The sequence below is a fragment of the Prunus dulcis genome, chromosome 1 (genome assembly GCF_902201215.1).
Source record: "Prunus dulcis chromosome 1, ALMONDv2, whole genome shotgun sequence".
NCBI lineage: Eukaryota > Viridiplantae > Streptophyta > Magnoliopsida > Rosales > Rosaceae > Prunus > Prunus dulcis.
In genome coordinates, this window is record NC_047650.1 from 11,881,787 (window position 1) to 12,022,511 (window position 140,725).

The window sequence follows — 140,725 nt, forward strand, 5'->3', positions numbered from 1 at the left end:
GTTATATGATTCTTCTCTTCTCTATTCTTCACCTCCCCAATTCATGACTTCTTTAATTCAAAGTAATTCTTTAACTTGAGAATGCTTTTGCATGAAGCACTTATATTCATACGCGATTCTAATAGAAAAAAAGTTCAAAAAATTTATTGAAAATTCAAGTGCTTTGAAGTGATTTATGAAGAAGTACTATGAGGTGTTTCTCCAAAAAGCACTTTTATGACTTATAAGCATTTATAAGTTTTTATGCCAAATGAAGCGTTTATGGTTGTGAAGAAGTTCTTTTTGTCGTTGAGAAGCAACTACAAACACGCCCTAAACATGCAAAACCAAAGATATTCCTTGATTTAAATTATACCATCCAGTTGAAATTTAGCTATTTTTGACATACTTATGTAATTATTATTGGAAATTTTAATATTTAATATTAAGATATTTCTTATGGTTGTATGTATAAAATCAGAAAAATTACCACCGAACGATTCCATCACTTGCAATTTCAAAAGTGTTGTATTATGAAAATTTGCATAAATACCACTTGAATTTTTGGGCATGTGAGCTAATATCACCTGAACTTTGAATTTTTATTTTTAACCACCTAAACTTTGTAAAGTATTGCAATCCACCACCTATGTCTAACTCCGTTAAAATTTCAGTTAAATTTAATGGTCATTCCAACGCCAATTCTAAAGATTCAAAACTCATTTTTATCTTTTCATACAAACTTTAGAAAAAAAATCAGAAACTCATCCATCATTTAGACCACCTGTGATATATACCATTTATATTAGATTTAATTTTAAGTTTTAATTTTAATTTAGGTGCATAGGCATAGCCATAGAATGCTCATTCATGGTTGCGTCGATGAGTATAATTAGGTTAATTTTTTTTTTTTTGGAAGCTGCTGTGTAATCAGGTCAACTTTTTTATTTTTATAATTATTTTTAGTTAGAGTGAATTGTAATATTCCTTTGTAGCTAGTTTGTATGGCCCTTTGTAGCACTAATGACCAAAATTTCTCCAAAAAATTAAAGATAGGCACCTTTGTCATTATATATACATCAAATAATTTAGTAGATATTTTCATAATATTTTTCTTCATATTATACGTAAATTTGGGAGTTATATTTATGTTTTCATTTTTTTTTTTGGGTGAAAGTTCGAACATAATTTGTGTTCGTTATTCTTGTAAATTGTAGCAATTCAAACAATATTTTTTTTCAACAATAATTGATAAAGACCAAAATAGATATATCTCTACACTCATGAGAGGAGGTAACTTTTGATAACCATTAAAGAAATAAACTTTAGAGAGCTGGGATGTCGAAATTAGGAAGCGTTTTCTAAAAGTCGGTTTGATAACCATTTCATTTTTAGTTTTTAATTTTTTTTTAAATATTTTTTTTATAACTAGAAAGATAGGAAAGAAGGAATGAAGAAGGGTGAGAGAGAAATGAAGGACAATATATGAGACGAAAACTAGAAACCACCTTTAAATTGTTTTAGTTTATAGTTTTCATTTTCTGTACCATTCCATGTGCATTTCTTCTACATCCTTTCCACCACCCTTTCTCCATTGTTCTTCATCCCTCATTTCTCCTATGTATTTTCTTTATATCGCCAATAAAAGACAAAAACTAAAAACTAAAAAGAAAATGTTTATTAGCCGAGCCATAAGAATGATTGTGATATAATATAACAAACTATACTATTCACTTCTTGTTGATGCCTAAAAATAGACGAGCATTTTTGAGCCCAACTTAGTGATATTGTGTCACCTTCGACCTCCTTGGCTCTTCGGTAGATGAGGGAGATCTGCAAGACAAAGAGCAATGATAAGACCTTGAGCACTGGTGTGGTACCGACCGAAGACTATCCAATACTTAAGTTAGTTTAAGGACAGAGTGAAGAGTAATTTGAACAGAGTATGGGCTAAGTAACCGAATGTAATAGTTATCTTATTTTGGGAACTTGTGCCCCTATTTTTATATCTTGGGAAGTGTGCACCTTGAGTGGGATTTCGATGTGAGACTGTGGGCATTACCTAAGAGGCTGCCACTTGTCCTTTGTCCAACATGTTAAAACATGCGACTTCTTTGGCCAGATCGGCATGATGGGTTGCCAAAGGCTCAACCTGCCGATAATTTGTATGAAGGTAGAGTTGTCAAAGGCTCTCCCTATTGATGGTCATTTTATGAGCCTCAATGCTTTGATTGAGCTTTGTGGGCCTTTTTGTGGGTTCCATGTTCCACGTGTCGTGGAATGATTGATCAGTCATATATGGTATAAATGTTTGTGCAAGTTTCATGGGAGAATATTCGCAAGAGATTCTTCACCCTTCTAGCTTCCTTTTCTATCTTCCTTCTCAATCCCTGTGAAAATAGACTGGAGTAAATAGACCACACCCAAGGGGTGTTGGCCGAAGGCCCTCCGATGCCTAAGTCAGTTAGATGATCTTGAGAATAAACGAAAATAATAGAAAAAGTCAGAATTTTCTCTACGGTACGAGAGAACCGTGTGGCCGGAGCCATGTGTGTGTGAGAGAGAGAGAGAGAGAGAGAGAGAGAGAGAGTGAGGGGGCGGCGAGAAAGAGAGAGTTTGTAGGGTTTTTTAGAATTACCTCATGTGTTTGGTGTAACTATGTATTTATTGTGCTCTTGTCTTGTAGGGTTTTTCAGACAATAATTCCCATATGAAAGGGAATTATTCTCTCCCTTAAATAGAGAGATTGAATCAATTAGAGATTTAATGAAGATCAAATCCCTAATTTATGGTATTATTCCTATTTTAAGTCTAAACAATTAACCAATTAAATAGAGCACAATTGTTGACTTAAGGAATATTCCCATTGTCCACGTGGTGCCTCATAATTAGTTGTCGAAATATTTGCTCCCACAATAAACACTTCTTATTTCTAGTTTATCATGTAGCGGTGGATGGATGCCAACAAGATCATGGCACTATTGACAGGACCCGACCCAATTTCCACTTTGGAATTCGAGCCAAGTCCTGTGCTTGTCCGACACCTGGCGAATGTCGGGCACAAAGGACCTTTTTACCCTTCTTGTTTCAAATTCTTTTTAAATTTTCCCTTAGACTTCTGCAGAAAATTCGGCAGAGTCTCCCCTGTATTTTGACCAATCCCAAAATTTTACACCTGTTAAACAATTAATAAATTCACACCAACTGCAAGAATATATCAAGTAACCAATCTCAATTCTAATTTCTCAGTTTCAACTAGATATCAAAGTATTTTCTAAATTTTTCAGGGTTGTAAGGATTTTCTACAACACTCTACCTGACTTTGAGGCGCGAAAGCTATGAATGGCCCGGTGGTGGATCCCGCGTACTTCTACGGCCTGGGGGCGAAAAACAGGTTGAAAATGTGAGTGGACAAAAACAATGTTCTTGTAAACAATTTTTATAAACATAATAACCCCCATTAAAGAAATAAGAATAGATCTAAATCGAGGGTTTGTATATATTTCAATATAGAGTATTCAAATAAGCATGTAAAAACCTACTGATGACTGTGCTTGTATAACTGAACCAATATGTAAGGATATAAATGCACGAATATTAAGAAACTAATATAAAATAACTGAAAGTCATACTTGAATAAAAGAAAACTCAAATCCTCTGAAAATACCACCTATTTGTACCCCTGTCATGTCCGTCAATTTCCCTGGCAGGTCTCGGGCGCCACGCAGTCCACCCGAGCCGCAAACTGGCGAAATCAGGGGACTATGATCAGCCTGATCTGCCGGCAGGTCCTCGATGGCACCAAGTCAGCTCGAGTCGCTCAGGCAGGATGCAGGGGACCGTAGTCAGCCTGATCCGCAATCCTGGCAGGTCTCGGGGACACAGAGTCAGCCGAGCCGCAATCCTAGCAGGTCTCGGGACACCAAGTCTGCCGAGCCGCAAATCCTGGCACTCACGGTCCGAGCGTCCCCGAAACTCGTGAGGCAAAGTCAAGTGCACTGACATAAACTGAAATCGGACTGGATGTCCGTAGACATCGGTCCAACTGTGGGTAATCACCAAAGAAAATGGGTACGAGGTGGTTTTAAAATAAATTCCTTTAGAAAAATGTGATTAATAACTGAAATATCAAATTGTGTTGCTATTTCATCTGCCATAAGCCTCAAACTCTGTTTTCTATCACTCTTTAGCAAGTGTAAGTAAACAGCGCAAAACTATGGAACTATTTCTGTACTAATCATGCTCGGAAACATAATAAAACTTATTCAGATAAACTCCTTTATAAAACTTATTTATATAAAATCACGATAAAATCATTAAGTAAACTCAGTAATATAAATCATTTATATAACTCATTTAGATAAAATCATTTATGAAAGAAAGTCCACTCACAGATGGTCCGAGCTAATTTGACCCTTCGAAGGTCCCGGCTGCGGGTCGACCGGACCTTTGGTGCCTGATTATCCATAAATAGTAAATCAATAAACTGCTGAATAAAAAGAATTTAAATTAAATACCCTGCCCCCGGCTCCTAGAAATACGTGCGCTCAATGTTTAAGTTACTCCTATACCCACAATAGCTTTTTAGATAGTTAGAACGGTCTTAAGAGACCCGAAGCCTTACTAAGCGATAAACTGCCAGATCGGCCGATCCGGGACCCCGTGGGTCCACGATCTCCGATGGCCAATCTGGGCTCCTCTGAAGGTTCCTTACAGAGGAGAACCATGTTCTGTGAGTTTGGTCCGAAACGGACGGTCAGATTAGCCAAAATCACGTTATCGCTTAAAATCCAAACCCTAGCCCCAGGGTTCGCGATTTCGGAGTATCCGGGTCTCCGATTCGCAATCCATCGAATCCTACATGATCCTGACATCATGTAGACCGACATATCCGAAATTCAGCGCTATCCGACGATTTGACGACACTGCACCCGCGGATCGCGCGATATGAAAAATCCGTTCGGGGCTCAAACGGATTCCGAATCGAGATCCGTTCGGGGCTCAAAACTGTACAGAATTACTTCACCACCCTCGCCCACGCGTCCCAGCACGCGCGGTCAGATTTGGGTGTCTTAAGCGATTTCGGGTGGCCGAAAAATCTCGGAACCAAGACTCCAAACTCCTATCCTAGGTAAAACACCCTATTTGGAGTCACTTTTGTTCTTGGACATACCCCAAAAAGTGACCAGAAACAGTAGTTTTCGGCGGCCGAAGTTTCGGTCAGAATTCAAGTCGAAAATTGATAGCTTTAGAGCTAAAATCGATCGAAACCCATACATCCATCAGCTAGAACACGAAAAATAGCTGAGAAGCCATACCTTACTCGATCGATTTGGTGGAGAAACGAAGGAGAAATTCGAGCTGGAAAATCGGGTGGACTCGGACGAACATCCGTCGGAAAACATGGTTTTCCGATCAGCTCCGGGCGGCCCAAGGGTGGAGGTCGGTCAGGTTTTGACGGCGAGAGGGAGACGGAGCTGACGGTACCCTTGCCGGAGATCGGCTCGGCCTGTGGTGGCCAGGCAGTCGTGTAGAAGGCGAAGAGTCGCACTGCTCGGGTGCGACGGGAGAGAAAGAGAGAAGAGGGAGAAAGTGACGGGGGAGAGGAGAGAGAAGGGATAAAAAATCTGACTTTTTTTTAAATTACCATTTTGCCCTTCGCGGTAATTAGACCATATCTTCTTCGTTACAGCTCTGATTCGGGTTTACTCCGTGTCTACGAATTCGTTTCGCCGCGCTCTACGCAATGGCGTAAGCAAAATTCCCAGATTCTTTCTCGATTAAAAAGTCAACTTTTTCTCTATTAAATTATGTGAGGGCAAAATTGTCTTTTCGCTGGAAGATATTATCCTTACTTTTTAGATATTTTATTTCTTTTTAGATATTTTGTTTTGGGTTATTACAACTATACTCATATGAGCTTATCATTCTAGGTCATATGGACAAGTTTATAGGAAAATATACATGTAAAAAAAAACAATTATTTTTAATTAAGATGTACAAAATTATTTAATTAAGATGATAGCACAATGAAAAAACGATGATATTACCAGTTATAAATAATAAAAAACATGATGCTACCGATAATGTTTTAGAGATTCATCGACGAATAGGTAGGAACTGCATTTAACAATTACTTGGTTAGTAATAGTATTAATTTGTTCCAACCTAACTGGTGAACAGTGGACTATTAAAAAAAAAAAAACCAAGTAAATAAAGAAATAAATCTGTCAGAATTTCGATGCAAGAAGGAGTTGGTATTTATCCATTGGTAACTGGAAATGGAGTATTAAATTATATAAACTCATAATTCACTGAATATAAACATTCACTATGATGCATTGCTGCCCAGGTGCATGTGCATCACATGGGATCTCCAAAGGAGAATCTTTTATACTCATGAATTGGAGTGTTGAAAAATCTCATGCACAACTTCAGGCACGTACCTACTAACATGCTAACCTTTGCTAAAGTCCAGGCATCTTGTTTTTTTATAGATTAAATTAATATTCTAACCTAGGTCACCTAAATAAAATATTATTAATTAATCTCATTCTAGGTTAACCACCTAAATATAATATTATTAACTAATCCAATTAGGACTAAGCTAATCAACAAATAAATAAAAAGAATAAAATTAGCAAAAACATACTACTTGATTGATAGATTGATTCATTTAGTGTCAATTCTTCCTGTGTCTACAACAACAACAGAATGAGCATTTTCATGTATAAGAGCATTTCCACCAGTTGACTCTTGTCATGGCAAGATTAGCCCTAGGACAGGCACTATTCACGTGAATAGTGGCTGCCCTAGCCCCCTCTAGCAAAATGTGTTTCCAGCAGTTGGGGCTTGCCATGGCAATTACTATTCATTTTTTTTGTTTTTTTCACAACTTTGTTTACTTAAACAATTAATTTGGATAATATTTTCGGATAAGATTTTTGGGTTCCTACGTGTCAATACTATTCATATCGGATAAGATTTTCGGTTTCAAATTTCAGATAAATTTCAAATTTCAATACATTTCAAAATTCAAATTTCAGATAAATTCAAAATGTCAAATTTCAGATACATTTCGAAATTCAAATTTCAGATAAATTTGAAATTTGAAATTTCATTTGAATTTCAAATTTCAGATAAGATTTTCACCCTCTAAGATTGCGCCGCGTGTCATATCTATCTATGTACATTTTTCTATAAAACCAGAGGTTCAGCTCATACCTCCCACACCAGTTCTTCTCTACATTTCCATTTCTCAAATTTTAGATTTCATTCTCCATTCTCAATGGCAGACATGGAAGAGGTTTTGGAGAGGCAAGAGCGAGAAACTAGAGAAAGAATGCGTAGACGAGCTGCAAGCAAAAGGGCGCAGAGAGAACTAGATGAGCAACTTGGCATAGCAGTTGCTTTGCTGGAGGAAGAAAACCAGAGTCGCCGTGGTTCACGAGAAGGCCGTGGCCCGAATGTGGACAGACATAGACATTCTCGGGGTAAGAATCTTCTGGAAGATTATTTATCCCACAATCTCTGTACTCTAATGTTTATTTTCGAGGGAGATATAGAATGCAACCTCATTTGTTCAATAAAGTCATGCATGATATTTGCAATTATGATGAATATTTTGTTCAAAAGAAAAACTGTCCTGGAAATTTGGGACTTCTTCCAGAGCAAAAGTTCACAGCTGTGGTACGAATGTTGGCGTATGGGTCATCTGCTGATCAGGTAGATGAGATTGCCCGGATGAGGAAGTCCACTGTTTTGGAGAGCTTGGTGCGATTTTGTGATGCAGTGGAAACTCTGTACCCTAGAAACTACCTACGCAGACCTACACCCAAGGACCTACAATGGCTCCGGCCACCATACACGGCTCCGGCCACCCGGTTTTCCTCGAATTACCCTATCTAACTTAGGCATCGGAGGGCCTTTGGCCAACACCTCTCGGGTGTGGTCCTTTTACTCCGATCTGTTTTGCAGGGAGAAAGAGAGGAAGAGAAGACGAAGGAATCTTGGGCGAATATTCTCGTGGGGAAATTTGCTCCCACACACTGGCAGTGGAAAAATTGTCTAACTGCTTGGCAAGGGGATTACGGAAATAGAAAAGGGCAGAAAAGTATCATCTTGGAAGCAGTTGTTGGTTTTGATACATGGATTTGGCACGCCTTCTTCGGAGTTGCCGAATCTCAAAATGATTTGAATGTCCCAGGTCAATCCCCGGTGTTCAATGATGTTTTGAGAGGTGAAGCCCAAAATATCACGTATGAAATCAACAGTATCGTCTCAGAACGGGTATTATCTAGCTGATGGCATCTACCCGAGGTGGACAACATTTGTGAAAACAATTCCACATCCCCGATCCCATAAGCAAAAATTTTTTGCTCGCTATCAAGAGGGGTACAGAAAAGATGTTGAGAGGTGCTTTGGTATCCTTCAAGCTAGGTGGGCTATTATCAGGGGCGCGGCACGTCTATTTGACGAGGAGGTGCTTAGGGGTATAATGATGACTTGTATCATCCTCCATAACATGATTGTGGAAGATGAATATGATTACGATGCTGATGACGTGTATGAACCAAATCCCATGGACACGGCCCTAACACGAATTTATGAAAAACCAGTGGGGCCAAATGGAGAAGCAATGCAGCATGAACCGTTGGTTAGAGACGGTAGTTTCATGCCCCGTATGATTGATCGCTACACGGAGATGCAATCGTCCTATATTCATGAACACCGTCAAGTTGACTTGATGGAGCATTTATGGGCGGTGAAAGGCAATGAAGGAAATGAAGGTGAATAAAGTGAAGTGAAGAAGTTGTTTTTATTTTATTATGCTTTGGTTGTGGGTTGTTTATTTTTTATGCTTTGGTTGTGGTTTGTTTTATTTTTTATGCTTTGGTTGTGGTTTGTTTATTTTTTTATGCTTTGGTTGTGGTTTGTTTTTTATGTATGGAATGTTTTGAATAAAAAGGATTTTTGTTGAATATTTTCTTTATTGACTAAAAGAAAAGCAATACAACTAATAATAAAATAAAATACATGAATTAAACAAAACAAAAAATACAATGAAATCAAAGGTACATGAATTAAACAAAACAAAAAAATACAATGAAATCAAAGGCAAGTAAACTAAGACATTAAAGGCAAACAAACTATTTTAATGGTTTCCATCATTTAACCAATCCGTGTTGCTAGGTCCATCGTCACGAAAAAGTCTTCGTCTCATAACATCCCTTCGTTCTAGCTTCCAAAATTGTTTTGTTTCAGGAGACATATGGCTTGTATCCATGGCCATGGTTTCCCGATCTTTTTTTTCAATGTTTTGTTCACGTACATACTCCCTTTCTTTGCGTACATACTCCCTTTCTTTTGCATATTCTACTTGAACTGCCATATCGTGCTCTTGTTGTTTCAAGTCCATTTCAATTCTCATGGCTTGGTGCTTTGAAAGTTCCTCCAAAAATTGAGATGCATTCTTGCTAGAATTACTCCCTCTCTTCGCCTTCGCCGCCTTCCTCCCAATAGGCCTTGGATTATTTTCAATGGGTGAGTCGGTACTCATCGGGGAATCCATAGGTGAATCCGATGCCGGCGTCTCATGAAGTGGAGTCTCGTTCAAGACTACCGTCGGACCGGTTGGAATAATTTGGAATCTCTTACAAGTCTTCACCACCTCCCAACAATGGGTATGGTTGAAACTTTTTTTCCCTTGGCCAGTAGCACCAAACCACATTTGTGCTTGTATAATCTATAAAAAAAAAAAGAAATGGAAATGCAAGAGAATTTTTAAAATATTGGCAATGCAACATGTAAAAAAAAAACTAATGGAAATTAAAGAAATAATAAAAAAATGCAACATGTATTAAAAAAAAAATAGAGACATATTAACAAAATATATAAATTGCAAGAAACATTTAAATAAAAATTAATATGACATAGAAATTAATAGAAGAAAAATGACAAATAATTTACCTCACTGCTAAGATTTTCTCCGCTTCGATGGTTGTCAATCGCTTTTGCTAAAGCATTTCTCCATTTCCCCAACTCTTTATTAAGAACTTTCCACCTACTGGATAATGCCATTTCTGTACGTGTAGAACCAATTGCCCTTTCACAAAATGCTTGATGAATTTTTTTCCACATATGAGAAAATTTAATCTCATTGCCCGTTACTGGACAATGACTAACTTGGACCCAAGCCTCACACAAGCTAACGTCTTCCATCATGCTCCATGCCCCTCCATTTTCATTAGAAGAACCCATAATATGCTAGAAAAAAATTACAACTTCAAAGTGAAAAAATATTGAATAGAAAGTGAAACAATTTTGAGGAGAAAGTGAACAATAGTAGAAGGAGAAGAAAATATATGAGGATATGGTGTTAAAAGTGAAGAGTATAGGTTGGTATTTATACACAAAAAATTCTGTAATTTTTGTTAAAAAAATTCAATTTTTTTTCCATTTTTTTTGGCAGAAAAATTGGCTGCCGTTGGATTGAAGAAAAAATTCCAATCGGAGCGACCAGAGGCCGCCACGTGTCAAAGAGCCGTTGGCGGCACTGTAGCGCTGATTTGAAATTTTTTTTAATGTCACGCGCCAACGGTAAAAAAAAATTCAAAACTCCAGGGCTGACGCCAGCATGGCGTCAACTATTTTGTCCACACCCTCGGGCCCGAGCTCGGGCCGAATTCGCCTTCAGGCCTGCCCGTTTTGGTGTCCCCCACGCTCGCCCGGGCTGAGCTTTTGCTGCTGGACTTCGTTTTTTGCCCCAAACCCCCCCAGCCCGAGTCCATTTGTGCTGCTAGACTTGCTCTAAGACTTATTAAAAATCGACTTCGTAATAAGATAGGTGATGAGTTTCTTGCAAATTGTATGCTACTTCATATTGAAAGAGAATTTACTGGTAATATAGATAATGAATCAATAATTAGTGATTTTAATGCTGTAAAGACTTGAATGGTGCAACTTATATAAATGTTATTTGATGGGTAAGACTGATTATGTCTCCCATGTATTTTTTTGTTATCAATGAAATTTAATCGTACCGTTGAATTTTCAATAGATTTGTATATAAGGTAAATTTAGCCCACGTCATTTTGAAATCCTGGGTCCATCTCTGCACAACTTTGTCTCGATAGTGTCTCAAATTTAATCACATAGGTTAATTCGAATATGATCACGTCTATAAACCCATTAAAGAATGATCATTTTATCTCAAAATGTCTAAATGTAATTTAGAGAGAGCTACAATTATATTGACCTATAATTCCTTAATATATCATATCCAAACTCATATTTATCTCATCAATGTGAATGTGCTACGTAAAAACTTATCCTGAAAATAAGCCACAATAATATCCAACTTTTTCTTGTTTTCTTCCCTTTTACTTTTGTTAATGTATCTTTAGTGCATTTTTGTAGTTGCATGTTGTGATGTGATGTGATGTGGCACACACCACTTGTTATGCTTTAATCATAAAAGGGCTTTGGGCAAGATGAAACATGAAAACATAATGAGTGCAATACTAATATAATAGGGTATGAAAATGGAGCAAACAAGATACGATGAAGAAAATCAGAACTTGCATGTAAATGTGGAAGGCCAAAATTAGAAACTGATCAAATTCCGCATCGTGGGAGTTCAAACGAATCAAACATTATGATTTGAATTGATCGATTTAAAAAAAAAAACAAGAATTGAGATGGAATCATGGAAGTTCGTGTTTTAAACGGTTGAGAACTTTACTTCAACTCATTTCTCTTCTTTACCCAAACAAAAATTCATAAGTTAAAATTCATAGTTGAATTTCTAAACCCTAAAAATAATACTGATTCCTAATTTTATTTCCAAAAAATAAAAAAACAATTGTGATATAACAAAAGATACTACTTGCCTTCTTATCGGTAGGGAGATATTCATCTTTCCTGCAAATCACAGTTTAATATACATGCAAAAATAATTCATCAAAATCCTCAAAAAAAACCCTTATACATATATGTTATGTTATACTGTTGTTGTTAGGAATGTAAAGTTAAAAAGAAAAAAGAAAAACACAAATGGCAGAAATGTAGTAATTGAAAAAGTAGAGGTGCATTTTAGAGAGAGTACGTGGGAAGCCGGATATGATTAGAAAGTAGAGAAAAAAATAGTAATTAAAATTGAAAACGTGATGATTCCACGCGCTTTTTCCATGATGTAACAGTGTGACAGTGTCAAAGGGGACCCACATCCGAGAGGCCGCGTTGCGCCGTCTGCTAGCCAAGCGTGTCCTCCACGCGGGTCCTAAGAGCGTCCGCTTTCCTTCTCATCAGGACCACGATTAGCGCAGAGCAGAAACTTTTGAATCCAACTATTCCTTTAGTGGCACCACTTCCAGGACCGTCCGATTTGGGGACCGCCACCACTTATATTCCATGGAGAATTTTATTTCTTGTTATGTTCATCTCAAATAATTTTATCATTTATATGAACATGTAAATGTCCTTTTTTAAATTTAAAAAAAAAAACAAAGAACATGTAAATAATAATATTACAAAATTATAATTCCTAGTCAAATCCATATTTTCAAGCATTACACCATGCATGATATACTTGTGCGGAGAATTGTTTTTTTAATCGTAAATCTCGACGTAATTAACAAATATTTATTTATAAATAGAAAATATTTGAGATATTTAGTGATATACCCATTTCTAGCACTAATATTATAAATAAACCCTACACAATTGAATTCCTATAAACAAACCCAAAAAAAACCAAAAAAATGATAGCTAGCCTTATTGAATTTAATATTGATTATTAAATTACTTTGATGCCCTATTGAGTGCTTTGGGTATTTTTATGAGATTTTGGGGTTGGGCTTATTTTAAGAAATTGATGGCAGTTTTGTAATTTATAAAAAGTTAAAAGCTTTTTTGTTATGTTGTAAATGGGCTTTGGGTGTGTTTCTAAAGTCCATTTTATATAGGGTATTTTATAATTTGGGCCCCCATATTGGGTATAATAGTGAATCTCCCAAAATATTTTCCTTTTTTGTTTCTTTTCTGAAGACATACTTTGATGAATTATTTTTGCATACTCTTTATAAAAAAGGAATTTTCATAATTGTTTTTGGGTGTAGTGATCAAATTTGGGGTGGATTTGGCAACCCTGATGTTGTTTAGCCAGCTCCAACGAGACTTTGCCACGTGTCGCCTCCCTAGCCCTCTGATCAGCTTCTCCGAATCCATCCAACGGCTAAGGCTTTTTTGGGCAATAAAAATATGGAAAAAAATCGTAAATTATTTTTTAAAATTATGATATATATTTTTTTTTATACATACCTATCAATACCCTTCACTTTCAACACCAATCCTTATACATTTCATTATACTTCTACTATTATTCACTCTTTACTCAACATTTTCCTCTTTTTCATCTAGCATTTTGATTTCATATTTTCATGGCTTCTTCTATCGAAACCGGAGGGGCTTGGAGCATCATGGAAGATGTTTCCTTGTGTGAGGCTTGGCTCCAAATTTGTCATTGTCCCGTGTCCGGCAATGAGATGAAATTTTTTCATATGTGGAAAAAAAATTCATGCCGAATTTTGTGAAAAAATTCCGGGGTCTACTCGTACGGAGATGGCATTATCCAGTAGGTGGAAAATTCTCAATAAAGAGTTGGGAAAATGGAGAAATGCCCTAGCAAAATTGATGGACAACTATAGAAGCGGGGAAAATCGTACTAACGAGGTAAGTATTTTATAATTTTTGTTTTATTAAGTTTAATCTCCTAATATATATATTTTGTTAATATTTGCATTAATATTTTGTTAATATTTCTTGCATTTTAAATATTTTGTTCATATATTTTGTTAATATTTCTTGCATTATCAATATTTTGTTAATATTTCTTGCATTTTAAATATTTTGTTCATATTTCTTGCATTTTCAATATTTTGTTCATTTTCATTTCTTGCATTTTCAATATGTTGTTAATATTTCTTGCATTTCCACTTGTTTCTTAATTTTCTTGCACTTCTAATTTATTTGTAAGGTTAATTGCATTTCCATTATTATTTTTTTTGTTACTTGCATATCCAATATATTTTAAATATTTATTGCATTTCCATTTTTTTGTTAAATAGATGATTCAAGCACAAATGTGGTTCGGTGCAACCGGGGGTGGCAAAAAAAGTTTCAACCATCATGAATGTTGGGAGGTGGTGAAATATTGCAAACGCTTCATAATTATTCCGACGGGTCCGGAGGTTGTGTTAAACGAGACGCCACTCCGTGATTCAATGACATCGGATTCACCTCTTGATTCTCCTATGAGTCAAGACTCACCCATCGAAAAGGAGCCGAGGCCCATTGGCCGAAAGGCCGCGAAGGCAAAGAAAGCGGGTAATTCAAGCAATCATAATTCACAATTTTTGGAGGAAATTGCAAGGCAAAACGGCATAAGAATAGAAATGGAGCAAAAACGCCAAGATAACGAGTTGGCCCTTCAAGCTGAGTATGCACGAGAAAGGGAGTATTTGCACAAAAAAGATATGGACAAGACGGATCGGGAAACCATGGCGATGGATACAAGTCATATGTCCCCTGAAACAAAACAATTTTGGAAGCTAGAACGAAGGGATGTTATGAGAAGAAGACTTTTCCGGGATGATGGGCCTAGCAACACGGATTGGTTAAATGATGGAAACCATTAAATTAGTTAGCATACCTTTTATGTATTTGTATTTTTCATGTTTTCTATTAAAGTTGTTGTAATTCATGTATTTTATTTTAGTAGTAGTAATTCATAATGACTTGTATTACATTTCGTTATTTAATAAACAAAGCATTCAATAAATTACCTTTTTATTCAACATATTCCATACTTCAAACAAAACATAATAAAAATAAAAAAAAGTACAAACAAGGCACAATAATAATAACCAACCACAACCAAACCATAATAAATAAAAATACAACACAACCTAACCATAACTAAATAAAACATAACCAAAGCATCTATGCTCCATCATTCATCTTCATTGCCTTTCACCGCCCATAGATGCTCCATCAAGTGAACTTGACGCATTTCATGAATATACGAAGATTGCATCTCTGTATATCGATCTATCATTCGGGTCATCAAATGACCATCCCTCACCAACGGTTCCGGCTCAAACGGTTCTCCACTTGGCCCCATGGGCCTTTCATAAATCCGTGTCAAGGCCGTGTTCATTGGATCCGGTTCGTAGACCTCTAAAGCATCATAATCGTACTCATCCTCCACAATCATATTATGGAGGATGATGCAAGTCATCATAATGCTTTTGAGGATCTCCTCATCAAACATACGGGCCGCACCTCGAATAATCAACCACCGAGCTTGAAGGATGCCAAAACACCTTTCGACATCTTTCCTGTATCCCTCTTGATAGGTAGCAAATAATTTTTGCTTCTGGGATCGGGGATTTGGAATGGATTTGACAAAAGTGGTCCACCTCGGGTAGATGCCGTCAGCTAGATAATACCCCGTCTGGTACACTGTATTGTTGACTTGATAGGTGACATTGGGGCCCTGGCCTCTCAATACATCGTTGAAGACCGGGGATTGACCCAGCACGTTGAGGTCATTTTGGGATCCTGCAACTCCAAAGAAGGCATGCCAAACCCATGTGTCGAAGCCAGCAACGGCTTCAAGGATGATACTTTTTTGGCCTTTTCTATTTCCATAATCACCTTGCCAGGCAGTTGGGCAATTCTTCCATTGCCAGTGCATGCAGTCGATGCTACCAATCATTCCTGGGAATCCTCGAGCTTCGGCTTTTTGTAGAAGCCGTTGGAGGTCCCTGGGAGTAGGTCTACGCAGGTAGTCCCTAGTGTACAGAGTTTCAACAGCTTGACAAAATCTTACCAAAGCCTCCAACGTAGTGGACTTCCCCATCCGGGCAATCTCATCCACCTGATCAGCAGATGCTCCATACGCCAACATTCGTATAACAGCTGTAAGCTTTTGCTCCGGAAGAAGCCCCAAAACCCCAGTAGCATCACACTTTTGAACAAAGTATGCATCATAATTGCAAATATCATGCATGACTTTATTGAACAAATGAGGTTGCATTCTAAATCGCCTTCGAAAATCAACATCAGAGTACAAAGAAGTTGGGATAAAATAATCTTCCAAAAGATTCTTACCCCGAGAATGCCTATGTCTTTCCACATTCCGGCGGCGGCCGACTTGTGAACCACGGCGGCGACCTTGGTTCTCTTCATCTTGCAAAGCCACTGCTATGAGAACTTGCTCATCGACTTGTCTCTGCAACTCATTGATTTCATCTGCTCTACGGTTTCTCTCATTTGTTTCTCGCTCTTGCCTCTCCAAGCATCTCCTAAATTCTTCCATTGAGAATGAATGAAGTATGAATTCTAAACTCTGAGAAATGAAAATATAGAAAAATGTGGTGTGAGAGGTATGAGCTGAGCCTCTGGTTTTATAGAAAATTTTGGCAAGATAGACATGCCACGTGGCTTGATTTTATTGGATGAAAATCTTATCTGAAATTTGAAATTCATCCGAAATTTGAACCCTAATTTGTATGAAATTTGAATTTTGAAATTCATCCGAAATTTGAACCCAAATTTATCTGAAATTTGAATTTTGAAATTCATTCGAAATTTGAACCCAAAAATTTATCTGAAATTTGAATTTTGAAATTCATCCGAAATTTGAATCCAAAAATCTTATCCGGAAATTTTATCTGATTATGAATAGTCTTGACACGTAGGAACCCGGAAATCTTATCTGAAAATATTACCCAAATTCATTATTTTCATTAAAAAATAGGAGGAAAAAACAAAAAAATGAATAGTAATTGCCCTTAGCGATGACAATAGGTGGAAACACAAAATACTATTTGCAAGGGCAACCACTATTCACGTGAATAGTGGCTGCCCTAGCTCTACCCTTGCCATGGCTAAGGGCAAATGGGTGGAGTTGCTCTAAAAGCCCAAACCTCAACCTTGAGACCGAACTCATTCAAACAAATTTCAAATGTTTTAGGGAATGCATGAGTCTCTCATAAGAAATGCATGGCTCCTTTTCTCATTCTCATTTTAGTGATTGGCTTCTTATAATTTACATGCAAGGCGTGTCTTAGTTTCTCATAAGAAATTCGTGAAGTTTTTTCTTAAATATGTGATTTGATGAACAAACATAAAAATGAATGAGGTGTTGGAGGAAACTAATCCATTTCAATTTAAACAAAATACCAAGAGCTTTTAGTTAGAAATTGGACTCTATGAGTATGAGTACTTTGCTGCTCTTTTTATTCAAATGAAATACTTAAATTATAAGCAAAGGATTGGGCCAACAAGGTCAAGGCGGATGAATTTTCTTGTCAATCACAATAAGAACGTTACTAAACCAAGGTTAACTAAAACAATTACATTAAAACCCTAAAACTATTTTGTTGAACTATAGTTGTCTACTTTTTGACAAAAAAAAAATGATTAAGGAGGTAAACAGAAAGAAAAAGTAAAGAAGCATATTCGAAAGTTTGTAAATAATATTGATTTATGTATTTATGTAATGTTCGTATTTCAATTGAACTAGACGCTTTGGTCATGAACCGATAGCAGTGTTACCTCTCTTTCTTATCAAAGGTAATAAATATACAAAAATTCTTTTATTTTTCTCTTGGTAATAGGATTGATGTGGATTATTTTTGAATTATTAAGGAAATAGATATGATACTGTATTAAGAATGATATTGCTGCATCCAACCAATGCCATAGTTTGTTGGTGAGATATTCATTACAAGTCATTGATTTTGCTTCATTTTGCTTCAGTCCATCAGCAGGGCAAAATACATACATACATATATACATATATACACATATATATATATATATATTTGTACGTATATAAAGATATTTTTGTAGGGCTCACCATACATTGCTTTTCAATGATCCGAACCGTTTAATTTTTAGATATTCTATCAAAGATCATATCTGCAAAAATTCACTTGAATCCGAAACTATTTGACCACTCAATTAGATTATTGTTATTTTAGTCTTTTCTTGAAGCATCATGTTCATCTATTTTGTTGCTAACAATTAGATGCCTTAATGATTTTCAATTTTTTTGATTTTTTGTAAGGATGATCTATGAATGAAGACTTGAAAAACAGACGGTTTGGATGGTTGAAAAAAAAATCGTAGGGTACCTTAAAGGGTGCCCTTCAAATAAAATTGTTTGAGAGATCCCTCAATGGAAGGGGATTGTGTATATATATTGAGGGATCTCTCAAATAATTTCATTTGAGAGACACCTTTTAGGGTCCCCTACAAATTTTTTTTCAATGATCTAAACTATCTATTTTTTTAAGTCTACATTCATATATCATCCTTGCAAAAAATTAGACAAATTGGAAACCAGTTCGATATCCAATTGTGTCCTACAAAATCAATGAACACGGTACTTTAAGAAAGTACTAAAATTTCAATAATTCAATTGAGTGGTCATATCATATTGGATTCAAGTTATTTTTTGTAGAGATGATCTTTGAATGAGTATCTACAAAAATAGATGGTTTGGATTAGTGAAATACAATACAGAGTGGGCCCTATAAGAATGTCCCTCAAATAGCTTATTTGAGGAATCCCTCGATCGAAACTCCATAATTCTTTTGAGATCCATATAACTTTTGTGGGGGTCTTTTATTCCAGCAGCCTGACGAATGGGCTTGGGCTGCTGAAAAGAGAAACAAGTGAAATTACTCCATGTGCCTGAGTTCAAGAATCAGGCCCCAAGAATGCTTCGAAAGGGTAGTGAAGCCTTAGGAGGCATCTTGGTTACCTTCACCAACAAAAATAATGGCTGCTACAGATAAATTCTTAGTGCTTGCAGGTAGAATCTTAGCTTGGCATGAGAGGCTTGTGGCATGAGAGCAAAACAATCATGAATTTAGCATAAACAAAGAGAGGACTGTGAATTCCTATGAGAAAAAGGAGTTTTAAGACAAGGGGGAATGGATTCAAAGAGGGTTTGTTGAAGAGGGAGAGAGATGGGGGTACGATGGGTGTGTTGAGTAGTTTCCGGTAGCTTGACGAAAAGTCTGTCAAGCTCTGGAGTGTTTTAACAGAAAAGAAAAGGGGAGGAGATGGATGAATATAGCTCAAAATTGCAGAGGCTTCAGGGAGGAGAGATAAAGCTTGCTCCCAGATGTGTGTTGCTTAGGATAAATAAAAAGGAGATAGAAGGTGAGGCACTTGGGCTTGATGTTAGCAGTTAGAGAATAAGCTTGCTCGACTGCTCTAGTTGAGTTTAATGGGTAGGAGGTACCTCCTTTTATAGTCGTTGGAAGTCCTCCTTCCCAAAAAATCCTAATGGGTTCTCTCCAGTTTTGCCAAGTCTCTCCTTTAATTTCTCTTCTCTCCCTTCGATCCATCCAATTTTGTGACATTCTCCTATGCCCAATCGCACCAAAAACAGGGTTTTGGGAGCTCTACGCTTATCAGTGGTGATTTCTTATTTTTGGCTGTCATTTCTCCTCCTTTCCTCCCCTATTTCATGGCAAGATCTGGTGGGGGGAAAGAAATGGGTATGTATGCTGGTTTGAAGGGTGGTTTGCTTAAACATCCCTTGGTTTTCCTGATGGCTTGCATTGGGTTTGTCTTTGGCCATGTGCTGGAGTCTCCCAGCTTCCTGAGCCTACAAACATCTCCTTGTTTTCTATCGTGGTTTCATTTCAAACCATGTGCTGGGGATTTTTTGGATATTTTCTAAACCACTTGGGCTATTTGGGCCTTCCTAAGGTGATGGGTTAGTGTATTTAAGGGAATGGGCCAACCTTCTAAGTGAGGGACTATTTTTATTGAGATGATGAGCTAATTTTGCCTAAAGTATTGGGCTATTTCTCTCTTTTATGCTTACCCACATATTTGGGCTCAAGAAATGAATTTGAGTTTTGGGGCTCCCAAGCAGCCCAAAACTCCCATTTCTTGGCTAATCAATGGGCCTCATGAAAGCTCGTTACCATCCATACCACAACCCACTCAAGCAAGCCCCGGGCGTTTGCATGGCTTGTGCCTACTTAAGCTTGTAGCGTGGCTAGGTATAATAATAATGATTTTTCGCTTGGCATTGCATGTCGCTTGGTGTGCTTGAATTTCGTATCCTTTAATATGATGCTTGACGGGATAATTAGCATGAGCTTGTAGAGTCAGTGCCTTTTATAGGCTTATTTCGATTCTTAGCGTGACGGATTGCATATTTATTTGGCATGGCACGTGGTCGTGGCTCATGCAAGCGTGAATGACGAACTTTCGCGTGTTTCAAATCGAATCTTTTCTTAATAAGGTATTACGTTGGACCGAGAATTTATTTGAGCCCAACCCTGAATTTTTGGGCCTCAACAACTTTAAACAATATGCAATGATTAAAAGATATATTGTCTATAGTCAATTATTCAGTCACACAAATCAGTTAATAAGATAGGCACCAGACTGTGGTCCACCCATGTTCAACTTTTTGGAAATATTTTCACATAGCTTTGACTTAATCTGTGATTCCATAAGACCAATTCTCACATTCAAATAAATTTTAATTGGCACTGATATTGGTAATAAATTGCCTAAGGGATTTACATGAGTCTCTCATCCAAATATATGGCTCCTTTTCTCATTCTCGTTTTTGTGATTGGCTTATTACAATTTACATGCAAGAAGTGTATGAGTTACACACTCATTACTTGTTCGTGAAGCTTGATCATAAATATGTGATTTGAAGAACAAACATAAACGTAAAAATGACAGAATATAAGATTTTTTTTTTCTATGAAAAATTATGGTTTTTAATGGAATACCCCAGAAACAAAGGTATTGGAGGAAACTAATCCATTGTCACCCACAGCTCCTAATTTGCAAGTAACCAGAAATTCAACCAGCAAGAGGATGGAAAGGCAATGCATGAATTAGAATACAAGAGATTAACATTAACTGCAAAAATTCCATCTAAAGAGGTTGGAGATGCCTTTATGCACAGCTAACTTAAGTATTAAAAGTATGTCAAGTCAGATGGAAGACAGAGTTTGGACTGTTAAAAGTAATGCATCGTCTACAGTAAAATTTATAAAATAAAATTATTAGTTGTATTTTTTCCTACAAGTTTCTTATGAAGAGTTGTATTTCATGACTATATGAGAAGTTATATCTTTTAGATATCAATAGTTGCATCTGAATCCATTGGTGGACCCATGGATTTTTTAGTGGAGGTGCAATTTTGAAAGACTAAAAACTCTTCGTGGATTGAACATCTAAGACTTTTTACCTAGATTGACCTTAGGTCCCTTCATTCATTCATATCATACATGAAAATTGTTTTATGTAAAAATATTGACTAAGTATGAAAAATAGTTTTTCGAAATAATCATTTTCTCAAGATAATTTTTGGCGGCTTTTATTCCTTACACATCAAATAAGAAAACTTGATTTTATGGGATTTTATTATGAAGTATATATTGACTTAATGAGCCATCATTTTTAGTCTAAATCGTATTTTGCACTAAAACTGATTTTTCATATTTTGATTTGGTGGGAATTTGATTTTCTAATATTTTTATTTGAATCCAAATGGGGGTACTTTCTTATTTACATTGTAATTTTAAGTAAATGAAGTAATATAAAAATAAATAAAAGTGAAAGGACAAAGACATTTACCTAAATGTTGAAAATGGAAATAAGGTAATTTGTGCACCATCACCAGTTAAGCAAATGGGCAATTTGAAGTACCCACAATGGTTTTTCCGGCAAGAGAAGGTGCAGTACCTCCTTGCGCATTAATAGGTCCGCCACTGTCTGTATCTCTTGGAATTAATTCAAGTAGAGTTGTGTCTTATTATGTAAGGGTGAAAATGTAATTATAAATAGCCAATATCATAGGCTGTTGTTGTATCGAAGAAGTTAATAAAATCAGTTTGTCTAATTCTCTATTTTACAAACTCTCTGCCTTACTTTACATTTCTATCCTATTCTTTAGTTTTGTGATCATGCCTCCAACAAATTTGGTACTAGAGCATTATTTGATCGTATCACTACAGCTGTGATTAGCAATGGCATCAAGTTCAAATTCCTCTACCAGTGGGAATATCCAGAATCTAATGCCTATTTTTTATGGTGAGAATTATTCAAATGAAGACTATGTTTATCTCCCAGGATCTTTGAGATATTGTAGAAGATAGGTATGAGGAGCAAGAAACTTCAAAAGCAGGAAAGGAAACACAAGAAAAGCGGCATACTTATAAGGAAAATAAGAAAAAAGATGCCAATGCGTTGTTCCTAATCTAACAAGGAAACACAAGAAAAGCAGCATGCCTATTAATTAATCCAAGAACCAATAGTTTGGTAATTTCTAGAGATGTTATTTTTTATGAACTCAAGGCTTGGAAATGGGAGAATGATGATACTGAAGTGCCAAGCTTTTTTTTTTTTTTGAGGAACCAGATTCATCAAATTCACAAGAAACTCAGATGCTTCAAAGTCCAATATCAAGTACAATAATACGTTCATCCAGTTCTAGTTCCTTTAAAAGAACACCAGTTTCAAGTGCAAGGCCAATCAAGAAAATACATTTAATGGAGGATCTATATGAGTCCACTGATGAAGTTGTTATGAGTGTATTGAATCTAAAAAATTTGAAGATGCTGTAAAAGAAAATATTTGGCAAGATGCAATGGATGAGGAAATAAGAGTTATCAAGAAAAATAGAACATGGGAACTTGTTGATCGACCCAAATAAAAAGATATCATTAAACTTAAATAGGTCTATAAGACAAAGTGTAATGGAGATGGTTCAATCCAAAAGCATAAGGCTCGCTTGGTTGCAAAAGGATACTCTCAACTACTAGGAATTGATTTTTGTAATAACCCAAACCAAAATATCTAAAAAGAAATAAAATATCTAAAAAGCAGGATTAATATCTTCTAACAAAAAGACAAGTTTGCCCTAACATATTTTAATGGGGGAAAATTTGATTTTTTAATCGAGAAATAATTTGGGAATTCCGCTTGCGCCGTTGCGTAAAGCACGGCGAAACGAGTCCTTAGACACGGAGTAGACTCGAATCGGACTTGTAACGAAGAAAATACGATCAAAATACCGCGAAGGGCAAAATGGTAATTTGGCCAAAAAGTCAGATTTTTATCCCTTTTCTCCTTCTCTCTCCTCATTTCTCTCTCCTCTCTCTCTCGCACTAGCGCCGCGCGACTCTTCATCTTCTCGGCGACGGCCCGGCCACCACAGGCCGAGCTGATCTCCGCCGTGGGTACTGTCGACTCCACCTCCCTCTCGCCGTCACGACCCGACCGTCCTCCACCCTTGGGCCGCCCGGAGCTGGTCGGAAAGTCATGATTTCCGACGGATGTTCACCCGAGTTTCACCGATCTTCCAGCTCGATTTTCTGCTTTGTTTCTCCACCAAATCAATCGAGCAAGGTATGGTTTCTCATCTATTTTTCGTGTTCTAGCTGATGGATGTATGTGTTTCGATCGATTTTAGCTCTAAAGCGATCAATTTTCGACTTGAATTCTAGCCGAAACTTCGGCCGCCTTGATTTTCTGTTTCTGATCACTTTTTGGGGTATGTCCAAGAACAAAAGTGACTCCAAATGGGGTGTTTTACCTAGGATAGGAGTTTGGAGTCTTGGTTCCGAGATTTTTGGGCCACCCGAAATCGCTTAGGACACCCAAATCTGCCCATGCGTGCTGGGGCGCGTGGGCGAGGGTGGTGAAGTAATTATGGGCAGTTTTGAGATCCTCGTGTCGTCACGAGCGCGTAGGATTTCGCGGATCTCGATTCGGAGTCCGTTTGGGCCCCGAACGGATTTTTCATATAGCGCGATCCTTGGGTGCAGTGTCGTCTAATCTTCGGATCGCACTGAAATTTGGATATGTCATACTACATGATTCCAGGATCGTGTAGGATTCGACGGATTGCGAATCGGAGTCCCGGATACTCCGGAATCGAGAACCCTGGGGCTAGGGTTTGGATTTTAAGCGATAACGCGATCTTGACCAATCCGACAGTCCGTTTCAGACCAAACTCGCGGAACATGGTTCCTTCTCTATCAGGAACCTTCAGAGCAGCCTAGATTGGTCATCGGAGACCGTGGACCCACGGGGTCCAGGATTGGCCGGTCTGGTGGTTTATCGCTTAGTCAAGCGTCAAGTGTCAAGTCTTCCAAAACTGATCTAAGAGTCTAAAAGGCTAATGTGGGCATAGGAGTAACTTAAAAACTGAGCGCACGTATTTCTAGGAGCCGGGGGCAGGGTGTTTAATTTAAATTCTTTTTATTCAGCAGTTTATTGATTCATTATTCATGGATAATCAGGCACCAAAGGTCCAGTCGACCCGCAGGAGGGACCTTCGAAGGATCCAATTAGCTCGGACCATCAGTGAGTGGACTTTCTTTCATAAACGATTTTATATGCATGAGTTATACAAATGATTTATATAAATGAGATTACTTAAATGATTTTATAATGATTTTCTACAAATAAGCTTTTATAAGTCAGTTTATATGGGTTAATTTCATTATTTGATCTTGAAGAAGTTTTATGAACTATTTATTTCGAACGTGATTTGGGCGGTACAATGCTTTGATTTACGTGTTGTTTATTACTGAAGCTCAGTAATATAAAAAGTAGAGTTTGAGAACTCTATCAGAGGAGACAGCAGTTAAATTTCAGTTTCACAAAAAGGGAGTGAGTTATTAGATTTTTCTAAAAAAATAGTTTATTTTAGAACCACCATGTACCCACCCTTTATTTGGTGATTATCCAGAGTTGGACCGATGTCTACGGACATCCAGTCCGATTTCAGTTTACGTCAGTGCACTTGACTTTGCCTCACGAGTTACGGGGACGCTCGGACCGTGAGTGCTAGGATTTGCGGCTCGGCAGACTTGGTGTCCCGAGACCTGCCAGGATTGCGGCTCGGCTGACTCTGTGTCCCCGAGACCTGCCAGGATTGCGGATCAGGCTGACTACGGTCCCCTGCATCCTGCCAGAGCGACTCGAGCTGACTTGGTGTCATCGAGGATCTGCCGGCGGATCAGGCTGACCATAGTCCCCTGATTTAGCCAGTTTGCGGCTCGGGTAGACTGCGTGACGCCCGAGACCTGCCAGGGGAATTGACGGATATGACAGGGGTACAATTAGGTGGTAGTTTCAAAGGATTTTAAGCTCTTTTATTCAGTTATGATTTTCAGCTATTTATAACCAGTTTCTTTGTTATTCGCGCATTTTATATCTTTATATAATTGTTCAGTTTCACGAATCTATATACATACGATTATATATATATTCAGATGAATACCTTATACTCAACGCAGGTGAACTTTAGCCTTACTTATCAAGTTATTTTTACTATGGGGGTTATTATGATTTTAACTGTTTTCAAGAATCTTATGTTTGGTCCACTCACATTTTCAACCTGTTTTTCGCCCCCAGGCCGTAGAAGTGCGCAGGATCCACCACCGGGCCATTCATAGCTTCCGCACCACCAAGTAAGGTAGAGATTTGTGGAAAATCCTTGAAACCCTGAAAACTTTAGAAAATGCTCTGATATCTAGTTGAAACTGAAAAACTGGAGTTGAGATCTATTATTTGAGATATTCTGGCAGTTGGTGTGGATTTAATTGATTGTTTAACAGGTGAAAAATTTTGGGGTTGGTCAAAATACAGGGGAGACTCTGCCGAATTTTCGGCAGAAGTCTAAGGGAAAGTATAAAAAGAATTTGAAACGAGAAGGGTAAAAAGGTCTTTTGTGCCCGACATTATCCAGGTGTCGGACACGCACAGGACTTGCCTCGAATTTCAAAGCGGAAATTGGGTCGGGTCCTGTCAATTTTAATAAGACGTTTGCTTGGGTAGTTCGAATGGAGACTATAAGGAATGTTTTGGCTTTAGCTGCACAACTGAAGACAAAGGTTTATCAATTGGATGTCAAATCTGCATTTTTAATGGAGAACTTGAAGAAGAGGTTTATGTAGAGCAACCTCAAGGTTATGTTGAGAAAGGGAGGGAAAATAAAGTTTATCACCTATGTAAAGCCTTATATGGCTTAAAGCAAGCACCAAGAGCCTAGAACAATAAAATTGATCACTATTTTCAGCAAACTGGATTTACCAGAAGCTTAAGTGAGCCATCACTTTATCTCAAGAAAGAAGGCACACATCATTTTCTGATTTTATGCCTTTATGTTGATGATTTGATCTATACAAGCACAAATACAAGGTTGGCAGAAGTTTTCAAGAAGAACATGATGAAGGAATAAGAAATGACAGATCTAGGCACTATGAGATATTTTCTTGGTATACAGGTTCAATAATCAGATGAGGGGATATCTATTTCTCAAGAGAATATGCTGAAAATATGTTGAAAAAAATTCAATACGTTGAAGAGCAAACCAATATACTCCAATGGAAATTAATTTGAATTTTACAAGTAACGATGGAGCACCTAAGTTTGATGCATCCATATATAGCAGGGTGGTTGGTTCATTAATTTATTTTACAAATACAAGGCCACATATTGTTCATGTCATAAGTGTGGTATCTAGATTCATGAGTGATCCAAGTAATCATCATTTTGCTGCAGTAAAAAGAATACTCATGTATATACAAGTAACGAAGGGATATGGTATTAGATGTACACAAGAGAAGGAAGCATAGTTGGTTGGCTACACAGACAATGACTGGGCAGGTGCAATTGATGATAGAAAGAGCACCTATGGACATGTGTTTTTCTTCCGAGATAAATTAAGTGTGCAGGACAAATGCATTAAGGGGAAGTGTTAAAAGTAATGCATCGTCTACAGTTAAATTTAGAAAATAAAATTATTAGTTGTATTTTTTCCTACAGGTTTCTTATGAAGAGTTGTATCTCTTGACTACATGAGAAGTTGTATATTTTAGATATCAAAAGTTGGATTTGTATCTCTGGGAACTAATTCAAGCGTTGTGTCTTATTATGTAAAGGCGCAAAAATGTAATTACAAATAGCCAATGTTATAAGTTGTTGTATCGAAGAAGTTAATAAAATCAGTTTTCTAATTCTCTGTTTTACAAACACTCTTTGCCTTACTTTATATTTCTATCATATTCTTCAATTTTATGATCATTCTCCCAACATGGCGAACATTCATTTCAAGCTCAGATAGTAAGTTCAAGTATTAATACGAAAAAATATGAATTTTTAATGCAAATAATGTATTTTATCAACAATTTTTAATGTATTATTTTGGAAAAAATAACTACACATAAACAATGTAATGACGCATTTCAACCTTAATATTCCAAGCAGCTGATACTTACACACACATCTTGGTATACATAAAAATGCAGGCATTATTTAACCATTATTGATCCAAATTAGCAGTTGATGATAATAAAACTCCAAACGGTTCTCATCTTGAGAGACAAATACACTTGAGTGATTCACTTGACATGGTTTGAGAACCACTCCAACAAGTCTTGATGAGCCTCCTCAGCAGACTTAAAAGATTTTTCGTCTTCCACATTGTACCTCGTCGTCCATCCATGTTCCACTTCTGGAAATATTTTCACGTAGCTCTTTATCTGTGAATTCCACAAGACCAACACTCGTTCAAATCAATTTCAAATGTTAATCTCTGCCAGCTAATTTTAACATCATAGGACTATTTTGATTGTGTTTCTTCTGTTCCCATCATTTCTTTAAAAAAAACAGAAACTCAAAACTTTAATTTTAACATCATAGGATTAATGTGATGAATGATGTAATTCCTATACCTCAGTTTTTGCAATTAAAACCTCTTCCCACTGCTTCAAGACTTCAGGTGGAGTAATGTGGTCAAACTCTGCTCCAAGTATGGCAATGGGAACCTTAACCTCTGAAAGTTGTTTCAGCATTGATCATTAAACTAAGACCGACTTTTTCTGTAAATTCGATCCTCAAATATATCCATACGCGAATATTATATACAGAAATCTTACCTTTGATATCATCCACAGTGGTAAATGCAGGATGTAACAGAACACCAGCATGGATGAAGTCGTGGTCATGCTTTCCAAGTTCAACCGCAACCTTGGCTGAAATCAAAACAGTACAGATGTGAGAATCTTTTGTAACGCAAGTATATAACTTGTTGTTATTAAAAAGTTCTCATAAAATAAATGAATACATATATTTAAGGCTTATTTGTTGAAATAGCCCATGTGGTTTCCAAATAGTCTTAGTTTGCTCTTTGATGTTTCAAATGACTCAATTTCCCTCCTGAACTTTTATTCCGTGACCAAGATTTCCCCATTCCGTTAGTTTTCATTAAAAAAAAAAAAAAAAAACCCTTAAATCAGCTGACGTGACATGAGTATTTTGATAAATTTAATTAGTCAAAATTCAAAATAAATATAAAAATTTGCTTGAAATTATTTAAATTAGAATTAAGATAAAAATAACTACTTTTTTTTTTCTTCCTCCCTCAATCGTGAGCCCACTATACCTTCTCCCTAATCTCAACCAGCCCCACCGCCCAACCAACCACCTTCCCCCTCCTCATTCTTCTGTCAAAACAAAGGTACCAAAAAAAAACTGAACAACCCTTCCTCTTTCTCTCTCTTCTCAATTCTCTCTCTTTCTTTGGCAGCCATTGAGGGAGATTTGGGTTGCCACATATGCCAAATATGAAGTTAATTTAGTGATTTGGTTTGTGGGTTTGAGCCTTTTGACAATTGTGGGGAGGGGTTTGATTTGGGGGGAGGGGGAGAGAGAGAGAGGAGAAGGTGGGGTGGTTTTATTTATTTATTTATTTTTTCTGAGTGTGGGTTGGTTGGGCGATGGGGCTGGTTGAGATGAGGGAGCAGGTGGTGGTGGGAGCTGATTAAAAAAAGAAGACAATTTTATCTTTATTTTTTATCTATCTTAAATAATTTCAAGCATTTTTTATATTAAATTTGAATCTTTTAATTTTTAATAGTTAAATTTATCAAAATACCCATGCCACTTCAGCTGATTTAATGGTGTTTATCTGAAAACTAACAGAATAGGGCAACCTTGGTTACATAATGGAAGTTAGGGGGTAGAGATTGAGTCATTTGAAATGTGGGGCAAATTGAGACTATTTGAAAAACACATGGGGCATTTCAACAAACTTACTTAAATTTAATACAAGGAAAAATGAAACAACGGAACAAAGAAGTTCGCAGAAAAAGAGAATAAGCTCACCTCCCCAGCAGAAGCCTGCAGCACCAATTGCAGAGACGCCTTTACTTTTTAAAGCTTCAATTACTAGCTTTGCATCTTCAAATCCCTTCTCCTATCCATGCGAAAAACAAGACTTGAGCAGTAAATTTTTTTAACAATTGTGTACCCCGGCCCAGTTCAAAACCATATATAAAGTTCAAAACAACAACAATAATTAATACTAATAACCAACCGGACTATGATCTTTTAACCAAACAGGTAGACGGTCAAAGGAGCCATCATCTGCGAGTACAAAAGGATCTCCATAGAAGAAGTCAGGGACCACAACGAAGTACCCAGCAGCTGCAACTTTGTCTGCAAACTTCCTTCGAATTCACAACAGAAAGCATGTGATATTAGCTACAGAGTATATATAAGATGCAAAAAGTAGTGATTCTTCTGCTCTTCCAGTATGCTTCTATGACACGTAAATTAGCTGTAGAAAAACTGGGAGTATAAGTCATACCTTAAGTTTGGAGCTTGAAATCCTGCATGATCTCAAAGCAATACACAATGAGGCAAATAACCCATATATCATAGAATGAAGAAAAATAACACATAATTACTACACTAAAAGGAAAAAGAAAAATAATTTTGAAGTGGTGGGAAAGTACCAAAAATATCAGAGAGGAAAAGAATGGCAAGCTTGGAGTGAGGGGAGCCTGTGACATATGAGTCGAGACCACCAAACTTCTCAACATGGCCGGAGCCACTGGATGGGTTGAGGACTGGTGGGTGTGAGCAGCACTGAGGTCCTGACATTATTTTCTTTTCTCTGAATCAAAAGGTGCACAACAACCACACACTCTTCCCCGCTACTTAAACGAGCTAGACTAGAAAGATAGAAAGGCACGTTAAGACAGATTTTTCATAAAATATTTATTGAAAAAATTGTCGAATTTAATTTATTTATTATTATTTTTGGTCAACGACGAATTTAGTTTTGGAGACTAGTGGAGTAGTAGTAGTACTTTGCTGGCGGCCATATTCCTGGGCAGGTGCAACTGTCTCCAGGGCCTACAAAATTTAATATGATATCAATCAATTTCTCCTGTCTTTTTGGATATATGGTGCATATCATGCCCAATCCACTCCCTTATTATATTGGTTAAACTTTTGTTCTATATAATCCAATATTACTGGTATAAATGGTGCAGATGATGCATTATGGTTAATCAAATGCGGTGTGCAACCTTTTTTTTTTAAGGGAGCTGATCTTCCCAATTTTTTTTTTTTTTTTCATTTACACTTTCTTTTGTTTTTTTTAATAAATTTTGTTTTTTTTTTTGTTTTTTTTTTGTTTTTTGTTTTTCATATTTTACACTTACTCTACATTAATTTATTTTGACTTTACTTTTATATTATTTATTTTTCTTTATACTTAATTTTCCAACTTGCACTCCAGTTATAGTTTTTTATTCCTTTAATCGAGTAAGAAATAATTAACACTGTATATTTGTCTAGGCAACCATAGTTTTTTTTAATATTATTATTAAAGGAAACAAATTTTAGGCGGCCACAAAGAAACGGAAATGCATCAAACTACACATTTTTACATTTTTTTTTTATATAGAAAAGTTGATATAGATCCAAATTCCTATTGAGGAGTTGTGTTTAATCCTCTTATTTGGTGACTTCGATCCAAGTTCTTTGATTTTTGTGCCACATAAAACTACATTCCTTTTTAAATATTTTATGATGTAATCTTTTTATTATTTTATTTTTAAAATCATTTTTCGTTCCAATATTGCCCCTTATGACTTGAATCGGGTAATAGTCATTTATGTCATATTTCCTATTGCCTATTGCATAGGTATATATATATTTTTTCATATTTTCGACAACTTGTAATAGTTTTTTTTTTACCTTTCTTTTTATAGGTAATATACAAGTTTATTTTGTCTATTTTTGTATTTGACTTTTAGGTAGTCTTCTAATTTATGTTCCTAACTTATAAGTAACACGATTTATCACTAAGTATTTTTTGTTGCTAATAATAACACTATTTACCTGTATGTCAGGTACATAATTTAATGTGAGTGCTTGTTTGATCAATTGGTATAATATGTGGGTCTTTACTTCTTATTGATTAAATTGTATTAAATTTAGATTTTCAATGTGGTTTCCTTATTTACCCTAAAGGGTAAAATCGACAAAACAAAAAAAGTAATAAATGTCAAAGGACCTACATCTAATACCAAAAATGCGAGGACTAAACCCAATGACAACTAATCGTTTTGGACCTAGATCTAAGAAGCCCTTTTCTTTTCCATGTTATTCTCCCTCTCTTCTCTTTCATAATCATTTGGAAAACATATATTGAATGAAAAAAAAAAATGATGAACTTGTGGACATGAATTGAGTTCTCAGAGTTTCGGAAAATAAAATTGAGTTTGAGACTATGAGTTTCAAATTCACATTAATGGAGTTCTCTTTGTTTCATATGAGATCATTTCATACCTTCATTTTGTTTAGGAATCTTCTCAGAAAGTACAAACAGCCAAGAATTGAAGATAAAGAAAAAAAGAAAAAGAATTCTTCTCATAGAAAGAATTCGGCATTCCAAGTTTGTAGGGGAATCCAAAAACTTGGGTTTTTGTTCATTTTCATTATTGAGTACCCATATCAAAACTTTAATGTAGGATGAGGGTACGTAGAATAGAAAAGAGAAAGAACAAAAAAGAAAAAAATTGATTAAAAAATATTTAAAAAAACAAAAAGGAGTGTAAGTAGAGAAAAAAGAAATTGGAAAATCAGAACCCTTTCTTAAAAGACATTTTTCTATTTCTTTTCAAAGCTATTGTTCTGTGTTTATTTTTTTTCTCCCCCTTTTCCCCCTTTTCTTTTTTCCTGTGTGACAAGGACTATTGAAGATATTCAACAATACGCATTTAATGCTGTTGATTTGACAATTTCATGAACCAATATGAACTAAAGGAATTATTGATTGCTTAATTTGCTTTTGTCCATCAGCTGGGTAATAAAATCCATATAACCATAAACAACGCAATGTTAAATTTCAAACTTATCAATCCTGATCTCTTAGATCACAGGAATTCATGAGATTGTGTTCACCCACCATTGGATATTAATCTAATGGTTCAAAAAAAATTTTAAAAGGAGTGCAAGAGTGAGTGAACTGTTGAATTTACATTAACGGTGAGTGATCACAAATCTCTTGAACTCCTGTAGTCCAAGAGATCAAGACTGATATATATATTGATTACAGGCAACCACTATATAAACAAATCAGTTGATAAGATAGGCACTATAAAAGGGGGCATCTCCTACCCCTAGAAAATTTCAGATGCTGAAAACTGGAAGCATTAACAAATTTAAATGGAAGTGATGACGGTACAGAGTCGATATGAGGAAAGGGACAACATGAAAATGTGCAAATTCACACGATATGATTCAAGAACCAGTCCAGCAAGCAGGGACGGACCCAGGAATTTTGTGTCGTGGGGTCATAGTGTAAAAGTGGCAGCGGCGACAATGGAGGATTTGGGGCTTCAAGGCTTGGTGGGGAAGAGGGTTAAAGGTTTGTGGGGGGTGGAGATTGGGAATTTAGGTATGAGGGTTTAGAAAATAGGTGTTTTGGGAAGAAAATTCGGGAGGAAGAAGAAAGAAACTGATCTGTGTTTTTTTTTATAACACCTGGGCCAAAACGACGTCGTTTTGGCCAGGTCTTTTAAAAAAAAATTTCGTTGGTCCAAAACGACGGCGTTTTGGCCAGCGGGTTTTAAAAAAAATTCGCGCGTCTGGTCCAAAACAACGCCGTTTTGGCCAGCGAGTTTTAAAAAAAAATTCGCGCGTTTGGTCCAAAACGACGCCGTTTTGGCCAGTCTGTTTTTAAAAAAAATTAGAAGCTGGGCCAAAACGACGCCGTTTTGGCCAGCTCCTTTGAAACATAACACAGCCACCTGTTCATCTTCTTCTTCCTCTTGTCTGCAGATCCCCTCTCTCATGGGGTCATACCCCATTTCAAAGCTACCTTGTAGCTTGCTTCCATGGACTCCATGGGGTCGTTTGACCCCATTGACCCCACTGTGGGTCCGTCCTTGCCAGCAAGTGTTGATGAGGAGCCTCTGTCAGAAGACTAATTAGTGGATGCTTTGTCTTCAGCATATTACCTAGTGGTCCAACCATGCCCAAGGGAATACATGAGTTTCTCATAAAAAATACATGTCTGCATTTCTCATTCTCATTTCTGTGATTGGCTTATTACAATTTACATGCAAGAAGTGTCTGAGTTACTGACTCATTGCTCGTTCGTGAAGCTTTATCTTAAGTATGTGATTTGAAAAACAAACCTCAAAATGACAGATGTAAGCATATATATTTTTTTCTATGAAAAACTATGAGTTTTAATAAGCTATTGGAGGAAACTAAATCTAGTTAAATTTACTATGATCTCTACAGCAAACTTATCAAAATGTAACTTCATCTTGTTTTCATTTTTCGATTCTAACTTCTCATTGTAGCCATTTTTATAGACTTGTAAAACTTTGTGATTATTTTCATATGTGAAGTTCATTATAGTCTTAGATTGTTTATTTATTGGTAAAATTTTAACACCAAAAAATATGTGTGTAGGGTATCAAAAGAAATTGATGGTATTAGTGGCGGAGCCAGAAAATTTTCACAGAGGGGGCACCTTATATATTGAAATACATTTTTCTTTGTGACAATGAAACTAATTTTTTACTTGATACAAAATTCCTAATTTTTGTACTCTATTATTTTACATATTATATTAAAACTATCTACTGAACATCGATCCAAGGAAAAAATTAAATGAAATGTAATTTATTAAAAATACACACTAAGAAAATTTGAACGGTAATTTATCACTACAAATTAAAGTACGACAATAAGAGATGTGAAAGGGTAGCAATGATAGTTAGAAAAGGAAAATTAGAAAAATACATGGGCACTTCACAATTTGGTTAGAAAAGTATGATTATATTAATAATACAATAGCCTAAAATAAAATTTGAGGGGGGCACATGCCCACCCTGGGCCTTAGCTCCCTCCGCCACTGGATGGTATTGAATTCTGAACGACGAATTGAAGCTGAGAAGTGGACAACAATTTTGTGTACGGAGATGGAAACTAGACTGTGGGAAAATAGGAGGTTGGTAGGACTTGGGCTGTGTGTCGTTCTAGTTGTATTGTTTTTGAAGTAATTGCTGATTTTTCTTTGATGGTTGATCTTGGGCATAGGACATGTTCTTGATGTCTTTGGCAAATTGATGGTTTTCCTTGTACGCATGCTGTGGCTGCAATTCTAGCAAAGAAAGATTCAGTTTATGATTACGTTGAGTGTTACTATAGGTTTGACTTCTTTCAAAAAGCCTATGAGAGTCTTATTCTTCCTATTCCAGCTCTTGGGAAAGGCTTGGGAACCAACGGTTCTGCTAATGATGCTGTGCTTCCGCCAATTACAAAGAGGCCCACCGAAAGACCACTAATGAAGAGGATCAAAGCTTTTGGTGAAGGTACAAGGCCATTGAAATGCAGTCAGTGCAGTGTTGCTGGGCACAACAAGAAGACTTGCAAGGCGGTGATATGAACATTCCTTCTCAGTTGACGATTGCTTATATTAGATATGGTTTAGTGAATGTATAGGCAGTTTCTGCATTGGAGTTTTTGCAAACATTGCATTACAGTTTTTAGTTGCTTATAATTGGCTACACAGCTTCTAATTGAATATTATGGTTTTTTATATTTTAAAGTTAATGAAAATTATGCAATTGTTTCATTAGTGGATATTCATTTTTAACTGTCATTCAATGCTTGTTTTCACATTTCAACAGATTTTGTTTCATAAACTACATTGCAATTTCCGTTTGTTGCAGTTTTTGGCAATACTGCAGTTTCTTGTTTCATAATTCGATTTTAGAATAATTTTTGCCAGTCTTCGGGAATGTTACAACTGCTCATGGACTTAAATGTGTTTTGAACTTAGTTTTAGTACTCTGATCATGGCTTTGCATTTTGGTTTCTTTTCACATTTGAGCATATGTTTTTTCATAAACTGCAAGCCAGTTTTCGTTTGTTGCAGTTTTTAACCAGAAACTACAGTGCAGTTTTTATGTTTCATAATTCGATTTCAGAATAATTTTTGCAAGTCTATTGGAATGTTATAATTGCTGATCTACTTAAATATGTTTTGAACTTAGTTTTAGTACTTTGATCATGGCTTTATCTTTTGGTTTCTTTTCACATTTGAGTAGATTTTTTTTCATAAACTGCATTGCAGTTTTGACAGGACCCGACCCAATTTTCACTTTGGAATTCGAGCCAAGTCCTGTGCGTGTCCGACACCTGGCGAATGTCGGGCACAAGGGACCTTTTTACCCTTCTTACGTCAACTTCCCTTTAAAATTCCTTTAGACTTCTGCCGAAACTTCGGCAGAGTCTCTCCTGTATTTTGACCAATCCCAAAACTTTTCACCTGTTAAACATTCAACAAATCCACACCAACTGCCAGAATAGGATAAACCAATATTTGCCAGTTTCAGTTTTTCCACTAAAACTCGATATCAGAGCAATTTTCTAAAGTTCACGGGGTTTTCAGGGATTTTTCTACAAACTCTACCTGACTTTGAAGCGCGGAGGCTATGAGTGGCCCGGTGGTGGATCCTGTGCACTTCTACGACCTGGGGGCGAAAAACAAGTTTTAAACTGTGAGTGGACAAAATAAAATTCTTAAAAACAAGCCAGAATATAATACCCCCGTTTTGAAATAACTAAGGATATATATATAGATATCGATAATTTAACTATATTTCAATATAAGAAATTCTATAAGCATGAATCAGTATGCTGATGAATAAACTTACATAATCGATCAAATATATAAAGACATCACTGCTTGGAGAAATCAAAGAACTAGTATAACCGAATAAAGATATAAAGATATAAATGTGCAAATACTAAGAAACCGATATAAAATAACTGAAAGTCATCCTTGAATAAAAGAAAACTCAAAATCCTTTGAAAATACCACCTATTTGTACCCCTGTCATATCCGTCAATTCCCTGGCAGGTCTCGGGCGCCACGCAGTCTACCCGAGCCGCAAACTGGCGAAATCAGGGGACTATGATCAGCCTGTCCCGCCGGCAGATTCCTCGATGACACCAAGTCAGCTCGAGTCGCTCTGGCAGGATGCAGGGGACCGTAGTCAGCCTGATCCGCAATCCTGGCAGGTCTCGGGGACACAGAGTCAGCCGAGCCGCAATCCTGGCAGGTCTCGGGACACCAAGTCTGCCGAGCCGCAAATCCTGGCACTCACGGTCCGAGCGTCCCCGAAACTCGTGAGGCAAAGTCGAGTGCACTGACATAAACTGAAATCGGACTGGATGTCCGTAGACATCGGTCCAACTATGGGTAATCACCAAAGAAAATGGGTACGAGGTGGGTTTAAAATAAATTCCTTTAGAAAAAGAAAATCTGATTAATAACTGAAATCTCAAATTGTGCTGCTATTTCAACTGATTCTAATCTCAAACTCTGTTTCTATAACTGGTAAATAAGCAGCACAGATTTATAAAACTATTACTGTACTAATCATGTTCGAAACCACAATAAGGTTTACTCAAGATCAAATAAAGAAATTTATTCAAATAAACTCATTTAGATAAAATCTATATAAAATCACTTATGAAATCTTACTTATAGAAATCCTCTATATAACATATTTATATAAAATAATTTATGAAAGGAAGTCCACTCACTGATGGTCCGAGCTAGTTGGACCTCTTGAAGTTCTCTTCTGTGTCCTGTCGTGCTCCTGGTGCCTGATTACCCATAAAGATTAAATTAATAAACTGTTGAATAAAAAGAATTTCAACTAAACACCCTGCCCCCGGCTCCTAGAAATACGTGCATCTCATTCCCAGTTACTCTTATGCCCACGTTAGCCCTCTCAGACACTTGTACCAGTTTTGGAAGGTCCGACGCTCAGCTAAGCGATAAACTGCCAGATCGGCCGACCCGGGACCCCGTGGGTCCACGATCTCCGATGGCCAATCTGGGCTTCCCTGAAGGTTCCTTACAGAGAGGGAACCATGTTCTGCGAGTTTGGTCCAAAACGGACGGTCGGATTGGCCAAAATCGAGTTATCGCTTAAAATCCAAACCCTAGCCCCAGGGTTCGCGATTCCGGAGTATCCGGGACTCCGATTCGCAATCCGTCGAATCCTACACGATCCTGACATCGTGTAGACCGACATATCCAAGATTCAGCGCGATCCGACGATTTAACGACACTGCACCCACGGATCGCACGATATGGAAAATTCGTTTGGGGCTCAAACGGACTCCGAATCGAGATCCGCAAAATCCCACACGCTCGTGACGACACGAGGGTCACAAAACTGCATAGAATTACCTCACTACCCTTGCCCACGCGCTCCAGCACGCGTGGGCAGCTTTGGGTGTCCAAAGCGATTTCGGGTGGCCGAAAAATCTCAGAACCAAGACTCCAAACTCCTACCCTAGGTAAAACATCCCATTTGGAGTCACTTTTGTTCTTGGGCATACCCCAAAAAGTGACCAGAAACAGTAGTTTCGAGCAGCCGAAGTTCCGGCCAGATTTCAAGTCGAAAATCGAACCCCTTAGAGCTAAAATCGATCGAAACCCATATATCCATCAGCTAGAACACGAAAAATAGCTGAGAAAACATACCTTACTCGATCGATTTGGTGGAGAAACGAAGGAGAATTTTGAGCTGGAAGTTCGGGTGGCTTCGAAGGAACCTCCGTCGGAAAACATGGTTTTCCGGCCAACTCAGGGCGGCCCCGGGGTGGAGGTCGGTCAGGTCTTGACGGTGAGACGGAGGCGGACCCGATGGTACCCACGGCGGAGATCGGCTAAGCCTGTGGTGGCCGGGCCGTCGCCTGGAATTCGAACGGGCGCACGGCCAAGTCGCGCGGGAGAGAGAGAGGGAAGAGAGAGAAAAGTGACGGGGGAGAAGAGAGAGAGAGAGATAAAAAGTCTGACTTTTTGGCCAAATTACCATTTTACCCTTCACGGTTTTTAGACCATATCTTATTCGTTACGGCTCCGATTCGGGTCTACTCCGTGTCTACGAACTCATTTCGCCGCGCTCTACGCAATGGCGTAAGCAGAATTCCCAAATTCTTTCTCGATTAAAAAGTCAAATTTTCCCCCATTAAAATATGCGAGGGCAAATTGGTCTTTTTTGCTAAAAGATATTTTCCTTACTTTTTAAATATTTCATTTTTTTAGATATTTTGTTTTGGGTTCTTACAAGTTTCCTATTTCCTTTTCCCTTTGTTGCATCATGTTCTAAGATTATATGACAGTTTATATGTATAACAAATCTTTTCTTATATCCCATAACTAGAAATATTAACAAACATCCAGAAGAATTAAGATACATATTGTCTTGAGTTAACAAAAGACAAATCACTTGAGACGATTAATGGGATAGTTTTTGTGGTGTAGGAGTTTTGTGATGTATTTTGCTTGGTATTCATTCATGAAATTCTTGTCAACACTTTTTGGAATTGGTTGTCCTTGTGCTATTTTATTGATGTAGAACATGACGAGCATGCCACAATCCAAACTGTAAAAGAATATGCAATTAGTTTTCGGTTTTGAATGATTTCAAATTGTATTGAATAGTTTAGTAGAAACAATTCTTACAAAGATGAACTTTGTTGAGCATATTCTGTGGCATCCTCAAATGTAAACTGACATGGACTCTGCAGAATCCAATTAAAAGTGAGTTCTTCATTCGTTGACATCTCTTTGGCTACAGGTGTAGGGGGCTCGTCCCTTTTCTTCACAAGTTTTGGCATTGTTCTACTTTCTAAGAAAGCTTGTGCTTTAGGTTTCACGTATTCTAGCCACCCTTCAAAAACATTAACCTGTTGAAAGAAGAATAAAAAAAAGAAGAAGAAAAAGTAATCAGTGCATTGCATGTTATAGTTTTGGTCTGAAATTAGGCAGTAGGTATAATACACTGCATTGCAGTTTGTGTTTGTGCTGAGAAATTAAGACAGGTTCATTCCACTTACAATTTGATGAGCAATGTCAATGGATCTTTCTTCTTTTCTTGATCCCAATGACCTGAGTGGATTGTAGTGTCTCCACTTTTGTTCTAGTTTATGAAATGCGAGCAGGATGTAGTGGAACTCGGAGCTTGAAATGATTGGGAAGAATAACACATTGCATTTCCCGAGTTTATCCAACAAGGGTTCATACATGACTCTATGCCAAGCTGGCTCTATGTAGTTTTGCATGTATGTCTGCAAGAATTGAATGGCAATTGGTTAGTATATTTTTTTCAAAAACTGCAGTGCAGTGTCTATTTAATCAATTTTGAATTTTGAAAATAATTCTTACCCAAGTGCATGTAGACATGTACTGTGGAGTATCTGTCTGCATGGGCCCTATTTTCTCCTTCTCAATTTGTATATAGACTTCAATAACCTGTTTCACATTGATTGGAGAAAAATGGAATTGTTAATGGGTAATATAGGAGGCACAAATAAGAACTGGAGTGCAGTGTGTGTTTTAGAATTAGTAGTTTAGATTTACATTTTGTGACAGTTCCAAGTACCATATCACAGTTTGTCACTTTCTCATCACAGAGTCCTGCCCAAAAGTTATCGCTGTGGATTTGAATACATGAAATTCACAAGATTATTTTCAGTTTAATTCTAATTAAAAGATGAAATAATTGTTCTTTTGGGTTAGGGATATTACCCGGATTGAATACTTCAGTAATATTCTTGAATTTTGTTCCTGTCCTCTTTTGGCATTTTCTGCCACACCTTATTTTTTCCTCATCCTAATCCTTTCTTAATTGGCTTTTTTTGTTTCTTTTTTGGAGGTTCATCTTCATCTTTTGATCTTTGCAGTCCTAAAATTATTTGATCATGAAGGCTTGTTCCTTGTGGCGGAATGAGGAAGTGAATATGTGGCATCAGGTTGAGATGTCTTTTGTGTTAACTGGAGATTGAACGAAAACTAATTAGAAACTGCATTGGATAAAACAGAAACTGCAATGCAGAAAACAGAACACTACATTGCAGGAAACAGAGAAAAAGAAGCTTGAACTGTAGTAATTGCATACCTCCATATGATTTTGCGGATGCTCTTGTGTTGATGGCTCTACGGAATAGATAAGCTTGAATTGTGGTAATTCTTCATCATCCTTTTTTTGCCTCCTTTTTTGGTTGCTTATCTTTTTCGTACTCATAACAAGATGCTTGGCGCCTCTTTCTTTCTCTGTTCTTGAGCATTTGTATTCTTGTAGGAACATCAGGTGTTGGAGCATCTAGCTTCTTCTCTTTTTCTTTCTCTTCTTCTTGTTTCTTGTTGTCTTCTTCTTTCTCTTCTTTTTTATGTTCTTCTTTCTTTTCTTCTTTCTCTTCTTCTTTCTCTTCAATTGGTTGTGTTGTAGGCAGATCCTGTAAGAACCCAAAACAAAATATCAAAAAGAAAAAAAATATCTAAAAAGGTAAGGAAAATATCTTTTAGCGAAATGACCAAATTACCCTCGCATATTTTAATGGGGGAAAATTTGGCTTTTTAATCGGGAAAGAATTTGGGAATTTCGCCTACGACATTGCGTAGAGCGCGGCGAAAGGAGTTCGTAGACACGGAGTAGACCCGAATCGGAGCAGTAACGAAGAAGTTATGGTCTAAAAACCGCGAGGGGCAAAATGGTAATTTGGTCAAAAAGTCAGATATTTATATCACTCTCTCTCCTCTCCCCCGTCAGCTCTCTCTCTCCTCCCGCAGCTGCCCTCGCCCGCGACCTTCCTCCCTTCCCGACGTCGCACAGGCCGCCTCGCTTGGAGTTGATCTCCGAGACCGGTGCCAAACAAACCAGCACACGACGGCCGACGTTTCCTTACCCACCTCCGCCGCTGCCGTGGTCGGAATCGGCCGGAATCTGCCATGGAAGTCGACGGTTCGTCCGAATGCCATCCGAACTTCCAGCCGCTCGATCTCCTCCGTTTCTCAACCAAATCAGTCGAGTGAGGTATGGATTTTCATCTATTTTTCGTGCTCTATCTGCTGGTTGGCTGGGTTTAGATCAATTCGATCTCTAGATCACTCGATTTTCGACTTGAAGTTTGGCCGAAACTTTGGCCGCTCGAAACTAGCATTTCCAGTCACTTTTTGGGGGTAGTCCAAGAACAAAAGTGACTCAAAATGGGGTGTTTTACCTAGGGTAGGAGTTTGGAGTCTCGGTTCCACGATTTTTCGGCACACCCGAATCGCTTTAGACACCCGATCTGCCCTGCGCGTGTGGCGGCGCGTGGGCCAGGGTGGTGGTACGGCTCTGGCCAGTTTTGAGGTCCTCGTGTCGCCACGAGCGCGTGAGATTTCGCGGATCTCGATTCGGAGTCCGTTTGAGCCCCGAACGGATTTTCCATATCGCGCGATCCGTGGGTACAGTATCGTGTAGTTGTTGGATCGCGCTGAATTTTGGATATGTCGGTCTACGTGATTTCAGGATCGCGTAGGATTCGACGGATTGCGAATCGGAGTCCCGGATACTCCGGAATCGCGAACCCTGGGGCTAGGGTTAGGGTTTTAAGCGATAATGCGATTTTGGCCAATCCGACCGTCCGATTCGGACCAATTTCGCAGAACTTGGTTCCCGCCCCATGAGAAACCCTCCGGGAAGCTCAGATTGGCCATTAGAGACCGTGGACCCATGGGGTCCCGGATCGGCCGATCGGGCAGCTCATCGCTTATCAAGGTTCTGGGTCTCTTGAGGCCAGCCTAACTAATTAAAAAGCTGAGGCGGGCATAGGAATAACTGGAATAAGTTTTGTATTTCTAGGAGCCGGGGGCAGGATGTTTAGTTGAATTTCGTTTTATTCAGCAGTTTATTAATTTAATTTTTCGGGGTAATCAGGTACCAGGAGCCCGACAGGATTTTAAAAGGAGACCTCCGAGGGGTCGAAGTAGCTCGGACCATCTGTGAGTGGACCTTCTTTCATAATTCAGATTTCATAAATGAATTGATGTGTTTTTATATGAATTGATGTGCTTTTATATAAAAATAGATTTTATAAATGATTTTATATAAATGAGTTTTATAAATGAGTTTATTTGAGTAAGTTTCTTCATTCAGTCTTTGAGTAAGTTTTAATACGATTTTGAATATGATCAGTACAGTAATAATTCTATAAGTCGGTGCTGCTTATTTACCAGTTACAGAAACAGAGTTTGAGTTTTGAATCAGTTGAGACCGCAGCACGACTTGAGTTTTTCAGTTGTGATTCAGATTTTTCTAAAGGACTTTATTTTTAAACCACCTCGTACCCGTTTTTCTTTATGGTGATTACCCAGAGTCGGACCGATGTCTACGGACATCCAGTCTGATTATAGTTCAGTCAGTGCACTTGACTTGCCTCACGAGTTCCGGGGACGCTCGGACCGTGAGTGCCAGGATTTGCGGCTCGGCCGATTTGGTATCCCGAGACCTGCCAGGATTGCGGCTCGGCTGACTCTGTGTCCCCGAGACCTGCCAGGATTGCGGATCAGGCTGACTACGGTCCCCTGCATCCTGCCAGAGCGACTCGAGCTGACTTGGTGTCACCGAGGAATCTGCCGGCGGGACAGGCTGATCATAGTCCCCTGATTTCGCCAGTTTGCGGCTCGGGTAGCCTGTGTGACGCCCGAGACCTGCCAGGGAATTGACGGAAATGACAGGGGTACAAACTGGTGGTATTTCAAAGGATTTTGAGTTTCTTTTATTTAACTATGGTTTTCAGTTATTTTAAGCCAGTTTTTCTGATTTTTCAAGTATAGATACCTTTATATTCGTTCAGTTATGAAAGATCTGAGTACAGAGTTTTTATACGCGTTGGATTTCAGTACTTTTATGAAAGCTTTGAATTCAGTGGTTTGTATGAAATTTTCAAGTTTGAATATGACTGATATAGAATGCCTTGAATTGACTACGCGTGATATAATAAGTAAGTATTCAGTTTTATTTAGCTAAATTTATTTTACCATGGGGGATATTATGTTTATGAGAATTATTTTTGAAGAACATTATTTTGGTCCACTCACATTTTCAACTTGTTTTTCGCCCCCAGGCTGTAGAAGTACGCGGGATCCACCACCGGGCCAATCATAGTTTCTGCGCCAAGGTAAAGTTTTGCAAAAGATCCTTGCAACCTTGAAAACCCTAGAAAATGCTCTGATATCATGTTGAACATAAGGAATTGAGGTTGGAATCTGTTTGTTGACTTAGTCTGGCTGTTGGTAGGGTTTCTGAGATTATTTGACAGGTGAAAATTTTGGGATAAATCAAAAATACAGGGGAGGTTCTGCCGAATTTTCGGCAGAAATCTAAGGAAATTTAAAGAGAAATTGAAGTCAGAAGGGTAAGAAGGTCATTTGTGCCCGACATTTGTCAGGTGTCGGACACGCACAGGACTTGGCTCGAATTCCAAAGTGGAAATTGGGTCGGGTCCTGTCAGATCCCACTCTATTTCAAAGATTGTTTGGTCTGAGAACATGCTTTTAATTTTTACCTTGTACTTTTCTTGAATCTTCACTTTCTTGGCACTCAACTCTGAGCCAGTATGAGGTTCCTTGCCTTCCAATTGTGCAATCCACTGTCATAGTAGCAGTCACATATTCTTCATCATTTAATTTCTCCTTGTGTGTTCCCAACTCCTCTTCCAGCTCGTTTGATCTCTTTTCTATTTGGATAAATATACCACAATTTCATCATTTTCTTCTCACTGTCTTTATTAATTTCATCCTTCCACAGTTTTAAGCTTTTTGGGCAAACAAAGCTAAGATCTTGGCATTGGCTGTAGTTGATTTGGGCTGTCATGGACTTCACCAAGAGGTCTTGAACTCCAATAAGTTCTTTTCCTGCTCCAATCTCAAAAAAAAATTTATTTTATTTTTTCTAATCTCTTTTAATTTTGGAGTATGATCATCATCATCTGGTTTTCCTTGTCCTGCTACTTCATCTGCTTCTCCTTCATCATCTTCGTTTTCTTTTTTCTGCAAATTGAACGGAAACTAATTAGAAACTGCATTAGATAAAACGGAAACTGCATTTCAAAAAACAGAAACTACATTGTAGGCAACAGAGACTGCATGTTTACAGATTCTAATTGCCTCGTCAACAAGGTCTCCCTTATCCCTGGTAGTTTTCCGCTTTTTATAGGTTTTGAAAATACCATGTAGAATGAGAATGATTTAGAAACTGCGTTGGATAACATGCAAACTACATTGCAGGAAACGGACACTGCAATGCAAAAAATAGAAATTGCAATGCATAAGCCACTGTGTACAGATTCTAATTACCTTGTCAACAAGGTCACCCTCTTTTATGGTAAGTTTTTGCTTTTTAGAGGTTTTGAAAATACCCTATACAATGAGAATGAGTTAGCATAGATTCACATTCAAGATACATTAAAATAGAACATGCGATAAATTGCATACCTCTATGTCATTTAAATCATTGATTTGGTTGAATCTTGTGTGGAGTTCAACAAGACTCTATTTAAGAATTGCAGGAGTTTCTTTCTCCTTGCCAATGATTGGTTGTGTGATATTTTTCCTTTCATACAGTAGAAACCGCACAGTTCAAAAACCAGATATATCAGAAATTAGGTTGGAAACTGCATTGGATAAAACAAAAATAACATTGCAGTTAATGGAACCTGCATTGCGGAAAACTCAAACTGCATTCCATAAGCCACTGTTTACTTACTAATATTAGGATAGTGCATCCGGCAACAACTCCTATAGAGGCTTCTCCTTCCTTATTTGCTTTTGCCTTTGTGATCAAGGAATCATTTATGTAGGTTGAAATAGCTCTTGCCCACGAATAGCTTGAAAGTGTGTCTAGATTTACATAGTGCTCAACAATTTTTCATTGCAAAGTGTATGAAGATTTGGCAAAGAGCAATGTCATGCAAAGCAGAATCAAGATTAGGCTAACCACATCCTTGTCGTAGTCAACAACCTCCTTTTCCTCTTTGTCTTCCCCTTCTTCTTTTTCTTCTGCTTATTTTTTTGCTTTTCCTCTGTTCGTTTTCTTCTTTTGCTTTGCCTTGGCCTTTTCTTTCTTTGGTTTATTTGCCAAGGCAATTGTCTTTTGTAATTCTTCTCCTACCATGTCTTTTGATGGTTTTGACTTTTCTCCAAAGTGCCTTGTTCTGAAGGTTGATGTGTATCTATCAGTGCCAAGTTGGATAGATTTTTCTTCTTTTGGCAGTCTTAAAATCTTAGTCACTGCATTTGTGTGATCTTCAATGATTTGGTGCCGAATTTGAAGGACTTTGTATTTGGATCAAACTTCTTAAGCAACTTTACTAAGTCAAGGTCTGACTTATTCATATTCTTCATGTCAACTCTTTGGTTGTTAAACAGCTCAATCAAGTTCCAGAAAGGTGATTTCTTGAGGAGTTTCTTTTGCCTGTCGTTGAGCTTGTCTTTAAAGTCTGTAATGATGCTGTTGAATGCATTGACGTTGCACCGAAATTGGACATAGTCTGAGTGCTTTGCTTTCCTATCATAGTTTGGCTTTGGTTTTGTCTTTTGAGCCATTGTTTTGATTCTTGGCTTTGGTTGGTTTTGAGCTTCCTTCTTTTGTAGTGACATTTCTTGTGCCATTTATGATTTGAAACAAGAAGGGATGAAAACACTATTAAGACAAGTAGAGATAAACTACAAGGAAGAAGTATAAATAGTTGAGCAAAAAATAGAAAATTGAAACTGCAATGCAATTTATAGTTCATTAATTGCATTGCAGTTTTCGTTACAGAAATATTTTATGCTCTTTCTCTTTCTCTGGTAGTTTTTTGGTTTTTAGAGGTTTTGAAAAGGAGCAATCCAAAACATAAAACATAATAGAAATATATATCAACTTGACATGAAATCGAAAGATCAACAAAGTCAAAACAAGAAGTATCCAAAGTTTCAAAATGAGCAAGTTGTAATACAAAGATATCATAATGAAATTCAAAACCAAAACTCAAAACATAAAGGAAACTGCATTGGATAAAAGGGAAACTACATTGCATTAACATAAACTGCATTGCATTAACAGAAAATACAATGCATTAACGGAAACTGCATGTAGAAAACCAAAATATTTGATGCTCTTTCTCTTTCCCTGGTAATTTTTGGTTTTTAGAGGTTTTGAAACCAAAATTGAACCCAAAACCTAAACTATATTGCAGAATGAAGAATGAATAGTAGGTAAAATCTCTAAAATCCTTAATCCCTATAAACGAAGGCAAAACCTAAACCAAGAGTAGTTGTTAATCCAAAGAGTCATCCATTTTTCCAAATGCAGAATGAATAGTTGCTAAAATCTCTAAAATCCTTAATCCCTAAAAACGAAGGCAAATGTGTGTTAGAGCATTGAGTTTCTTACCGTTTGTTTTTTCTTCGAGAGAATGAGAATTGGCTTCGATCGTTGGTGGTCATCGTTGTTGGTGGTCGTCGGTGATGCTAATGGTTTAGTGTTGAACGATCATCTCTAAGTATTTTGGGAATAGTGTGAAGGAATCTGTGGAAAGGCGGTTTCTTGAGGTGAAAGCGAATGGTCGCGCGAATGGGTTAGCGTTCAATTTGAGGAGATGTCGTTTCGCGTTAAGTTTTTTGTGTTGTGATGTCGTTTGCTGATCCTTATACAGCTGTAAGTTTTGGTTTAAAATTAAACATTGAAATTTGAAAATAATGGCATAATTACATATTTTGTAATTTTGATGTTCTTTAATTATATTATGGTAAAAGTAGGTACTATATTTTGGCTTTTGGTTTTATCCTAATTAGTTGAAATTGAATTCCTATTTACCAAATTAGTAAACTATATTGTGTGTTAAAACTAAAGTTCCCTTAAATATTCCAATACAACCATGAATTAAATTAAAATAGGAAACTTTTTATTTTTTTATTTTTTTATAACTATAATCAAAATAGGGAATACTCGCCATTACTGACAAATCTTGGTAAGCTTAAAAAATGGTCGAAACTGTTTTATTTTTATTTTTTTTACTATAATCAAAATAGGAAATACTCGCCTATTATATTAAGATTTGATATTATATGTGCTAATGCAATTTCATTGCCTATAAACGACGGCTGTTTATCCAATGTCCAAGTGTATCCCTATTGATCAAGCAAATACTTGTTTTTTAAGTAAACGCATTTCTACCTCAAGGAGTTTGTAGATCAAATGGTTACGAAGATTTAGCCCTACATTCAAGGTTCTATGTTTTTTTCACCAACATTGCTTGTATAGAAAAAACAATGCATTTCAAACTTTACTCCAAGCGCCTGACAATTACATACAAGTATTGGTACATAGAAGTGCAGGGCATAATCTAACAATGATACATAAAGCAATTGACAAGATAGTTAAGCTACACCAAACTGTGTTCTTCTGAAGTGTCAACAAAGCATTTCACCGACGATGCCAATCACCTGACATGGCTCAAGAACCACCCCAGCAAGTCTTGATGAGCCTCCTCTGCAGCCTTAACAGCTGCTTCGTCTTCATCGTTGTACCTCAAGGTCCATCCATGTACCACTTTTGGGAATATCTTCACATGGCTTTTAATCTGAAGTTCCATAAAACACAGTCATTCCGACAAGTATAAAGTTTTCAACAAAACGAAAAAAAATCAGAAGTCATCCCAAGGACCAAGGAATGTGCATGATTAAAATCATTAAAATTATACAAGACTTTTGATGAAGGATATTTCCCACCTCAGGTTTTGCAGATAAAACCTCTTCAAATTGCTTCACGACTTCTGGTGGAGACAGCTGATCAATCTCAGCTCCAAGTACAGAAATGGGAACTTTAACAGCTGAAAGCAGTTCCAGGAATGGATCAGTAAACTGAGACTAAAATATTTTTAATCTTTCTTGCGAAAATTGAAATACCACTTCTTTTTTTTTTACTCTTCCTCTAATATCTCCACACATGAAACAGAAATTTGAGTGCTTCTATTAAGCCCTTTTTTAATGTGAAGAAAATTCTTACCTTTGATATCATCCACAGTGACGAATGAAGGATGACACAGAACAGCAGCTTGGATAAAGTCATACTTTGCAAGTTCAACCACACCCTTGCCTGGGAACATGGCAAATAAACCAACGTCAACTGATACAATATGTGCCATATTGGTTGAATCAATGAATTGAGGATGAAAAGTAGAAAAATCATCTAAATGAACTCACCACCCCAACAGAAACCTACAGCACCAATTGCAGAAACGCCTTTATTTTTTAAAGCTTCGATTACTGGTTTTGCATCTTCGATTGTCTTGTCCTGGCAATATAAAAACAAGAGCTCAGAAGCTAAAAGTATTAACAATGCTAGTACACTCGAAAATTCCATCTCAACTTTTAAAACACCACAATTTAAGATCCTAGTATATTTTTTGTCAGAATATGTGGAAACAACCTGGAGTTCAAAACCATATAAAGTTTAAAACAGCAACAATAATGGGACTGCGAAACTGAATCCACGCACATGGTCAACTTCAAGCAGCCCAAAATGAGAATTTCCCAGCAAGTATCTAAGTTTTACGTAATTCAAGAATCACATAGGGTGACTTGTGAAGGTACTTAAATTACAAATAAACAAAATATTTAGAGATCTGCATCAAAACAAAAGAACCAACCACTCCATGAGCTTTTATCCAAACAGGGAGAGAGGCAAGGTTCCCATCAAAAGGGTCTCCGTTGAAGAAGTCAGGGAGCACAACAATGAACCCAGCAGCTGCAATTTTGTCCGCAAGCTTCCTTCAGAAGAGAAGGCAGGTGGCATTGGTTAAAGGGCATATGATATATGGAAACATGCAAACCAAATAGTGATTCAGGTGGCACAATTGTTCATTGAAAATAAAATTTCTGACGTCTTCTAAGCGTCAGGAGGTAGGAAGCTGGATAGCTGCTGTATCTGATAGACAATCTGAAACTAATGATTGTAAGTTGTAACTATTCTTCAAAATTTAGTTGCATATAGACCTACTTAATGATTGTGCTTTTCAAGTAAAATATTTCAAAGAATCCAAGTCATCAAATTTAATCAGAAAGTTCGATTCAAATCCCAAAATTGATGTATTAGACAATGGACAACATAAGAAAGGTACAGATCCAAGAAAAAGTAATTCAGAGAACAGATATAGGAATAAGTCATACCTAGCTTTTGGAGCTTCATAGCCTGCATGGCAAAACACCGTGTAATATTAACAAGTAAATAGTAGATTACAAGACGAAGTAAACACACAAAGGAAAAAAAAAATGAAGCTTTGGCATGTTGCAAATCAGTTACAAATATTCATTTTGATGACCAAATTCAACATTATCAGGGCACAGAAAAGAAAAGATGATCCACACGCATAGGCAAAGGACAAAAAAGGGAAAATGACAAAAACTGATTCCTTGATCAGTCAACCAAACATATTCCGGGCACCCATTAACATATACAACGAAAAAATCAGAACCCATTAAACCAAAATCACACAGAGACACCTCCAAGACACAGTGAGGCAAATAAACCCAAATCATATATTGAACAAAAGATGCAAAGTACTAAAACAAGGCAAAAAAAAAAAAAAAAAAGAGGAGTTTTGAAGTGATGGGTAAGTACCAAAAGCGTCATGGACGAGAAGAATGGCAAGCTTAGAGTCAGGGGAGCCAGTGACATAGGAATTGAAACCACAAAGCTTTTCAACATGGCCGGAGCCACTTGATGGGTTCAGCGTTGGTGGGTTTGAGCAGCACTGAGGGCCTGACATGATTTCTTTCTTATTCTCCGAGTCACAAAGCACACACTCTTTGTCAGTGCTCAATTGAGCAAGGACGGCAGAGGTGTTACAAGAAGGGAAAAATTTTCTCCGGTCAATAAAAGTTTTGGAAGCTCGGACGTGGCCAACAAATTTATCAACTTTTGACGTGTGGTGGGAAGTTGAAAGGTCAATGGGTTCAAGCTGCTTGCTTGGAGTCTGAGCTTGGCAACGAAGAAGACGTCCACCTGCTATGGCAAATTGGCAATGTCGCTTGGCTAACCAACGGTTTCTATTTTGAGTTGGTTTAGTTGACTCTGCTTTTCTTCTCTATGCCGAATTGCAGAAATGGTTTGTTTTGTATAGTTGATTAAGATTCCAGCTGTCTAACGGCCGGATTCATTTGAGGTCTTTGAACTTTAACCCTGTTTTCACTAACGTTAGCTAATTTCTACTAATATTTGGAAGACCACTAAAATGACTTGAACGTTCAACATGCGTAGGGGTGATGGTCGGTTCACACGAATTTTTGGTAGACTACTAATTTCTACTAATTGAGTCGGTTCACACGAAAACCACAACCGAACTAATTACAATAAAACGATAATTTTGGTTCAATTTTAACAAAAATCGTTGTGGATGCATTCAAATATTGTGTACATTTTTTTTTATTAAAAAAAATGTTGTGTGCATACACTGGAACTTCTTTATATTTGTTTAGGAGCGGGGCCACTTGAAATGATGTCATGAATGACCTAAGCCTAATGCGAAAAGTCGAAAAGAACAAAACTTCAAACCCATTACAATAATTAAAAAATCATTCTTTATGAACATAAGTTGGAATCTATCAAAGAATCATACCACTCACCAAACGCCAAACTTAAGATGCTTCAGAAAATAAGGGTCCACATCTACAACTTCAACTCCACCATTTCTTGCAAAAATATACGCACCACATAGTTCTTATCTTACATGACAGTTTCTTACTTGAATGATGAATATCCCATTTGGTATTCACTTTAAACAATGCATTTCAAACCTATACTCTCCTCCAAGCAACTAAATTTACACATAATGGTACCTAAACTACAGGCATTACTGTGATCTATAGTAAATAAAGTCCAGTTGATAAAATAAGGGCCAAACTGTTCTCATCTTAAGTGATAATGCAACGCTTCATAGTGATGATAGAATTCACTTGACATGGTTCAAGAACCACTCCAACAAGTCTTGATGAGCCTCTTCAGCGGCCTTAACAGCTGCTTCATCTTCAACATTGTACCTCACAGTCCACCCGTGTGCCACTTTCGGGAAGATCTTCACATGGCATTCAATCTGCGTGTCCATTAAACCAACAGTTATTCTACTAACTTTAAATTTTTATCACCGTCAGCTACAACAGTGGTACCTTTTTACCTATCAATAAGGTCTTGAGTTAAATTAAAGCAGGCGTTTGTTGTGTTCCCAAAATTTCTCAAAAAATAAAATAAACTGTTGATCAGCACTAATGATAAGGTGGGGAACTCATACAAGATGGTATAAGACTGGTCCGAACAATGCATGACACACCATATAGATAGTCATTTCTCCATCAAGTTGAGGTAGCAAATCACATTTTGACTTGTGCCCACTTAAAAGGAAGAATGGTTACTGAAAAACAAAAGTGGGCACAAGTCGAACTGTGGTTTTGAAAGATTTTGTAAGGCCAAGTTCTACCCATAACTTATGAGCCATGACATAATTCTACATATAGCACGACATTAAAGATTGACAAAATCTTAATTCATTTCAAGGACTAAGGGATGTACATGATTAAAATCAACAAAGACATTAGACTTTCGATTGAGGATATAACCTACCTCAGATTTTGCAGTTAAGGCCTCCTCAAATTGTTTCACGACTTCAGGTGGAGACATATTATCAATCTCAGCTCCAAGTATTGAAATGGGAATCTTAACCGCTGAAAGCAATTCCAGGAATGGATCAATCAACTGTGACTGAATTGTTTTTACTTTATTTTTTTCAACAATTAGAATGCCAGAGTTCTCTTCCTTTAATATCTCCCCAGTCGAAATCAATAACAATTCGAGTGCTCCTATTTTCACTTTTTAGTGTTTAGAAAGTTCTTATTACCAAATAACCCTCAAAGAGATTTACTTAAACATCCCCTAAAACAATTTTTTGCTGTGTTTTCTTTGCAGTGCTATTCTCACCAACAATATTATTGGGGTAACAGGGTTTATGTGTAGAAAGGAAAAAAAAAAAATCTTATTTTTGCTGGTAGGCACAGAGAGAGTGAGTGTGAAGTGACATTTTAGCTGCAAATGGAAGCACCCTATTGATTATAATTATTACAATATGATTATACTAATTACGTAAAAATTTCCTGAATATTAAATACAACAATCTTACCCTTGATATCATCCAGAGTGACAAATGAAGGATGACAAAGAACAGCAGCTTGGATAAAGTCATGCTTTGAAAGCTCAACAACAACCTTGGCTGAAAACAGCACAAATAATTCAATGTCAACCGAAACAATATTTCCAATATTGGGTGAATTGAACTAATGAATTAAGAATGAGAAATAATCCAAAAAGGGAAAAGACAACTGTAGAAATATGAGACATTTTGTTAAACTGAAAAAGAAATTAATAAATCAAAAAATAAAGAAATAAAGATGACAGAAACGGAAAATGAACTCACCCCCATAACAGAATCCTGCAGCACCAACTGCAGAAACACCTTTACTTTTTAAAACTTCAAGTACTGGCTTTGATTCTTCGAATGCCTTGTCCTGTTCGGAAGCTCAACATTTTAACCATACTCGCACACTCAACAGTTGCATTTTAAAACACCACAACATCAGATTTTTTTTTCTCTTAGTAAAAAAGGTGGAAGCAGCAGTTAAAAACCATATAAACTTCAAAAGAAACAAGAATAATTGGACTTCTAAGCTGAACCCACACACATTTTCAACTTAACGAAAGCCAAAATTAGAACTTCGCAAAAAGTTCTGAAACTTTTGTGTGAATTCAAGAATCACACTGTGAAAGTACTTAAATTATAAATAAACAAAAGAAATCTTGGCCTGCATGATAAGAGAACCCACCGGTCCATGATCTTTTAACCAAGTAGGTAGATTGGCATAGGATCCATCATCTCCAGGTACAAAAGGGTCTCCGTAAAAGAAGTCAGGGACCACAACAAAGAAGCCAGCAGCTGCAACTTTGTCTGCCAGCTTCCTTCGCAACAGAAGGCAGGTGGCATTAGTTGTATCTCATATTATGAAATCATACAATGACATAATGATTGATCAGGTGAATAACACAACTGTTCTCCGAAAAAAATCTCCAATGTCAGAAACTAAAAGGACGAACGATCCTTCATTATGGTACAGTGTCCACACTCAAAATACAATTGCTACATCTGATACACAGTCTGAAGCTAATGGTTGTAACTATTTTCACAATTTAGTTACATATAAATCTAATAAATCTTTTTTATTTCTCCCTTGACGATTGTACTCTTTAATTAAGTTATTTCAAAGTGTTGACCAAGACATCAAATTTAATCAGCAAAGTGTGGTTGGTGGTCCAGAATTGGTATTAGAAAAGGGAAAACATAAACAAGTTCAAATTCAAGAAAAATCGATTCAGAGAACTTATCTATCACACTATGCAAAAGAAATAAAGTAGCTACAGGAAAACAGATGTGGGAATAAGTCATACCTTAAGTTGGGAGCATCATATCCTGCATGGAAAATCAACATGTAATATTAGCAAGTGTGTTGTGTACTGATAATATATCAAAGCAAGCAATTATAGTAGAGGTTGGCTTGAAGTTGAAGAAAGGAAGAATTGAAACTCAATTATTTTACACTAATACCGCCACTTCCTTCACCCCAGTTTCGAATTCGCAACTGGGAACAAACGGGGAAAGAAGGAAGGAAGAAAGAAACAGAAACTGGGGACACAAGTAAACATACAAAGGCAAAAAATAAAGCTTTCATCACAAAGCAGTTACGAATATCATTTTTTTTCATGACCAAATTGAGACTAGCAAGATTTTTTTATTTATTTTTATTTATAAAGATAATCCAAAGACGAAAGGGGAAAGGGGAAAAGGGAAAATTCAGAAAATGATTCCTTCATCAGTCAACCAAACATACTCAGAGGAGCGATAAACATACACAACTGAAAATCCAGTACCCAATAAACCAAAAACACCAACAGATCACTCAAATACACAGTTAGGCACATGAACCCATATCATATAATGAAGAAACAAATGAAGAAAGATAGATTTTTGGGTGGTGGGTGGGAGGAAAAGTACCAAAAATGTCAGAGGCGAGAAGAATAGCAAGCTTGGAGTCAGGGGAGCCAGTGACATAGGTGTCCAGACCACCGAACTTCTCAACATGGCCGGAGCCGGTGGATGGGTCCAGTGTCGGTGGGTTCGAGCAGCACTGAGGGCCTGACATTTGTTTGTTTTTCTCTGAACCACAAAAATGCACAAACACACTCTCCCTGCCCCTCTATTCGAAGGAGCTAGAAGGTTACGGATGAAGGCAAAGGTTAAACTACCACAAAAAAGAAAAAGAAAAAAAGGTGTGCACGTTTGACTAAATGACAACGACTAGTCAAAGTTTTGGAATTTAAGAAGCCAGGTGGAAATTTATGGAGGGGTTGAAAAAGTGTAACTCCAATGATTAGTACCCAAGAGATTGGGACTGCCTCCAACAATAGCAAATATTTTTCTCACCACTTTAATCCTATTTTCTGTTTGGATAAGAAAATATAATTCAGAATTTAGCTATAATTTAAATTTTAAAATTGAGAAATTGACAATTCCTTTATTTGGCAACGTAAGCGCATAATTTATTAAATGATGCATGAAAAAAATCGTGGAAATTGGAGCATCAAATTTCCAAATTTAATTTCCACTAAAATAGATGTTATTTCACAGTTTCTATAGTGCCATTTACAAAATTCTGTCACTTACAGTGTAGAGACAGTGTTTGTATGGAAAAAAAAAAAACACATTTATAGTGTTTTTATATATATTTTAACTTTACCCATTTTAATAACACTCTATCTTCAATTTTTAATATTTACAAGGGTTTATAGCTCAAATGGTAAGCATTTTTCTCCACACCGGAGGTCTTAGGTTCAATTTCTCCCTCCTCTTTAATATCGCTTGTATAAAAATAATTAAAAACACTCAAGTCACCACTCTATTGACGGAAGTCCTAACTTGACAATTCCGTAACACCAAAGTTGGTGAGTTTCTAAAGTTTTGAATGTATCGGCCTTCCTATCCCTTCCACACCAAAAAAAGAAAATGATTGAACTAGATTTCTAAGAGTGGAACAAGCTTCCTTTTTCTTTTTCTTTTTTAATAATTCAAGTGCATCAATTTATTGCAAAGGACTTAATAGCTTAGCTGGCTAAGAGCATTCACCTTGCACTCAAAGTGTTGAGTTCAAATTCCTCCTTCCACAATATTATTTGTTTCTTAAAAAAAGATGGCGCATCAATTATTATAAAATTATGATGTCTATATAACTCTCATTTTTGGCAAGGCATAAGACATTTCCAGTGGTAGATGGATGCAGAGAAATGCAAAGGATCAGGATATGCAGTCGGAGTTTTTTTCTAGCTACAGAGAAGCCCAAGCCACAACCAAGAAGTTCTTTAAATACTATATCATAACATAAAAGTCCAGGTATGGTTCAAGAAACACTACAGTGATGATCTGATTCCCTTGACATGGTTCAAGAACCACTCCAACAAGTTTTGATGAGCCTCTTCAGCACACTTAACAGCTGCTTCGTCTTCAACATTGTACCTCACGGTCCATCCATGTGCCACTTTCGGAAATATCTTCACATGGCTTTTAACCTGTATACACAATAAAACCAACAGTCGTTTCAACAAATTTGAAATGTTTCTCACTACCAGCTAGCTACCACGGTGGTGCCTTTTTCCCCATCAAGGTCTTGAGAGTCTATGAACCCTAATTTGAATGGGGTGTTTTTGGTATCTTCCTATCGTTTCTTCAAGAATAGAGAACAAAAGTAAAATGTTTTTGAAGTTCAAACAAAATTGTATCTGATCTTGTAAGGAAAAGTTCTACCTATAACTATAAGCCATGGCATAATTAGATGCCATAATATATAAGAAAAACAAGGGCACCAGTAATGAAGATTGTTTGGATCAAAGATACTCCTACCTCAGACTTTGCAGTTAAAACCTCTTCAAATTGCTTCACGACTTCAGGTGGAGACATATGGTCAATCTCAGCTCCAAGTATAGAAATAGGAACCTTAACAGCTGAAAAAAGTAGTTCCAGGAATAGATCATTAAACTGTGACTGATTTTTACCTTGTTTTATTTATTTATAATCTTTCTCAAATATCTAAACACTTGAAAACAATAATTAGAGTGAGAGAAGAATATATATATACACACACACACACACACACACATACACATGGAGCTTCAGTTGAGAGATCCATGAAATAAGCTTATTTGAGGGACACCCTTGTAGGGCCCACTCTGTATTGTATTTCACTAATCCAAACCGTCTATTTTGTAGATACTCATTCAAAGATCATCTTTACAAAAAATCACTTGAATCCGATATCATTTGATCACTCAATTTTAGTATTTTCTTGAAGCACTGTATTCATTGATTTTGTAGGACACAATTGGATATTGAAACGGTTTCCGATTTGTCTAATTTTTTGCAAGGATGAACTATGAATGTAGACTTAAAAAATAGATGGTTTCGATCGTTGAAAAAATATTTGTAAGGGACCCTAAAGGGTGTTATTTGAGGGATCCCTCAATAGAAGGGGACTATATATATATATATATATATATATATATATATATATTTCTTTTCAAACTTTGCTGGTAGGCATAGAGGGAACAGGGTGTGGGCGCAAATAGAAAGCACCCTAATTGTGATACTTGTTTAAAATGATAATTATACTAACTAGGTAGGCATTTTCTGAATATTACGTACAGAAATCTTACCCTTGATATCATCCACAATGACAAATGAAGGATGACAGAGAACAGCAGCTTGGATAAAGTCGTGCTTTGCAAGTTCAACCACAACCTTACCTGAGAACAGGACAGAAATCTATGTCAACAGAACAATATTTTCCATATGGGTTAAACTAATGAAATGAGGGTGTGATAAGTAAAAAGACTGCATAAATGTTAGCATAAAAAAAAAAAAATCTAAATAGGAGACATTTTTGTTTCAATGCAAGGCAAAATGAAACATAGTGACGAAGATGTTAATGAGAAGGGAAAATTAACGCACCTCCCCAACAGAAGCCTGCAGCACCGACTGCAGAAAAACCTTTCCTTCTTAAAGCTCCAAGAACTGGTTTTGCATCTTCAAATCCCTTGGCCTATCAACAAAAATAGATTCAGACGCTAATTTTTTTTACAATACTTGAATAATCCAATATTGATAGCAACGTTTGTAACACCACATTATCAGGGATACATATTTAACATTGCGCAAAATGTCCCAGCAGTGACAACTATAAAAAGTTTAACATAACAACAGTTATTGGACTGCCAAGCTGAATCCATAAACATAAGAATCTGAAATTTTTATGCAAACTCAATGATACTTGTAAAAGTACTTGGGTTATAAAACAGAACAAAATAGATAAACATAAAAGTAAAAGTAACAGCAAAAGAACGGACCGGTCCATGATCTTTTATCCAAACAGGTAGAGGTCTATTGGCATCTTCAGGTGCATAAGGGTCTCCGTACAAGAAGTCAGGAACAACAACAAAGAACCCAGCAGCTGCAACTTTGTCAGCAAGCTTCCTTCAAAATGGAAGGCAGGTTGCATTAGTTCAAGAGTGTAGAAGATTATGGAATCAAGGAAATGCAATTCTACACACATTTGTCCTTCAAAGAAAATCTCTGATGTCAGTAACTGGGAGGATAAATTTTCATCCTCATATATATTACAGAGTGAACACTCTAAATAAAGGTAGTGATCTTCAAAGCATCAGAAAACCTCAAAAAGGCAGGGAATTCGACCGTTGTTATATCTGATAGACAACTTGAAACTAAGGAGGGAATTCGACCGTTGTTATATCTGATAGACAACCTGAAACTAATGGTTTTGTAACTATTTTTCAAGATTTAGTTACATATAGACCTATTATAACCTTTTTTTAACCCTCAATGACTGTACTCTTCAAGCAAATTATTCCAAAGTGCACACCAAGTCATCAAATTTAATCAGCAAGAGTAACTGCTGGCCAGGAGTCGATATTAGAGAAGGGACTGTTTGAACTATATGCACTAACAATGAATACGCTGTAAACAATGTGAAACAGATATGAGAATAAGTCATACCTCAAGTTTGGAGCTTCAAATCCTGCATGACAAAGCAACATGTAATATTAAAAGTAGTGTGGTGATATAACATCACAGCAAACAATTATATAAGATGATTTGAATAATCAGATACAAATGAATAATCGTATTTTAAAAAGAACATTCTTTCTCAATTGACAGAGAAAATATAAAAAAAGATAAGTACACACAAAGGCGAAAATAAAGTTTTGATATCATAAAAGTATTTTCATAACCAAATTGAACATAATTGAAGCTAGATTATCAAACATCATGAAGGACGCAGATAACCCACAAAGGGAAAGGGGAAACGAAAATGACATAAACTGATTCCTCCAACCTTCAGCAGTAAACCAAACAAAATCAGTGCATCCATTAACATGCACAGCCTAAAAATCAGTGCCCATTGAACCATAAACCCATCAAATGCACAATAAGGCAAGAACAACAAAACCCATATCACACAATGAAGTGAAAATGCAAACTATTAAACCAAACGAAAAGAAAAAAAGAGACAGGTTTTTGAAGTGGTGGGCAAGTACCAAAAATGTCAGAGACGAGAAGAATAGCAAGCTTGGAGTCAGGGGAGCCAGTGACATAGGAGTCGAGACCACCAAGCTTTTCAACATGGCCGGAGCCACTTGATGGGTTGATGGTTGGAGGGTTTGAGCAGCACTGAGGGCCTGACATCCTTTCTTCTTCTCTGATCACAAAATGCACAAACACACACCACTGCGTATCAAAGGCGTGAACTTTCTAAGTAATTAGGAACTTGGAAAGGTGTTGTCTTGTTTATTTTTTTGGGTCAGAATCAAAATCGAACTTTGCAGCTACAACAGCCTAAAATTGGAAATTTGAAGAAGAAAGGTGGTGCCCCATTCGTTTGCATCATCTCAAACGTCACCAAAAAGTTGGAAGTATATGCGTGGCTGAGTTACACGTTTATAGAATGTCGGAAACATGGAACTTGGTCATCAATTTCATGTTTTTGGTCACAAGGCGGGACTAATCCGAAAATAAATAAATAAACTAACAAATAAAATAAAAGCAAAGAAGTGAAGAAGACATCAAAAGTTGCAAACCCAAAGACAAATTGAGCCGCATAACATTTAGATGATAACAACACGAACACGATTGTGCTCCTTACAAACATAAGTTAGGCGATATAATCATATTCTCAATAAAGAAGTTAAGTTAAACAGAGTGTGAATCCACAACATCATGAATGACCATATGAACTGTAACTTGAAAATCACACTCAAGAGAAAGAAATTATGAATTTCATTACCTTGAAAAAAGAAATTAAAATTTATTAGTTAAATAGGTAGAATTTTTTTTTGACTCATTCTGAACTTTCCAAATATTATTTTACAAACCAAACCATTTGCTATGTGTGCTGATGGTACAGGCCACTTGCTCAGTCTCAATGTTTCATACACAGTCATATACTATTATTCAGTCCAGTCAAACTCTAAGAAATGCCAAGAAAGACTATGTGGATACATCATTTTATTCTCACCCACCTGCCCACATCTTCAAATTTCACCTCTATCATGAAGTAACAGAGTTTGCCAATGCCCTTAGGGTTGTGGAGGCTTCAAAAGCTCATCATCTTTATACATGCCACAATAGTTGCAACCCTGTTGCCAATTCTTCTGGGTAGTTTGGTACCAACAACCTTTTTCAATTGACATACTTGGTAAACCAATTTAACATGTCCAAATGAGCCTCTTCAGCACTCTTGACTGCTGATTGATCCTCAGCATTGTACCTTGTTGTCCATCCATGAGCCACTCCAGGAAATATTTTCACAAAGCTATTAAACTGAAAACAATATAAATGATAGAGTGAATTTTGATACCAAAGGTAGAATCTGTAAAAGCCAAAACTAATATAAATATCTGATGTAAAAAGATAACTTCTTTAGTTATAAAAATTAAAAAAATTAAAAAACTGGCAGAAAGTTTATTTTATTACTTCCACAGAAGTTGGAATTTGAAAGAGATGATTCTATTTTCTTGTTTAACAAAGGCTTTTTGTGTACCAATTTTAAGTCTTGAAACTCCAGGATGCTACCTAGGCTTCATCTAGATGCTGGAAAGGAGAGCCAGCAGTACCATAGTAAATATGAGTAGTTTTTCTGAGGGATTCTTACCTCAGATTTAGTTGATAAAATCTCTCCAAAATGTTTCATTTGTTCCGGGGGTGAAGTTTTGTCAATCTCAGCCCCCAATATTGCAGTTGGAACCTTAACCTCTGTACAAGCATGTTGCTAATTAATTGGTAACAAGTACTTCTGATGGTGAGTTTAAAAAGCAAGAAACTTACCAACTATTTCCTCATCTGTCAACCGACCAGGGTGCAAAATTACAGCAGCTTGAATGTCATTGGTCTTTGCTAGTTTCACCACCACATTCCCTGAAGCAAATGTGATGCAATGCAAGCCACATTTTATCAGCTAAACCACTCTCTGCTCTCTGTAGACAACTAGTTTACCCTAAAGTTAAAAGGCTTAATTACCTCCCCAACAAAAGAATGCAGCTCCTATGGCAGAAATGCCTTGACTCTTCAGAGCAGCAATCACTAGTTTGGCATCTTCATATCCTTTCTCCTAAAGCAGTCCAAAAGACATAACCAATATATAAACTGTTCCTTTTCTGCTTTGGTTGTAAACCATAAATGTATAATTCATTTTTCTTGATTCTTGTTCCTAAGGATCCTAATTGCCATTTACAAAGATTGTATCTATTTCTATCAAGAAAGAGGCTTACCCTGCTGTGAGCTTTATGCCACGACTCTCGATCAAATTGTGGATTGTCAAGATTAACAGGATCACCATAAAAGAAATCAGGAAGTACAACAAAAAATCCAGCTGCAGCAACTTTATCCGCAAGTTTCCTTTCCAGATCAATCAACGTGAACATTCATTTCATTGAATAAGTAATGACTATGGCTACAGATATCTATCATATCAGGACAAATGAAACCCAACTCAAATGGCAATCTTGATTAAGGGGAGTGATTCAAAGACCCTCATATATATATTGCTTTCTCTGTCAAAGCAAGGCACTTTTATGCAGATTGCAGACTAATATAATTCTTTACTAGAACACAACGGTAAGTACCAATCAATTTTATAACTTGTCCCTAAAGAAGCATACTTGTATGAATCTGATCATTTTTATTGATTAATAAAGTAGAACCATTGACGCTGACATAATTGGGGAGAAGAGAACCATACCTTAAATTTAGGTTTTCATACCCTGCAAAAACATAACAAAAACAAGCAAACCAACATGTTGTTAAATTTAAAACCACTAGTATTAAACCCAACTAGCTTTTAATCTGCTATTAGCCCCAGTTATCAACAGAGTTTCTTCTAAGCAATTCATTCATAACCCATCATTGTTTTCAAAAACACACTCCCATGTCTTTCCAAATTTAAGCTAAAAAAGAAGAATCAAAATCAACTTATGTAACAGAGATTTATGAAGAAAATGTTGATGGGTTGGTACCAAAAACATCTGAGACTAGAAGGATGGCATACTTGAATTCACTTGGGCCAGTGAAGTAGGTTTTAAGTCCCCCAAGTTCTAGGAGAGTCCCTGCTCCAGATGTTGAGCCCACTGCTGGTGGGTTCTTGAAGCATTCAACACTTGACATTTTGCACTTTGAGATATTCAGAGTGTTTCAGTTTCAGACAGCGAGTGTTTCAGTTTCAGATACTGAGAAGCAGAAGTTGAAGTCAAAAACGTGGAGGGAGGCGAGGTTATATAGAGAGCTGATTGAACTGACAAACGTCATTATGTCACATAGCAGAAGAAACCTGGTTAGTTAAACATGTCCAGCCCAGTTGGTCAATGACGTGGCGGCTTGGCCTATGAAGTACAACAGGTCAATATATGCTAATTTAACGTTAGTAACTTATGAAATCTATAAAAGAGTAGTAAATTCAAATGTTAACAATATGATTGATGTGTGTTGAGGCTAAAAAATCTAGGGTTGGGTTCAAATAAATTTTCGATTCAGTGCGACACCTTATTAAGAAAAGACCCGGTTCGGAGTACACGAAATTCGTCATGCACGCTTGCACTAGCCACGACCACATGCCATGCCAAATAAATATGCAATCTGTCACTCTAAGAATTGAAATGAGCCTATAAAAGGCACTGGCTCTACAAGTATGTGCTAATTATCCCGTCAAGCATCATATCCTTCTTCAAAGCGATAAAATCCAAGAATGCCAATTAACATGCAATACCAAGCAGAAAAACCCTTATTTTGCACATAGCCACGCTACAAGCTTAAGTGGGCCCAAGCCACGCAAATGTTCGAGGCTTGCTGAGTGGGTTGTGGTATGGATGGTAACAAGCATTCATGAGGCCCATTGATGAGCCAAGAAATTGAAGTTTTAGACTGCTTGGGAGCCCTAAAACTCGAGCCCATTTCTTGAGCCCAAATATGTGGGTAAGCATAAAAGAGAGGAAATTGGCCCATCACCTTAATTAAAACAGCCCATCACTTTAGGAAGTTGGCCCATTCCTTTAGTCAAATAGCCCATCACTTTAGGGAGTTAGCCCATTCCCTTAGTGGGCTAAACCATCACCTAAGGAAGGCCCAAGCAACCAAGAAAAATATTTGCAAGTCTCCAGCACATGGCTGGAGACAAAGACCAGGACAAAAGCCAAAGTTGCCCATGTATGTGAGCTGCTGGGAGACTCCAGCACATGGGCAAAGCAAACCTCAAGGCAGAACGTTCAAAAAACCAGAGGATATTAGCGCGCACAGGAGAAAAGACATCATTCAGACCAATACTGTTACCTATCTCATTCATTTACCAGATCTTGCCATGAAATAGGGGAAGAAAGAAGGAGAGGTGATAACCAAAGATAGGAGACTATCAATAGAACGACTGCGGGAAGACTTCTAAACCCCCAAAATCTGGTCTATGTGTATTGGGTAGAGAGGGATTTCACAAAACAGGGATGGATCAAAGGGAGAGAAGAGAAGAGAAATGAAAGGGGAGACTTGGTAAATTTGGACGGAACCCATTAGGGTTTCTTGGGAAGAAGAAGCTTTCAGAGGCTATAAAAGGAGGTATCTCATACCCATTAAACACAACTAGATCCAGAGAGTAAGCATCATCTCTCATCCCTGGAACCCTTCAATTTCAAGCCATATTCCTCCATCTCTTCCCATTTTCTCTTTTGGCAAGCCATTCCAGAGCTTGACAAAGCTTTCATCAAGTTGCCAGAAACTTGCTCAAACCACTCATTCTTCCACCCCTCATCTATCTATCTATCTATCTATCTATCTCTCTCCCTCTCCCTCTCCCTCTCTCATTTAACAACCTCATTCAGAGAAAGCAAGCATCACCTCTTATCCCTGGAACCCTTCAATTTCGAGCCATATTCCACCATCTCTTCCCATCTTCTCTTCTAGAAAGCCATTTCAGAGCCTGACAAACCCTTTGTCGAGCTGCCGTTAAATTACCCAAAGCATCCATTCTTCCATCCTAACCTCTGTCTTTCCCTCACCTTAACAAATTCTCACGAAATCTTTGCTTTAAATCTCTGCTTCTTGTAGAAAATCTGGTCTTTCACTCTCTCATGCTAAACTCATGAATACTTAGCTTCCATGCCACAAGCCTCTCAAACCAAGTCAAGAATTTCTCTATAAGCAACTGTTGGTTTCATTGGTAAAGAAGACCAAGGGGTTTCCTAAGGCTCAGCTACCCTTTCGAAGTACTCTTGGGGTCTGATTCGTGAACTCAGACTTAGAGGCAATTTCAAACATTTAGCTCTTTACAGTAGCCCAGACCCATCAGTAGCTACTGGAACAAAAAAAACCCCTACACTGTGCCAATGAGAAAGCATTGACTTGTAGTTCAGTGATTTCAGATTCAAATTTCTTAACACTTTGGTAGTGTGTATGTGAGAAACTCCCTCCTTTATAATTTAGATTTTATGCCATATACTATACAATTTAGATTATGTGTTTGCCATATACTATATATGCAGCTAAATAAATAAAAAAACAATTATTTTATAGAACGGTGTTATTTTAAAGTTGACCTCAGCGTACGAAATCTTAGAATCAACCCTAGTATACATTCAGAATACTCTTCTCATATTTCAAAAATTTTAGGATTTTTGTTGTTGAAAAACCTCCATTTTGGGTCCAAAAAAACACCCACAAAAATGAAACATATAAAAACGGTTTTGACACAACCAAAATATATATAAAAAAATTTGAATTTTTTTAAGCGATAGTAATATTCAACGATGGGTGACCACAATATCTTGGACTATTGTAGTCCAAGAGATCAGGACTAATAAAAAATATTCAAACTTGAATGCAAGAGACCAAACTCACTATCTTTACGAATTAACCTACCGTTGAAACATTTTTGGGTACTTTAGGGAAAGAGTACAAAGCATGCATTGAGCTGAGTTTTGGGTCAAAGACCCAAGCTAGTTGGGTTCTAAGATTTTATAGTCCAGTTCTCATATTGCAAGCCAGTGGCCCAATCCAACTTAACCCGCCAAAATATAACCGTCTTCCAATACGTCGTCGTAAAATGGAGAAATTCCGAGCCTCGCATAGTCCAACTGAATCCCAAACATTAACCACCATGCACACTTACAAACAAAAAGAACTAAATAAATAAATAAATAAAAAGTAAATAAAATCTATCCGGAACATAGGAGACCGGCCTTGTCTGATACGCTATCCCATCAAATTCAACCTCGTCAGTGTTTCTCCTTGGAGGTTTTTGTAGGGTTTCTCTCTAAACCCACAAACCCAGCGAAAATGGGTTCTCTGGAAAATGGGATAGAGGGAGCTACAAATGGCAGAGAAGAGCATGAAGAAGAAACAGAGCAAGAGCCAATATTAATGGAGCAATCTGAGAGGTTTTGTATGTTTCCTATTAGGTACAAGCAAGTCTGGGAGATGTACAAGAAGGCTATGGCCAGTTTTTGGACTGGTACTTGTTCATTTTTCCTCTTTATATGTCTTTAAAACACAGAAGAAAGATTCTCATATTTCTTTTTAATTTGGGTGTTTTCTTGTTTATCGGTGTGTGTTTTGAAATGGGTATCTGTTTGTTTCTCCAATTTCATTGATATTTGGTTTTTTAATGTGAAAACATCTTCACATGGAATTGTACTTTGAAAACTCGGTTCTTGCCCTGTTTGGAATTTTGTTTTTTTGTTTTTTTGTTTTTCTGGGTTGGAAATGGAGGTATGCTTCCTTGGACTTGAGAGTATAATTCAAAGGAAATATGAAGTGGGATTTGTTAATACTTTTATTTTGGTTTCAAAATTCGGTTGGGTTTTGCAGTTGTTGGACTTGTTACTGTGGATTCATGAAATTAGTATCTTCTTTTTCCTTTATTGGGTCCCCAGCATTACTTTAGACTATACTTGTTGGCGTTTGCTGTGTCTCTCTGAAAGGGAGCACATTTGATGTTTTCTTGTGCTTTGGGGAACAAATTATTTACCTTTGTTCTCTCTCCTAAGAACATTATACATTTGGTTATTTATGGAATCGTGCATGAACAAGAAATAATAAAGCCTTTACGTAAATCCAAACCCATTGGCGGCTGCAAATTTCGACTGCAATATGACCTCTTAAGACCAAGGTATTCTGATGTCGGATACAGTTAAATGGGTAGCAGTGCTTGTGATTTACTTGGCTTGTGCCCATGGTAAATAGCACTAGCATGTAGTGCCTTGCTCAGAGAATCCTGAATCTACAATCTTGAACATATGAGCTCTTGCCTTTCTGCTCGGCATATCTAGTCTTTGGCAGGCGTGGTTGAATTATTGCTTAGAATGTGTACATAAGGCCTATATTTCAGTCACTTTATATTGTATCTGCTGTTGAGTAGTTTCATTTTTGTTTTACCACAGCATGTTCTAATGACATGTTAATTGGCTTACAGCTGAGGAGGTTGATCTCTCCCAGGATGTACAGCAGTGGGATGCTTTGTCTGACTCCGAAAAGCACTTTGTAAGTCATGTCCTGGCATTTTTTGCCGCATCTGATGGGATTGTTTTGGAGAATTTGGCTGCAAGATTTCTAAACGATGTTCAGATTCCAGAGGTGATTTGTCTGCTCTGATCTGTTCTTTATATGAAGAAGAGTGCTTGAATTTCCCAAAACATTTTCCCTCTCTCCTATTTCACCCTATAATTTTTGAACAGTTGATGATTTGCCCCATAATTAGACTAAAATCCATTTTTATTTTCTCCTAGTTGACCAACCAACACTAAGGCTTTTCGTTCTTCTCAGGCCCGGGCATTCTATGGATTTCAACTTGCAATGGAGAATATTCATTCTGGTAGAACTTTAAACATGGTATCTGTTGTTTCCTCTATTTATAATGTATTGAGCCACCTGCCTAAGGGGTTTTCTCTGTGCTCTTTTTTAAATACTGTCTATGATCAGAGATGTACAGCTTGCTTTTGGAGACATATATCAAGGATTCAATGGAGAAACATAGATTGTTCAATGCAATTGAAAGCATTCCTTGTGTCTCTAGGAAGGCTAAGTGGGCGTTGGATTGGATACACAGGTACATGTACATTCTTCTTCTGTATTCCTGGTATAATCAAAGATGGTATATCTTTGGGTTTGGAGTGCTTTATAATTGCTAATAAAGGAGATTATATTTCTTGTATGGCTGGACTTATTTGTACGTGATACATGCAATCATGTTTAAATGCGTTTGTAAAATCATGTACTTGATGTTTTACTTTGAAGTTCTTTAGTACTTTTAAAATTCAACGTTATAATATGGCCTGAGTAGAGAATGGGTTGCTTGTCTTGAGTTGTGTAGGAGGGCCATTTCTATCAAACGGAAATCACATATGCAATAACTTGAACTTCCTCCTGTGTGATATCTATGTTGTGTCTGTAGGTTCAAAGTGTGCATATAGGAGTGACAAAAGTTATACAGCCTGCAATTTTTGAATATAACACTTGGTCTTTCTAAAGAGGAGGTTTTGCCCATGGGAAGTGAGATGGGATGGGTGGTGGGGGAGACATCTTTAAAATTATATCTTGGGAATTTATATATTTTAACAAAATATTTAGTTTCTAACAAAACTAAGAGCTCTGCCTGCTGTATCATATGTAAATATCAGATTATATTTGAACTTCGTACCATCTGCTGCATACTGCAACTTTAAAAGTTGTCGTTGTTAAGACCCTGATCGTAGTTATCAAGCTTCATTTGTAGTTCATACATATTCTCTATTTGATTAAAAGCAAGGAACCTGTTGCCTAAAACAATTTCTTATTCTGCATGATGTGCAGTTCCAATTCATTTGCAGAGAGACTTGTTGCTTTTGCATGTGTTGAAGGAATCTTCTTCTCCGGAAGGTAGCATGCACTCACATACCCTTTTTTCTTTCTTGGATTTTTGTCATGAGGCTTGATACAACTTTTCTTTTGTTTTCTTCACCTTTTTCCCCTTTGTTTATTGTTCATTTGAGGTTCTCAGCTTCTGTGCCATATTCTGGCTTAAAAAGAGGGGCTTAATGCCAGGTTTGACATTCTCAAATGAGCTTATCTCCAGAGATGAGGGACTCCATTGTGATTTCGCTTGTCTTCTGTACAGGTATTCATGTTTTTCTTTATCTTTTTTAAGGGTTCTTGAACTTCGCATCTGATTGTAAGAAAAAGATAATAGTTACTTATAGGGAGTTTCTTGCCGAAATCCTTGATTTATTACTCTTTGTCCCCACAAAATCAGGGAATTCAAGAAATTTGATAAAATAATTTCAATAAGCAAATGACAGAAAGTTATTTTGTTGCTATTGACTACAGTTTGTTACGGAAGCAATTACCTTGGCAAAAAGTTCATGGCATTGTACATGAAGCTGTCGAGATTGAGATCGAGTTTGTTTGTGAGGCCCTCCCATGTGCATTGATTGGCATGAACTCAGATCTCATGAGCCAGTACATAAAATTTGTTGCTGATCGACTCTTGGTATATCTATGCTGATTTGTTCCTCTCTTTTTTTTCTCTTTCTGTAATTCCTAGGGAATTAGGGGAGTTGTGTTTAGTTTTTATAGTTATTGTTGGTGTTACATGTCAATATGAATGTAATTGAATATACTCTACCTTCCAGGTTGCATTAGGGTACCAGAGGAAGTACAATGTGGAAAATCCTTTTGATTGGATGGAGTTTATTTCTTTGCAGTGAGTATTTCTGAGAATGTGGTTTATGCCTGATTTAATCTATTCTTAGAACTGGTTGACTGATAATTTACAAGTGAACATCCTGCATGAATATTTCACTGGGTTTGTAAGGTCTTATTTATTTATTTGCTGCTAATGACTGGATTGGTGGGTTATTATGACTGCATTGGATAGGAAACTTAGAAAGAAAATTTCTGTGTTTTTAACTATTCACCATGTGAAATATAAACTTGGGAAAAACTCCAGGGAACTTAAGCCGGTGGCATCCTATCAAAGTATGTGGGATAGTAGGAATGGTCAGTCATTAGCTAAATGTCCTACCACTTAGTTTGGCATCTTGATCTTGATCTTGTTTTTTTTTTCCTTTCTGTAGAGGAAAGACGAACTTTTTTGAGAGAAGGGTGGGTGACTATCAAAAAGCATCTGTTATGTCAGGCCTCCAAGATGGTGGAAAGAATTTCATCTTCAAGATGGACGCAGACTTCTAGTCATCAATTTGTTGCAACTTTCTCCAGCATTGTACTGAAATGCCGGATTTGTAATCAAAATTTTGTCACTCTTCTTTGTGCCAGCAATTTGTATATTGTATTTCAAGGGATATATATAATGTCATAGTCTGACTGAAGTTGTATTAATTTATGCCAAGCCGTCCTTAGCTCGGGGTGGTTGTCATTATCAGTAAAGAATTTTGTTATCTATAATTTAAAATTTCATTATAATCTGGTGGAAAATTTGAAATGTGTGTCATATCTCAATCTCATCATTGTGTTTGCAAAATGATGCATGCATCCGCTACTTTCATCAGTGCTGTGATTATTATTAGCATTATGAGTGTGGCATGGGGTGCCCCCTTTTGTGTGAATCATGCCTGTATTTGTGTGTGTCTGCAGATACATACCAGCTACCTTGCCAATTTTTCCCCAAGATTGGTGCCATGAGTTTTTCACCATTGGGATCTGGATTTATGGAGGTTTGCATAGAAAAAAGAGATGTGAAAGCTTCAATCCCGCATGGGCATGTGATGTATTGCCAACCATATGAGTGTGGCACACGCGCGACTAGTGCTAGCATTCTCTTAGAGAACGGAAAATTTTCTATAAAAAAAGAAAAAAAGAAAAAAAGGTGACAGGAGCATATTGTTGGATCCAGACCATAGGCATAGTTCTGTGAGAGTGACTGATGAAAATGATGTTTATTGTCTTTTGGATTTGGCTAGAGTTGAGTGATGCTTAAACATAATCCACCTCAAGAGTCACAATCTATGCCTAAGCTACTATAAAAGCAACCATATCCACCACAAGCTTATGTTTTCTTCTTTTGGGTTCTTGATAAGGATCTAAATAATCTATATTGTTGGTTTTGGAAAGGTTGATTTGATTTCACCTTAATGTTATATGCAAGCTAATCCACCACTATCACTAGGATGAACTGTTCCTCATTGTCCTGAAATGATGATCAACCAGTATTTGTCACTAAATTTTCTTGAATTGATGAAAGGAAGATAAAGGCACTCACTTTAAGACACATTGAACACCTAACAACAAACCCTAATGCTCCCAATTAGTCTTTTGTTGCTTTCTCCATGTTACAACTTGGTCTCCATGGCACGCCCAATAGACCGAAAGCAGGCACACACACACACACACACTCTCTCTCTCTCTCTCTCTCTCTCTCTCTCAGTTTGGTGTCTGCTTGAGGTGACCAGGGCACTAAAATTAGGTACCAAACAATCCAGCTTCTTTTGCCTTTTTGACTTTTTGTTTTTGTTTTTGTTTTGTTTTTGTATTATCCAAATTTCCTAGTAATTATTAGGTACCCCATCAACATTCATGCACCAAAATTTAAAGAGAAAGTGATGGGTTATTCATTTTAAACAAAAAAGGTTTTATTTGTAGCTCCATAGTTTTATTCCTTTCTTATGTTTGCTTGCCTTGGCCGCTTTTATTTTTTGCTGGTAAGCTAACGTCTTCTGAGAGGCACACTTGGATCAATCTGTATGGTCTATAGAAAAGATGATAATGCCTTTCTCCCTAACAATCCTAGATAAATGAAGTTAATTAAGACAAAGAATCAGAATCATGAACTACTCCTTTTAAATAAAGTTAATCAATGTGTTGATTATTTTTAACACCTTGCAATTTACATCATTATCCATGTGGGTGTGGCTTTGTCAATGTTAACCATTACCTGTCCACTTTACCAGCTTCAAATCAGATCATAACAACTTTGAACCTCCCATGATGCGGTTGTTCAGATGACTGGACCATTTCACCTATCTCACCTTTTTTTTTTTTTTTTTCTCGAAAGTCATATCTATCCCAATAGAATGCCATTGATTGGCTCATAAGTTAGTGAAATATTTTAGTTTTACGAACATTGTCTTATCAATTCATGCATTATAATGTGGATAGACGACACAATTGATATCTCATGTACTTACACAAGTAGAGTAAGTATGATAGTCCTCGAAATATTTTGTTTAAAGCCTCTAATGTGACAGTCATCTTAAAAGTTTAAAAATTCCCTAATTAGGTTTTCCTTTCCTCATATTGTGTGCTTTATAAGCACGATTAGGGCATCTGAAAGAGTGTGAAATGACGTTAATAATTATTTGGTCTAGTGACATTTATCCTTCATTTGTCTTAATTGGATTCTCATTAACCCACGTTTTCCACAACATAGAATCCCATCTCTCCCATGAAGAATTATTATAATTAGGATTGTTGTGGGAGGTTGAACCATATTAGTTGAGACTTTGAGATTATCCAAGAACAGCAATGGCCCTAATTATATATCTCATTTCAAAGTGGCTAAACGGCCTTAACTGATGGAGGCACTAGTACTTACCTACCCAGATTAAGATATGCATAACGCATACATAGCAAGAGCTTCCCAATCAATGGAAAAGTAGGAAGAAAAAAGGACCACCCTCTTTACCTTCCCATACCTAAAGCCTGAGCGCAATCTTAATATATACCAATTCTATTTGCCACTTTTGTCACTTGGAGGTGGACCAACTCTAAAGTCTCTAGTGGGATATTATCATCCTTGTTGTGCTTGTGGTTGTGGCCTTATCCCTCACCTACCCTAACCACTAATGATCTATCCTCTACCCATGAACAATGAAAATATTTAGTATAAAAATAATACTTTTTAAAAATAATTTAGGATCTCCTGGTGGCAACCCATTGGACCTTATGGGTTGGTGATCATTAGTGGGCCAGGTCATGGACGGGTCCATAGTCTCACCATGAGAAAGATCAATAGTAAGATTACATTTTACCCCTTGCTTAGTTCCAACTGAAAAGTTGAGCAGATCCATTACATTGGTGGGACATGAAAGTGCTCTAACATTTGTAAGTACAAGATAATCTTAAAAATGTCAAAATGACAAATTTAACCCTCATCTTATCTAAATGAAACGTGTCAATCTCTACTAATACAAAAGTAACCCCATGACGCGAATGGGTCTACCGAGTGAAAAAAAAGTTTTGACTTTGGGAGTGAGAAAAGATTTCAATAATAAAAAAAAATAAAATTTCGACTTGCAAACTATTGATTTTAAATTTGAAAGCAATTTGATAGTGTGTAAGAAACTCTCATCTCATAGTTTAGACCATCACTTCTATTCATTAATTCTCGGGCACCTTCCTATTTATAAGCCACAACGCACAACAAATGGAGATGTTAATGAGAATCTTATGAATAATACTAGTGTTATCACATTTTTATACCACAATTTCATACTACATGATGTAGTAGCTAATGTGTACATACTACATCATGTAAAATATTAGTTTCTGTTTTTCTAATTTTATTAATTAAAATATATTTTATTTATTTAATTGATGTGACATATGATATGAACATACCACATCATATGACATAGAAATATAAAATAAAAATATAGCAAGTGTATCATTACTCGAATCTTATTAGATTAATGAAACCACAGCCCCTACATGCCATTGTCATGTATGGAAGGAGAATTTTTAATCCCAAGACTAACCCTCACCCAGTTTGACTTTCCCATTTCTGACCATTTATACACAATGTTGCACACCTCAAAAAACCAAAAAAACAAACGCAGTGCAAACAACTCTCTCTATTTCTCTCTCACTTAAAGCCACCATTCTGTTGTTCTACCAGACTACCGCCAACCCAAAACTAGCACAAAACCCACAACCAAATCTGGCTCAGACATGGAGGAGTCCGTGCAAATCAGTATCTGGGACAGTGTGGTGGAGCTAACCAAAGTGGCACAGCAAAAGGGTAGTGATCCTCTGCTATGGGTTTTACAGTTGTCCTCAAACTTGAAATCCAGGGGAGTATCAATGCCCTCAGTTGAGCTTGCCAATGTGTTGGTCTCTTACATTTTATGGGACAATAACGTGCCCATTACTTGGAAGTTTCTAGAGAAGGCTCTGATGTTGAAAATAGTGCCCCCTATGCTTGTTCTTGCTCTGCTTTCTACAAGGTTTGTTCTTTTGTTTTCTGTTTTGCTGTTTGAAGATTTTGATTTCTGGTTTCAGTTTTTTTTTTGGTGTTTCGGTTATAGTCAGGTTCTTTTGATATATTTTCAGTTGGGATCATATAAAGGGTCTCAATTTGTTCAAAGCTTTCATCTTTTATTTTTCCTTGGACTGTTTCGGAAAGGAAAGTAATAACAGAATCTTAATCATGTTGTGGCCTTGTTTTCGACATAAAAGATATCTTGGCCAAACTGGACCGTATTGTTGTGTTTCAGAATTTCAGTTTACTAGTGGAGTAAGTCCTTGTGATTACACATTTTAACCTTAAATTTCAGACCTTTCTTACCTTTTCCCCACATGTTAAAAAATAGGCTGCAGATTAGATTACTACTATAGGCTGCATTTTGCTTGCCACTAATGTTCTGTTTGTTTCTCCAGATCACGTTATGTTTACTTTTTTCTTAACGGTTCTTTTGTGTGTGTGTGTGTGTGTGTGTGAGGTCAGTGTTCATAATGCATTATTATAGCCTCTTATGTTCTCACTTGTGATACACTGCTGGTTTTCTTGCGTTATAGGGTAATTCTCATGCCCTAGTAATTCATGGTCTTATTGTTGTCTACCACTCTTTCTACAGGGTCATTCCATGTCGGCGCTCCCAGCCGGTGGCATATAGGCTTTACATAGAACTCCTTAAGAGACACATTTTTACCCTGAAGTCTCAGATAAAAGGACCAAATTATCAAATGTAAGTTCTGATATCTAGTACAGATGAGATTATTTGCTTACACTGTACTGAAGATGATGCTAATAAGGGTTGATTCTTGTATCTCGAATTTCTGACCTGTATAATTCTTACAGAACCATGAAATCGATAGATTCTATTCTTCATCTTTCCTGGATATTTGGTCTGCCAGCAAGTGACCCTGGGATTCTTGTGGTTGAGTTTTTATTTTCAATTGTTTGGCAATTGCTTGATGCATCATTAGATGATGAAGGATTGCTAAACTGTACCCCAGAAAAGAAGTCTAAATGGGCAATTGAACCTCAGGAAATGGAGATAGATTGCCACGATAGTTATTATGGGAAGAGGAACAAACATTATGAGATATTGCAGGAATCAAATACTGTCATGGCCATTGAGATAATTGGGCAATTTCTTCAAAATAAAGTAACTTCAAGAATTCTTTACTTGGCTCGCCGAAACTTGTAAGTCCTTGCCCCCTTTAACGATTACTTCTATTCTTTCTCCATTCTCCTTTGAAGTTTTGAAGTAAAATTATTTTGTACGACTTTTGGTTTTCTCAAGCATCAGATGGCCTGTCTTAGCGTACAAGATTAGTAAATCCTCTAAAACATCCTGTACATGTACGTGACATTTTTTGAATGTTCTCTCAACAGATTTCCTTCTATATAATTTCAGATTCAGTTGTATGGTCTTGTTTTTTATTTTTATTTCATTTGCCAGAAAGTCTTAAAATCAATGACTAAGTTTCCTTTCACCAGTACTTTGATCAGTTTCCTTCTTGATCTTTGTCTTCAGTGCAAGCCATTGTTTAACATTTGGTCTCACTTTTTCAGGGCCGCACATTGGACAAGTTTTATTCAGCGATTACAGTTGCTTGGATTGAACTCATTAGCATTAAGAAATTCAAAAATTCTTACCCCAGAGGCTCTTCTACAGTTGACTTCAGATAGTCACATCGTCTTGCCTCGAGAATGCAAAACAGCTTCTTCGCAAAAGTATCTTGCAGTTATGGCTTCTGGATCTCTGGCTTCTTCTGCTGGTCTGTGCCATGGGAATAGTCGTTCTGCTTTGTGGCTTCCTCTTGATCTTGTATTAGAAGATGCCATGGATGGATATCAAGTTGACTCAACAAGTTCTGTTGAAACAATTACTGGTAAACACAGAATTTATTATCCCTTGTGCTTGAAATTAAATAGTATTTTAAATTACTATTGGTTCTTATGAAACCAGTTTCTGTTAGGATGAAAAATCAAGGTTTCATTTTGTAGGTTTGGTCAAAACCTTTCAAGCAATAAATGGCACAAGCTGGCATGATACCTTTTTGGGCCTTTGGATAGCAGCTCTTCGTCTTGTACAAAGGGTTCGTATCTGTTTTGAATAAATTCAAAAAATTTCCTTCTGAATGGTTGGTATTGGTCCGGAACATGAACGTCAATAGTTCCTTAAAACATTCCACTAGCTCTCTTCAAGACCAGACCCATATATGTCATAGAAGTGCGAGCAACTTACTTGATTTTGGGTACTTCTGTCAACTTTGATCAGTAACTGGCAGGATTTGTTAGAAAGTTCTACAACTTTATAAGTTACACATAAATGCTTTTAATGGCTGATTATCTTATTGGTAACCCTAACACATCAAAGTTGCTCCATGATAAATTTGTTGATCTACCATTAGTCCCAAAAGCTCAAGTTGTTTAAAGTCTTGAGATGTGTATACAGAGAGCTTCCATTGAGGGATCCCTGTTTGAGGGACACCCTTGTAGGGCCCACTCCGCATTGTATTCCACTAATCCAAACCGTCTATTTTTTAGATAATCATTCAAAGATCATCTCTACAAAAAGCACTTGAATCCGATATCATTTGACCACTCAATTGAGTTATTGAAATTTTAGTACTTTCTTGAAGCACTGTGTTTATTGATTTTGTAGGATACAATTGGATGTCGAAACGGTTTCCGATTTGTCTAATTTTTTTTGTAAGGATGATCTATGAATGTAGACTTAAAAAATAGATGGTTTGGATCGTTGAAAAAAAAAATCGTAGGGGACCCTAAAGGATGTCCCTCAATAGAAGGGGACTGTATATATATATATATATATATATATATTCTAATCTTCTGTTGTCATACCATTGATAAATTTATTGGTTCACTATTGCTCAAAAAAACTTAAGCTGTTAGGACCAGACTTAATCTATTCAGTATTGAATGAAGCAAGTGTTATATTATAGGTTTAAGTGGGAACCATTATTTCTAAAATTTATATTAGTTATGGCTTCTTGTTTATAGGCTTTTCTATGTATTGCAGGAAAGGGACCCCATAGAGGGCCCAGTGCCTCGCCTTGACACTCGCTTATGCATGCTATTGTGCATCACAACACTGGTGGTTTCTGATCTGATTGAGGAGGAGGAAATTGCACCAACCAACGAAACAGAATATGGTTCCGTCAATCGCTGGAAAGAAAAAGAGGTTCCTGGAAAGCGTCGCTATGATTTAGTCTCCAGCCTACAGATGCTGGGTGATTATCAGGGTTTGCTGACTCCACCTCAGTCTGTTGTTTCTGCTGCCAATCAGGCTGCTGCAAAGGCAATGCTGATTCTTTCAGGTGTCAGTATTGGGAGTGCATACTTTGAGTGCATCAGTATGAAAGACATGCCTGTCAACTTCTGTGAGTAATATCTAGCTCGCATTCATTGTCAATGAGTCTCTCTTCAACATAAAGAAAATTCTATGAGTGTGTCTTGTTATAAAAAGGGAACCAGCACACCAATGAAATATGGCAGTGCTGTTCACTTAGTGTATTCCAAAAAATATCTTCTTATTTCCTTTTTCAAATATCTATTGCTCTTTAAAGAAAAGTTACTCTGCTGAATGTTTCTCGGTTATGTTTTTTTATTTTATTTTATTTATTTATTTATAGATAAAACCATTGGAACTGTATAGCGTACTGTTGTCCATGGTTGTTCCATTCTTGTATTCTTGTCTTTTTGTTCTTTTAGTCTTATTTTATTCCCATATTGGTCCTGTTTCTAGTTTTTAATATTGTTCTTTTTGGTTTAGATGTAATGGTCAGTCGCATAAGCAACTTATGTATACTGTTTTGTGGAGTCAGTGTATATCTGTTAGGTATTCTAATCTTAAGTTTATGTGTTTGTTTACAGCTGGAAACTTGCGTCATTTGATAGTTGAGGCCTGTATTGCTAGAAATCTACTGGAAACATCTGCATATTCCTGGCCAGGTTATGTTAATGGACGTATCAACCAGTTACCTCATGGTGTGCCAACTCAAGTGCCTGGTTGGTTATCATTTATGTTGGGGGCTACGCTTACTCCACTAGTGGTTAATGCTTTGGTTTCAAGTCCTGCTTCAAGGTATACTAGCTTTTAACTTTCTAAATCTGTTACATTTAGTAAATCATGTTATAATTAAGATGTTGGGACTTCATTTCCACAAGTTTTTAGAGTTTTATCCCTGTGAATCATTTCTGACAAGGTTTTGGTCCCTGCCTCTCTGGCTTGTAGCAATTGTTTATATGGTACATGTATGAAGATTTTGAATTTATCTGGTATATGTATTCATTCCTTAAATCAGAGATTACCACTTTTCAGAAGGGCCCATCAATAGCCGACGTCTAAATTCTCATTTTTGAGTTCATGCTTAATGCACTAATTAGGATGGAAGTTTACATTTGGCTCACAAGAATTTTGAGAATCTAACCAATTTTGTATACGGATGGTTATACCTTTGGTCATTAGCATTATATGTTTTTTTTGTCCCCTCCAGGCAATCGGAAAATGAAGAAATAGTTAATATATTCAAGATAATTACGTATTTACAAAATACCTACATCTATGGGAGTCATTGTGTGCAAAAATATTGAAGGGTAACTCTTTGTAGATAGATGACTTTTAGATTACCATTTTCTTAACGTCTTTGACTATGGCCTGGTCTTCAGTTACTCCTTTTTCTTTCCTGAAGCCAGGTATATCAGATGCTCTTTTTTGTAAATTTACCCAAAGGTAAAGCTACTGAATTAAGCTCATGGATTTGATGGAAGCTTAGCAGAACTCGAGAAAGTATTCGAGATTGCAGTCAATGGATCAGATGATGAGAAGATATCTGCTGCTACCATATTCTGCGGGGCGTCACTCATTAGGGGATGGAATATACAGGTGAAGAAACAATATTATTATATTTAAACATATTTTGAATTCTTTCCCCCAACTTGCATATTTGAATCCTAAGAATTCTTTCCATTTTTTCTGAATCACTAAACTTTCTTTTTTAATTTATGGTTCACATTTTATGCAGGAACATACTGCTCATTTTATCATTAGATTATTGTCTCCTCCGGTTCCTGCCGATTATTCTGGGGGTGACAGCCATTTAATAGGTTATGCACCAATGCTGAACGTCCTCATTGTTGGAATAGCATCTGTTGACTGCGTTCAGATTTTCTCTTTACATGGCTTGGTATGTATGTTTAACTTTTACTTAACCAAACACGAAGATTTACAATAATACTGTCAGGGTTTGTCACATCTTAGGAAGTGATCAAGCACCCTTCCACTTATAGCTAATTCTGTTTCAAATTAACATTGAGCATTATTAAGTTATATAGCTAATTCTGTGTCAAGCTAACATTGAGCATTATTAAGTTATCTACCTCAATATTCAGTTTGGCTTTTGGGGTGGATTTTCCATGTAAATTCGAAACCAGTAATTGCATCAAGGACAAGTAGAAGACTATGTAAATTGAAATTGTAGTATAAGACATGATGCTTGTGTTAAGGCTCTGAAAGGAGCACTGTGGCAGCTTTTCTGTTTTAGAATTCCTTGATGCAGACCCAAAAAGTTGTTCAAAGACTTTATTTTGTTGATTTCAGCTGTACATCTTCTTACTTTCCAAAATCAGGAAAATAGAAAGAGAGTGGTTGGTGGTAGATTCTTAGATAGGGAAAATGATTACTATGTTTTGTGATCTCTTGTTATTTGAGTTTTAATATCAATTGGATTGAATTGGTGTTATACTGTAATAAACTTCAATAAGTACTTCTAGTAGAATAAAGTGGCAAAATATCCTCTTTGTAAAAAAGATCAGAAGCCTTTGGGTGTTATTGATAATATATCTGTTTTGTGGTTTGGGAGTGGGGAGATGTGTGTGCTAGTGACAGGAACTTCGTATCAGCTTTAAACTAATGTTATCTAGTTTTCTTTCCAGGTCCCACAACTTGCATGTTCATTGATGCCGATATGTGAGGTGTTTGGCTCATGTGTTCCCAATGTCCCCTGGACTCTAACAACGGGAGAAGAAATCTCTGCCCATGCTGTGTTTTCAAATGCATTTACTCTCCTTTTGAAGCTGTGGAGGTTTAATCATCCTCCTCTTGAGCATGGGGTGGGAGATGTACCCACAGTTGCATCCCGACTTACACCTGAGTATCTCCTATCAGTAAGAAACTCTTACCTAGTATCTTCTGGAAGTGCTCACCAAGATCGAAATAAGAGGAGACTCTCCACTGTTGCAAGTTCATCATCTCCAGAACCTGTATTTGTGGACTCGTTTCCAAAATTAAAAGTTTGGTATCGGCAGCATCAAGCATGTATAGCCTCAACACTCTCTGGTCTTGTTCATGGAACCCCTGTCCACCAGATTGTTGATGGGCTTCTTAACATGATGTTCACAAAGATTAGTAGAGGAAGCGAGTCTTTAACTTCTGTTAATTCTCCAAGTAGTAGTTCTTCTGGACCTGGAAATGAAGACAACTCTCTAAGACCTAAATTACCGGCCTGGGATATCTTGGAAGCTGTTCCCTTTGTGGTTGATGCTGCTCTAACAGCCTGTGCTCATGGGAAACTTTCTCCTCGCGAGCTGGCTACAGGTTAGCCTTGTTTTCTCTTCTCATTTGCTGTTGATGTTTTGTTATTTACACACAGCGATACCCAGGAAATTGAATTGATTTTTTTATTATAAACTAATACTGAATGTGTGATTGAGTTAATACTGGCAATCATATCACTGAGTTTGATACAACTGGGTATTTTTAATATTACCTCAAGTTATTTTCATTTGACCTGTAAATATAAAAGAACCAAAGTTTTATTTTTTTTAAATTACTAGATGTGGCACTCAACTTTAAGAGAAAGAAAGAAGTCATTATTATACCTTGGTCTAATATGTGAAATAACTGAAGAGTTTTCACTATTTCAGGGCTTAAAGATTTAGCAGATTTTCTTCCTGCATCTTTGGCAACCATTGTCAGCTACTTTTCTGCTGAAGTTACTCGGGGTATTTGGAAACCAGTTTTTATGAATGGAACAGATTGGCCCAGTCCTGCTGTGAATCTATCCCATGTGGAGGAACAGATCAAGAAAATCCTAGCTGCTACTGGTGTTCATGTCCCTAGCCTTGCTCCAGGTTTTCTCTTGTTACCAACTTATAACTAGAATGAAAAGCTATCTTCCTGACTTTTGTAGCATGGTTGGCTTGTGCATATCGAACTTGCCACTAGTCAGTGGTCACCATAGACAGAAGCTTCATGAGACATTCAGACAAACCTGGTCTATATTATTTAATACTTTATGTGGTGTTGAGCATCCATGATCAACATTCATCCTGTACATGCTTGCAGTTGATAATTAAATGAATATAAGCTATTACATTGTTTTGGGAAAGATTTTGTTTTCCATTCTCCCCCTATTGCAGAGCTAGTTTATTTATTCCTCCCCTCTCGTATTTTGATTGAGACTTAACTATTGCAGGTGGAAGCTCTCCAGCTACACTTCCATTGCCCCTAGCTGCCTTTGTAAGTCTTACTATTACTTACAAGGTTGACAGAGCATCAGAGCGTTTCCTCAGTTTGGCAGGGCCCACCTTGGAGTGCCTTGCAGCTGGTTGCCCATGGCCCTGTATGGCAATTGTGGCATCCCTTTGGACTCAAAAGGCCAAGCGATGGAGCGACTTCCTTGTCTTTTCTGCATCTCGGACTGTTTTCCTACAGAATGGTGATTCAATGGTTCAGCTTCTTAAAAGCTGCTTTACTGCCACACTAGGCCTGAATGCCACTCCAATCTCGAGCAATGGTGGTGTTGGAGCACTTCTTGGCCATGGATTTGGATCCCATTTCTGTGGTGGGATTTCCCCTGTCGCACCGGGTATTCTTTATCTACGTATGTACCGGTCAATTACAGATATTGTCTTCATGACGGAAGAGATTCTTACTATCTTGATGCATTCTGTAAGAGAGGTAGCATGTACTGCTCTTTCTAAAGAGAGATTGCAGAAGTTAAAGACAACAAAAAACGAGATGAGATATGAACAGGTTTCACTTGCTGCTGCAATGTCTCGGGTGAAACTAGCAGCTTCCCTTGGGGCGTCTTTAGTATGGTTAACAGGAGGCTTGTGTCTGGTTCAGTCATTGATCAAAGAAACCCTGCCTTCTTGGTTTATATCTATGCATTGGTCTGAGCAGGGAGAAGGGTCAGAAGGAATGGTTGCCATGCTTGGGGGTTATGCACTTGCATACTTTGCAGTGCTCTGTGGAGCCTTTGCTTGGGGTGTTGACTCATCATCATCGGCATCAAAACGGCGTCCTAAAATCCTAGGTACCCACATGGAATTTCTTGCAAGTGCACTTGATGGGAAGATATCACTTGGTTGTGATTCGGCAACATGGCGTGCCTACGTGTCGGGGTTTGTAACTCTAATGGTGGGTTGCACACCAAAATGGGTGCTTGAAGTGGATGTACATGTGTTGAAGAGACTAAGCAATGGTCTAAGGCAGTGGAATGAGGAGGAGCTTGCTCTGGCTTTGCTAGGGATTGGTGGGGTTGGTACAATGGGTGCAGCTGCTGAACTCATAGTTGAAAATGAGATGTAAATTCCATTCCCCCTTAACCCAATGGCCCAATTTTTTTAAGGTTTAGAAGGCAAATATACATGTTAAAAATGGTTGTAGATTAGTTTCATTGCCAGGAACTTGTGCAGCAAACTTATTTTTGCAGTGAAAGGTTCAGAGTTTTGTTCCCTAAAAAGAATTTAGAGAGAACACTTTTTAAAAACATTTTGACTCAAGTCTCCCTCCCCTCCTAACTTTCATCATATTGCAGACATGCACTCCCTCTGCCTAAATATTTTTGGTTGGATGTATATGAAATGTTAATGAGAAACCGAGGATGATATGAAAATCTTCGTTCAAATTAGAATTAATTCGTCCCTCATTCGACTTGCTTCCCTCTCTTAGGCTGTTATTTATCCCCCAACCTCTCTTAAAGAATGACGCATTAAAAAAAAAAACATGAGGAAGATCCAAGATCCTACCACCTAGTAAGGTGCACTGCGCATAAGTTTTTGTTATCCTTAGAAAGAAAAATGAATCAGCATGACCCAAGATTTAAAGATCTCTATGAAATTGCTCTAAAATCCCAACGGGTTATTTGTTCTCAACAAGATTGTACCCAAGTGGCAATCTTACAGCCAGTTTTGACTTTCTCCATGTTTGACCGATCATATCGCTCAGTTTCACGACCAAAATAGCACACATGCACACAATGCAGAGTCACAGAACGTGAACTAACCAGAACACAATTTCTGCATGTCCTTCTCATTCTGTACAATCCAAATTCCGAAATATCACTCTGCATGACTGAAAACAATCAGAAAACCTGCCAATGTGATCGAGAAATGGCCGAGTCCGAACAAAGCAGCGTCTGGGACGTTGTCATAAAGCAGACCAAGGAGGCTCAAGAAAAGGGTACTGATCCTCTTCTCTGGTCAATGCAAGTCTCGTCAAATCTGAGCTCTGCAGGGGTGTGCATACCTTCCATGGAGCTGGCCAACGTGTTGGTCTCATACATTTGTTGGGAAAACAATGTGCCCATTTTGTGGAAGTTTCTTGAGAAGGCCTTGGTTTTGAACATGGTGCCCTCTATGCTTGTTCTTGCTCTGCTTTCCTCCAGGTCTGTGTTTCTGTTTCTGTTTTCCATTTTGAACTTTGTAAATAATTTTTTTCTTTTTTGGTATTTGATGTTCTTGGTTTTATTCCGATTTTCTTTGAATTTTGTATTAGGATGTATTTAGTTGTTGTTTCATGTCAGTTCACTGCTGTGCAATTTTCTTCTTGTTTTTTGTTGGATGAAAATGAAAATTGTTGCGTTTTTCAGGGTTATTCCAAATAGACGTGTGCAGCCAGCAGCATATAGGCTTTACATGGAGCTCCTTAAGAGACATGCTTTTTCACTCAGATCCCAAATTAATGGGCCTAATTATCGAAAGTGAGTTTCTAGTTTCAGTCATTTATAAGGAAGCTGACTCTGTGTTTTTATGGAATTTTGTTGGTGATCATTAGTAATTGGGGTCAATTCTTTTGCAACTTTTAACCCATCTTCTTCATACAGGGTTATGATATCAATAGATACTATTCTTAATTTGTCCAAGATATTTGGTCTGCAAACAAGTGAAGCTGGGACTATTGTGGTTGGGTTCATCTTTTCGACCGTGTGGCAATTGCTTGATGCATCGTTAGACGATGAGGGGCTGCTGGAACTTACCCCAGAGAAGAAGTCTAGATGGCCAACTAAACCCCAAGACATGGAGATAGATGGTTTCGATAATCATTGTGAGAAGAGGATTGAACATCTTGAGAGATTACAGAATCATAATACTTCGATGGCTATTGAACTAATCTGGCAATTTCTGCAAAATATATTGACTTCCAAGATTCTTAACTTGGCAAAAAGAAACATGTATGCTGCTTTGTTTCTTCTTTTTCAAGCTTAATATGCATTCTATGGTATTGTGTTATATGGCGGAAGTGAAAGCAAATGGGACAACTTCAATTTTAGTTCGTTGATTGGAAGTCTTACTCCCAGAAAAGTTTTCTTGTAACCAAGTATTTTGGGCCTTTTAAGTATATACCTTTTATACAAGTACCTTATTAAGTTTATTTCTTGGCCTTTTTGTGTGGAAAGAGATTTTTGCTTGACATTGTGCTGCCCTTTCTCAGGCCTATACATTGGGAGGCTTTTATTCAGCAATTACATCTGCTTGCAGAAAATTCATCAGCATTGAAAAACAGCAAAGTTACTAGTCCTGAGGCAATTTTGCAGGTGGCTTCAGATATTTGCATAACCCCACAAAATTCCAAACTGCGTTCGGTACAAAAGTGCCATTCGATTATGGATTCTTCAGAGGGACTAAGCCGTGGAATTGGTCGCTCTACTATATGGCTTCCGCTTGATCTGGTACTCGAAGATGCCATGAATGTTACGCAGGTCAATGCCACAAGTTCTGTTGAGGTTATCACTGGTAAAGTAGATATTGTGGTAGATCACTTCTTTTATCAATTGCTAGCAATGCATGAGAATAAAAGTTTGTTTCTTCTCAGGTTTGATCAAGGTCCTTCAAGCCATAAACTGTGCAACTTGGCATGACACCTTTTTGGGTTTATGGATTGCAGCACTTCGTCTTGTCCAACGGGTTAAAAATTATTACTGCTTGACCATGATACTCTTTGTCTATAGTACTGTCATTTTGAGACATCACACTGATTTCCATTTGTTTACTTTTTTCTCTTTTTATGTTACTTCTTACTAATTTTCAGGAAAGGGATCCTCTTGAGTCCCCTATGCCTCACCTAGACTCTCGCTTATGCATGTTGCTGTCTGTCACCCCTCTTGTGGTTGCTGGTCTTATTGAGGAAGATGAAAGTGCACAAGTAGACAAGAAAGAACATAGCTTTGTCAGTCACTGGAGAAAACAAAAGGTCACAGGGAAGTCTCGCGATGATTTAGTCTCAAGCTTACAGATGCTGGGAAATTTTATAGGACTTCTGGCTCCCCCTCGTTCTGCTGTTTCTGCAGCGAATCAGGCTGCTGCAAAAGCAATGTTCTTTATCTCAGGGACTAAGGTTGAAAGTGCATACTTGGATTACATCAGTACGAAAGACATCTCGATTGATTGCTGTAAGTAAAACCTGAATTATACATTCAGATTAAGCTTTTTACTAGAGAAGCTCCAATTGGCATTGCATTGTAATTCTGACCCTCTGAATGTTCGTCCCTTGGCCCCGGGTTTCTGACGCAATACTGTTATTATCCCACTCATTGGCATCTATCACCCCCTACATGAATTCAAAAGGATGCCTACTTCTCTATTTTATGAGGGACTGCTTTTTTTTGGTATAAATGTATTTCTCTCTAAACTTTGTTCTATGTCCTTTTTTCAGCAGGAAACATGCGCCATCTGATAGTTGAGGCTTGTATGGCAAGAAATCTAATAGACACATCAGCATATTTCTGGCCAGGCTATGTGAAAGGATGCATCAATGAAATACCTTGTGAGCCTGCTCAAGTGCCTGGTTGGTCATCGTTAATGCAAGGATCGCCGCTTACTCCATTGTTGACAAATGAATTGGTTTCAACTCCTGCGCCAAGGTATACTTAGATCTTCTTCTTCTTAAATGATTTTAACTAAATTAAAATGTGTTGCTTTCTTTGTTCCTGGAAGTTTCATTTGAAGGCTTCTATGGTTCTGCCTTAATGATACCATCAATTTCAGTATAATCATGGATGCTAGTCTTTACATGATACCCCTATTATTCTCAGTGTATAGCCGGTGGATGCGTGGCCTAACTTTTGTTGTCGCCTCAGGTCCCAAAAATCTCAGGGCCGGCCCTCCTATATATTGATTTTGGCCTCATTGAGTAAATGAATGAGTTATTCTTAGCTAAATTTATAGATTTTCTGATTCTGGCCTGGTCTTCAGACACGCCATTTTTTTTCCTGAAGCCAGGTTTACAGTGCTCTTTCTTCTTCTTCTTCTTCTTCTTTGTGTGTGTGTAAATCTAAACAAGGTAAAGCAATTGAATGTAAGCTCATGGTTTTGGTGGAAGTATAACAGAGCTGGAGAAAATATTTGAGGTAGCCATCAATGGCTCAGATGCAGACAAGATATCAGCAGTTGCCATCCTTTGTGGAGCCTCCCTGATTCAGGGTTGGAATATTCAAGTAATGAATTCTTATCCTTTCCCTTCTCTTTACATTCTCTAATTTTTCTTCTTTATCATCTTCATTATGATCATTATCGTCATCAAATCTGGTTTCTGCGAAACTAGCTAATCATTCTAATTACATTTAGGTCTACATTTCATGTAGGAACACACTGCTCATTTTGTTATTAGGTTGTTGTCTCCTCCTTGTCCTGCAAATTATTCTGGAAGTGGCAGCCATCTGATAGGTTATGCTCCCCTGCTAAATGCGCTTGTTGCTGGGATATCAAGCATCGATTGTATTAAGATTTTGTCACAACTTGGCATGGTACATGTTCCTTTCATTGAGCCAAAACATCTCCCCATTACTTAAATAAAGTACAATATTGTACTGAATTTTCTAGGTTCCTTGGATGAACTAATAATACTCCACATTTAGGTTATTTTATTTCCACAACTTGGGAAAAGGGAAGAAAAATGAAAAAAATAATGAAGAAAATGGGGATTTTAAAATACTAAATGGTAACTGTTATTTGGGAATTAAATCTAGTCAAAATTGAACCTTCTTTTTTAGTACAAGTGATAGTCTAAACTATAATAGAGGGAGATTTCTCACACACACAACTATGATGCTATGGGAATTCGAACCTAAGACCTCTAGTGTGCAACTCAAGGCCCTTTTCCCCTAAAATGAAGTGACTATGGTGAAAGTTTTGATTCAAAAAATGTATTCCAATTGAAAACTAATAACGCCATTTGGTTTTGACTGCTGTTTCCAGGTTCCACAACTAGCATGTTCATTGATGACAATCTGTGAGATTTTTGGGTCATGTGTACCCAGTGACTCATGCAGCAACACAACAGGGACAGAAACCTCTGATCCTCATATTGTGTTTTCTAATGGATTCACACTTCTTCTGAAGCTGTGGAGGTTTAATTATTGCTTTGCAGATCGACCAGGACATGTCTCAACCGTTCGATCTAACATCAGTCCTGAATACCTTCTATTAGTACGAAACTCCCACCTAGCATCCTCGGCAAATGTCCACCAGGATCATAATAAAAGGAGACTTGCAGCAGTTGCAAGCTCATCATCTGCACAACCTATCTTTGTTGATTTGTTTCCAAAGTTAAAAGCCTGGTACATGCAGCACAATGCATGCATCGCTTCAACCCTCTCTGGACTTCCCCGTGGAACCCCCGTTCATCACCATGTTGATGAGCTTTTGAACATGATGTTCAAAGAAAAGGAGCAAGGAAGACAGTCTGCAGAATCTAATACTTCTGCAAGTGGAAGTTCATCTAAAGAAGCAAATGAACGTACCTTTTTAAGTAAATTGCCTGCTTGGGATATTCTGGCAGCTGTTCCGTTCGTAGCTGATGCTGCTTTAACAGCCTGTGCTAATGGGATACTCTCTCCCCGGAAACTGGCTACTGGTAAGTCTAAACCGCCTCATCTAATTTCCTATAATTGGATTCATGTGTCAACTTGTTTTGATAAAACAGTTGCTCTTCATTATAATTCGGTTCATATGTGCACTACTAAGACCTAGATGTTCTTGTTATCTTTAGGGCTTAAAGTCTTAGTTGATTTTCTTCCTGCATCTGTGGCAACCATCGTTAGCTACTTCTCAGCTGAAGTAACCAGGGGTGTTTGGAAACCAGCTTTTATGAATGGAAAAGATTGGCCCAGCCCAAATGCAAATTTGTCAAATGTTGTGGAAAAAATCAAGGAAATTATAGCTGCCACTGCTGTTGAGGTCTCAAGCGCTGCTGCTTCAGGTTTTTTTTCTTTCCCTACATCACATAAATGTGTACACATAAAAGATACCCATTTCTCAACTGTTTGATTGTATAAATCCCAGAAGTCGATATTAAAAGTTCAAATAACATCAGAAATGATTCCTTCTCACTCTATTCTAGGATCTATTTCTTCAATAACATGGCTAAGGATTGTTGTTGTCACAGATGGAAGCTGTCAAGCTACAATGCCGTTGCCTCTTGCTGCCTTAGTGAGCCTTACTATAACATATAAAACCGACAAAGATTCAAAACGATACCTTGACTTAGCTAAAGTGGCATTGGCTTCCATTGCAGCAGGTTGCCCATGGCCCTGCATGCCAATTGTTTATTCACTCTGGACCCAGAAAGCAAAGCGTTGGAGTGCCTACTTTGTCTTCTCTGGATCACGTACTGTCTTCCTCCAACACCGAAATGCTTTTGTCCAGCTTCTTAAGAGCTGCTTCACTGCCACACTTGGCCTACATTCCACTCCTCTCTCATACAACGGAGGTATTGGAGCTCTTCTTGGCCATGGAATTGGATCTCACATCCATGGCAGGGTTTCTCCTGTTGCCCCAGCGATCCTCTATCTACATGCTTATCCATATTTATCAGACATTGTCTTCTTGAACAAAGAGATTGTTTCCCTCTTGATGCATTCTGTGAGAGAGATAACAGGTAGTGGGTTTCCTATAGAGGGATGCAAGAGACTGAAGACGGCCAAGAATGTAATGATACAGGGAACGTATCAGATGGATTCAAACTTGACTCGGGTTAAACTAGTGGCTTCACTCGCCGCTTCTTTAGTGTGGTTATCTGGAGGCCTAGGTCTGGTTCAGTCATTGTTTAAAGAATTTCTGCCTTCATGGTTTGTATCTGTTCACAGCTCCAGACAAGAGGGAGAACCAAACGGAGTTGCATGGCTAAAGGGATACGTGGTTGCATACTTTGCATCTCTATGTGGAGGCTTTGTATGGGGCGTTGACTCATCATCCTGGGGATCCAAGCGGCGTCCAAAGATTCTTGGAACTCACATGGAATTTCTTGCAAGAGCACTTAATGGCCAGATATCTCTTGGCTGTGATGAGACCACTTGGCGCTCCTATGTCTTGGGATTCATGAGCCTGATGGTGGTTTGCATGCCAACTTGGATGCTGGAAGTGGATGTAGATGTGTTGAAGACAATTAGTAAGAAGCTGAGGCAGTGGAATGAGGAGGAGCTTGCTCTGGATTTGCTGGGGATTGGTGGTGTTGATTTCATGGGTGCAGCTGCAGAAATGATAATTCAAAGCTAGCCATAATTTCTTGTGTTTTGTTTACCTTTATTCTTCCTTTAAAAAATTCAGCTTGCCAATTGCAGTGATACATTTGAAATCTCAAATTACTTCACTTCTTTATGGTAAAAAATGAAAGCCTTCATAACAATTGTACGGCAATCCTCAACTTCAAACTGACCAAAACTTTTGAGCGTTTTAGAACCCCAGCACCCTCATCATACAACATCACTATGCCCCGGTGATCTCTTCAGTCTTAGGCTCTGCATTGCTCGCCGTACTGAAAAGGCTTCCTCCCACTTCCCTGCATCTGCGTATATGTTGGATAGGAGAACTCTACCTGGCCCATGAGATGAATCCAACCTTGCCAAATTCTCTGCGGCAATTTCTCCTATTTCCAAATTCCCATGTGTTCTACATGCCGCCAATAATGTGCCCCATATCACTATATCGGCCTTCATTGGCATGCTCCGTATCATTTTCTCAGCATCTTCTACTCGCCCAGCTCGGCCCAGGAGATCCACCAAACAACCATAATGCTTGATATTTGGTTCTATGTTGTAAACGTTCTTCATGCTTTTAAAATACCTCTCCCCAGCCTCCACAAAGCCAGCATGGCAACATGCACTTAGGACTCCGATGAATGTGATTGAATTGAGTTTGACATTACGCCATTGCAAGTCCGAAAATATTTCGAGAGACAATGTTGCATGTCCGTGCATGGCCAACCCACATATAATGGCATTCCATGGTGAGACAGTAGAGGCTTTGTCTCGGATTTGGTAAAACACCTCTAAGGCTGTATGGATACTCCCACATTTGGCATACATATCGACGAGTGCTGCATTTAAATTGTCATTAAGAGGAATGGAGTTCTCAAGTATGTATTCATGGGCCCATCTTCCCTCTTTCAATGTGCCTAATGTAGCAATTGCAGAGAAAACACTCACCATCGTAATTTCATTTGGTTGGATCCCACTAGCGACCATTCTCTGAAAGAGTTCCAGAGCCAATTCAGGTTGTTCACTCTGTGCATAACCAGAAATCATGGAACTCCATGAAAACACATCTCTTTCAGGCATCTCATTAAACAAAAGCCTTGCCTGGTCAATCATTCTGTTTCTTATATATCCTGCAATGAGTGCATTCCAAGACGCAACATGCTGCATGATGCCCTTTTCAAACTGAAGATGAGCAAGGCTCATGCGGCCACAAGCTGCATAGAAATTGATGATTGTTGCCTGTATAAAGTCATAGCAGTCAAAACCTTCCTTTACAATTCTCTCATGAAATTGTTCACCTTCATGTATTGCCTCGGACCGCCCACATGCCAAAATCAAATCTACAAGCATAACATCATTTGGTCCCAATCCGGTACGCAGCATTGCTCGATACATCACCATAGCTTCGCTTAGCCAGTCTACTTGCACATACCCATCAATCATTGTACCCCATGAAACCACATCTTTTGTATGAATCTTGTCAAACAACTCTCTGGCCAAATCAACAAGCCCAGCTTTTGCATACCCATTTAACATGACATTCCATGAAACTATATTCCTTTCAGACATCTCATTAAACAAACTTCTTCCTTCCCAAACACTTGAACAGCCGCAATACATGTGTAACAAATTCGTAGAAACAAGAACAAACCCCTCAAGCTGCAACTTAACTACCAAAGCATGAAGCATTCGACAATTCCTAATCCCACCCAAATGGGAGCAAGTTGAGATTACAGTCGCCATTGTCACCTCATTTGGGATCACACCCGCAGACCTCATGTCCTTAAAAACCTTAATGGCTTCAGTCCAACACTCATTTTGGACAAGGCCCATTATCATGGTAGTGTACGAGACACAACCTTTCCTGGGCATTATCTCAAACAGCCGGCGCGCATTGTCCAAGTGACCAGATTTCACATACCCAGCAACCATAATATTGCAAGACACCGGGTCCAACTCAGAACAAGAACCGAACAGCGACTCAGCATCGGCGATGAAGCCGCATTTGGCATACATGTTAATCAAACTGTTGTTGATGAAAGTGTTCGAGTGGAGCCCAGATTTCAGAACAATAGAATGGATTTGTCGGCCTTGGAAGACGGCCACGAGGGATGAGCAGGACTTCAAAACCGAAACCAATGCGAGCTCGTAGTCGGTGTGGGTTTGGTTCATTCTGCATTTGAAGAACAAACGCAGATGGTCTTCTGGGTTTTGGGTGGCGGTGGAGACCCATTTGAGACCTAAACGAGAGAGGTTTGGAAAGCCCGGGAACCACTTGGGTCTCAGATATACGAGCATGGGATGAGACCATAAGACGCTTTGAGTGGGGTTTGATTTGAACTGTAGGAGAAAGAAGGTTTTCGTAAGCTTTTTTGGCAAACGTCCTTGAATTTATAATATATATTTTTTCTTTTTTGATAAATGAATTTATGAATTTAAGTGTGAATTTTGATTAAGCAAACATCAAAGGAAACTTTGTAGAGAGTGCCAATAACATCAGCTCCCAAATACAAATGGAAAGGGTTTAGAAACTTTATTTTTTCTTTTGATACAAGTGATAATCTAAACAACTATAAATTAATTTAACTTATGAAAAAGGGAATTCGAACTTAGGTTTAAGAGGGCAAACTCAATGCCCTATCTAACTGGCAAAAACCATAGACTAAGTCATCTCAATTCTTTATTATTATTATTTCTTTTTATATAAACAATATTTTATTTTAATCTAATCCAAACTAGGGGAAAAGGGGATTCGAACTCGGTTGTAGAGTGAGAAGCACATTCACTCTAACCAACTCACTAACCAACTCATTAGCTATGCCCATGTGTACACCTCATCTTGATTTAAAAGGTAAATTATTATACAAAAGTTCAAAACCATTTAGCTCGGCAAGCATGGTAGAGAGGATGATAGATTTAACGTCAAATAAATATCCAATTGACATTTCATATATTTATTCTCATTAAATTTGTTATATCCTTCCAAATGTGAGAAATCGCTCGAAATGATGCTTCTCTAGACAAGTTTGTTTCAGACATATGCGTGTGCGCCACCAGAATATATGATCAATGAAAAAGAATTGTTTCGATTGAGGGTGAAGTACAGACAAAAAAAGAAAAAAAAAAAAAAAAAGAACATCTATAATCTAACGGGTAAATGATAGAACATGTAAAGGGAGCTCTGGTGGCGAATGCATCCCGAACAATCAGCGATTGTCTCCTCCATTAGGAACCATACTGGCAAGAGCCCTGCAAGACCAGAGAGAGTTTAGATTATAAGGGTCCTCAACCTTAAACAACGCAGATGCAGCCATAGATAGCTTGCACGGTTGCAATTCCAAGTAAATCGGCTGTAACACTTTCAGGGTTGGGTCATACAAAAGTTAAGACACAAACAATACCAGCCTACCAAAGCAATAAGTTCGCCTGCAAAGTAAATAATAGTTCAACAACCCAACAAACACATTTGATACCTACTGAGGGAGGGGGTGGCTTAGGGCACCATCTTCTAATCATAAAGTGAAACAAGCTGCAAATAACTGAAATTTAATCAAGAATCACAATGAACTAACCAATGACAAAACTAAAAACGAAATTAGCACACAGTCATCAAGCTAATTGTCAAAATCTTTCTAGGATTTAGAACTGAATTGAACCAGAAGTGCAGCCCAAAGGACACCCTTAAACTGGACCCTTCCTGAATAAGGACAAAGAAAATTGAACCCTAGGAGCCTACGGGTTCTTGCTAAACTATATTGCTGGTTTCTCACTATTGCCTGCACTACCTCTCCTGCTCTCATTTGACAGCTGCATTGTAGGTAAGGTTCTAGAAAACGGACCAAACTACTCTCTTCCCTGAACAGCAAATACATTGGTGAAGGCCTCTTATGAGGGGTTACCTTCTTACACAATACTAGTGGCTGGTCAGATAGATCTAGAACCTGCAATGGCTGGGTACTTTAAACTGGGATGGTCCATCATGCTACAACAATAAAATGAAGTACCCAACAAACATCAAGACAAATACATGAACTTAATCACCATATCATTTTTGAAAAGGAAAACTTAATCATCATATCATCATCCTAATCCTATTAGTTTATACCAAGGACTCAGGTTTGTGTATATACTAATTTTGTGGAGAAAAATCATATAGAACCATGTTCTGCTCCAGTTTGTCTACCAAGATCATACAAATGCTTCTTCAAATTCTGATTAAAAGCTTCCCACACCAATCGTAAGATAATCTACCTTCTGCACCACTGAGGTTGATGTCTGTGTTATGGACTTAGAGATAGACCCCTACCTTATTGAGCTCAAATACTACCGCCCCAATTCTGTCCCTAATACTTATGGAGTAGAAGGGAATCTGGCCCATTTGTGCTTCCTTTGGTGCTTGGGACGACTAAATCATGTCATGCTCAAGCAGTGCTTTAATCATGTTCGTGTCATAGTTGCATGGTGCCTTAATCATGCCCTTTCACTTCTTTTAGGGCCTCATCAGGGTCGTGTTTGGCATAGATCATAATACAAACCATTAGATGGGTGATGCCATATTGTACCAAACTTGTTTGAAACATGTCATGTCGGTACCATACTGGTACAGTACTAGCCCAGATTGCTTATCTCTACTAGGGAGTACTCTCCTGTTTAATAATCACATGTGCATGCTATTTACACAGATAAATCTAAACACAAGCATAAATCTAACAGTGCACTACCAAAGATATATGTCCAACTGAACTCATATATGCAGCATACACTATTGAACTCCTAGATAATTCAGGCTCCATTGAGCAAACAAATCATTATTCTAGCCTAGATTGTTTGGAAATTCCAGCTCCAATATGCCTTAGCTACAAAACAAATCTAGCCAGAGATACAAAATGAAAAGACACATTATCTGCAGTTTATTGTTTCAGTGGTGGACAAATGACGAAAAGGTCAAACTAAAAGCAAAATCTGCCAACACAGAAAGAGTCCTGCTTCAAAAAAACCATGTGTTCTACCTTCTACAATATGGACTTGCTGCCATCAATGAAGCATCATTCCATATGGATCACATAACTTCTTGAAGATATTATATGAGAGATATCAAACTTGAAGTTGGAATCAGACCTACATGTTAAAGTTCTGCAGATGACTATAAACAGGTAACCAGAGCATAGAGTCTGCGACCAGCTCCGAATAATGAGATCAAGGTTTATGCATGGATATCTATCTAATCTCTACCTCTACAGCCCTTTGGAATTCAAGACACCTGGCAATACCCTGTAAACATTTTATACGAATTTCCAAAAAATTAAGCAACCCCTTTATAGTTCAAATGTTCAATTCATAGCATCCATTAAGTTGCATATATAAACACTTTTCCACTCCAAATTGAAACCTACCCAGATCAATACAAACAAAACATGTACTCAATCCAATTCAAATCCATATAATCGAAGAAGCAAACAAATGCATGCATGACAAAGAGCATGAAAGAACAATATAAATCAAGAAAACACATGATATAGCAACAAAAATTAACATTTCCATGAAAATCTGAAAACTCACTTCTTATGCCGGCGTCCTCGCTTGGGACCCCAACCTTCGAGCTTGGCCACGGGGCACCCGCATCGCGCCCGAAACAGCAGAACGGCGCGGCCATTGGGGGGCGCCATCTTCCTCAGTTCAGACCGGAGACACTCGTAATCGGGATTGCCCTCGCTCCCGCCCTTCCACGGCAGCTTATCGATATCTTTTGACCCGGTCTTCACACACTCCTCGGTCTGCAATTGCAAATCGAATTCCATGGCTTTTTTCAAACCCTTGCACCCAGGCCTGTCGCACTTTCTCGATCTAGTGCCACAGCAAAATTCGACTATGAACAGCGCGACGGCAAAAAAAGCGACGAAGCCGACGACATAAGGGACCGGAATGTGGTGGAGGTGAATGCTAGAGTGGGAGAGGAGGAGAGAGAGGGAATTGAAGATGTAGGAGAAGTAGGAGGTGATGAGGAAGGTCCCGGAGAAGAGGACAAGGATGAGGATTAGGAGGTCGAGGGTTGCAGAAGGCGAGTGCTTGCAGAGGAGGGTGCAATTAGGGTTTCCGTTAGGGTTAGGGTTTGAGGATTTGGGTTTGGGGGTTGGGGAGGACGATGACGTGGCGGCGGCTGAGGAGGGCATGGTGGTGGTGATGGTGGCGAATAGCATATGGCGCATGTTAGAGAAACGCAGAACGGGGGTTTCTCTATTTTTGTTTTCATATTTATTTATTTATTTACTGAATTATTATTTATTTATTTATTTAGAATTAAAATGAGGCATTGTGTTGTGTGTGTATGTATGAATTTCGGCCTTTGGGGAAATGATGGGGGGAGGGGAGTGGGGGAGAAGAAGGTTGCTGGTGACGGAGGGCTCCTCCGTGCACGCGCCTTTTGGAGCGAGTATACGAAGAACCTCCAAACCTTGTTGCGTTAACTATGTAAAAAGTATATTCCTTTTTCCTTTTCATAATGTATTTATAAATTTCCTATAAGTAATTAGTTTAATAAGGAATACTTAATTGAAAATCTTGTTTAGTAAGGGTTTAGCGGTTTAATATCTAATCTAAATTACACGAATGATTCTTCAGTTCGCTTGACGTAACATAGTATTTTGATATTCGAATAAGAATCACGTGTGTTAAAGCTCGAGATTTGAACGAATTGCATCTATTTTCTTGACAATAGATCAAAGCTAATTAATTTGGTTAATGACTTTAACTCAGGAAAAATTAATAACTCGTTTGAGAAAATAAACAAAAACAGAAGAAAATAGAGGTTTGGTTTCGGTAAGACTCACCCTTGTGTCTAGACATTTTACTTATTTCAACCTATAAAGCTGTTTTTGTTGCCTAACCTCATTGACTAATGTTTTAGTTTTCAATGCCGACAAGAACTGATGATGGACTAAGAGTATGAGACTAATCAAAACGAATTACTGTGAGAACCAAATTTGGCTTTTTGTTTGAGGATTTATAACCACAAGCAAAGTATAAAACGTTAACGTTGTACATGATAGAGCAATGCTCTTGTTGTCATCAGCCTAACAAGAACAAACAAATGGACCAACGATTTGTTTGAAAGTTTTACCAACAAAAGAAAAGAAAAAGGGTAGCCTCATTGTTCTGCCCCATGTCTATATGGTCCATAACTTTAGCTGAGAAAGTCAAGAAAAGGAATCAGAATATAAAGAGAGAGAGTTGGGTGGTCCATGTATGAATCATATTGAGAGTCCAGATTTCTATTTGTTTGCTAGGGTTTCTTGATTTTCGCTACCCTTAGTTTTTCACGTGTGCATGTGACGAAATCTCACAATTACTATGAACTTCACATGCATTAACGGTTAGAAATTATTCGCAAAATTATGCACAAGTGCATAAACAATTGACCATAGCATACCTCCAAGTGTTTTTAGTTTTTATTTTTAAACATAGGATTCTCTTGACCTACTCTCAGTTGGCAGCCAATTTGTTCAGTTTGTGGTAGATTGTAGTTTGGTGGTGAAATTAAATAATATGGTATCAGAGTTTTAGTTTTGAGACCCACGAATTGTATAATAGTAGTTGGTAATTTCATTCCCTAACCACTTAAAATATTTAATACATATTTCATATAAAAAACAAAGAAAAAATTGGATACATCAGACAAATTCATGTCCAACCAAACTGATTTTCCACCAAAAATTAATGTAAGAAAAAGACTTGATCCATTCAATCAGAATTTTTAATTCTATATTAAACACAATAAAAAATTAAATAAATTTGAAGGGCCAGGTTCATTTGGTCGGCATAATTTCGATCAGTCTATTGATGCCATGATAGAGAGAACTTTAATTCTACAAGGCAGAAAGAGCTTTCAACAGAAGAAATTTAAGATGTACATCTGATTTTATTGCAATGTTTCTTCCATGTATGCTACAAAACATGCCTTAAACACCTCGAAATTTCTATCACATATTGATATAACATCGCCGAGCTCAAACTTTAGTTTACTTCAGACCCCCAACAATGACTATCTAGAAAGCTCATAAGATAATTACATGATTAAGATATTGACAGTTCTGGGAACCTCAGAAACAAAGAGAGGGAGGAACCTAGAACTCACGATCAGGTAAAAGAAAAGGAGCCACAAGGGACCAAACATATAGTCCAGCAGTAACCCATTCTGTGCAGATTCGGACCCAAACTGACGTCCAACCAACGTCTATCAGATCGGAGCTCTCCGATGAGTCGGTCCAACCCGAAAGAAGCATTGCTGAATACATGCTAGCCAAGGCAAATATCAGGTGGAAAAAAGTATAGGAATAACTAACAGGCTTTGCTTCTTTTTCCTTGGTTTCTTTCCCTTCTTCCAACTCTTTGCCATCGAGAAGAGGTTTCTTTTCAGCTGCGCCTGTGCCACAAAGTTCAAGTTTGGAAGTACTTAATATGTAATAAACAAGAAGCATAGGAGTAGCTTTCATGAATTGCAAATTCATCTTTATTGCTTCCATTGAATAAAAAGGATTACAAAAATTAGTTTTGAGTACCTGCCCTCGGTGAAGATGGTGGTGATAAAAAAGTTGTGGATGATCCAGCACGAAGTGCAGAGTACAAAACTGAAAGAACAGTTGTCGCCATCCCAAGAAGAAGGGTACTTACAGAGACTGCTTTGGAATGGTGAAGACCGTTGCAAGCATAGCCACGAGGTTCACTGGAAAGAGCTGTGTAGAGCACATAAGCACTATAAACAGATATCACAGAAGCAGGAAGGAGGCTGCCATTAACCTGTTTCAAATTTCCAGGCCAAAATCATCATGCAGGTTAATTCTCAATATAAACGTGACACTCTCTACCATAAAAAAACTATACTGACCAATTTAAATTTTTCAGCAGTATTACATTGTACAACCAAATATGATGAATCATCTAAAAAACTAAGCATTGTGAGTCCCAGACCATTGAAATTCTATCCCTTCAGTAAATATATGCGAGAAAGTTTTTAAACAGTGTAGGTACACTTGCTGCCTTGCTATGCTTTATTCCAGTTATGTAATCCAAATTTTGATGCAATTCACAGTCATTTTAGTACTGCGCATGATTTGTAACTCTCCATGTGGTCAGCATGTTTCAGTGGATTTATGTCCCTAAATCTATAGGGACTTCAAGATCTCATCCATTTCACCTAATTCTTTGAGCTTTATGACTAGGTCCTAATGGTTTGCATGATCTGCCTCAGGTCAGCATTGTCACAGACTTCTTTCACGAAAAAATTAATTCTTTTAGATTTGCAATACTGTGATCACTTTAACCTTATTAACCACAGCTAGTTCCTTCAAGAGCATCAGCAAGGCATGGGATTGAAAGTCTATGCCATTTGCATAGCTACAGGAATAAGTCTAATGATCGATAACAAATGGGGCATGCAGGACATATTACATAACATGTGATACAAATGAACGAAGTTGACCATCTTATCCTTACCTGAGGGTGTAATGCAATAACTGCAAATGAAAATGCAAGAACCATGGTCATGACAATAAAGAAGATATTAAGGCCACAGTCTTCGCCAGAGGGGTTGAACCAAATGAACATAATGCCTGAGATCGTAAATGCTGCAAGGTAGCATACAATTGATACAACAAGCAAGGCAATATACCTGGAATATACACATTTATAGAGTTAGACTCAAATTAAACATGTGAATGGGAAAATGATATATGAGTACTTAAACCAACCATTTTTGTTCATCTTTCTCCACCCATGCATCATTCCATGAGTGAGTAAAGTCTAGTAAGATAAGCACTTGGACGAGTAAAAATAAGCCAGCCCCAAATTTTGAAAGGACACCTGCAAGCACAGGGAACAATATAAATTTTACAATTAAAGATGAGAAATGGTGGGGAGATAACCATCCATTAGAATCAGATTCATGACTGGCCCAATAACGTGGAAGTGTTGGCCCCTTGCGTCGTATCTAAGATCAGCATATTCATCTTATACCACAAGCCAAGCCCTGAAGTTTTAAAATCCAACCAATAAAAGAATTTGTTGTTATATTCAACTATCTACTTATTTTCTCAGTAGTCAGATGGATAGACTTTATTTCTTGTAGTAAAAATGAGGCCATGAAAGCAGTTTTCCCTTACTTTAATTGAAATTAATCAACTCTGTCTCAAAATAATGAATAATTCATTTCCTAGTAAACAGCACAAAAGCCAGGAATCACAAAAAGCATCCAAATTTCTATATATTTTCAAACACACATATTAGTTATCATATGCCAAGGAAATGCATGATGGAAATTTTAGCTGGAGTGAGAACCGTTAGCATTCAAAGCATTAATTATTAAATAAGGGCTGAAAAAAAGAACATTCTTATTTCCAAAAAAATTCAAAGAAGCATGTTACTATCCTAGTGCAAAGAATACATTTTCCAGAGAAATTTTAGGGCTATTAGGGCTACAGCGTGCAAATTATTGTTTCACATAATGCCAAAAACAGCGAAGACAACTCCAGTGGTTACTTTTCCTTTGAACATATGAAGCACACACATCAACAAGGCAGGATCACATCATTCTCAATTGCACCCAGTTAAAGAAATGAATCAGACTCAAACTGAATTCAATCAATTGAGAAACAAACTAACCATAGATTGTAATGACGATGTCTGGAAGGAAAAACATGAGAATGACAAGCAAAAGCCAGACCACCATCTTGGCAATCCATCCACCATGATGCCACGAATCCCGTCTGTCATTTTGATCCTTCACTCCAATCATTATAAGGGCAAATGTGACGAAAAACAAGAAATTACCCAAGCTCACACGAAGAACTGCTTCTATTTGATACCACTCCTTGGTGTGAGTCTGAGAAGAGCTTATCCCTGTAAATACCAAAAAGATATCAAAAATCAAATCCGCAACAGTCACAAACAATACTTTGGGCAGTGAAACAAGCTTCCCACTAAATCTCAGTCATACTCATTAAGATTATCAGGAAACGAATGCGTTGATTTCTAATTATGGCATTGCCAGTTTATGATCAGAAAAATGCAACTGAATTTCCCAATTCTTAATCTAAAACAACGCAAAACATCAAGACGATTATATAGTTTACATTTCTTTACATTTAGGGGCAATTAAGTGCACCCCATGACCAATCTAAACAAACGAAACCTAAAATTCAGACTTGGATGCAATTCAAAAATTAACACGCTTCTGCAACACTAAAAACTGCAAAATCTGATCATTTCTCACATACCCAATTAAAATTAGTTCAAAAAAACGAAAAGGGTCAGTGAAGAATGGGACTCACATGGGATTTTCTTTAACAGAGGAGCTCCGACTTCTCTAAGGATCCAAGAAACGATCAAGGAAAGGCCGAAGAGACCACAATAAGCAAGTCTAGCTGATTTCCTGGAAATCCCAGCGGCCACGGAGCCGCACAGGCCGCAAGTAGAAGCAGCAATGCAAGACAAGCAGCACGACATCTCTGGGCCTACTGTCCTGTTCTTGAAAATTCTGGGCTATTAACTGGGAAGGCGTTGAAGGGTAAGAGCGGTGTAGGACTGGTAGGTAGCTTGTGGGCTATTAACTGGTTTTGTTTTCCTTCCGCGTTGTTATCTCGTGTATTCGCGCACGTAATTTCAAATTTTAATGCTCATTGGCCGCTGGGGTCTTCCCCCTCTATGATTAAATGGAATATACGAAGGCATAAAAGTAAATTTCCTTCTGATTTTATCAGATTTTATGGGCTCGTAGGCCTGCTTTGCTTTTGGTAGCCTGGGCCCAAAGAACTTTTCAATGTTCATCGTGTTGGCCCAAACCAAAAAGTGATTATATTTGCACCCAAAACACACCAAAACAGAACAAAATTTAAAAAATTGTTAATGACCCACCCCAGTATTTTTGTTTGAATTTTATAAGTTTTCCTGGACGATTATAAAACTAGGAGCAAAAGATTAAAAAAAAAAAAAACCACAGCAGCTCCTCCCACCTCTATTAGATCATTTTCACCCATTTTTCATGGCAAAATATGAAGAGAGGCAATGATTGTTACTATTCACATGAATAATGTCTATTCTAACAAATATTTTTGTTGATTTTTCACCTATTGCCATGGCAACTCAAGGGCAACCATTATTCACTTGAAATATGAGCAGAAGAATTTGTATAAAGTTTTGGTATGGGAAGTGAAGAATATGACTAGGTATTTATAAATAATAATAAAAAATCTGAAAATTTTCTTCTTTTTTATTTTATTTTATTTTTTAATTGTTTTGTTATTTAAATTGGTTGCTGACATTAGAGCACCTCCACCCAAAGGGCAAGGGCAAGGTTTGTCACTATTTAAATTGGTTCATGTGAATAGTGACAGCCTTGCCTTTTTTGGTTCCACCCAAAAGGGCAAGGGCAAGGACAAACACTATTCACTTTAATTTATTTTCTATTTTTTATACTTAAAACATTGATTTTGATATGCTTTTTGGATAAGATATTCCGTTGCCACGTATCAATATTTATTATAAAATTCTCACCTAAAAATTTAGATAACATTTTCAAATTAAATTTTCGGATAAGATTTTCAGTTGCTACGTGTCCATATTTATTATAAAATTCACATCTCACTCATCATACAATTGAAATACTCCATGTCCTCATAATTCGACACAATCGAGTACAAGGACGACTCAATCATTGGCGGAGGCGGTTCCACCGGATCACGGCATGGGGGAGTATTTTCCTTCCAAGGACGTAATAGTGCCATTATTTTCGACACGGAACGCACCACTGGAACCGACTGCAGGCATTGTTTACTTGATGAGCCATGTGTAATGGTTTTCCTCTTCTTTTTTTTTTTTTTTGCCTTGAATAATCTATTTTAAAAAAATAAAATTGGGAAATACAAGAAATATATATGTAAAAAATGACATTAAATTGAATAAAACGGCAATTAAATTTTTTTTTTACCTCGTCGCTAAGATTTTGACCTATTCGAACATTTGTCCACGACTCTTTGGCTTCGATGGAAGAGGCCATTTGTATTTTTGCACAAATGAAATTTTGTAGTAGAAAATTTGGTGTGGAAAGTGAAAAATATTGGAAGGAGATGAATTTGTATGAAGATTTGGTGTGGAAAGTAAATAATATTGGTAGGCATTTATAGAAAAAAATTTCAGAATTTTTTGATATTTTTTAGCTAAAAATTGGACAGCCGTTGGATTGGGCAAGATTTTTTTATCGAAGGCTCCAGGAGAAGCCACGTGGCTTGTAGCCGTTGGGCTATGTGGGCTGGTGGGTCAACGCTGAAGTCAGCGGCTATTTTCAAATTTTTTTTTACTGTTGGAGCGTGTATTCCACGCGCCAACAATAAAAACAAATTTGAAAATCAACTGCTGACGTCAGCAGCCTCCGAGCAACATCCCAGTCCATTTTTACCTGTGGGCTTGCTAGGGCTGGTGGGTCCCATGCCTTGCCCCGAGGGGCTGTTGTCAAGGCAATGCCCTAGTGCTGGAGGTGCTCTTAGCATTCAGTCATCTTGCCCAAGCAGTAGCGCTAGCCCACGCAAGTCTTGCTTTGGGCCTTACCTAGACTGGTGGAGTCCAGCTCTTGCCATGACAAGCCTTGGCCGTTGGAAACAGGATTGGGGACCTAGGGTGCCTCTTGCCTCGGCTAGCCCCTCATGTTGAAAATGCTCTTAGGAGAAAAACTTACCAATATCGGGAATCGAGAATACCACTGTGGGATAGTGCTATCCCGAGTCAATTGCCATGTGTTTTAACTTTTCAACATGAAAATACGTAATAGATTTAGAATAACGCTATGGGGCATCCCTGTTACATCTATGTTCTTCTCCTTTATTAGACCTGGCTCCAAAAGACAACATGAACTTTATACAAGGAGTTCGCCCAGGACAAGTAAGTTGTATCAAGTTACATGGAGAAAAACTCCAAAGAAGACTTTCATTGTCATGAGACAGATTGAATGACAAGTATCGCGCGCCATTGAACAGAAGTCTCGACCCAAGTTTTTCTCCATTAACCTCTCCTATGAGTACACACACCCACCAGCCAAAAGTACAGTTTTTCTCCTCTTGGTTGCCATTTGCCAAGGAAGTCAGTACAATATTTCTACATGCTCCACCACGACATCTCTCTCAACTGTAGCTGAAGAGTCGCAAAACATGAACCCACCTGGCTGTCACCATCTTTTTGTAGATAAACCTTTTTTTCTCTCTTTCACACTAATTTTAAACGCAGCTCTTCGCGGGCTGTGTTTCTTGAAAGGGAATGTTTTGTGATTGTGGTGTTTCAGTTAGTCACATCCCCAAAACTTAAAATCAAAAGAACACACTTCACTTCCCACCTTAATTATTGCAACTTCCCCAAAGACCCAACAAAATGCACCCCCCACCAGAATTGGATTTTTCCTCTTTCTAATCTCTCAAAGTAAAGTAGCTCAACAAACCACTGGCTTTCTAACGGTGTCCCCAAGCTCTGCTTCATCTGCTACAAGTGTCTGCATGAGTCATGACCTCTCATTGAGTTTGTTCATAGGGCCTATCTGGTTTGGACCCAAGTTAGCTGGACATTAGCGGTTCATTTTCACTCAGGTCCACATGGATAGTGCTTGACTTAAAGATCTTATCCTTGATGCCTTCTGCTTGGAGATAAGGTTTGTGAACAGTTTGATTTGCCAATCTTTAACAGGGCAGTGAGACATGATTAGACACGTGGAATGGGAAATGCGATTGTGATGTTCTTTTGGGGGGGCTTGGCAAAGCAAGCACTCTGTCACAGTCTTGGCCTTTTGGAAGCCACTTGGGACTTCGCCACAGGAGGAGTCACCAAAATTGGCCCAAAGAAGAGAGATACTTATAAGGAAACTCACGTAGGTAAAGGTGACAATTCGTGTCCGCGCGTGTTGTTTTTTCGACCGTGTTTAGGGTATAAATAGAATCAGATGTGAATATGATACGATTATTACATGGGTAACATAAAATAATACACATAACCCCTATCTTGTAGCTGCTTTTGCCATTGGTGCAGATCTGATTGAAGTAGGAGAATCAAAGGATATCTCAGACAGGCAAAGTCATTCTATGAGCACTAGTCTTGTGCCACTTTTATTAGGCTTGCTAAGACGCCCCGGGATAAAGGATATAGTTCCCTTCCTGGTCCGGGTTAGGGTTTCAAACCTGCCACATCCCCTAAAGCCCTAGAGCTCGATCGAAGTCTACTTCTACCTTTATAATAATCAAAATAATTACTCATATTATTGTTTCCAAGTCGTGTTCAAAATTGCCACTCCTAATCTAAAGTCACATGAGGCTGTCCAAAGCAGGATAATAACGTGGGGTTAATTTGCAACATGAATAATAGAAAATAGAGTCCATGTTATAAGTACTTTAATAACTACTTTGAAGTTGAAGAGGGACAACTATGAATTAATGGCAGGCAAAGTTTATCTGATTAAGACGTTTAAGGCGGATTTAGAGGGAGAGATAGAGTTGTAGAAAGCACGTGACATTGAGGTGGTGTGAAGATACAAGTGGACCCAGTGACTATAAGCATGGAAGGCCATGAAGGTTGAAGCTGTAGTCTTCATGTGGATATAAGATATCTGGCTTGCAGATAAATGCCAAGACAAGACATGCACTTGAGATATATTTGACCCCAATATAAATATAATTATAATTAGTGAAAGTAGCTAAGAGCTAGCTAGCTATGGGAAACTTGGGTAGGAGAATTGCCAAGTGGAAGAGAATGGTGAGGCAACAGAGAGGGAAGCTTTATATTACAAGGGTCTGCATTTCTATGCTTCTTGGTTGCCACAAGTACTCTTGATTTGATTTGTGGCATCCATTTTTCTCACCTCCCTTCCATGATGTTAGAACCCTAACTTTTTTTTTTTCTTCTATGATTATCGACATTTCATCGTATACAGAACAAGTTTGAGGTGCTAATCAGTCCATGCATGCATGCCTGCTGAAGATGGAACTGCTGCCAGACGGTCGTGCATCGATCAGAAGATCATGTCTTTATTTAGGTGGTGAGATTAAATTTGTGGGTCCATGAGACCCATGCAGTCCCAAAATGTATGAATATTAATTTGAGATATATTTATATAGCCAGGTGCTTGCTGTGAATTAAGAAGCATGTCTGAGAGAGAGAGAGAGAGAGAGAGAGAGAGAGAGAGAGAGAGAGAGAGATACCTAGTTTGCTGTGAATTAGTTTGTTACTGCTGACTGAGTGTGCTGTAATTTTGTCTTTTCAATACTAGATTCTATATGGTAAGAAAGTTAATTACTGTGTAAAATAATCTTCTTCTTTTGCGTGCAAGGAACCATCTAACAAATGAATTTTGGATCTGCAGAGCTATATATACATGAAAAATCCAAGTTTGAGGTATTAATTTATAGTAATAATATAAATGTACAAATTAATGTTGTTAATAAATTTGAATTTTGAACAAATATTCTATCCAAAAGCTTCCTGAAATTCTGGCAGAGCACTGGATTTTGTCAACCTATCCTTCAACCTTTCATCTGCACACATGACAAATTACAGCTCCACATAATAGAGACAGGCCTAGGTGGGTTGGCCCTGAGATAAGGATATAAGCGCTCCAAAACCAGTCCTTGAACAGGGAGGGAGACAAAGCTGATGTGTCTGCCTTGTCATCTTTGTTTCGGCGGGGCCTCTCCATGTTAATAGCTACCAACACTTGTTCACCCACCCTCTGATGATATTGCCTGACCATTATTTCTCTATACAAAAAAGCAGCAAGCTGAGCTCAAGTTCCATGAGCAAGTTATCAACCAAAATACAAGTGCCTCTCTGCCTGGACTGGACTATAGTCCGGGAACATGAAAGGACGGATGTCCTCTGTTCTGACGCTGAAGCAGCTGTCGTGGGATGAGTGCTCGAGGCTGATGAGGGAGCAGCGGACGCGGCTTTATATCATGCGGAGGTGCACTGTCATACTTCTGTGCTGGGATGAGTGACAGGAAGAAGAGGGGTATGTACTTTACAAGGTTTAATGAAGCTGTAGATATATTGGGGAAGTTAATTAACTGTTGAAGCAAGTATGCGTTTGTGATGTGTTGAGTTTTCTATTCAAATTTGATACAAAAAGTTAGCAAGAAAATCTACTACTGCTGCTGCTGCTGCTGTGGCTGGGATGACTTCTCTTTTCCCTTTTACTGTTCTTTCTATTTGTTTAATTTAAAGGAAGTCATGACAATAATTGGAACAAAATCAATGCAATCCTCAACTGTGCCCCACGATCATTTCATCTACTGACATTGGTTTTCATTTTGTTGGAGGAGGTTTCAGGTTCAAATCCCATAATAAACAAGGCAAGACCTTTGTTTTTTTGGTTCTAGAAAAAATCTCTTCGTTCAAACTAAACTAGAACGAGGGAACAAATTATCTTCATGGTTTTTTCTTCCTTTTGTAGCTGGGCCATGGAATAAACCATTGTTGTTGATGTGAAAAAGTGGTTCGGCACGTATTTCGCCAACTTAGTGATATTATGCCTTCAGCAGGTGTCTGCCCTCAGAAGGGTAAGTACCTGCAAAAGGACACGTTCGGTAAGACCTTGGGGTACCGGTGTGGTACCGGCCGAAGGCTCTCCAATGCTTTAGTAAGTCGGTTTTAGTAATATTAGCTGACAGATCAAGCGGTAGCGTACCGTTGGTTTCTCCCCTTTCCTTTTGAGGATAGGGGTCTTCTTATGTAGGCATTGGGAGGCGTGCACTATGCTCATATTTTCGATGTGGGACTGTAGAAGCGGTTTGTGAGCATGACACGTGTCCGGTAGAGTAATGAAAGAAAAGGAAACCAATCGGTAGGAATCATGCCGAAAGCCATCCATGATCAATAACGATCCTGTCCACATGTTCGGAGGTCATAGGTCGTTTATTCCGAGTATAAACCGTAGTCTCCCAATTTCTCTTCCGAAGGTCCTTCGGAAGGGAATTTAGTTCTCGATGGCAGTTCGAAGGTGCCCTGCCGTTCGTGAGCTCGTTTGGGGGGAGGAGAGGATGCTTGTGTCGATCCTTTCGGGGGCCATCGTTCGGAAGAGGTTACCCTAGGACCCGAGGGGTCGTCGATGCTCAGGGGCGAGAAGGCAGAGAGACGCTTCGTCTTCCGTGTATGACGTGCATAGACGCTTCGTCTTCCGTGCCTGGTGTGCAGTCAGCATCGCCATTCGCCGGGCGACACGTGGCTAGCGAAGCCACGCCTGACGGCGCATTCATGAGCTGTTTAGTTTTTCGAGGCGTACCGTTACAGCTCTCTCCTTATAAATAAAGGTCGCTCCGGACGCAAGGCTCACTTTGCATTTGAGAGTTGACGCGAGAGCTTTGTGCGGGCGATTTCCGAAGAGAGTTAACGGTAATCCAGGCGATTCTCGGCGCAGTTTATGGCACACAAGGCGATTTCTGAAGTTTCCGATCGACACCCAGTTCATATTGCACTACCCAAGGTAAGATACCGTTCGGTACCCCCTAATATACTCTCTCTTTACTTAATTGTACGTCTTTTCTCGGCATAGGTTAGCCGAACGTTAAGTAGGATTTCCTTTCGGTAGTCTAGTGGCCATAGGTAGCGATGTAGGCATCGGTAGGGTAGTTTGTGGCACGGGCCTTAGCTTCCTTTTTTTTTTTTGGTAGATGTCTGATAGCGAGTCGCCGTTTGGCAGTGAGCCCAACGCGTTTGATGGGGAGTCATCGGACTGGGACACGACCAGCGGGGCTGTGAGCCTCGATGCCGAGGGTGGAGAAGACACTGACGTTGAGATACTCGGTGAGGAGGTGAACTCCTTTCCTGCCCATGGCATCGGCAAGGGGCTTATGACGGGGCAACCGCTACCCCTGGCCGTGGTCTATAAAGACGGTACCCACGCGACCTTTTTGAGCATCAGCTGGAAGCCTCCACCTCCGGTCATGGTGAGAACGTTGCCGGTCCCTCCCGACCGAGGGTGACGATCATCCATCTGGAGAAGCCCAGGATACCGGTAGGCGTGCCCAAGAAAACTCTGTTTGGGGTCGACTATCTGGAGCCCAACAAGATTACCGAACGAGAGTTGGAGAGGATTAGGGCCGAATACCTCATCCCTGACTCGGTAAGGATGAGGATACTTGGGCCCGTCGAGTCCCTCAGCGACCCGGAGAACGGTGAAGTCGCCTTCTTCACCGATGTTCTTCTGCAAGGGGTTCGGTTGCCGTTGCAACCTGCCGTGCAAAAGATCCTTGCCCAGATCGGGTACGCTCCCGGCCAGTACAACCCCAACTTCTGGGTGGCCTTGATGGCGGTAATCACTGCATTCGCGATTGCCGAGGAGGGGGAGCCCTCTTACGAGCAGTTCTCGTACCTATACAGCATTACCAAGTCCAAGAGCACCGATCACGGCGGCTGGGGTCAGGCGAACTGCGTGAAGGCTTCCGAGCGGGGGCACTTCATCAGCTCAGTGCCGACTTCTCAAAAGTCGTGGAGGAATCGGCGGGTGCTTCTCTCCGGCGATTGGGAGTCGCCGTCGGGAACACCTCCCCGGTTCCCGGTTCCCACGACCTTTCAGATTGTCGGTAGGCTTCTGGTATACCGATTGTTAGGTTTAGGGTCCTTCCCTTACTTCTATTTACTAATTTCTCTTACATCTGACAGGTAAACTGAAGTAGCTGAGCCCCAAGCAGAGCGAGATTCAGCAGCTTGATAGGGTGAAGCTGAGAGTACCTGCTGCCGAGCGAGTTTATCCTCGATTCCTCTTTACCGACAACCTTATAAGAGCCGGCCTCGTCAACCCTGTCGAGAGTAAGTGCATCCTCTCCTTCTCTTTTCTTCCTTTGTTTTCGTGTATTATTTTTGTTTGTCGACTGACCGAATGCCTTTGTCCAGTGACGGATGCCAGGAAGGTTGCCGAGGCAAAGAAAATGAACGAGTCCTCCAGGAGGTGCCTCATGATGGGCCTGGAGGGTAAGAAAAAGAAGAAGCAGCCTGAGGCGTCTTCCGTTCGGCAGGCGGCGGTGGATCCCGAGGACCAGACCCTCGTGGAGCGCCTACGACAGCTGGGCGTCGAGCCTGTTTCTTGGCGCGGCGCCGATGAAATCTCTGCGCCGAGGCAACCGGATACCGAAGTCGCTGCTTCCAAAGCTGTCGGGAAGCGGCCAGTGATGGTGGATCTGGAAGCCTCGCCGGGTTCCAAGCGTTGCCGACAGTCGGAGGTTCCTAGGGCCGTCCTTGCAGTGGAGGACGAGGACGGACCTACCGAAGCCGTCACCATCGCCTACCCCTCGAAGACGGTGCAGTTCGTCAATCACATGATCCTCGGCTCTCAAATGGAGCTACCGGAGATCGACGAGCTGCCGAAGAAGCTTCTTCGGGAGTAGGCCGGACGCGCTTTTCGTCTTCAAGCCTCGGTAAGATGTGCTTTCTTCCTTCTTCCCTTTTCTTTGTAGCTGGGGCATCTTCCTGACCTTCTTTCTTCCATGCAGGCGTCCATGGACATGTGGCTTTGCGTCAAGCGAGCCATCACTGCTGCCGAGCGTGCGAAGAAGGCCTATGAGGACGGCATGGCCAAGGTTCCTGAGGTGGGCAAGGCACTTCAGGACCACGCCCACCTGCTCAAGGAGAAAGAGGCTGCCGAACGGCAGGCTGGTGCTTCGGAGGCCAAGGTGGAGGAGATGAAGGGTCTTTTGGAGGCAGCGCTGGCCGCGGCGAGGGATGCCGAAGTGGCCAAAGAGGCGGTGCAAGTGGCCTTGGAGGAGTCTGAACGGGCCAAGGCAGCGGAGATCGAGGGTGCCGTTCGGTCAGCGATCCGGGGGTACCGCTCTTCTGAAGAGTTCACTGTCCTTCTGGATAAGGAAGTGGGTTCGGAGATGGCGGACCTGTTGTACCGATTCAAACGGTACAACCCTGGGCAAAAGCTGAACCTGAACTTCATCGCCGACCCTCCCCCCTACCGGAAGGGATAACCGAGGAAATGATCGAGGAGTACGAGGGGGAGGATGCCACCGAGGGACCTGGTTTTGCCGAGGCCACCGAAAAAGACGAAGCCTGAAGGCATTTTTATTTTAACTTTGTACTTGTAAAATTCCAACTTTGATGTATTCTGAACATATTGGTGCCGAGGGCATCTTTAATTCAAATTTTGGTTTTAACTTTCATGTATTCAAATTTTTGCATCTTTTATTCTGAATATATATTTCAAATTTTTGCATCTTTTATTCTATCGCCGAAGGGCTCCGTATTGGATTTATAACGTTAAAGGGACAATTCGAAATTGATACAAGTTCCGATGGAATCTGTAGTGTAAAAATTTCGAACATCATTTATTGCCGTAGGCTAATAAAGACGCCGTAGAACGTTTAGCTTGATACTATTGGTAGCCATGGGCTAATAGAGTAATAAAAAGGGTTTCAGAAGTAATAGTGCCGAGGACTTTCTATTCATTTCTGCCGAAGGACGAATACATGCTAAGCGATTACAAATTGGTCCTGCCGTAGGCTAGGTTACTTAAAATAGTATTTGAGATGTTCCACGTTCCAAGGATGACTGAGGGTCTTGCCGTTGGAGTCTCTTAGTCGGTAGGTTCCTGACCGAAGGATACCGATGATCTCATATGGTCCTTCCCAGGAAGGTCCGAGAGTTCCTTCTGTAGCATCCTTGGTTGCTAGGGATACTTTGCGCATGACCCAGTAGCCGATTCGGAATGAGCGATGTCTGACCCTAGAGTCGTAATACCGAGTGACACGTTTTTTGTAGGCTTCATTCCGAAGGTTGGCATGTGCCCGGTGTTCTTCAAGTAGGTCGAGGCTTAGAGAAATTGCTTCTTCATTCGGCTTCGGTGCGAAGTTTTCCATTCGGTAGGAAGGTTCGCCAATTTTCACAGGCACCGCAGCCTCCGAACCGAAAGCCAGAGAAAAAGGAGTTTCTCCAGTGGACGTTCGGTAAGATGTCCGAATGGCCCATAGTGCTTCGGGAAGCTTCTCCGGCCAAGCTCCTTTGGCCTTGTCCAGCTGCCGTTTCAGTAGTTTCTTGATGATTTTGTTTATTGCTTCGACCTGACCGTTCGATTGGGGATGGGCTGGTGATGCGAAAAACAAGTTGATTTTCAGGCAGGTGCAAAATTGCCTGAAGAGTTCCGAATCGAACTGCCTGCCGTTATCGATAATAATTGCATATGGGATACCGAACCTGCAACAAATGTGAGTCCAGACAAAATCTTCCATCTTTGCTACCGTTATGGTTGCCAGAGGTTCGGCTTCTACCCACTTGGTAAAGTAGTCGACGGCGACCACTGCGTATTTTACCTGGCCTTTACCTTGCGGCATGGGACCGATCAGGTCTAGTCCCCATTGTGCGAAAGGCCAGGGACTCACGATCGGTGTCAGGGGTTCGGCAGGGGTATGCAGTATGTTATCGAAACGCTGGCATTTATCACACCTTTTCACCAGTGAACTAGCTTCCTGATGCATGGTCGGCCAAAAGTATCCCTGCCGAAAGACTTTGTGGGCGAGTGACCGGGAACTGGAATGATCACCGCACACACCATTATGGATCTCCCGAATGACGTAATCTCGTTGTTCTGCCGTAAGGCACTTGAGATATGGAGTGGTGTAGCCACGTTTGTAAAGGACATCGTTGATGACGGTGTACCTTTCCGATCGGTATCTAAGCTTTTGGGCCTGGACCTTGTCTTCAGGAAGGGTGTCGTTGGTCAGGTACGAGTAGATAGGAGACATCCATGTATCCTCGTACCGTACGGTACACGTTTCAGAGGCTACCGTGCTCGGTTGGGCAAGAATCTCTACCGGCACCCTTCGTCCGACTTTGTCGTTGATTGCCGAAGCCAGACGCGCCAATGCATCGGCATGGCTGTTTTCGCTTCTGGGGATCTGCTTGATCTCGTAGGCTCGGAAGCTTTGGAGCAGCTGATGGGTAGTCGAAAGATAAGCGTACATGGAGGCGTCTTTGACCGCGAAGTCTGCCGTTACCTGGTTCACAGTGAGCTGGGAGTCGCTGTGAATTCTGATTTGTTTTGCATTCATGCTCTTGGCTAACCGAAGGTCGGCCAGGAGAGCTTCATATTCCGCTTCATTGTTGGAGGTTCGGAAGTCGAATCGGAGGGCGTACTCAATCTTGAGTCCGTCTGGTGTTGTCAGTGCCAAGCCTGCTCCGCATCCTTGTTGGTTTGCCGAACCATCGACGTGCAGAATCCATACGGGAGTTAAGTGGTCAAAGCGTTCGGCGTCTAGCTCCTCCGGCAATCCGGTCTCGGTTACCGGTTCGGGCGTCGACTGTGCTGTTGATGGGATAAGTTCGGAGATGAAATCGACAATAGCCTGACCCTTTTCGGCGGGCCTCGAAATGAACTGTATGTCGAATTCTCCGAGTTCGATCGCCCATTTGATCAATCGGCCAGAAATTTCTGGTTTTTGGAGCACTTGCCGGAGCGGTTGGTTAGTCAAGACTTTGATTTCGTGCGCTTGAAAGTATGGCCAGAGTCTTCAGGCTGAGACCACAAGGGCGAAGGCAAGCTGTTCTAATTGGGGATATCGAAGTTCTGCGTTCTGGAGTGCCTTACTGACATAGAAAATCGGTAACTCAGCCTTCTCCGATATTCATATCAATACCGAACTCACAGCAGTGCTAGGTACCGAAAGGTATAGGGAGAGAATTTCCCCAGGTAGTGGCTTTGATAACAGGGGGGGCTTTGCTCATGTAGTTCTTTAAGTCTTGAAATGCTTTATCACATTCAGCAGTCCATATGATATTCTGTTTGCCCCCTTTCAAGGCTTTAAAGAATGGTACACATTTGTCGGTGGCCTTTGATATGAAGCGGGTCAAGGCGGCCACGCGTCCGGTAAGGCTTTGTCCTTCGTCGTCTTCGGCCTCTCCATGTCAATGATTGCCTTTATTTTTTCGGGATTCGCTTCGATCCCCCTTCTGACTAATCATGAATCCGAGGAATTTTCCTGAAGATACACCGAAGGCGCATTTCATCGGGTTCAGTCTCATCCGGTAGTCTTTCAGTATGCCGAGCATGATTGATAAATTGTGCAGGTGTTCTTCGGCAGTTCTGCTTTTTACCAACATGTCGTCAACGTAAACTTCCATGATGCTGCCGATGTATCTGGCGAAAATTCTGTTGACAAGCCTTTGATATGTTGCCCCTGCGTTCTTCAGGCCGAACGGCATCACATTGTAACAGTACAACCCTTTGTCCGTTATGAAGGCGGTGTGTTCGCTGTCCGAAGGGTGCATGAATATCTGATTGTATCCGGAGTAGGCGTCCATGAAGCTGAGCAGTTCGCGGCCGGCAGTAGTGTCCACAAGCTGGTCTATCCGTGGCAATGAAAAACTGTCCTTCGGGCAGGCCTTGTTGAGATCGGTATAGTCTTGGCACATTCGCCACCCACCTGTAGCCTTTCGTACCATTACCGAATTTGCCAGCCATACCGGATACGTAGCCTCCCTGATGAAGCCGATGGTTTGAAGTTTGTCAACCTCTGTACGCACGGCTTCGTATCGTTCGGCATCGTACGAACAGCGCTTCTGCCTTACGGGCTTATAAGCGGGGAAAATGCTGAGTTTATGGCTGATGACCTCTGGGGCGATGCCGGGCATATCTTCGTAGGACCATGCGAACACTTCCGAATGGTGACGCAAGAAATTTATGAATTGCGTTCGGAGGGCAGGTGCGAGTCTGGTGCCGATTCTAACCTGACGATCGGGCTGCTTATCGCTCAAGGTTACCGTCTCCAGTTCCTCGGTGGGTTGTATGTGAGGAGTTGGGGACTCGTCTCTTGGGTCATCAACTGGTCCCGTACCGTTTGGTACCCCCTGTACAGACATGGTCTCGTCGGGGAGTTTGAAAGAGGTTGACTTGAGGGCCGTGGCGTAGCAAGTTCGTGCGCTGAGCTGATTTCCCCGGACAGCTCATGTGCCATTGGGGGTCGGGAACTTCATCAATAGCATGTGGGGGGAAAGATGTGCCTTAACCCTGGTGAGTGCCGTTCGTCCGACTATGACGTTGTATGCTGTCGGGCAATCAACGATGAGGAACTCATCGTATACCGTTGTTTTTCTTGGTGCGGTGCCGAAGGTAATTGACAGTTTTACACTACCGACCAGTTGGACCAGGTCTCCAGAGAAACTTAACAAAGGTGTCAACTGCCGGTTGACCTGGTTATCATTTATTCCCATTTCTCGGAAAGCTTCGGCAAAAATCACGCTCACGGAGCTCCCGGTATCGATCAGTACCCGTCCTGCATCGTAGTCGGCAATTTCTGCTCGGATGATCATTGGGTCATTGTGGGGATAGAGGACTCCCTCTTCCTCCTCTTCGCAAAATGTGATTGGTTCCCAATGAACTTTTGGTATTTCATGGTGCCGATTCACTTCTACGCCGAAATACCTGAGGAAATTATGCGGCGCGTACGTATTGCTTCATCGAACGGTTGCTCATTCCCGCGATGGTGGGGCCACCGCTGATAGTGCTTATCATGTTTATCTGCCGAGTTAGGCTCGGCGCCGGCGCCGGTGGCTGCCGGGCGATATACTGATTTAGCTTCCCTTCTCTGATCAATCGTTCGACAATCTTTCTGAGGCTTATACAGTCTTCCGTATTATGGCTGTTGTGCTGATGGTATCGGCAGAATTTACCGGTATCGTGGTTGTCTTGCCGATTGGGTCTTCGCAGATTCGGCTTTGGTATTATTTCTTGTTCGTTCATCAGAACGGCCTCGTAGGTAGTGTTCAATAGGGTAAAGACTTCGTTGCTGTGGTCACGATTCGGCAGGGGCGCTCGGTTGTCGTTGCGACCATACCTCCCTTTTCCCTTCTTCGGGAGATCTCTTCGATCGGCACAGTTGTCTTTCCTCTTATGACCTGCCGAATATGGGTCGACCCTCTCGTAGGATGGCGCTTTTGCCGGATAAGCACTTGGTTCGGTATCCTCTCGGCGTGCCGAAACCCCTGGTTTCGAGTTGAAGTATTCGGCTTTGGCGTGGTCTGCTGCCTGCTTCATCAGTTCGTCGTACGTGCGCCAGTTGCTGCTGTGTACTAGGTATCGAAAATGCGAGGACCGAAGGCCACTCTTGAAGGCGCCGTAAGCTGCCCTATCATCTGTTTTCGGACACCTTGAGTATTCGTGACTGAAGCGTGCCGCGTATTCTCTCAACGGTTCGTCCTCTCGTTGCCGAATCGTGTACAGATCATCGGCAGAGTAAAGACGGTCCGTTTGGATCATGAAGTGATTGAGAAAAATTTGCTTCAGCTCGTCGAAGGAATCTACCGTTTCCGGCTCCAACCGGTAGAACCAGTTCAGGGCTGCTTCGATAAGGGAAGACGGGAATAGCAGGCACTGCCCTTCATCGCTCAGGCCCTTGCATCCAATGGCGGACTGAAATGAGTGAAGGTGTGTTAAGGGGTCTTCTGTTCCCGTATAAAACGGTATACGCAGTTGCTGCACTTCCCTATCCTGCCGAGAACGCCGGATGCGCCTGGTGAATGGTCCGGGCCGAAGCTTCCCCCATTCCGGTTCTTGGGAGCGAGCTTTGTCATTTTTCATTTTCTGGACTTTCTGAAAAAGGAGTCGGACAACAGGGTCTCGACTTGGGATTTCCTCGGAACCATAATGTTCCGAGCGTCTTCGTGGGCTTAATGAATTAACCTCCGAGTACCGAGAAGGCGTTGCCTAACGGTAGGTGGAAACTTGCGTCTTGGAAGGGATGTATTCGGATTCCGACTCCTCTGTAGAGTCCAGCCCTTTGACCCTCCGAATAGGCGACTTGCTTCCTAGGACGTTCATCCGTGAGTCCCTTAGTCGAGCGTTAATCCTGATCGGAGACCTTCGTCTCTCTGCCTCCCGATCGTTAATCCGATGTCGGCAATCGGAGTAGACCTTCTTTGGGATGTGTGGTTGATCCCTGGGTGTCGAAACTACCAAAGGTTTGGAAGGTGCGGGCGTTGCCCTCGCTACCTTTTCGTGTTTCTTCTTCCTACGGGGGGTCTGCAAGCTCTGGGAAGAGTGAGTTGTCTGGATTTTCTGCGTGTGCAGGTGGAGCAGCTACTGGGTTTCGTCCACTTTGGACGAAAGAAGGTGGTTGTGTTCCTGAAGCCTCGCCATGTCCTTCCGTAGGGACGCGATTTGGACTACCAGCTCGGCTTCGGCGGTTGTTTGGGTTGCGGGGACGTTTCCGAAGGGAGTGCATGGGGGTAGCGCTGGGCTAGCTCCGATCTGCCTTCCGAACGGTACCCCTTCTTCCGATAGGAACGTGGGTACTGAGGTGGTCCCCATGTGTTTTGGGGATAGTGGGTTGTGGATTTTTCTGGTCTTCCCACAGACGGCGCCAAACTGTTGATGCGAAAAAGTGATTCAGCACGTATTTCGCCAACTTAGTTGGGGTACCGGTGTGGTACCGGCCGAAGGCTCTCTGATGCTTTAGTAAGTACGATTTTAGTAATATTAGCTGACAGATCAAGCGGTAGCGTACCGTTGGTTTCTCCCTCTTCCTTTTGAGGATAGGGGTCTTCTTATGTAGGCCTTGGGAGGCGTGCACTATGCTCATATTTCCGATGTGGGACTGTAGAAGCGGTTTGTGAGCATGACAAGTGTCCGGTAGAGTAATGAAAGAAAAGGAAACCGATCGATAGGCATCATGCCGAAAGCCATCCATGATCAATAACGATCCTGTCCACGTGTTCGGAGGTCATAGGTCATTTATTCCGGGTATAAACAATTGTAACCCTCACATTTCAATATTTCAGTGAATTAGTAAGTAGAAAGGAAAAATACTGTGAACTCTTGGAAAACATAACTTATTTGCGAATCCAGATACTGTTTTTTACAAAACAAAAAGTAGAGCCAACCTAAGAGGCAGCTCGAACCTAACATATAATATTAACCAAAAAAGAGTTTAAATTAACAAGCTCAATGAGCTAACGAACATAAAATCATATCCTATCCATCTATGTTAGAACCCCGCCTCTCCCTCACCATCGAAAAAAAAAAAAAAAAGATCAGAAAAACTTTTTGGTAGATTGAAGTCAAAACCACTTCCCTGGGGAGCAACGGGTTCAGGATATGACAAATCAACTCGATGAATCATCTCTTATTTCGAAGAAGTGGTTCACCAGAAGCTCCTTGCAGCCTTGTGGAGGACAAATCACCAGCCAATATCTTTGGGGCTAGTCCTTGCTTACTTTAGCCTGCCGAGGCCATCATCACAACAAGATTATACATTAGTTAGCTTCGACCACTAGATGTAACTTAAGTATCGAAAAAACTGACAAAAAGTTTAACAGCAAAACAGCAGCCCAGCCCCATCATTTGAAGCCATCATCAAAGTTAGGTGTTCAGAATAAGCAAACCAAACATTTGAACGAGGATACAAGCCAGTCACGAAGTGGAATTATAATCAGGAAATTTACTTGTCATATCAGTCTATCCGTATCAATCATTAAGTTAAGTAAAAGGAATAATGCTCCAAAGTAGGCATGCATTACTGTGATGACCTGAATGAGGTGGCTATCGATATCTCATATTATGTAAGTGTTTCATTCTCTATACTTCCTTATGGAATCAACTGCAACACCATGTCATATATACATATAAAGCAAAAGGCAGAGAATGATAAAACATTCAAAATACCAGAAAATGCCCTTGGTTAATGCAAATATTAAGAATTGAAATTATTAATTAAACGAGGATAATATGGTAAATTCACCCTTTTTCACATTTAAAAAATTAAAATTAAAAGAAAAAATCAGATAATGGATCCTATTTTTATGGAACGCAACTACCCATTATCTTTTTTAATTCTAACATAAATTTAAAATTTTTTAAAAAAAGTCTCTCGCAAGTGTGGAAGCGCGTGCAGAGAGGCTAGTATAGTCAAAGTAAGGATTTTTACTTTTGAGAAACTTGAATGATATGCAATTATATTTAGAAAGGCCAAAAAAACCCATCCCGCATGCAAAGTTGAATTATAAACATAAATGTTGCTTGAATGAGGATTATAAACATAAATGTTGCTTGATTGATGCCCCCCCTCCCCACCCCCTCAATTTATGTCACTATGCTGACAAATGAAAATAACAGATTGAAAATGGGTAAATCATTCTGTTCACTCACGGGTCCTTTGTGCGCAGTTATCCTCCGAACTGATGGAGCCCGTGCCACTGATGAAGCAGCTGCAGCTGCGGCAACACGTATCCTGCAAAGAAGAAGAAGATCAATCCGCTTTCGTGCAACTCTCATACATAACATCAACCAAATATTTACAGTTGCCACTTTGTGATACCTTTTATGTACATCAACATATTCATCAGTTTCATCCACAATCTCCTCCTGCATTTGTCAACAAAGTCATCACTATAGTATAAAGTCTGCTGCCAATTGAACAATTTTCATCAACTGAAAGGAAGATAATATTAATTGCATGTACTTTACCTGCAGGAGTTCTTCGAATACATCTTCCAGGGTGATGATACCAATAACTTCACCATCCTCGATATCCTCTGACAACTGGGGAAATCCATTAGTAGCTCCGTCACCATGGGATGCAAAAGTTTCCCTATTGCTATGAGGGGATCTTGGTACCCTGGGTATGTCAACAATGACACTGTCTGGCTTTCCATCCTGCTTGGATAGCAAAGGAGTAGTCAGTTGGGAGTCCGTGTCACTGACTCTGTTGTCTTCTTTCTCTGCATCAATCGGTGGAAGAGCCTTACTTTTCCCTTTAGACTTCACCACAGCAGCCATATGACTGCTGCCCTTTTGAAACTCATTCAATATATCATATAGTGGCATATCTGCAGGAACTCTGGGAATACGACCCACACATAAGAACTGAATATTCCGTACTCAGTACTGGAATTGAAGAAATTGAAAAAACATTAGCATATTTAAAGAAGTTGAAGCACACCGTGGAATTCTTCGGATGGAAACAGCACTGACTGGGGTCTCTGTTTCAGGTCGTACAGTGAGAAGACTTTTCACCTAATCCCCAAACAAAAGAGAATAAGGGGATAAAAACACGAGAATTACAGATCACAGATTTAGTGAGTTTACAATCATAATATGAAACTCCAAAGATTTTAAGTTCTAACACCCACCAGCAGAAGTCCAATAATATTCCTTGAATTCCCAGAATAGACAGGAACTCGACTATGTCCCCGAGCAAGAACTTTCCCCATTGCTTCCCTGAGTAATCAATTTGAAAAGAACAGAAATATAGTTACACTATTCGTTGTACAATTTCAGCTGCAAATAAACTTGCAAAACAAATAGATAGAGCAGTTAATAAACCTAACAGAAAGACAATCAAATCACATGTCTAGCATGTTGTATATGAAAGGATACTTATTGATTATCTTAAGTAGAATTTACTAGTAGAAGATGACAAATTGAACATAGCAATGGTTGATGGGTTGTCTTTCTGAAAGATAATAGAGCCAGAGCATCATTAACATTGTCTCCCAAGTTTACAGGTTGAATCCTAATTCTCATTTGTTACACTATGCTTATTTTAGATCACGATCATGATACATGCAAAAGGATGTCAGCTGCATAATCCCATTTGATTCTTACAGAAACCAATGAGACAATTAACTGAGAAGGGAAAATGCGACTTATTCAGGAGTGGAGCTTACCAGTCCAACTTTGAATTGACATCTAAGGAGAAGGTTGACTCAATAGGCGTCATTGCCTCCTCGGCAGTCTGTTGATAAATAAATAAATAAATAAGTTGGGTTTACATGATAGAAAGTGTATCAAGATTTATATCACTTAAAAGCAAAAATGAAATAGGAAAAATAAATACAAAGTAAGCTTCTAAGAGGAAACAATTTCATGCTGAAGTAATATGAATAATTTAATATCACAACTTGTCACCCTAAAGCTGCTACTAATTTCTCTAACTCAAATTAAGATTAAGAGAATTCAGACACCTTTTAAAATGAAAATGAGATGAAAAGTATTGCTTGATTATTCCACCTCAAAAGAAAGAGTACAATTAATTTTTTCTATATATTTTGACATTTTCAACTTAAATTAGAAGTTTAATAAACAAGAATGGCTTCCTTTTTGATACATTGGATGGCTACATTACTAGAAATTGCAAAAAAAGAAAACTGCAACAGTTAAGCCTCTAAAATAACATGTGAGTTCCATTATAATGTGTACCTTTTCAGTTAAATCCAGTGCTCCACTAATTATCGTTGTCTCATCGTGTGTAAGTTCACCACCCTTCCCCTCCTATATGTGATAATAACATATTGGAATTTTTAAGAAGAGAAAACAAGTAAAAATGTTATCATATGTTTCATAGTCAGATAATTTTACCCAACTGATAACATATTGATTCTGAAGATATTCACTTTACCTCCTGGCTGTGGATGGAGACAAGAGCTTTCAACTGCGCTCGCCTAAATAATGCTTCATTATGTCCCAGAACACAGTCCAAGATCTGGAACACATAAACTTCTTGGTGTCAACAAGTCGAAGTCAAATCAAACAGCGTCATCAATAATTCGTTATTTGAATGGCAAGGTTATATCAAAGAGAAACTTTCAATTTCTGGTGCACATTAAATTATGTTCTTTTGTTTTTGTTTCCTTTGGCTAGGCCATTTTCAGATTATATGAGAACTAATATACATCAGAGCTTGCATGACAAACTAGTTTTATTTAACCATTACAAGGAGAAACGAGATGAGATGAAAAAAATTTCTTCAGGTGGATCAAACAATTACATCATTTGGATGAACATGTAAAACAAGTATCCCTTTCTCTGTTTCCTGTCCTTATTAATCAAATATACACGCAAAGATAGTGGAGTTGTAGGAGTACTGTTTCATCGAAATTCAGGATTCCTGACTATGTAAAGTGAGGATCATACCAGAGCAAGCATAAACATTAAGCAATAAAAACTCCTCCACATATACAATTAACTGAGTAGCGATGACATTACAAAACCAACATTGAAAGCAGGTATCATATCAAATTCATGAAAATATCAACTATCCACCTGAAAATATACCTTGCCAATTGGATAAGCAATTGGATAGCAAAGAACCATCAAAACTCGTACAAGACATACAAAGTTGGAACCAACAGCGAGTCCATATCTAGTGCATATTGCTTGTGGAATAACCTGGAAGAATAAAGGAAACCAGCAAACCAAATTCCAATTCAAACCCATCATGCGTGAGTATAAAGGTTAAAACCAAAGTGCTAAATCATCAAAAAATTCGGAAAAAACAGCATACCTCTCCAAAAAACAGGACAAAAGTCACGGAGAGGATGATAGCAACATACTGATTGAAAAGTTTATCCAAATATATAGGAAGAGCCTGCAGATTGCAAATACCAAAGTTAAAAGCTGGCATTAATAAGAATACTACTCATATTGAATCTTGAACCTTTTCATTTTCAATCAGACACATTTAGCAGATTCTGGTATCAAGAATCAATTTCATTATCACAAAACCAAATCCAATCCAAGAACAATGGCATTGAGAAACAGAGAGACTGCAATTGATCAAATTACTTACTTCCATAGCAGCCGCATTACACAGAAGCAAAGTAACGAGCAGCTGATGCTGCTTCTGAACCACCGGCAATATAAGAGCTGAGCACAAAAACACACAAATTTGTCAATAACTCCGATAAGTCGTCGATTTACGAGCGAGACGAAACCAAAATTGAACCGAAACGGAAACGAACCTGCTTGTTTTTTCTCGGTGGGAGAGCCACTGCGCTGTAAAATCTCAAGGTCGACGAGGCCGAGCGACATGAGTCCTAGGGTTAGGCCGGACATTATACCGGCGAAGAGGACGAAGAAGCACGAGAGCCCCGCGTAAACGAACCACCAGACCGATCCGAAGGGTATGCTGCCAACCTCCGATCCGAGGCCCGAGTTCCGCGTCAGCATCCGAGTCACCATTATCGCATTTATCGGATGCATAGCTGCTTATGGCTTGTTCTTCTTGGTGATCCAGGTAGCGCCTGCTTCTTCAATCGCTCTCTTTCTCTCCCAGAATGATAGAATCTGAGTGCTGACTGAGTGAGAGGTTTGTTGAAGTTGGGAGTTCGGATTTGGACACTGATTTTATTGGATGGACACGTGGCAGAATCCTAAGGATTTTGTTAGAATCCGTGATCGGGAACAAGTTTTTCTGTTTCTTTTTTTAATACAAAGTTTTTTGTGCTTCTAGTTTACCGCCTTTTAACCTTTCGGTTTCTCTATTCCAGTTGGAAAAAGAGAGAGAGAGAGAGAGAGAGACGGAGGGACAAAAATGGAACAAAAATCGTTGGGTTTTGTCCTGTTTTTAATTAATTGATATTTTTTCTAACCATTGTTACCATCTTATTAATCCTTTGTTTGTTATCTTTTTATTGCAGGACGCCAAACAATGAAGACCAAATTGGGAATGAACAAGATATGCCAGAATTGGTAAATTATTAAGTTTTGTCTTGTTTTTCACTTATTTTTTAGGCTTATTTACACTAATGCCCTTTGAAACTACGGTCAAATCTCATTTTGTCCTCCAAAATTAAAATGGACCACATTCCCCCTTGACCATAGTATGGTGACCTACTTTGCTCCCAACTATCGACTCATTCCAAAACTTCGTTATTTTTTATGACAGGACATAGGTGTTTTTGTAATTTAATACATGGGTCCCAACTATCGCCACCTCTGCTGCTTCCCTTTGTAGAGACTCGAGTGCAATCCAAGGAAGCTTCATCCTTATGCAGGCAGCAGCAACAACATCAGGTTATTCAACAATTGATTTCACAATTTCATTGCAGGAAGCCTCATTCTTAGGCAGCAGCAGCATAAGCAAAATTCTATTATCTCATGCACAAATTCCAAATTCAATGCTAAATACCAAATGCTAACAGAAGAGAGACCATATACACTTCATCGCATTTAAATGAGAGAACATATACACTTCATCTCATGTGGCATATCTATTAACAAAATCATTCAGCAAATTCTCAAGAGGTATAGATGAAAATAAATAAATACAAAATGTAAGCATCAACGAATAGCAAACTTTAGTAGTGATGGATATTAATATACATGTACTTGTAAATATAATGAATCATGTGTAACAGAATTTGTTAGCAACCTATGTAAGAACACGAATTGTAGGCCACAATTATCTGTACAAGCACATAAGGAAAAGCCTTTTATGTCGAAGGATCTTTATGTCCTTTGCACAGGTGCTGCAGCAAAGCCTCTTTAAGGCATTTCATTAAACAAATGGCGGGAATCAGTAGAGGGCCAAATTTTGGCATCTCCAAGGAATTTTCCGACAAGCGCCTCTGTGGCTCCACCAATGATGATGCGCATATGAAATTTGCAGAATTTCTTTTAATACATTGGCTAGAGACTCCAACGAGCACACATAGTTGTCACGCCCCAACCCACAGATTTACGTAATCTTGGATTAAGACGTGATTCGCACCTTAATTATAGAATTTAATAAAAACTATAACTAAAATGTGAAGAACATTAAAGTAAATAAAAAAATATTTCATATAGAATTTTCAGCGGAAACAAAAACATCCGAAATCTTACATCTTTACATTATTTTACAAGTTAGAACTACTCAAGAGTTCAATAAAAGAGTAGCTCATTATTCAACCACAAGCTATGTACACAATTCACTCTATAGACATGCCAAAATCATCACAAGTCCTAGATTTTAGGTTCAGTACTTGCAAAATCTGTTAGGGGGTGAGCGAAACCACAGGTCAGTAGGGACATAAACATTTTCATGGTAAATTGATATAAATAAATTAAGTGACATGCAATCACTCAGTTAATTATCATATCAATAATAATAATGCATGAATGTTCTTCATCTCCCGTTAATTCATATAACTAGACAAGCAGACCTGCACGTCCTATACCATGCTTATACCACTTGGTCCTAAATGCCCATTTATATGAACTAACCCCCATCTCAATTATCCATAATTCCCCTTTTTGGTCACCTTGTCTAACTCCCTGTCTCCAGTCCTGCATCACCCAATTAAAACCATGTGCATTGTGGGGATCTTGAGATCTGGTACCTGCCAAGAGTTAGACTCAACTACACAAAATATCATTTCCATTACCCTTTCTTCCATTAGTATCTTTCCAACCCAAAAACTCCAACTAATTTCCATGACATGATATAGTTATATATTTCATTTATCTCATGTATAAAAATATAACCACACCAACATTGATCAAATAATTAATAACAAGTAAACACCTAACAACCAAGAACGTCAACCAAACTATAATACCATGCAAAATATAATGCTCATAAAATTTAATTAAATCAATCTCTATAAAAGACTACCCAATAAACCCTCTACCTTGACCCTAATACTTTTGCGAGAAAGGTAAGACAATTCCTCTCTCTCTCTCTCTCTCTCTCTCTCTCTCTCTCTCTCTTATTTCTTCATTCTATTGCCTCTACGCTTTACTAAAGAAGGAAATGTGATTTTAAGAACCAAATGCCAAATGTTGTATTTATAGGACACCGAGGGCAATAGCTATGTTTATGAGATAACCTTTTTTTTTTAAGATCAACACCTTTTATCTTAATACCCAAGTCGCTTTTCTTTCACTCCAAGTCAAAATAAGATAAGAAGGGATATCATGAGGACACATACTGATGGGTTAAATGACTCAACCATTGATTTCATTAATATCTCAAGAGCTTGCAAGTAAATAAAACTAGTAAATAGATTTGGCTACCATGCAAGTAATTTGTATAGTTAATTGACACATATATTAAGGAGTTGTACTTATGCTAACCACGTGGAGCCTATAATAAAACACACAAATTAGATAGCCATGCATGAAATATTCCAAATAGATAGCTGTTGGTGCTTAAAATGGTTAGGTCAAGGTTGAGTCTAACTTAGTGATGAGGTGTGATGGATGATGGATGAAGGTGAGGACCTTCACCAAGTGTGTGAGAATTTGGGCAAACGATATGGGCTACGTCCACGGAGAAGGGTGTTCTCATTATGATAATGTTTGTTTACATTTGTACAAGGGGATTGGACCCAAATATAAAGATAACAAGTGAGAAGCCCAGTCCAGAGATGGATCCAGAAGAGAGAGTCCAAGGCTTAAGGGTCTAGATCCAAGACCCGGATCCCTTTCTAAGGAAAGAGCAGTCTTCTTTTATAGGTGAGGGGGAGTCTCCATCTCTTGTAGTTTTCCGATGTGGGACTCCTCTTGCTTTGCTTAGAGTTGTGATTTGTGGTGATGCTTCTTTGGCTAAGGTGATGACCTCTCAAAGCATGGCACTCGAATGATCTAGCCTAGCTAGTTGCTCGGTCAGTTATGGTACAAACAGTAGTCCCCCAAGTTCTCGAGTAAGAAGGTACTTCTTGGTTGGGGACTTGAAATTTTAAGTGCACTGGCCGAGCAACACCATAGTTCATCTTCCAAGTTGTATAGTGCACTGCCTATAGTCTCCTAAGTCCCCAAGTAAGAAGGACATTGGAGGGAGAAAACTTGGCACGAGGGTGCCGAAGGTTAAAAGGTTACCGAAGGCACAAAGTTGCATGTCGCAGGGTGAAGCGGCTGGGCACGAGGGTGCCGAAGGCGACACAAGATGTGGCTAGGCATGAGGGTGCCGAAGGTGACACAAAGCTTGCATGTCGCAAGACGATGTGGCTTGGCAAGAGGGTGCCAAAGGCACAAAGCTTGCATGTCACAAGATAAAATGTCGAAGGGCACAGGGTGCCGAAGGCTCAAAGCTTGCATGTTGCAAGGTAATGTACCTAAGCACAAGGGTGCCGAAGGTGACACAAAACTTGCATGTTGCAAGGCAACGTGGCTAGGCACGGGGGTGCCGAAAGCAAAGGGGATGCCGAAGGCGACACAAAGCTTGCATGTTGCAAGGCAATGTGGCTAGGCACGGGGGTGCCGAAGGCAACACAAAGCTTGTATGTCGCAAGATAATGTGGCTTGGCAAGAGGGTGCCAAAGGCACAAAGCTTGCATGTCACAAGATAAAATGTCGAAGGGCACGAGGTGCCGAAGGTTAAAAGCTTGCATGTTGCAAGGTAATGTACCTAGGCACAAGGGTGCCGAAGGTGACACAAAGCTTGCATGTTGCAAGGTAAAGTGGCTAGGCACGGGGTTGCCGAAAGCAAAGGGGATGCCGAAGGCGACACAAAGCTTGTATGTTGCAAGGAAATGTGGCTAGGCATGGGGGTGCCAAAGGCAACACAAAACTTGCATGTCGAAAGACGATGTGGCTAGGCATGTGGGTGCTGAAGGCAACACAAAGCTTGCAAGTTGCAAGGTGATGTGGCTAGGCACATGGGTGCCGAATGGGACACAAAGCTTGCATGTCGCAAGGCGATGTGGCTAGGCACGTGGGTGCCGAAGGCGACACAAAGCTTGCATGTTGTAAGGCAATGTGGCTAGGCACATGGGTGCCGAAGGCTACAGAAAGCTTGCATGTTGCAAGGCAATGTACCTAGGCACGTGGGTATTGAAGGTGAAATAAAGTTTGCATGTGGCAAGGCAATGTGGCTAGGCACATGGGTGCCGAAGACGACACAAAGCTTGCATGTCGCAAGGCGATGTGGCTAGGCACGGGGGTGCCGAAGCGACACAAAGCTTGCTTGTTACAAGGCGATGTGGCTAGGCACGTGGGTGCCGAAGGAGAACCAAAGTTTGCATGTGCAAGGCGATGTGGCTAGGCACGGGGGGTGCCGAAGGCAAAAAGGGGGTTGCGAAGGGTGCTGAAGGAAAAAATGCAAGTGTGCATTTTTTATTATTATTTGGAGAAATAATAATGAAAATAGCTTTTTTTTTTCCTTTTTTTTTTTGGGTACCTTGTGGCTATGGCTCGATGTTTCGGCAAGTGGGATGGGCTGGGCCATATGGAGCTGGGCCTGGTCTTGGCTTCTGCAATGGGAGAGACCTGTGAGCACATCACTTTGCCTGAGCGAATCCTTTGTCGTTCGGCAAGGGTACCATGCATTAGTTGGCTTGGCGTATGGCAAAAGGCTAGGACCATGGTGGCCAAAGTTTGGGCTTTTGGCAAGGTAGCTGGGTCGCTTGAACTTGCCTGAACCCAGGTGTGGAGAGTTGAGGCAAGTAGTGAGCGCTTGGCAGGTGGGCCATGTATATGACCATTGCCGTTCGGCAAGGGGGGCCAAGACTGTGCAAGTTGGGCTTTAACAAAGACTGGTCCTTGGAGCTGGGCCTTCAAGGCTTCGACAAGAACTTGAAGGGCTTGATCCTACAAGTATGCAAGTTCTTGGTAGGTGGGCCTCGAGCTGGGCTTTGGCAAAGGCCTGGGGTTTGTGCTCTGTGGAGCTGGGCTGCAAGGGGTTAGGCAAGAGAAATTTGCCGTGATGTAAGCCATGGCCTGAGCATGGGCCTTGCCGTTCGACATGGTCCAGTGGGAATGATTTTCTCTAGGGCCTAAGTACCTTCAGCAGGGGCTGGGGCCTTGAAACTTTGGCAAGGGTGTCTTGGGGAGCACTTTAGAAGTCCCTTTATTCGTTTTGCAGTGCCTGCCATTCGGCAAGGTTTTTTTTTTTTTTTGTTTTTTTTGTTTTTTTTTTTTGGTTCAGCAAGATCTTTCTTGGAATGAGGTTGAGTTTGGGCCTTTGTTAAAAAGGAGGCGTGGGGCAACTCCGTGGGCCTCCAAGCTTGTGTACGGAGCTTGGCCTTAGGAGTTTGTTTTGGAGCTGAGCCTTAGTTGGAGTTGGGCCTTCTATTGTTTGCACAACCCTTGCCGTTCCCTTGCCGTCGGCAAGGGATGATCTAAAGTTTTTTTTTGTAGAGCCTGTGGTGTCTTCGGCAAGTTGACTGGGCACTCTTCAGCAAAGGGCGTTTGTAGGAGTCGGTGAGTGGGCTTGCTTCGGCGAGGTTGAAGAGTTTTGTGAACTCTCTTCCTGCAGCACAGCCCATGCCGTTCGGCAAGGGTGATAGAAGAAGTTCTCGACAAGGGTCTTCTCCGGCTCAAAAAGAGGGGCTTCTCTGGTTGTATAGCCCTTGCCGTTCGGCAAGGGGGGCTTGGGAAAAAGTGGTCGCCAGCCCGTTCGTGTTTTCAGCTTGTGGTGGTCAGTTTTTGGTACATTCGGAATCTGGGCTGATACCTTTTGGCAAGTGATAGTTTGCCTTGAAGAAATGTCGTGAGCCTCTGAGGTTTCGAGCCCAAGCCTTGCCTTCAACAAGGGGCTGGTCTTTCGGCATCGCTGTCTTGCTATCCGAGCTGAGGTCGACTTGGTCAGTTTGCCTTGGGCTCTGCGTTGCTTCAGCACAAGCTTGCCGTTCGGCAAGGGTGGCTGGAATTGATTTTTTTTCATGAAAGAAGGGCTTCGGCAGGCAAGGGTCCAACTAATCACAAGCTTTTAGCTTGTGAGTCCTTTTTGTTCTGCTCAACCCTTGCCGTTTGGCAAGGGTGCCTTGATCAAATTTCTGCAGGCCCCTTGTGTTCGACAAGGAGAATTTTGTGATTCACCCATCTCATGTGGCAAATTCTGCAGGGGCACTTGGATTAGAGGGTGAGTCCCACTTTTAATTTTGCATGACCCTTGCCGGTTGGGTTAGTTCCGTGAGCTCTTTGATTCGGTCCTTTAGATTCTGTGGTTAGCCTTCTTTGTTTTGAGCCTTCCCAATTTTTCTTCGTGCAGTGGAAGGAGGGATTGGGCTCGGGTCAGCTAGGTGCTGAAGCGTTGGTGCTGGGCCTTTGAAGATATCGGCACGCTAGACTGGGTGTACCGAGTTCGTTCGGCAGGCCTAGGCGAGGGTTTGGTTACAAGCTTGGGCCTCGGCAAAGAGTGAGGATTTGGAGCGGTTTTGGTTCTGTGGGTTCGCAAGTCCCAGCGTGTGGCAAGTGGTGAGCTCGAGGTTTGGAGTGGGCCGCCAAAGTTTTGGTAGGGTCAGGGATCTGCCATGATGTTTCGAAGAGGCTTGGGCTCGTCCTCATTGAAGCAATTCTTGTGAGGTTGCTGCTAGACTCGCACTGGACTTGCCGTTTGGCAAGATTGGGTTGGATTTCGGTTTAGACTTCGTTGCGAGTCCCCCCTATTGTTTCTCCACAGGACCTGCCGTTCGGCAGCACACCTTCGGTAGTTTTCGAGTTGCTGTTGTAAGTGGGCTTGCTTCAGCAAGACGGAGAATTAGAGCTGTGATCTTCCGTGAGCCTTCCTCCAATTTATCCACGTCCCTTGCCGTTCGGCAAGTGTGACTGGTGATCAACCTTTGGCAGGTCTAAGCAGGAGAAGGTCGGGGATTTCTTGGGTGGCTTGAGCATGGAGATGGCGGTCTCTCAATGCTCTTGGGTGGCTTGAGCAATTGGGTGTGCCATTTGGTGTTCTGACTTTTCATCCCATATTGGGACCTGGGCTTGTTTTATCAGCGTAGTGCCGATCGGCAAGAAGTGTTTGGCAAGATCTCGCTCGGGAGGGTGGTCACGGCTTTGAGCTGAAGCACGGGTAAGTCACCAACTGATGGCAAATGAGCTGAGCCTTTGTGGGTCGTCAGAGCTAGGCCATTGAAGATTCGGCAAGGCTTTGAAAACGACGTGCCTAGGATCCTGCCGTTCGGCAAAAATCTTGAGAACTTGGCTGTAGCTTTTGGGTACCGACGGAGAGGACCAAGGAATTGGAGCTGATGATTTGCAAAAGGCTGGGCTTCGGTAAGGAGGCTGCATAGTCGGCAATGTGGCTGTGCAATCGGGAGGAGGCCGTGCATGCGCGCGCTCTCTCGTAGCTTTCCGCATAGCCCTTCGGCATGACTCTAAAGCTGGGTTCGATCTTTGTGAAGGTGGCCTTGGGAAAGGGAGCCACGAGCACCCTTGTATCCCCTCAGCGATGATTTTGTGAGCTATCCTCGGAGTCGAGATCCACAGCCTGGATTCTAGCAGTTTGGAGAAGATTTGTCTCAAGCTTTGGACACTTGGGCATTGTAGGCTTCGGCAAGGGCAGTGGCGTGATTTTGCTGCTGTAAAGCTTGGGTATATACTTGCAAGGAGTTACAACCCTTGCTGTTCAGTGGCTTCTGCAAGCAGGGTGAGTAGCAAAGGTCTATGCATGGTAAAGCAAGGTGGTGGTTCATTCGGCAAGGTGACCAAGTCCTCACGGCCTCGGCAAGGTGAGGTTCAATTGGAGGGATGTGCTCGTGAGTTCTCCTTGCAATCTTTGGTTGTCCCCAATGCTTGATTAAAAATTGCTGGTATAGAGTTCCGAAGTGTAGCCCATGAAAGAGTATATGGATTAAAAATTTCTGGAGCATATGATTGTTGTTTGGAGGATGGGGTGCCGTTTGGCTTGGCCATTTGAATTGCTCCAGACTTTCGAATATACTAAAATATAAGATAAGAATTCGGCACTTGCAGCTAGTTGTCTTCAATCATGCAAATGATAATAACCATGTAAGCCATGCAAACAATAATAACCATGCAAGCCATGCAAGAAATAATAACCACGTGGGCTTCCCATTGGATTGAAATGGTGGTTGGCCCCCTTAGCCCTGCAAAGTGATGCTGTCGGTGAATTGGAATATTTGGCAATTGCCAAATTGGAGCATCTTCAAAGTGGCCCGGACAGCTATTATTCATTGCAATATTCATGAACCATATTGTTGAATATGTAAGAAGAGAAATCTTATCTTGTGGTGAGGATGCACGTGGGAATCCACAGAGTGGAGTAATTTTTCCTTGGCCGTGCGCAAGCCATGCATGGTGATATCCTTGGTGCACTTGGGATATTTGGCCACCCATAAATTGAGACTCTTTCAACGTGATTGAAAGGTGGTTCCTTGGGCTGAAATGGTGGCTTGGCCATGCAAGCCATAAATTGAGACTCTTTCAATGTGATTGAAAGGTGGTTCCATGGGCTGAAATGGTGGCTTGGCCATGCAAGCCATGCAAGGCGAGGTGTTGAAGGCCTCGCTCACATCAGAGAGGTCTGCATAAGGCACGGTATGCACCACATGATGATGAGGTGCCGAATGATGGCGGGGTGCCGAAGGGAACGCGCGGAATGATGGAGGGGTGCCGAATGATGAAGCTTGTAGAACAAGCTCAAGTCCCCCTATTTTTACTCTTCAAAGAAGTGCCGAACGACACTTTGAATTGAGATGTTGGTTTGGCTATGCAAGCTGTGTAAAATGATAGCCACATTCTGATCGGCTTTTCCTTGAAATATCATCTTCTGCAATTTGTTGCCTTAGCATTCATTGTTGCTCCAGTAAGATATTGCCGAACGGCAACTTAGGTGATGTTGATTGTGTGGGTGCCGAGAGGCATTGAAGAAGGGGAGAACGACATAAGCCTTTTGTATCGATTCCCACAGACGGCGCCAAGCTGTTGGTGCTCAAAATGGTTAGGCCAAGGTTGAGTCCAACTTAGTGATGAGGTGTGATGGATGATGGATGAAGGTGAGGACCTTCACCAAGTGTGTGAGGATTTGGGCAAACGATAAACATATAGAAGACAAGATATACATGGTTCACCCGAATGATGGACTACATCCACGGAGAATGGTGTTCTCATTATGATAATGTTTGTTTACATTTGTACAAGGGGATTGGACCCAAATATAAAGATAACAAGTGAGAAGCCCAGTCCAGAGATGGATCCAGAAGAGAGAGTCCAAGGCCTAAGGGTCTAGATCCAAGAGCCGGATCCCCTTCTAAGGAAAGAGCAGTCTTCTTTTATAGGTGAGGGGGAGTCTCCATCTCTTGTAGTTTTCCGATGTGGGACTCCTCTTGCTTTGCTTAGAGTTGTGATTTGTGGTGATGCTTCTTTGGCTAAGATGATGACCTCTCAAAACATGGCACTCGAATGATTTAGCCTAGCTAGTTGCTCGGTCAGTTATGATACAAACAATAGCCATGCACAAAACAATCTTACTACTATTAACAAATTTTAATATTAAAAGAAAATATTAAGGAAATCATCAATACCATTTGATTAAAAAGAATGAACATGAACTAGGTGAATCAACAAAGCAATTAAATATTTATTATAAACATAGACTCCATAAAATGATTATAATACTATAATTTATTATAAAAGTACAACAATTATTATATATATATCATTAGTATAATTTAATACTTATTAAAGTAATTACTTTAAAAATAAAATGTTTAACTTTCCTAAATAAACTTTAAGAATACAGATTCTCACAATAGTCCCCATTCTCCTTAGCCCATTTCTTATAAACCTCCATAGCCTTCCAATTCCTCTCAAAAACCAAGGAACATATCAAAGACTCTACCTTTCCAACAATACAGCCCAAAACTTCACACGATTGGACAAAACCCCGCATACAAGAGACGCAAAGAGAGAAGCCTTTTGTGGATGTAAGTTCATCTTTTCTAGAGAAAAAAAAAATTCACTTGAAAAATCTCATGGGTTAGGGTGAAATTTGAGATAGGGTTTGGTATTTATACCTCCCACTTAAAAGTCCCACACAATTCTACATTTTTAAAAATCCTTCAAAATTAGTTTTTGAATTCAATATGACTTTTTGTTACTTGTTTAAAGTTTTGATTGAATACCACTAGATTTCGACACCCTCTTTTAAAAATCCTAATGGTCTGAATGGAATACCACAAGATTTTTTTAGATTATTTAAAAGTCTTAATTGAATACCTCAAGACTTATTTATCTCAAAATAGTATTTTAAAATCTCAATTGAATGTACACATCTTGCTTGGTTGGAATATTTGTATCTGAAGACTCTGTTGCACTAAGCAACTCATCATGAAAAATAATTATACTATGTCGTGCTCTATCTGGGTAAAAATTATCTTTAAACCACTCTGGAAGTATATTAGTGAAATCTAATTTTACATTTTTTCAAAGAGGGAGATAAAAATTTATTACTTCTTTTATTTTGGAAGAAAATGAAGATACTTTCAACATAAAGTTGACTTAAGGAACCATACTCGGCTAAGAATCCTGGAGTAATTAAGAAAGTTTTCTGTTTATGTTCTAAATGTAGTTCTCTATATCCTATCATGTTAATACTAGCTAAATAAATAGTATAATGGGAACAACTTTTTGCAATAATTTTGATACTAGGTTGTGGATTATTGTTCAAGTTGAAAAGAAATGCTTGGATATATATAACTGAAGGGTTGCATTTTTCTCATATTCTAATATAATCATATGACCCTTAAAATCTTCTAGAAATCTATACCTTTCTCAAGCTAGGGTCTGAAGAAAATATGGATTTTTAGTTTTTTGCTCAAGGGAAAATTCTTTGTAGTGCTCAAGTAAGTTGGGCTCATTAGCCTATTTTCCTTGTAAAACCATGCTCAAATTTTGACATGTTAAATTAATAATTCTAAAATTTCTTATTATTGCCTCATATTCTTTCTTTTGCTCTTCATGTTTTTCCTGCAAAAAAAGACAACTGTGGTTTTCGCTATTTTATAATTATAATTATAAACTAAAATCTCTTGCTCAAGGTTTTGATAAGTTTTTCATGCCCTTTGTTCATGCTTTCATTATTAGTTCTAATATTCCAAAAGTTATCCAAAAGAACTTTTTGTTTTTAATACGTATTTACAACTGGTCTTGCTTGACTATTAATGCTTAATGGATTACCACATTGTGATGGTGTACCATTATTTTTGCTACCAGAAGATGATGCTCCAAAATAATACATACATGTTAATGAATAATACAGGATAAGATGTCTGCTAAAGTATTATCCATATCTTTAATATGTTCAAATACTGGTCTAAATCTATTTCATTTAATAGAGTCTACAAAACTAATCCATCTTCGAGCTTCTTGTTTGTTCGTAGTAATTTATTATAATGAGAAACAATATTTTGGCGTAGTAATTTACGTAAAAACAATGAAAATGCTTCAAAAAAGTGTATAACTCCTAAAATTTCTAAATCTGTGGCTGGAAGTCTAGCATATATATCACTAAATTTACCTTATGCGTATCTACAAACTTGTTCTTTAGATTTAGGTTCTTCTGATATAATATTCACGCCCATCCTAGTATCAGATTTAGGTTCTTCTTATATAATTAGAAATAAATCACTCTAGTATTTTATAGATTAACTTGATCCCTGTTGGAACGATACTCTATTTACTACTATACTAATTTCAGCGATTTTTTCCACTTGCAATTAATCACATCAAATTTTGGCGCCATTGCCGGGGGTCGACTTAGTCTGTTAATATTAGTGCGCTTTATTTTCTAGTTGTATTTTGAATATTTAATTAGTTAAGCTTTTTTTTTTTTAAAGGTACTTCTTCAGTCCCATTTGATTTCGTCACAAAAAAAAATCCCAAAACAAAAGGAGAGAACGTGAGAAGCTTTAGACCATAAACAACAAAAGCAAAAGAGAGATAGCCCGGGGGAAAAGAAAGGAGGAAAAGGAAAGAAAGTAAAAAAAGAAAGAAAAGGAAATAGCACCGTGTAAAAGAAAGAAGGTTTAGGCAGCAATTCCAAATCTGCTACTTGGATCCTGGCAACAAATAATTCCTACTTCAAATCAGGATTCCACTTCCTTTTTCAATTCTACTTCCTTTTCCTTTTAAAATTAAAATTTCTTTCCAATTTTTTTTGGGTTTTAAAATTTAAGTTTCTTTCCCTAATTGTGTTTGGGTGTTGTTTCCTTCTTCAATTCTATTTTCTTTCCTTATTTAAAAAATCATTTGTCCTTGTTTGCAGGTACAACAACTTCCTTTTTGAGCATATGGTGAATGACTAGTACTTGCTCTTCAATTAGCCAACTAATTGAATTGAAACCAGAGATTGAACAAAAGCTTCGAGCAATTCGTAGGAGACAAAGACAAGACAAAGAAAAGAAGAATTAACAAGGAGAATAAGAGATGGATCTCGTCCCGAATGAAACAATGGGAGACCTTGATATCCCAACAATTCCGATGTCACCTTCAAGCATTGTTCTCCCTGCAGCTGCCAAGTATTATGAATTGAAAAATATTCACTTTAATATGATGCCTTCTTTCCATGGATTAAGTTTTGAAGATCATTTAGCTCATATTAGAGATATTTTTAACATAGTTTCTAACATGGCTTTAACAGGGGGAGTCACAGAAGAACATCTCATGATGATAGTCTTTCCCAACACATTGAAAGATAAAGCAAAGACATGGCTAAACTTCTTACGGCCTGGATTATTGACTAGCTGGATGGAGGTTCAGAACAAGTTCTTGGAGAAGTTCTTTACGACTCAGAAAACTAATGCACTAAGGGATAAAATCATGCAATTTAGTTAACAAGCCAATGAGTCATTTTCAGAAGCTTGGGAACGGTTCAATAATATTTTAATACAATGTCCTCACCATGGTTTGCCTATTCTAGTTCTCATGCGTATTTTTTACAAGGCACTAACCGTTTCAAGTAAGGCTGCAGTGAATGACTGGTACCTGCTCTTCAATTAGCCAACTAGTTTAATTGAAACCTGAGATTAAACAAAAGCATCGAGCAATTCGTAGGAGACAAAGACAAGACAGAGAAAAGAAGAATCAACAAGGAGAAGAAGAGATGGATCTCGTCCCGTCCCGAATGAAACAATGGGAGACCTTGATATCCCAACAATTCCGATGTCACCTTCAAGCATTGTTCTCCCTGCAGTTGCCAGGTATTATGAATTGAAATATATCCACTTTAATATGATGTCTTCTTTCCATGGATTAAGTTCTAAAGATCCTTTAGCTCATATTAAAGATATTTTTAACATAGTTTCTAACATGGTTTTAACAAAGGGAGTCACAGAAGAACATCTCAGGTTAAAAGTCTTTCCCTACACATTGAAAGGTAAAGCAAAGACATGGCTAAACTTATTACGACCTGGATTATTGACTAGGATGGAGGTTCAGAACAAGTTCTTGGAGAAGTTCTTTTCGACTCAGAAAACTGATGCACTAAGGGATAAAATCATGCAATTTAGTCAACAGGCCGATGAGTCATTTTCAGAAGCTTGGGAACAGTTCAATAATATTTCGATACAATGTCCTCACCATGGTTTGCCTATTCTTGTTCTCATGCGTATTTTTTACAAGGCACTAACTATTTCACGTAAGGCTACAGTGAATAACTATGCATGAAGATGTGTGCCGGAATTTATGAATTTGGTAGTCCTAATGTTTTACTTCTAAAGAGCAGGTTGACGCTATAACCAGTAAATTGGATGCCTTGCTTGCTATGATTGGGAGAGTACCAACACAAGAGATTTGCTCCATTTGTGCTATTCTCGGTCATGCCACCATATCGTGTCCTCATGGAGTTAATTTTCTAGAAGTTTTGCAAGAACAAGCCAACATGGTGAATACCTATAGACGTCCCGGCAATGATTGATCCATTGTCCAACACGTATAATTCGAGATGGCAAAGACACCCAAATTTTTCATGGAGCAATACTCAGAACGTACAAAAACCACCACATGCTTTCCTGTCTCAAGAGAAGAAAATAAATGTGGAAGATACTCTTACTCAGCTAACTATGTCTACCACCCAATTTATGACTGAAACCAAAACCCAACTTCAGAATCAGAGCGCTTCCATTCAAAACTTGGAGGTGCAAGTAGGCCAACTAGCTAATATTTTGAGTGGAAGAAACCAAAGAGTATTGCCAAGCCAACCCGAGATTAATCCAAAAATTCAAGAACATGTGAAGGCAATCCCACTTTGAAATGGGAGACCCATCAAAACAAATATAGGTTTGGACGTAGAAAAGCACTACCAGTAGTTGAGAGATACGAAAAAAGCTTATGAAAATAGTCTTTCTGCAGCAAGACCATTGCAACTTGCTGCCGTGAGCTCCACGGAAAATTGAGCAAAAACTGAGCAATCAACATCCACAAATCTCACTCCAAAATCCGACGTTCTGCCAATTCCTTTTCCGCAACGCCTCAAGAAAAACAATAAGGATGTACAGTTCTCCAAATTTCTTGAAAATTTCAAGAAATTGCCAATTACCATTTCATTTAGCGAATCACTAGAGCAAATGCCGAACTATGGAAAGTTCCTCAAGGAAATATTGAGTAAAAAGAGACGTTTGGAAAATACTGAGATGGTGAAATTGACAGAGGAGTGTAGCACAGTAATACAAAGGCAACTACCACCTAAGCGAAAGTATCCGAGGAGTTTTTCTATTCCTTGCACCATTGGCACTATTTCTTTTTAAAGAGCATTGTGTGATCTAGGGTCTAGTATTAATTTAATGCCTTTATCTATAGCTAAAAGAATTGGTTTGGGGGAAATTAAGAAAACTACTATTTCTTTGTAGATGGCGGATAGATCACTCAAATATCCTCACGTCATTCTTGAGCATGTACTAGTGAAGGTGGATCGCTTCATATTCCCAGCTGATTTCATAGTTTTGGATGTGGAAGAAGATGTCAACACTCCAATTGTTTTAGGCCGCCCATTATTCATTACGGGAAGAATGATAATTGACATAGAAAAAGGTTCTTTGATCCTACAAGAGGCCGATCAAGAGGTGGAATTCAAAGTTTTTTATGCAACTAAGTACCCATTGATTTAGAGTATTATTTCTGTTTAGAAGCAGTAGATCATGTTGTTCAACGACAATTCATAGTGGAGTACCTAATAGATCCACTAAAAGCAAGTGTGGTTCATCAGATAGAGCTAGGAGAGGAGCCACACGTGCTCGAAATGATGAACTCTTTGGAAACCAAGGCCATCCCAAGCACTATTGCTGCACCAACACTCACTTTGAAAAGATACTTGGAAGAAAATTTCAATCAACAAATGGAAATCTTCGCTCTCCATGATTCAGGGTGATAATCATTCCAAAAGTCAAGCCGAGGACTATAAACCAAGCGCTTGTTGGGAGGCAACCCAACTATGTACCTTCATTCCTTTCTTTTTTATTATTATTTTTCCCTTTATTTTCCATCCTTCTATGCCTTTACTAATTGTTACACGCATTTACTTTAAACATTGAGGACAATGCTTAGTTTAGGTTTAGGGGTGTGGAATTTTGTTGTTTTTGTTGTTGTTTGAGTTTTGAGTCATAAAGAAAACAAGAAAGAAAAAAAAACAGATTTTGTGTTCCAAAGAAAGGATTTTGTGTTTCAAAGAACATTTCAGAATTGGTTCTAGCCCCAAGATGATTGCAACATGTTCCAAATGTGTTATAGAAGTTGTTTTGGTCATTAGATGACTTTAAAACCCATAAAATAGTAAAAGAGGTTATTATATTCTTAATTTGGTCAAAATCAAATTTTTTGCTTCTTTTCTTTTTTGATGTTTTTCAGGTAAATTTGAAGCCACCAACATGTTTAGAATTGTTATTGTGATGATTCGAAACATGTTTGGGGGTCTCAAGTGGTTTACATGACGTTTTAGGAAGATTTGAAGCTAAAAAGTGGCTTAAAACCCAAAAAATCCAAGCTGATGTTTGCCAGAAATTTGAAGATTTTTCGTCCCCAAAGCATTTCAGCAACGGTGTTCATTAGATATTTCGTCACTAAAGGTCAATTTTCCAGAATTTTTTTTATTTCATTCCAAATCATTTCAGATCCATTCGATTTGCAATCATAGATTTCTAGGTGTGTCATTTTCCTTTTGATGAAATTTATGTATTCTTAAGCAATTAGGACTCATAAATTCCTACATATTTGTTTGCAAAATCACAAAATTCCTTTAACTTTTAGAAAAATAAAAAATGGTTAAAGCTTTTACTTTCTCTTACTAATAGTGATGTATATGTAATTTGATCATATTTCTTTAACTAAAGTGTTGCCATGAAAGTTTATGCATCATAATTATAGCACTTCACATAGTCATGCTTCAAGTATTTTGATGGACAAGGTAGCTATACTTGGATGATTGTGGAGAAATAGTGGAGACTACCATTGTGAGATACTTGAGCCGAATTGCCATTTATTGAGAGAGTATTTGGGATTATTCTTATTCGCTATTTTCTTTCTTTCTCATTTAGATTGATCTCAATTAGGCTTTTGAATTGAACACTAAGAACTAATCTCTCTTTTGTATGAATCATCTTATGTTTTCACTTTTGAGTTGGATGGACCTTGAGAGATGATGTTAGGCTATGCATGTTCTAACCACTAAATAAGCCTTTTATCCTACCTTTGTGTGTGCCATCAACCCTTTGAAGCCAAACACTTAGCATTTTCTTTCATCACCCACAATATTTCCTTACCCTTTTCACCCTATTTTTAGCTATACCCTATAGCTAAAAAGAGGTGGCGTGTACCGAGGAAATATGTGCTTAAAGTTCAAGAAAAAAAAAAAAGGAGATATATATTCACACACAAAAAAAAAAGAAAAAAAAAGTGAAGCATATCAAAAATCTTGGACGCCTTTGTGAAGTAAATTTGAAGAGTCAAGCCGTATAACACGATAAATGCCTTGGTATGTCTCAAGTTTAAGTATTTCCTACCCTTTCTTTCATAACCCATAACCTAGCCCTACATTACAACCATAGTAAAGCCCTAACGGATCCTCGGGGACTTCTTGCTCGGAAGTGGTCGTATGTACTTTATCTATGGCTCTTAGTATTTGATTTCCTTTCCATGAGATCTATTTTCAAAAATTGCCTTTTATTCACCTTGGATACATATGTGTCTTATATTTTGATTTCTTCACCTAACTTCATTCACATATGGCCGGAAGGAGATTCATAATAAAAAGCTTCTAGTAACAAGTACCATAAATTACATAGCCGCCTCGGAAGATTAGGTGATGGTTTGTGTAATCTTCAATGTTTTCCAAAAATCTTAATGGGTTCTTAGCTATCTAAATCTATAAATAGGAATATAGTGGGTTGATGGTAAGGAATACAACTAATATAACTCGGAAGAGAGCATTGATGAGGTAAGGGAAAACGATTATCAACATGTTAGGTAATTATGATTAAATATCAACAATGTACATATAATCATACCAACATTAATCAAATAATTAACAACACGTAAACACCCAATATCAAGAACATTATATAATATCAAGAACATCCATCAAATTATAATACCATGCATAATACAGTGCTCACGAAATTTAATTAAATCAATCCCCGTTTAAGCCCCCAAGAAACCCTACCTCGACACTAAAGTTTTTGCGAGAAATGTAAGACGATTCCCAATTTTTCACCATATTCACAAACTCAATCTCCCACTCTATTTCTCTCTAATATTTCTTCCTCTCTACCTCCCTTTCTCACTCACTTTCTTTGTTTCTCTTCTGTGCAACTATTGAAGAGCTATTTATACTAAGGACATGTCGGCTACAACTTCATCTCCATTGGATGATGTATTTGGCGGCGATTAAAGGATAATAACTAATATACGTAATATCCAAGTAAAACCTAGATAACTCTCAAATCTATTGACTAAGAAATTGTTGCCATCTACAAGAAATAATAGCAAGAGGTGTCTCATGCTATGTCATCGCTAGATAAAAGTTTGACAACAAACTAGGTTTAGTGCCACTAGCTAGTAAAGTGGATGTATATCTATAATGTGATCAAGTTAATGACTAACTATTTTAACTTTATTAAATTTGCATGCATGTGAGATGGTAAACAAGATTAAACTTTAGCAAAATAAGATTCAGTTAAATGGAATCAAGCTTTTATCCTATCATTTGGTTGATAAAAGTGGCTATGATCAAAACATTTAAAAATACCATGCCAATCCTTTACTTGGAGGAGTTGTCCACATTTACTTGTTCAAAAAGGTAAAAATAGACTTAACGTAAATACTTACCATCATAAATAAAAACATCTAAATATTATTATAATATTTATTTTATAAGATAATTGAGATAAAAATAAAAATAAA

The 140,725-nt window shown here is 38.9% G+C and overlaps 12 protein-coding genes and 2 non-coding genes across 15 annotated transcripts; 3 read left to right on the forward strand and 11 right to left on the reverse strand.

Moving 5' to 3' along the window:
• Positions 1-26,634: 26,634 nt before the first annotated feature.
• On the reverse strand, positions 26,635-30,007 carry LOC117614424 (endo-1,3;1,4-beta-D-glucanase-like). The gene is made up of 8 exons (XM_034343226.1): positions 29,850-30,007; positions 29,702-29,723; positions 29,429-29,561; positions 29,218-29,308; positions 27,990-28,085; positions 27,786-27,886; positions 27,302-27,593; positions 26,635-26,743 (listed from the first exon to the last, which is right to left on the reverse strand). Exons 1-7 carry the CDS (start codon positions 29,995-29,997, stop codon positions 27,453-27,455), a joined length of 732 nt encoding a protein of 243 aa, XP_034199117.1. The 5' UTR covers positions 29,998-30,007; the 3' UTR covers positions 26,635-26,743; positions 27,302-27,452.
• Positions 30,008-47,516: 17,509 nt separating this feature from the next.
• On the reverse strand, positions 47,517-50,313 carry LOC117638191 (endo-1,3;1,4-beta-D-glucanase-like). The gene is made up of 7 exons (XM_034373323.1): positions 49,878-50,313; positions 49,427-49,448; positions 48,907-49,027; positions 48,461-48,551; positions 48,264-48,353; positions 47,987-48,087; positions 47,517-47,838 (listed from the first exon to the last, which is right to left on the reverse strand). The coding sequence occupies exons 1-7, from the start codon at positions 50,023-50,025 to the stop codon at positions 47,698-47,700; spliced, it is 714 nt and encodes a 237-aa protein (XP_034229214.1). The 5' UTR covers positions 50,026-50,313; the 3' UTR covers positions 47,517-47,697.
• Positions 50,314-50,902: 589 nt separating this feature from the next.
• Positions 50,903-55,445, reverse strand: LOC117638211 (endo-1,3;1,4-beta-D-glucanase-like). The gene is made up of 7 exons (XM_034373345.1): positions 54,349-55,445; positions 53,745-53,766; positions 53,126-53,258; positions 52,720-52,810; positions 52,426-52,515; positions 51,873-51,973; positions 50,903-51,348 (listed from the first exon to the last, which is right to left on the reverse strand). The coding sequence occupies exons 1-7, from the start codon at positions 54,494-54,496 to the stop codon at positions 51,208-51,210; spliced, it is 726 nt and encodes a 241-aa protein (XP_034229236.1). The 5' UTR covers positions 54,497-55,445; the 3' UTR covers positions 50,903-51,207.
• A 107-nt stretch (positions 55,446-55,552) lies between these two features.
• Positions 55,553-59,285, reverse strand: LOC117638201 (endo-1,3;1,4-beta-D-glucanase-like). Its single transcript, XM_034373334.1, has 7 exons — positions 58,956-59,285; positions 58,414-58,435; positions 57,747-57,873; positions 57,352-57,442; positions 57,057-57,146; positions 56,248-56,348; positions 55,553-55,916 (listed from the first exon to the last, which is right to left on the reverse strand). Exons 1-7 carry the CDS (start codon positions 59,101-59,103, stop codon positions 55,758-55,760), a joined length of 738 nt encoding a protein of 245 aa, XP_034229225.1. The 5' UTR covers positions 59,104-59,285; the 3' UTR covers positions 55,553-55,757.
• A 464-nt stretch (positions 59,286-59,749) lies between these two features.
• On the reverse strand, positions 59,750-62,202 carry LOC117614076 (endo-1,3;1,4-beta-D-glucanase-like). The gene is made up of 7 exons (XM_034342759.1): positions 61,929-62,202; positions 61,655-61,676; positions 61,185-61,311; positions 60,934-61,024; positions 60,742-60,831; positions 60,569-60,669; positions 59,750-60,237 (listed from the first exon to the last, which is right to left on the reverse strand). Exons 1-7 carry the CDS (start codon positions 62,074-62,076, stop codon positions 60,097-60,099), a joined length of 720 nt encoding a protein of 239 aa, XP_034198650.1. The 5' UTR covers positions 62,077-62,202; the 3' UTR covers positions 59,750-60,096.
• Positions 62,203-65,061: 2,859 nt separating this feature from the next.
• Positions 65,062-69,345, forward strand: LOC117638346 (ribonucleoside-diphosphate reductase small chain A). 2 transcript variants are annotated; one of them, XM_034373481.1, is made up of 9 exons: positions 65,062-65,401; positions 66,362-66,522; positions 66,712-66,760; positions 66,868-66,994; positions 67,738-67,803; positions 67,925-68,041; positions 68,251-68,413; positions 68,556-68,626; positions 69,000-69,345. In XM_034373481.1, exons 1-9 carry the CDS (start codon positions 65,227-65,229, stop codon positions 69,112-69,114), a joined length of 1,044 nt encoding a protein of 347 aa, XP_034229372.1. In that variant the 5' UTR covers positions 65,062-65,226; the 3' UTR covers positions 69,115-69,345. The 2 variants fall into 2 exon arrangements, with proteins under 2 accessions (XP_034229372.1, XP_034229377.1); XM_034373486.1 differs by having other exon boundaries at positions 65,098-65,401; positions 66,362-66,429.
• Positions 69,346-72,697: 3,352 nt separating this feature from the next.
• On the forward strand, positions 72,698-81,919 carry LOC117616515 (mediator of RNA polymerase II transcription subunit 33A). Its single transcript, XM_034345853.1, has 12 exons — positions 72,698-73,103; positions 73,734-73,844; positions 73,958-74,305; positions 74,678-74,997; positions 75,113-75,204; positions 76,152-76,512; positions 77,006-77,216; positions 77,903-78,017; positions 78,157-78,318; positions 79,067-79,727; positions 80,057-80,263; positions 80,608-81,919. Exons 1-12 carry the CDS (start codon positions 72,829-72,831, stop codon positions 81,723-81,725), a joined length of 3,981 nt encoding a protein of 1,326 aa, XP_034201744.1. The 5' UTR covers positions 72,698-72,828; the 3' UTR covers positions 81,726-81,919.
• A 577-nt stretch (positions 81,920-82,496) lies between these two features.
• On the forward strand, positions 82,497-88,913 carry LOC117616516 (mediator of RNA polymerase II transcription subunit 33A-like). Its single transcript, XM_034345855.1, has 12 exons — positions 82,497-82,803; positions 83,008-83,118; positions 83,242-83,589; positions 83,850-84,151; positions 84,231-84,327; positions 84,398-84,807; positions 85,071-85,278; positions 85,737-85,851; positions 85,999-86,160; positions 86,612-87,269; positions 87,405-87,614; positions 87,801-88,913. Exons 1-12 carry the CDS (start codon positions 82,529-82,531, stop codon positions 88,907-88,909), a joined length of 4,005 nt encoding a protein of 1,334 aa, XP_034201746.1. The 5' UTR covers positions 82,497-82,528; the 3' UTR covers positions 88,910-88,913.
• Positions 88,914-89,076: 163 nt separating this feature from the next.
• Positions 89,077-91,316, reverse strand: LOC117616517 (pentatricopeptide repeat-containing protein At5g19020, mitochondrial). The gene has a single exon (XM_034345856.1). The coding sequence runs from the start codon at positions 91,186-91,188 to the stop codon at positions 89,107-89,109; it is 2,082 nt and encodes a 693-aa protein (XP_034201747.1). The 5' UTR covers positions 91,189-91,316; the 3' UTR covers positions 89,077-89,106.
• A 501-nt stretch (positions 91,317-91,817) lies between these two features.
• On the reverse strand, positions 91,818-95,347 carry LOC117616518 (uncharacterized protein At5g19025-like). The gene is made up of 2 exons (XM_034345857.1): positions 94,450-95,347; positions 91,818-92,139 (listed from the first exon to the last, which is right to left on the reverse strand). The coding sequence occupies exons 1-2, from the start codon at positions 95,094-95,096 to the stop codon at positions 92,097-92,099; spliced, it is 690 nt and encodes a 229-aa protein (XP_034201748.1). The 5' UTR covers positions 95,097-95,347; the 3' UTR covers positions 91,818-92,096.
• A 1,423-nt stretch (positions 95,348-96,770) lies between these two features.
• LOC117615758 (probable serine incorporator) lies at positions 96,771-100,576 on the reverse strand. The gene is made up of 6 exons (XM_034344901.1): positions 100,212-100,576; positions 99,544-99,780; positions 98,634-98,745; positions 98,380-98,554; positions 97,446-97,683; positions 96,771-97,309 (listed from the first exon to the last, which is right to left on the reverse strand). Exons 1-6 carry the CDS (start codon positions 100,384-100,386, stop codon positions 97,011-97,013), a joined length of 1,236 nt encoding a protein of 411 aa, XP_034200792.1. The 5' UTR covers positions 100,387-100,576; the 3' UTR covers positions 96,771-97,010.
• Positions 100,577-116,682: 16,106 nt separating this feature from the next.
• Positions 116,683-121,995, reverse strand: LOC117615230 (DUF21 domain-containing protein At4g14240). The gene is made up of 13 exons (XM_034344276.1): positions 121,630-121,995; positions 121,458-121,534; positions 121,173-121,256; positions 120,944-121,057; positions 120,288-120,371; positions 120,089-120,160; positions 119,557-119,624; positions 119,020-119,107; positions 118,830-118,903; positions 118,355-118,727; positions 118,206-118,252; positions 118,037-118,118; positions 116,683-117,111 (listed from the first exon to the last, which is right to left on the reverse strand). The coding sequence occupies exons 1-13, from the start codon at positions 121,868-121,870 to the stop codon at positions 117,091-117,093; spliced, it is 1,425 nt and encodes a 474-aa protein (XP_034200167.1). The 5' UTR covers positions 121,871-121,995; the 3' UTR covers positions 116,683-117,090.
• A 13,141-nt stretch (positions 121,996-135,136) lies between these two features.
• Positions 135,137-135,243, reverse strand: LOC117616878. Its single transcript, XR_004584222.1, has one exon. It is a non-coding gene; the product is annotated as a small nucleolar RNA R71 (small nucleolar RNA).
• A 571-nt stretch (positions 135,244-135,814) lies between these two features.
• LOC117616876 lies at positions 135,815-135,921 on the reverse strand. The gene has a single exon (XR_004584220.1). It is a non-coding gene; the product is annotated as a small nucleolar RNA R71 (small nucleolar RNA).
• Positions 135,922-140,725: the final 4,804 nt, after the last annotated feature.

Bases quoted from the DNA above. Each gene is read 5' to 3' on its own strand.
- LOC117616515 (XM_034345853.1), top strand. From the start codon at position 72,829: ATGGAGGAGTCCGTGCAAATCAGTATCTGGGACAGTGTGGTGGAGCTA. The intron at 75,205-76,151 runs GTTCGTATCTGT...TATGTATTGCAG, and splicing joins CTCTTCGTCTTGTACAAAGG to GAAAGGGACCCCATAGAGGG. The intron at 78,018-78,156 runs GTGAAGAAACAA...CATTTTATGCAG, and splicing joins TTAGGGGATGGAATATACAG to GAACATACTGCTCATTTTAT.
- LOC117615230 (XM_034344276.1), bottom strand. From the start codon at position 121,870: ATGCATCCGATAAATGCGATAATGGTGACTCGGATGCTGACGCGGAAC. The intron at 120,372-120,943 runs GTATATTTTCAG...TATGTGTTCCAG, and splicing joins TTGCTTATCCAATTGGCAAG to ATCTTGGACTGTGTTCTGGG. The intron at 120,161-120,287 runs GTAAAGTGAATA...TATCACATATAG, and splicing joins TCTCCATCCACAGCCAGGAG to GAGGGGAAGGGTGGTGAACT.
- LOC117638211 (XM_034373345.1), bottom strand. From the start codon at position 54,496: ATGTCAGGCCCTCAGTGCTGCTCGAACCCACCGACACTGGACCCATCC. The intron at 52,811-53,125 runs GTGGGTTCTCTT...GCTTCCGAACAG, and splicing joins GGTTAAAAGATCATGGACCG to GACAAGGCATTCGAAGAATC. The intron at 52,516-52,719 runs GTGAGTTCATTT...TGCTGTTTTCAG, and splicing joins TGCAGGATTCTGTTATGGGG to CCAAGGTTGTTGTTGAGCTT.
- LOC117638191 (XM_034373323.1), bottom strand. From the start codon at position 50,025: ATGTCAGGCCCTCAGTGCTGCTCAAACCCACCAACGCTGAACCCATCA. The intron at 48,354-48,460 runs GTGAGTTCATTT...CCATGTTCCCAG, and splicing joins TGTAGGTTTCTGTTGGGGTG to GCAAGGGTGTGGTTGAACTT. The intron at 47,839-47,986 runs GTGGGAAATATC...ATGGAACTTCAG, and splicing joins TTTTATCTGCAAAACCTGAG to ATTAAAAGCCATGTGAAGAT.
- LOC117638201 (XM_034373334.1), bottom strand. From the start codon at position 59,103: ATGTCAGGCCCTCAGTGCTGCTCAAACCCTCCAACCATCAACCCATCA. The intron at 57,147-57,351 runs GTGCGTTAATTT...TCCTGTTCTCAG, and splicing joins TGCAGGCTTCTGTTGGGGAG to GTAAGGTTGTGGTTGAACTT. The intron at 56,349-57,056 runs GTAAGATTTCTG...TACTTTTTTCAG, and splicing joins CATTGTGGATGATATCAAGG to CTGTTAAGGTTCCTATTTCT.
- LOC117616518 (XM_034345857.1), bottom strand. From the start codon at position 95,096: ATGCGCCATATGCTATTCGCCACCATCACCACCACCATGCCCTCCTCA. The intron at 92,140-94,449 runs GTGAGTTTTCAG...CTGGTCTTGCAG, and splicing joins CGAGGACGCCGGCATAAGAA to GGCTCTTGCCAGTATGGTTC.
- LOC117616516 (XM_034345855.1), top strand. From the start codon at position 82,529: ATGGCCGAGTCCGAACAAAGCAGCGTCTGGGACGTTGTCATAAAGCAG. The intron at 83,590-83,849 runs GTATGCTGCTTT...GCCCTTTCTCAG, and splicing joins AACTTGGCAAAAAGAAACAT to GCCTATACATTGGGAGGCTT. The intron at 87,270-87,404 runs GTAAGTCTAAAC...TGTTATCTTTAG, and splicing joins TCCCCGGAAACTGGCTACTG to GGCTTAAAGTCTTAGTTGAT.
- LOC117615758 (XM_034344901.1), bottom strand. From the start codon at position 100,386: ATGTCGTGCTGCTTGTCTTGCATTGCTGCTTCTACTTGCGGCCTGTGC. The intron at 97,684-98,379 runs GTAAGGATAAGA...AATTTGAAACAG, and splicing joins TTATTGCATTACACCCTCAG to GTTAATGGCAGCCTCCTTCC. The intron at 97,310-97,445 runs GTACTCAAAACT...TTTGTGGCACAG, and splicing joins ACCATCTTCACCGAGGGCAG to GCGCAGCTGAAAAGAAACCT.
- LOC117614424 (XM_034343226.1), bottom strand. From the start codon at position 29,997: ATGTCAGGACCTCAGTGCTGCTCACACCCACCAGTCCTCAACCCATCC. The intron at 29,724-29,849 runs GTACTTTCCCAC...GAGATCATGCAG, and splicing joins TTTCCTCTCTGATATTTTTG to GATTTCAAGCTCCAAACTTA. The intron at 27,887-27,989 runs GTAAGATTTCTG...AACAACTTTCAG, and splicing joins CACTGTGGATGATATCAAAG to AGGTTAAGGTTCCCATTGCC.
- LOC117638346 (XM_034373481.1), top strand. From the start codon at position 65,227: ATGGGTTCTCTGGAAAATGGGATAGAGGGAGCTACAAATGGCAGAGAA. The intron at 66,523-66,711 runs GTGATTTGTCTG...CGTTCTTCTCAG, and splicing joins ACGATGTTCAGATTCCAGAG to GCCCGGGCATTCTATGGATT. The intron at 68,042-68,250 runs GTATTCATGTTT...TATTGACTACAG, and splicing joins TTCGCTTGTCTTCTGTACAG to TTTGTTACGGAAGCAATTAC.
- LOC117616517 (XM_034345856.1), bottom strand. From the start codon at position 91,188: ATGCTCGTATATCTGAGACCCAAGTGGTTCCCGGGCTTTCCAAACCTC.
- LOC117614076 (XM_034342759.1), bottom strand. From the start codon at position 62,076: ATGTCAAGTGTTGAATGCTTCAAGAACCCACCAGCAGTGGGCTCAACA. The intron at 61,312-61,654 runs GTATGGTTCTCT...TGATCTGGAAAG, and splicing joins TATGAAAACCTAAATTTAAG to GAAACTTGCGGATAAAGTTG. The intron at 60,670-60,741 runs GTAAGTTTCTTG...ATGCTTGTACAG, and splicing joins GACAGATGAGGAAATAGTTG to AGGTTAAGGTTCCAACTGCA.